Here is a 131,504-nt window from a genome sequence, read left to right as displayed (position 1 = left end):
GGAAGCAGCAGAGCATGATGGGACTGTACCAGGGCACTGGGGCCCATGGACATCGCTCTTATGGCGCTAATATCCCAGAGGCTTGTAGAGTATTTAAAGTCTCAATAGTGCTGCATTCGCCGATACCTCAAATCTCTACTTCCAGGGGGTAAAATGTCTAGCAAAGTCAAAATAGTACCTCGAGCCTGCTTTTAATGATCTCATAATGGGTCCGCCAGCAGGTGGCGCTGTCTCTTTCTTTACATCCCACATCATCAGGGCCCTGGGAACAGGCCGACGTTTCCTATACAGTTGACTGAATCCTAATGAAACAACAGAGTCTGTCAGAAGACAGATGTTCACTGCTTTGAAGAACACATGAGTGCCATCAACCAGAGAGAGAGGACAGTTTAGTAGGAAATTAAACGAAAGTGTCAGGGTACAGCGCTCCATCACAAGTCGCTCAAGCGTTCTGTAACAGGTACAGAGTCTCCGTTCACCCATTCATCTGCCCATTTATATAATTATGTCTTATTTGTTTCATGTAAAGCAGGTGGTGTCTCATCATTCCAGTTCTCTATGACATTTAGCATTTTGCACAGCATACAGGAAGTCAACTGTGTTTAGCACAGCATACAGGAAGTCAATCCTGTTTAGCGCAGAGTACAGTAAGTAAACACTGCATAACAAGCATACAGGAAGTCATCAGTGTTCAACATACGGTTCACACACTCAAAGAGCTCTATAGCTGGAATCGTTTATTGCTGTTTTTACATTTTTGTGCCAGTTACCTAATCAATATAGCAGCTGTGCATAAATATTCCTTTAGCTTGAATAGAGGCAGGACCGCCGGTGTGATACTTTTCAGCACTTGAGGCAGGACAGCCGGTGTGATATTTTTCAGCACTTGAGGCAGGACAGCCGGTGTGATATTTTTCAGCACTTGAGGCAGGACAGCCGGTGTGATATTTTTCAGCACTTGAGGCAGGACAGCCGGTGTGATATTTTTCAGCACTTGAGGCAGGACAGCCGGTGTGATATTTTTCAGCACTTGAGGCAGGACAGCCGGTGTGATATTTTTCAGCACTTGAGGCAGGACAGCCGGTGCGATATTTTTCAGCACTTGAGGCAGGACAGCCGGTGCGATATTTTTCAGCACTTAAGGCAGGACAGCCGGTGCGATATTTTTCAGCACTTGAGGCAGGACAGCCGGTGTGATATTTTTCAGCACTTGAGGCAGGACAGCCGGTGCGATATTTTTCAGCACTTAAGGCAGGACAGCCGGTGTGATATTTTTCAGCACTTGAGGCAGGACAGCCGGTGTGATATTTTTCAGCACTTGAGGCAGGACAGCCGGTGTGATATTTTTCAGCACTTGAGGCAGGACAGCCGGTGTGATATTTTTCAGCACTTGAGGCAGGACAGCCGGTGCGATATTTTTCAGCACTTGAAGCTTTGGCCATTTTCACCAGCTCTGCTGTTACATTTGCAAGATCATGTCACTTTCGCACAAATCACTTATATTCACAGTGGCCTTTCACAATAAAGCTCGTTTCCATCTGCTGGGGTAAAATACATGGACGTATTCTGTAGGGAAGTCCAGCTTGAAAGGAAAATGAGTTCTAACACACCTCACGTAATTTTAGATAAGAATGGCGGCTGAGACACTGCAGGGGAGGAGGGGGGGACGACCTGCCTGACAATCACCCAGCAGTCTTTGTGACACACGCTGCAGGCAGGGTGCACGCTGTAACCCTGTCTGAGTTGACTCCCCCCCAGAGAGCAAGCAAAGCAGGATGAGCTTCTGGGAAACCGCTGGGGCTCCCGAGCTTCAGGGGAATCAGATAATGCGTGAAATGATGGTGGGCAGTTCCCTGCCTGCCCACCCAGCTGACTGCACATCTGCCTGTGCTCTCCTCCTTCCTGCTGGAGCGCAACATCCCTCCATCCTGCTGATGGAAGCAGTTTCCTCACCTGCCTGCCCAGTCATCAGCATCCAATACTAAGATCCATTTTGGGTTCTATTTGAAAATCTGCAGGCGGGCCGTAACTCCACACTGGTACCAACCGCACAGGCAGGCCGTAACTCCACACTGGTACCAACCACACAGGCGGGCCGTAACTCCACACTGGTCCCCACAGTACAGGCAGGCCGTAACTCCACACTGGTCCCCACAGTACAGGCAGGCCGTAACTCCACACTGGTCCCCACAGCACAGGCGGGCCGTAACTCCACACTGGTACCAACCGCACAGGCAGGCCGTAACTCCACACTGGTACCAACCGCACAGGCGGGCCGTAACTCCACACTGGTCCCCACAGTACAGGCAGGCCGTAACTCCACACTGGTACCAACCGCACAGGCGGGCCGTAACTCCACACTGGTACCAACCGCACAGGCAGGCCGTAATTCCACACTGGTACCAACCGCACAGGCAGGCCGTAATTCCACACTGGTACCAACCGCACAGGCGGGCCGTAACCCCACACTGGTCCCCACAGCACAGGCAGGCCGTAACTCCACACTGGTACCAATCGCACAGGCGGGCCGTAACTCCACACTGGTACCAACCGCACAGGCGGGCTGTAACTCCACACTGGTACCAACCGCACAGGCGGGCCGTAACTCCACACTGGTCCCCACAGCACAGGCGGGCCGTAACTCCACACTGGTACCAACCGCACAGGCAGGCCGTAATTCCACACTGGTACCAACCGCACAGGCGGGCCGTAATTCCACACTGGTACCAACCGCACAGGCGGGCCATAACTCCACACTGGTCCCCACAGCACAGGCAGGCCGTAACTCCACACTGGTACCAACCGCACAGGCGGGCCGTAATTCCACACTGGTACCAACCGCACAGGCGGGCCGTAACTCCACACTGGTCCCCACAGCACAGGCAGGCCGTAACTCCACAATGGTACCAATCGCACAGGCGGGCCGTAACTCCACACTGGTACCAACCGCACAGGCGGGCCGTAACTCTACACTGGTCCCCACAGCACAGGCAGGCCGTAACTCCACACTGGTACCAATCGCACAGGCGGGCCGTAACTCCACACTGGTCCCCACAGCATAGGCGGGCCGTAACTCCACACTAGCCCCAACCGCACAGGCAGGCCATTACTCCACACTGGTCCCCATGGCACAGGCAGGCCGTAACTCCACACTGGTCCCTAAGGTGGAAGCAGGCCATAACTCTACACTCTACACCATGGCACAGGCATGCCAGAACAATGCAGTGGCCCCTACAGCAAAGGCAGACCATAATTTCACACTGATCTCCATGGCACAGGAAGGCCGCAACTCCTCAGTGGTCCTCATGGTGCAGGCAGGCCAGAACTCCACACTTGTCCCAATAGCTCAGGGTGGCTAGAACTCCACTCTGGTCCCTATGATGGAGGAAGGCTGTAACTCTGCACTGGTCCCCACAGCGCAGGTAGGTCATAATTCTGCACTCATCCCCACAGTGCAGGTAGGTCATAATTCTGCACTGGTCCCCACAGCGCAGGTAGGTCATAATTCCGCACTCATCCCCACAGTGCAGATAGGTCATAATTCTGCACAGGTCCCCACAGTGCAGATAGCCGTAACTCTGCACTGGTCCCCATTGCACAGTCAGGCCATAACTCACACTGGTCCCCACAGTGCAGATGGCCGTAACTCTGCACTGGTCCCCACGGCGCAGGCAGGCCTTAACTCCAATGCGGAGATACGGTGGTTGTGCTGAGTTGCTATGGGACGTTTGAATAAATATTTAAGTGTTATCAGTTTATCTTTCTCTTGAATCGTCTTCTTGCTACAAGTAACTGCTGTGATTCGCAGGAAAACAGGAGAATATTTCTACTTGCACCTGTGATTGCTGTGCTTGAGATCTAGAACTATCTGAACACAAGGAGATCACCGATGCTTAATTTCACTTAACATGTACAAAAAGGTCAACTTTTCATATAACTTAGTTGCTAAATACTTGACAGAATGAACACATCAATAAGTAATGAATCAAATTCTCTTCCAAATAATTATGTAAAAAAATATTTCTTATGCTTAATCAACAGAAATTGTTCTCATTTGTAATTAAGGTGTAATTAATTTGAACTGCTGACTATGGTAATAAAACTGATTGCAGCTTTATTCCTGGTCAGCAGGGTGGGTCCTACATGCACCATCATGCACGACAATGCAGAGCATCGCTGCCGTTCTCAGGCACTACAGGGAGATAATGGAGGGAAATGCTAAGATGCGCGGCAGTGTCTCTGGTTGGCTGCTGGTGCAGCCTTAGCGCTGCGTAGGGATTTAATGGCTCCGTCAGTGTTTTGGCAGAGTGGCTCATTAACGATCTCCCCCTTCATAAAAGATAACGATGCTCCGGGCTCTGACCCAGAGTCTCCCGCCTATTGACTGAGCATGTCGTTTGAGGCTCCCTTCATCGTCTCCTCTCCCCTTCCTGAGGGAGGTGTGCTGTGCCATCCAGCCGTCCAGGAAGCCCCTGAAGTCGTTATGCGGCCGCATGAATATACTGCCGTTTGTTTACCATAACGCGACCCCCCCCCCCCCCCCCCCCCCCGCCGGAGATTCACCGTCATTACGCTCTTTGACAGCATCTTCAGCTGTGTTCCCCTCAGTGATACTTTGTACTATCATTATTCTGTCATGTTCTTTTCCCCGTCGGCTTTTGCACGCCGCAAGCACTGCACATTTATACTGGCACATCAATCATGTTCTTCAGAAGTTACTGGAATTGGGGGGGGGGGGTCATTTATACTGCGCCAGCAAGCACCTCACAACGATAATGAACTGCACAACAGAGACAAACTGCTTCCCGAAGCCTTTATTAATCACTTTCCAGAAGCGCGCTCTGCGTTTTCGTATTGTGTGCCTGTGTGCCAACTGACTTTGAATGACTTTCCTGACGACTGCTTGGTTGGCAGAGTTACATCTTAGGAAAACCCCAATGTGTCAAAAACATGTGTGAGCAGCTCAGTCGAACCTCAGTTCCCTGCTTTCGCACAATCCCAAGCCCCCACGGGTGCTCCAGCTGGCTCAGAGAGACAGTACGACACTGGACGTGACCTCTGACCTCAGTGACTGCTTCATTTCAGGAAAAACAATCTATCATGAACAAAACTCTGGAGTTTTCTCAGCTTTTTTGTTATCATCTTGCAAAACAACACATTTCTGCTACAGAATGACCTAATGTAACTGCAAATGCTATTGAGAAACCAGTGTATCCAGTGTACAGTTAGACATCATTGCTAAGCCTATTGTAACTGATGACTGTAATGAAAAACAACCACTGTATCCAATGTGCTTTCAAATGTGAATGAATTAATATATTTACTTCTACTAGTTATACTTTTAATTTTACTCTGACATTTACAGAGATGTTTTATTGCCTTGACAGTATCTTTTTTATATCAGTTTAATATTAAATGATATGAATTACATTAATGTTACAGTGTAGCTTTGAATCTCCAACCTTGTAAATATAAATGTATTTCAATCTGCACTCCTATCATATCCTGTTATTATTTATAGTTAGTGCTACCTTTCTGATAGCGAGCATCCATTTCTGCACGAGGGTCCTGAATAAATAACGTGGGATTGAAGTGGTGATGTTTCCTTCCAGTGAGACCACTGCACTTGAAGTGTGTACGCAGGAGCACCCTTTGCTCCTTCACGCCTTTGGGAGCGTGTACGATGCAAGAGCGCTCTCTGCTCCCTCACGCCTTTGGGAGCGTGTGCGATGCAGGAGCGCCCTCTGCTCCCTCACGCCTTTGGGAGCACGTACGATGCAGGAGCGCCCTCTGCTCCCTCACGCCTTTGGGAGCGTGTACGATGCAGGAGCGTCCTCTGCTCCCTCACGCCTTTGGGAGTGTGTACGATGCAGGAGCACCCTCTGCTCCCTCACGCCTTTGGGAGCACGTACGATGCAGGAGCGCCCTCTGCTCCCTCACGCCTTTGGGAGCACGTACGATGCAGGAGCGCCCTCTGCTCCCTCACGCCTTTGGGAGTGTGTACACAGGAGCGCTCTCTGCTCCCTCACGCCTTTGGGAGCACGTACGATGCAGGAGCGCCCTCTGCTCCCTCACGCCTTTGGGAGTGTGTACACAGGAGCACCCTCTGCTCCCTCACGCCTTTGGGAGCACGTACGATGCAGGAGCGCCCTCTGCTCCCTCACGCCTTTGGGAGCACGTACGATGCAGGAGCGCCCTCTGCTCCCTCACGCCTTTGGGAGTGTGTACACAGGAGCGTCCTCTGCTCCCTCACAGCACTGAGAGTGAATGCCGAGGCTCCAGCACAAAGATAAATGTCATGATGGCATTGCCGTGATTTCAGAGGTCTGCTGAGATAATCCTGTAGACAGGGAGGTCCTGCTCCGTATGCCCATGGCTCCTCCCTCTTCAGTACCCAGGAAAACTGGGAGACTGTGGTCCTCCTCATCTATTTCTTATCAGAATCGTCTGCTTGTTCGACTGTGTGTTCTTCGGCGTTTCTGATAACCCCAGACCCTCGTCGGGAAGAGCTACACAGCTCCTCTGTGCCGCCGCAACGCTGTCACTGCAGCTACAGAGCCGGGATGAACAGCATGTCAGATTCGTAAACATGTCCGTAACGATGACCTGTAATCGACATGGAGTTGCATTACACCCCCGCCTGCTCCTCTCCTCCGCCCCATCCCCCGAGTCTTCCTGCAGGGGCGGCGCCTGTCTGCTGCCACTGACAGACCGGCCCCCGCCTGGGCTGTGCTCCGACTCGCTCTTTGTTCTCCTTTGTTTGTGGGATGCCGCAAGCCTGCTGTGCCCCTCAGAATCAGCATAGCTTGTTTATCTGAGCTTTAATCTTTATTTATAGGCGGGCATGAGTTGTTGTTTCATGTTTCCTGTAACCCCGGATTATACTATTTATTTATTTATGTTACACCTCGATGTTTATGTGTTACATCACACGGTACATGTTTAACACATTGCATTAAATCATATACAAAGATTCATTGTTATCACCAGCTACGTTCTTTGTCTTTGGGGTAATGCTCCTATATTTGATATTTATTCATTTCATCCTTAATTAATTTCACATTTGTGTATTGATAATGATGCAATCCAAATTGGTCAGTCATCCGCTGGATTTTATTTGAGTGTCACCTTATCATTTCGGACCAATAAACTGTGTTGAATGTAGAATAACTGACAGAACAGACAAACGCGTTTCTGGGCATCTCGGTGTTGTTAAAATGTAACCTGGTACTTTGCTGCCACCAAGTGGAGACAAATGAACTGCAATTTGAAACTATGAAAACTGAAACGAACCAGCCATCTACAGATCCATGCATCAATCCATCTTCCAACGAGCACCCCCAAGCCAAGGTGGGGGGGGGGGGGCGGGGTTCACAGGCAACACAAAGCACAAGACAAGCCTTCACCCTGACTAGGCATAAAGACATTTATATACAATTAAATGAAGCGTCCTTGGTGCCTGGGGCGTACTTACCATAAGACAGGGCAAGCAGTCTCCTGGAGCCCGAAATCCGGGGTCCCCAACGATATCATCTTTTAGATCAGTAGTTCCAGGGATAGCTGGAAAACAAGCAGGGCAGTGGGTCCGAGTTTGAGAACCACTAATTTAAATGATAGTAATATCTGCATGGTTTAGAATATTATTGATGTTCCATTGTTTATAATCTGCATTCATTTAACTTAGAGCCCTAGGAGGTATCGGTGCGTGGCGCCACTGGAAAAGCACAGTCAGTCAATGAAGCCCTTGCTATGTGAAATTCATTATCTATACCAGTGAAAGCAGAGCACCATTAATACAGCATGTGTTCGTCTGTCAGAGTTTGACACTTGGTTTTAAACACAACCTAGAGCACCACATTAACTACCAGTTAATGAATTGTATATTGTTGTCCATTGTGACGTATATTTGTGTCGTTCTGCTCTCCTTAGCAATGCCCATCATTTTAAACGTTCAATTGAGATATGATCAGTGCCGCATGAGTGCCGTGCATTAATCTTATTCTGAAACTTGAGTAAAACTAATGAACTGTATAATAGCGTCGGTTAAATCTGAAGCATCACCCTGGGCTTGTGGAAGCCGCTTCACGGAAGCCGCTGGAGTCACTCAAAAGACTCCTCCCATCGATCGGAAAAGGAAACCCACTGTGGCTCGGATAGAAAGTCCACATGGACGCAAATGCACCGGCAGCGGCTGCACACGAAGCGCTTCAGCAGCGCAAAAAGCGAGAGACTCCTGAGAACGCATTGCAGAAACGCGTCCGAGATGCGAAGGTTCGCGGCTCACATGGAGGTGATGGAGCAGGACCGAGTCCGATCGCTGTGTGACATTAACCGGGACCTCAGAGGCACTCGAAGGTTACTGAGCGAAATCAAAGCCATTAGCGGATACTGCCACGAAGCGTGCGCTAATTACCTCCTTCCAGGTACTGACTTTACTGCATTTCTTAATAACTCACGGCACACTTCATGCAATATTGTAAAACTTGATAGAAGCATTAATAATATGCCGGAGCTGGTAAGTAAGTTTGAGCGGCTGGTGCCGTTTAATGAACCTTGGCGTGAGTCTGGGGTTATGGATTCAGGACAAGCGTCGGACGGTGAGAAAGCTCATCTGCGCAAGGGGGACACGTCTGAAAAGACGAGGTACACCACATCAGTGCAAGGCTCCGAAATCACTTCACGATCAGAGATCTCTGCCAGGCAGCATTTTCCTGACCTTAGAAAATGCACTTTGCTAACCAAAGACGCATCCGGACACGGTTCTGGCAAAGGATTGCATCAGAAGGAGCTTTTACCCCATCGCTTTCCTTCATTACCTTTTCTTACTGAGACTGCTGAGTCAGGATTTACTGAAACGACCGGGGAAATGGGACCGGCTTCGGCTCTCGGAAGCGTGACGGGAGACCGAGATGAGTCCCAGCTCCACCATGCCGCGTTATCAGTTTTACCGGCGGTGCATCCCGGCAAAGCGGGAGCTGCCGGCGCCTTCAGGAGTCTGTCCGCTACAGGACATGCGGTGTGTGGGACCAGGGACAACGCCCCCCTCAAGACCGTAATGTCAAAGGTCACCGTTCAAAGGAGCCTCAAGCAGCTGGTTTTGGGGTATAATCAAACCAGTAGCAGGAGCCTCCAAAGGGACAAGCAGGAGGCGTTACGGGCCAGGGTCTCTGCGTTTGTCCAGGAGCTAAAATAAAAAAATCAGGATGCACAATTCTAACATCCGTATAAGAATCTGCATTGTCACTTCATGTAAAGCATTGACATGTCATTCTGCAGCACTTAAGCCAGCACGTGTGCAATATGCATAGACAGGGAGAATATGTATAGAGGCACGGGGACAGACTCAGAATACTACGGAATATAAGAAGTCTTTTTAAAGTGTTTGTGAAAAATGGCAACAGTGCAAACAGAATGGGATACAGCATTTATACTGACATATACGACAAGACGGACTTCCGCTTTAGCTCCGTTATGAAACAGCAATAACGTTTATTATAGGCAGTAAGAGAGGTTTATATGCGCTGCGGCTGCCCTGTAAAGCTCCCCGAGTTTGTTGCCGATATAAATAGTTTATAAAAAAAATGTGATTTTGCAAGCATAATCAAGTTAAACGCAAACGAGTCTATAAACTGCCAGGTTACTCAAACAACGGAAGGGATTATCCACACGTAATAAATAGGCCTATGTCTGATTCACATTTACATTTCTAACTGCGGCATAATCATTCTTGTAGTAAATCCCAGGCGACCGCCTGTCATTGAAGCCGCTCTCTCATTCGGGGACACCGTTCAGTCTCCGACCTTTTCCATCACTGCACTTTGTGCGCAGAAACCCGAAACCGTAAGAAAACTGCGGCATGAAACCCCATCCAGGCTGGCTGTGCTGCGGAGGAAATATAAAAATATGCCGCGGAAAGTTCATTTAGTTACAGTGGAGCCATACTCGTCGCTATGTATTGTCTTTATTCGTCTATATTTCTAAACTACTTCAACTATTTACAGCAATACGGAGTAGAACACCGCTCCATATTTTAGTGAATTATGAATGTGCATCATCTTTTTCTCTTTACAACATTTGTTTGAGAAAACACATTGGACAATACCACCAATTAAATTAAACAAAACAAATATTAAGCTCAAACCATAACCGAGTGGATAATGTAAACAGAGGCAGGCGGAGCTGTGCCTCGCTTCACGGGGCAGCCTGAGAACTGCATGGAGTCCTGTCCACCTTCCTAGCCATAGTCAGTCCCAGGTCTTTTTGGGGGGGGGGGCGGTTCTGCTGCTTCATGTGGCTCTGGGGGGGGGGGGGGGGGGGTGAATATGATGCAGCACGGACACTCAGGAGGCAAGGAGAGCCGAAATCGTTGTCACTCGTCCATGCTTTAGGAGGCGGGAAATGGAGCAATGAAGTGCAGTCATCTGAGGTCTAGGATGGACACCCCCCCCCCCCTGCCCCCCCAGCTCCAGAACATTCTTAAACCCTGATAGCTGATGTAATGTACTGCAACAGCCTATCCAGCCATAAACAGGACGTGGACTGGGGGTAAGTGGAGTAATGATCAGTCCTAGATGGACTGCAGGGGGCACGAACCAGCTATAAACAGAGCACGGACGGGGGGGAGGGGCCACGGACCAGGAGTATGGGGCCCTGACTGGGCGTAAATAGAGCATAGACTCGGAGTAAGCAGGGCAGGGACTGGGGATAAGCAGGGCAGAGGGGATGGGCGGCACCGAGAAGCTGTTCAGCATTTAGCGAGTCCCTCTCAGTCCAGGAAATAGATGGCAAATGTCCGACTGCTTCATGGTCAGGCCAGAAGAGGACATCCAAGCTTCACTCTGAAAACACTGAAGGTCAGAACTAGATTAGAAGGCCTGGGATTGTTACCAGACTATTCTGTATCACCCATCTCAGAACAGATTTGTGTTAAAGTACGCTGCATATTTCTTGTGTTTTTGTGACATTGCCTACATGCCCCGGATTGTGAATTTCTGAACCTGAACTGAGTTTGAAGAGCAAAGCTGTACTGCTCCAGCCCAGACGACCCGCTCCGGCTCGGCAGCCCCGGAATTTTCGGGTCTTAGAGCAGGACACCCCACCCACAGGAAAGCCTGGCGATTCGGCAGCGCGCACTCTAGGCACTTGGCATGAACTCTCTCTGCATTTCTCTTTTTTATCGTGATGTTTTACCGGCGCTCGTGTGACCTGCACACCTGAAGTGTGTCGTGCTGGGCTGCGCTGGCTCCTGTTTTGATGATGATATTCCCCAGGTCATTGTTTGTGTGACACTGGTGTCCCTGAGGCAGATGCCCTGGTGGAAACACCTCAGTCAGAGACGTCACCTTGCCAGCAAGGATGTGTAAACAGTCCTGGTTACAAGCAGCAAGACGGGGCCTTTCAGTCACTTTAAGCCGTAATATTTTAGACGACACTCTTGTCCAGAACCATCATGTGACACGACGCGCACAGGAGCCGCCGCCTTACCGACGCGCAAAAGGACCTTTACCGGCCACCGCAGGAGCCCCCATGCAAGAGGAAGATGGCGACGGCACCGAACAGGGTGGAGAATCTCTCTCTCCAAGAAACACTAGGAACCCAACTACCACTGAATAAGTGACCACTTCTTTAAGTATCCATGAACACTTCTCTAGTCGAGGTCAAGGTGACGCAGAGAACATTCCGGAAAGCATGCTGCGAAGGCAGGTGACTCTGCACTGACATCGCCCGGCACTCACACGTACACACGCACGCTCTCAGAGCTCAATAAACCCACGACACCACTAGGGAGGAACGATAACTTTTAATATACTCTGAAAATAAAAAAGGAAAGGAAACAAGAAGAAGTGAAAGATAAATATTGAGCCGTATGACAGACAGGGGAACCTGAAGGGCTATAATGCACTTCTACCTCAGAAGCTCCCTCACCACATTACACCGAGTCTCCCTGGGCCACCAGCACCGGGCAGGAATGACGAGCGAAGCAGGGAAGTAACAGGCGCTGTGATGTCACAATGAGCCGGAATTCGCAGGTAGGAAGCTGAAAGTGGGCCTCAGTCGTCGGAGAGTCACCCCGAAACCCCGCGGCTGGGCGTTTGCCGACAGACACCGTCCCGCTCGAGGCAGACAAAGCGCCGATTCCAAAAGGGGGAAACGCTGCTGCGCTTCCTGCAGGTGCCACTTAAATTCATTTAAGGAGTAAACGTCATGTTACTTATGCAGGTGGTTACAGTGGGACCGGTGCCGCGCCGTCACCCCCAGGCAGCTTCCCAGGTCCGCTTGGGGGCAGGGCTAGCTCGCGATCTCTGGGCGGAGCCCGACCCTCTGCAGAACATCCTCCGGCATACACAGGACGGGGTTCACGGCCCTGATCTGCTCGTCCCCCAGGAGGGACAGGCCGGCCACTCCAAAGAGGGTGTGGAACGGGTCCACCTGCAGCCCGACCAGAGAAGACAAATGACTGTTTTTACAGAAGACAGGCCAGATCCAGAAGCAAACGTCTGCAGCAGTGAAGCAGTGAAACCCTACAGTACCTCAATCAACAGCCAAACGGGAAGGTCTGCTAACTGGAAATGCTTTGCGCAGTTAAGGGGGACATTCCTCAGGGCTAAACACTGGGAGTCCATGCAACTCATCTGATACGACATGGCCGGATTCCCTCAGACCAGCACCAGCGCTCACCATGTCTCCGGGTCGATCTGCGAAGCCGCCTGTCTCTTCGTCCTGGCAGGCCAAGATGAAGGTGCGCAGCTTGCTTTTGTCTATCCAGTGGATCCTGCCAATGATTTTCAGGGAGGCCAACACCCACCAGGAGTAGCAAACATCAGGGAGCTGAGGGGTCAGGGGGAGGAGGGTCAGGAACACGAGCACATGAGAACTACAGCCACCATCAGGATGGGAGGTCAGCAGATGTCTGTGGGCAGATCCTGGAATCAGCGTCATTCAGGGATGTCACCTTGAGGATTACTGGCCTGCCTTGGGATTACTGAGTGTGCCATCCATACTCTGATCCTATGTACCTTCTCTGGACGTCCGTTAAGTCCTCCAGATGGAAGCTGACGCTCACACAGCCACCAGCCAAGCAGATCAGCATTTACTTGGTGCAGATTCCCAGTGATAGACAGGAATCCTGTGCAGCAGTAGATCTGAGGACAGAAACACAGAGTCGGGGGGGGCATGGGGATGGCACAGAAACGCAGGCTTTAAAACCTCAGGGTCACAGTGATGTCACAGTGATGTCACAGACAGTATGATCATGCAGGAGTAGCAGCTGATAAGAAGGTGGAGGTGAGGATACCTGACCAGCATGGGACTCAGACCCAGGTCTGCAGCCAAACCCCCCGTCGAAGTTCATACAGGACAGGACAAACTCGACCGCCTTGTCTACGTTGATCTCCTCCAGTTTACCCTGGAAAAATACAATCCTGCCATTTCAGCTGTTTATGGTCTGGCTGCACTCACTGACACGACAGAAAGGAAATTTAAATGCTGAAATGCCTCACCAGCAGAGCCAAGGTGGCCACTGCACAGAAGGAGAATCGTGTATCGATTTCACCTGCAAACACCACAAACACAGCATGTCTTTGAACGTGTGAAAACATGGCCTGTCTATCAGGGTAGCATGAAGCCTGCGGCACATTTTAACTGCGCTACCAGACCGAGGCTCACACACACAAGCAGGAAGACATAGGCCTGTGTGTCTCAGCACACATCCTGCACCAATCAGGAAGCAGGAAGACATAGGCCTGTGTGTCTCAGCACACATCCTGCACCAATCAGGAAGCGGGAAGCTCACCCCACTTATCTCCAGCGAAGGAACCATCATCTTGCTGCAGACTCTTCACGTACTCCACCAGCCGGCCGATGTCAAGTACGCCGACGCTGTCATACAGGGTCAGGATCTGGAAGGCAGCACAACACAGACCTTCAGAAGGTTCCAGCCTGAGAAGAACATGCTGTATGCAAGACAGAAGCTCTCATGGGAGCCGGCTGCACACCCTGATATGCGGGTTGGGAAATTTACGCCACGGAAGCAGGTGCCTCCTTCAGGAAATCTGCCAATTTGTTCAGATATTCAAATCTGTCCCTCGACACCAAATCCAGGCCTTGTTTTCAGTTCAGTTCTCCCAGGTAGTTAGTTTAATAATGACTGATTCTGATTGGGTGCAGAGGCTTCACACCCGGCTCACGGGTAAAGGAAGCCTGCCTGTGTAAGATCCGATGTCTGCAGACACAGCTGTGCAGGCCCAGGCCTCACCTGAACGGCGCTGAGCGTGTACAGTAGGTGTGGGTCGTGACCCAGGCTGGCGCTGATGCCCCCACACTCGTGCTGACAGGACCTGACGAACTCTATGATCTCGTCCTTGTTCATGCGCTGCAGCTGTCCCATCAGGTCCATGACGGTGAGTCCCCAGTAGATGCCGCTCATGCGAAGGTACTCGGAGAGCGCATATTCCTGGGGGCAGAGGGGGCTGCTGAAGGCACTGGAAAGAGCAACAGGACGCAAGCCACCGGGGACACACTTACATAGTCGTCCTTCTTAGAGCCATAAGCTGCAATGTAATCAGCATGTTTGTCCAGCAAGAGTGTCTTCAGTGCATCAGGCCTTAAGACAACATCCTTTACTGGGGTCCCCTGTAAAAAAACACTTCTGTATTAGAACTGGTTTAAGTGTAGCTCTGAGCCTATACTGTTCAAAACAAAGCTATTAAAACATGTTTTAAATCTGGTGAAAAAATCCATCCATCCATCTTCCAAACTGCATTATCCTTCTGTATCGTGGGGGGTCCGGAGCCTATCCCAGAAGCAAAGGGCACGAGGTGGGGAACAACCCAGGATGGGGGGCCAGCCCATTGCAGGGCACACTCACACACCATTCACTCACACATGCACACCTATGGGAAATTAGTAACTCCAATTAGCCTCAGCATGTTTTTGGACTGTGGGGGGAAACCGGAGTACCCGGAGGAAACCCCACGACGACATGGGGAGAACATGCAAACTCCACACACATGTAACCCAGGCGGAGACTCGAACCCTGGTTCCAAAGGTGTCAGGCAACAGTGCTAACCACTATGTTGCCCCCTGGTGAAAAAAAATCTTTTAGAAATTTAAGTGCTATGGAACAGACAACACAAAGTAACTCCAGAAGAGCATTCGCTTTAAGGATAATAATCATAACTAATAGCATGTTGTTCAGCAAATAGTGAAATAATTCATATGAATCACGATTTGAAACGGTTTGTGTAGCTGCCTAGCAGATTTTCATTTTTATGATCCTTTGCTGAAATGTATGAACGATGCTATTCAAAGCTCAGTCTAAAATATCAGAGTAAAACCAACAACGACACTAAGCAGATAAAAATATACATTAAAAGTTTGCAGAATAACCTAAATGTAAAACAGGAAAGTGACATGGGACTGACACGGAGCAAACGCTGAAGGTCCAGTCCATGCAGCGCATGGAGCACCCTGCCGTGGATAAGCCGTTATATTAAAGCACTACATGCGGGCGTCTTATAACTTTATAATTAAACAACCAAGGCACACTCCGGCGTAAAGGGGCTAAATGGCAGATTCCGGGTTTGAAACAGATGGTTATCTTTCTTTAAATTATTCCAGTCTTAACGTCCCGCTTCTTATGATGCTTCGCTAGCCTTCTCGGTTTTGCACCCAGATATGACAATTAATGCAGCAAATGAATAAACCAACGACTCTTAACAATGGGAAACGTTAACTAAAAACACTGAAAACCAAATATCTCCGATAAGACATACCATCTTCGGGTGCTGTCTCCGAACCGTCTGGAGTCGCAGCCACTGCGTCACTACTTCGTCATAATAAGACGACGTAATTCTGTCATGTGATATAGCAGTTGTCATGTGACAGTTATCGTAAACGTGTTCCGGTGAATGTATTGTAAAATGAATTATACCTGACATTCTTCTAGCTCGAGGTTCCGTTGGATCATCATTGTACGTATGCATGTCCAGCAACACGCAGTACATGTGTATTATCCTTTAATGTTAAAAAAATAAAAGATAAAAGCCCGAGCACTCCATGATGTAAGTTTAAATGCGCTACCATAAAATAACGTTTAACATTAATATTTTGCGGTATTATTTTTTTATTACAAGGGAGACGCAAATATCCATCTCATTCACGCTGCAAATCTTACAATTCATACCTCAGACCAGCTCCGAGCAAGTAACCTGAGAAGATGGAGGAAGTTCGTCTACATGAGACAACAATACCCACATTTCACATTACATAGTGATTATTATAAAAGCTGTACCAAATATGCATACTTTGGCAATCTTCCTAATTATTTTTTATAACACATGAGAGAAGCAGAGACAAAAGAAGGATCTGAGACTCTGCGTAACCAAGGCACTGGCTAGCATAAATCGGTGGTGCTGTAGATGCCTTTATAGGTGGACGGTTTGTGTCGACTTCAGTTCTTGTACTTTGCAAGATGTTCACGAGATATGATCAATCTCTGGATTTGGGCTGTGCCTTCATAAATCTGAAACGAAAGCCAACTTCAGTTACACCCTCCAAACAAGTTAGAGAATATGCTAAATTGTAAATGTTTAACTATACACTACATAGTTAACCAAGGAGACCTGGTAGATTTTTGCATCCCTCATCAGCTTCTCCACTGGATATTCACTGTTGAATCCATTTCCACCAAAGATCTGCACAGCATCGCTGGCCACCTGGTTGGCGATGTCCCCGGCAAAGGCTTTGGCAATAGAGGCGTAGAAGGTGTTTCTGCGGCCCTCGTCTACCTCCCATGCCGAGCGCTGGTAGGCCATGCGTGCAAGCTCCACCTTCATCGCCATCTCAGCCAGCAGGAACGCTATGGCCTGATGCTGGACGTGGAAGAGGACAGCGATGGGTAAGCAAAGCGGCTCATGGAGACAAAGATACAGAGGTTTGTGGGAAAGTCAAATTTCACATTTTCCCCAGAATTCTCTCCCCCTCCCCCACCTCTGCCAAAAACCGTCCAAAGGTCTTCCTTTCCATGGAGTATTTTGTCGCCTCGTCAAGCGCTCTTTGGGCCAAACCGGTAGCACCTGCAGCCACCTTAAAGACAGCAAGACAGTAAATCCGAGGTCAGGAAAGTCACTTTAAACAAGGCCACAGAATTTAGCAAAAATTGAAAGAACCAGAGACAATGAGGCTGAAATTCTTTTGTTGTGTGACCTACACTTCAAAAATCACTCAGAATAACAAACTATGAAAAAAAATATATAAAAAGTGACATAGGAATGATCTTCTCCCTGGCAAAAAGTGACATAGGTGATGTTCTCTCATAATTGTCAGAGTAAAGACACGACTTTAGCCAGCTGGCTGGAGTGAGATTTTCAATTTCAGACTAGTCTGCACATGCATTCACATGTATGCAACAGATATTACCTTGTAAATAGTTCTCATGGTTTGCAAACTACCCTAATGCTTTCGATGTAGCTAATTTTAGTTTTATAATGGAATAATATATTTGCCGCAAGATTTCTTGGGTGAGCATCAGTCTGAAAGCTTCAGAGTCACACCAGATGCGTGAGAATTGGCAACCCTGAAAACGTACGTTTTTCTCAACCGAGTTGATCCGTTTGTAGCATTTTATAAAATACTGCGTTTGACAACTTTCCAGCGTTGCGATTCCAGGACAGAGCAGTCACTATGACGGCGACATTACGGCTTTTTGGCTGAGGGTGTTAGATTCGCTGCTGTTATTAACACTAACGGCACATTAACGCAAACAAAAGGGCTTTGGAAAACGGGGGTTCTAGTGTTAACTGGGTAGTTGTACTCTTTAACCGCAGTGTGTTGCCCACCCTGACTGTCGTCTTATTCTCTTCCAGGTATTTAAAAAGCACAGGACTCACCGGCGGCCTAGTTTTGTCGAAGGCCCCCATGGCGATCTTAAAGCCGGCACCTTCACCAGCCAGAAGGTTTTCAGCCGGGACCCTCACATCCTCAAATGTGATGCCGCGTGTATCTGAGCATCTCTGGCCCATGTTCATCTCCTGAAAAATCACAGGCGAACATCAGCCTGCTTCCCCACAAGTCTCGCACGGAGGCGGCACGTGGTTTCAAAACCAGGGAAAGTATTAACCTTCTTGCCGAGCTGAACGCCAGGCGTGTCGGCGTCCACGATGAAGCCGGTGAAGGCCTTGCTGGCAGGACTTTTGGAATCGGCATCTGTCCGTGCCAAAACGAAATACCTGCATAAAGATTTACCAGAGAGAAAAAAAAATCTGAGTTAGCTTGTCATGCCCGGCTCGTACGATCCTCGTGTGCCACACCCCCCTGATTATCCTCGTGTGCTTCCCCGATCGTACCCAGCTGTGTCCGATTATTTTCATCCAGTCCTGTCTATTTCTGTCCGTCTTGCCTGAGTTCATTGTCTGTCATTGATGTTTGTCAGTGTGAGTACTAGTGTTCCATCCTGCCCCGTACTTTGCCTGCTTGCCTGTTCCTGCTCGCTCGCTCGCCTGCCTGTATGCTCACCCGATCACCCGGCGATCCTGACAGCTTACTGTTCTGACCAAACCACAGCAGGTATTAGTCTGAAGTTAGCTGATGGGAGAAGGGTCTGCCCCAGAACCACAGCGCTTCTGAAAAATGGTTTCTGCAATATGTTAAGCTGTATGAACAGGCGATTGACTGGATAAAAGCTGGAGAGCCGTCCAGCGGCACGATCTGACTGCAGGCCACTCCGCGTTATAAGCGGCTCCCTCATCTGGTCCGGGGGACGCTTACCAATTCGCCTTCCCTCCGTTGGTGATCCACATTTTCTGTCCGTTGATGATGTACTCATTTCCCTTCTTCTCTGCCCGAGTCTTAATTCCGGCCACGTCCGACCCAGCCCCTGGTTCAGTCACACAGTATGCCTGCCCCCAAATACTGTATGTCAGTTCCATCAGATCCAGTCACTGTCCATTCAGCACAACTGTTAGGCTGACTGGGCCCCTGGACAAGGCGATCAGCCAGCACAGCATGTCAGGTGGCTGCTCAGAGAGACCCCAGGGACCCCCAGCAAACCCAAAAGCTGGTCACTTACACACATCAGTGGCTCCTCAGTCATTCTTCCCAGGTATTTCTTCTTTTGCATGTCATTGCCTGCAATAACCACTGGCATTTGCTGCAAGTTAATAATATTACGAGACATTATTGATCCCCATTGGGAAATGCTCTTCTCGCCTACCCCATCTTGCTCTCCGTGACACAGACACACATGTAGGCGAGAGAAAGGTTGGCAGCGAAGGGCAGCCGCCCGCAGCGGCGCCCACAGAACTGGGGGTTAAGGGCCTCGCTCAAGGGCCCACAGATGTGACTATTCTGCTTACCCCGCTGAGCCACATGCTGTCCCCAGTTAAACCAGGGACTCAAATCAAACCTTCTCAAAAACACACTGGTCAAGCAGAACACATTTTTAAATTTTTTAGATGCTTAACATTGCGGGCTGGACATTTTCAAATATCTAGAAAGATCTAAGGAAGCCTCACCCCAAGGGAGTTGGCCTCAATAGCCGTCTGGATCCCCGTACAGCCATAGGCGAGCTCCTCTGTTATCAGACAGGAGTCAAAGACCCCGAGACCCATGCCGCCTGAAAGGAGGACAAGCTCCATTACGGGGGGACGGGCGACCGACTCGGAGTGCAGGTGGACGCTGTGCCCACGGAGCCAAGCGGAGATGACGTACCGCAGGAGTCAGGGATGTGGCAGTTCATCAGGCCGAGCTCCCACGCGCGCTTGATGAGTGGAAACGGGTACTAAGAGATAAGCATTTAAAATGATTACCATCGTCATTATATGGCGACTGTCCATCAGTACCTGACTGACACCATTTCTCCAGCCAGAAACGCACCTCTCCGCTCTTGTCATAACTCGAGGCGGCAGGGATGATCTCCTCCCTGGCAAACTTCTTCGCCAGCTCCTGAAACTCCTTCTGTTGATCGGTTAGTTCTGTGGGAGTGCCTACAGTTTAATATCTCTGCTCGGGAGATGGGTAAGGTCACTCTCTCGGGCAGAGGGGACTCACCAAAGCTGAAGCCTCCCTGGGCTGCCCTGGCAGAGCTGCTGGCCGGACTGGCCTTGGTGCCCTGGAACCGCAGGCCGGTTCGGACGCAAGACTGCAGCACCTAAATGCATGGGTGAGGGTTTAAATGCAACGATGCATGGAACCGGCCACATGCTGCCTACGTGCGTGCTGAGAGCTTGGCCGCGGTTTTGGCCAGCATGCGTGCGGTTATGCCCCCCATATCTATCAGTTGTCACACAAAATCTCAATCTAGCTTCACGCTTCTCAATCTACAGCTTCACGCGGGTGATCTGGGTTCGATTCAAATCCAGAATCAAAAGGGACACTAATGCAAAGCGACAACGTACTCAAAGAAGAGAAAGACAAACAGGTGTCATATAAAAGGTAGACAGCAGGAATATACCGGGCTGTACACAATAAAATGCGCATTTAAACCCGAGAAAGCCGTAATGTGCGGGGGGAAACACAAGATAAAGCGAAAGAAAAGCAACATTTTATTATGGTTGTTTTAAGTTACTGCGGGGTTTTACCCAACTATAGCTTACCTTGCGAAGCAACATTGTTATCGTCCCTTGGAAGCACCGACGGCTCACTGCGCAGCCCCACAGCCACCGTCCTGACCTTTGCCTTAGAGAGAAAAAAAGTGTCGATACAGCCAATCAGAGTCCGTCACTTCGCTGCGTCCGACCAATCAGCATTGCCCATTTTACCACATGACTTCTCCGTCAGCTGACCTTGACTTCTAACCTACTTTGTTATGTAACGCAATTTATAATTGTTATAGTTTACGTTTTATATTTTTTACTCATTTCGTGGACATCTAAACAAAAAATGTTTATCGAGAAATGGAATTGGCTTTAGAATCCATACAGCCAGAGGACGTAATGTATTTTAGATGTGATATATATTTAAATAAAACATGGGATGGTAGCAGTTTCTTCTCATACAAATCTTCATTAGTAACCTAAAGTGTCGAGGCAGGCAGGAATCATTAGGGGTTATCAACCTTTTTGGACGATGAACTCTCAAATTATTGGGGGTTTTCAACCTTTTTTTGGACAATGAATCCCCCGATGAAAATATAGGCTACCAGTTTTGGGACTCGCTATCACAAATGCATGATCAGATAATTAAGGACCTAGTGGACTTCCATGCTTCTTACTCAACTTTAGTTTTTTTCCCGTTGAGTTAAACGTATTATAACTAATTTCGACAATTAACGAAACGTCTTTTCGGTCCTCTAGTGGGACTCGGAGCCAAGGTTCAATGTTGTTGTCTAATTCCCTATTTTTAAATATATTTTCATGTGTTTCGCAGATGTGGAATTCACACACACACAAACACACAGAGAAAGAGAGAGGGAGAAAGAGAGAGAGAGTTCCCAGGTATCTGGTTGGCTTCACATTCCTCTGTTTACTGTACTGATGACATTTTCAGTTTGTGTAGCCATGGCAACACTGTATCATCCAGTCTGCTTACTGTAAGGGTGTCACGTAGCATTTCTGATGTGTAAATTCCCACGGACCGCCAGTTTTAGAAATTGATGCTGAGAAAATGACTGGTCCTTACCATTATTATACGAAAGTGTGTGTCTCCTGCAATGCCAGCACTCAGGGGTAAAGTTTGAGTTCTCTGGATTTGCAAGTAACTTTCTTCCCTGATGTCTATTACATTTTGATTTGCCAATTACATTTTATTGATGAAATCCAGTTACAGCTTTAATCCTTGTCTGCTGATTGCAAATATCTTTGATTTAAACTGCATGAAACATGCAAGCTTCATGTTATTGTGCTAATATTACTTGTATATCTTCTCATGAATGAATGCACTTTAAATGGCATCATCATAATTTTCAGGTAGTGTTTTTAAAGCACTGCTTCATTGGTATTCGGATATTATATAGAGTTTCTTACTCTATATAATGCTGAACACAGTGCTTCAGCAGAAATACAGAGCAGTAGAACCCAGAATCGGTGTCAGGCTTAGCCTGTATTGTGTGTGAGGCGCTGGTCTGGATAACGGGACTGCGATCTGTTTTTGCTCCTGGGACAGGAAGCATAATTTCATCTCTGAACTCACTGCACAGCATGTGACTGAACCCCCAGCAAACATCAGAAATCGCCAAAGTGGAAAAACCATCTTTCTGTGTCTAGGAATTTCTCAGAATCTTATCATGTCACTCCCTGTGCCTCTCCAAATGAAACGAAATCAGAAAATAATTTCGCCTACATTCATATAATCAGGAAATTCTGCTTCTTAAAGTATGTGTCTGCTGTATTATATCTACCGAAAACATGTTCAGTGTGAGAATTTAATACCCCGGAGAGTTAATTAAGTTTTCTTTTTCTTTAGTTAAGGCACCCACTTGCAGTATGTCGTTACGAACTCGCGATGGATGCATATGACGCATTCTAGGGGCTACGCATTAATAATCGACTATCATGTGGGAGTTAACTTTCTAGTTTTCAGAATTTATGCTGAATGTCAGAACTTTAATCACACATTTCCCAAAAGAAAGGCGTCGCAGTTTCTCTACCTTATTTCTAATCACCTGTCAAACTCAATATTCTTTGACATACTGAAATATGTATGTGTATTCTGTTTGAGATATATCTATGCTTTTTGCAATACCTTCGTAAGAAAAGCACCCAAGCTGCCAGCTGAAGATGCTCAGTATGTTGCCGTCCTCTACAGTAAAGAATACACCGCGAGTTTTCAGTTAATTTTGTCGCTGCACAAAATGACACATCACGACAATGTACTTTTAAAAGGGTAAAGAAGTGGATCTGCTCACAAAACGCTCTGTACTAACATTTCATTGTGTTTACCTCATGCCTTGGTACACAGCGTAATACAATTATCATATGTTTTATCATTTGTCTTGCTTGTTCTTCATGGTCCCAGGGAATAATGTAAAACGTGAACCTTAAAGGTATTCAATTAATAGCATAAGAAAAAATCAGAGCCTGGCTGTACTACGACCTAAAGCAGCCCATTCAACCAAGTCATAGGGCTGTTATTCTTTAGTAATAATAAACTGCACAACTATGAAGTGCCAGTTACTGTATTATCGCCCTTAACGGTACTTGACTTAAAAAAACGTGAAAATTTAGGTAGCAAAAAAAGAAAAAAAAGAAATGCATTTTATTCAATTCATTTTTACCACTAGAGGCCGCCATAATCGTGTATTAGAAAGAGATCGCGTTCCTCTGGGTAGTGTCGTCCCGTTTCGTGCCGGTTAATACCTTTACCGTTTACCGCAAACGACGAGTAAATCCAAAAACATTACAAAAACTCCCGTGCTGTAACACAAGTGATGGGTATAAAGTTACATTTTTTTTAAATGACATGACAAGTAAAAGGCTTTTGAAATGTTCAGCAAAAAAACGACCTGGGGTACTTAATCATCTTCAGCACTACACTGTCAGATAAAAGAGCACCAATTTGTATCTTGGCTTGTCACTGGGGCTGTACACTCAAGGGTCTGCCAGTTGTATTCTAGCTGAAGGTAATTGTACCTTTTACAATACAGAAATGGACTATGAGGGACATTCGTGTACCACTGAGAACACAGAAATGTTGTTTGTACCTTGGGGATATTCCTCAAAGTCTGTTTCTGTACCTTAAATTGGACTAAAAGGTTCATTTACCTACAGCTTGGGTACAATAGGCAGACCCTACACTGGGGTACAAATTGGACTTTTTTCTGACAGTGTGGATGCCCTGGAAACAGACTCCTGGTGTCTAAATCTACTCCATCTCTGTAGAATCTGCTGCCAGCCTGGGATCCCTATAGCAGCCCAAGAGTGGTGTGGTTTGAGGAACTAAGGCGAGGTGCAGAGTCCCTGACATCTGATGGTGGTCCGGATCCTTATAGCAGCCCAAGAGTGGTGAGGTTTGAGGAACTAAGGCGAGGTGCAGAGTCCCTGACCTCTGATGGTGGTCCGGATCCTTATAGCAGCCCAAGAGTGGTGAGGTTTGAGGAACTAAGGCGAGGTGCAGAGTCCCTGACCTCTGATGGTGGTCCGGATCCTTATAGCAGCCCAAGAGTGGTGAGGTTTGAGGAACTAAGGCGGGATACAGAGTCCCTGACCTCTGATGGTGGTCCGGATCCTTATAGCAGCCCAAGAGTGGTGAGGTTTGAGGAACTAAGGCGGGATACAGAGTCCCTGACCTCTGATGGTGGTCCGGATCCTTATAGCAGCCCAAGAGTGGTGAGGTTTGAGGAACTAAGGCGGGATACAGAGTCCCTGACCTCGGCGGCACTGTCTCCACCATGAGCACCATATCATAACCTGGCCCAAAAAAGCTTTGCTTTGGGTCACATGGGAACACATGGTTCCAATAATAGATAAGATACAAGAACTGGTAGAGATGTATAGAAGTTAATTGACTTTCACATAGACCAATCCCATCCCCTCCTTAAGACCCACAGCCTTACATGAATATAAGAGAGAAAATGAAAACGCTTTGATACCGAAGTGACACAAGTGACTAGTCCACACGTCACTGTAACCGTATAAAACAAAGCGTCACCCTCAGGAACAGAACTGATTACACTGAATATTTAGCAAGCGGATCACAATTTGCATGTGGAGCTGTCATGTTTAGGCCAACGGAATACAAAGATAATCGAAAAGGCTTTCAGCGTCACACAGTTTAGGTAATTCATCCACTAACCACAAATGTCCCTCCGTGTGAGTCCCATCTTCAGGGAGACCAGAGGTCAGAGTCAAGAAACGGAAGAACAGCTCAGGTTTTGCGTTACCAGTGATAACGATTCAAATATAACTTCAATTTACGCCTATGTTATATGAAGTGTGGTCAAGGAATTACAATACTACACACGTGTATTAAAAATGACTAAAACTTTTAAAATGACTATATAAATCATTAATTGATCAACGTAAATGTGGCGCGTATGCTATAAATGTGAATGGATGTGTCTCTGGATGCATCAGCAGGAAGAAAGATACCCAAAATGGGAAATGTGCGCGTCTCCTTTAAGGAGACTATTTTGATGCTGTTAGGGTATGAGCTCCCACACACCGCACTAAATGACGCTTGGCTCTGCTGTAAACAGCACTGACGTTACACTGCGTGGTTTAGACAGTTAAAAGAGAGAGGTCATTATAAAGAGAAGACTCTGCTCCCGCTTTTATCCTCACATGCCATCATAACAACGAAGGCGCATCACGGTCATTCTGTCCACGGTGCAATGGCACGGAAAACTGAAATCCCTTCCTCTTACTATGGTGAGTGTTTCCAGAGAGTGACAAAAGCCGCATTTTCTGTCAGATCTGAGAGAAGTACGCCTTCTCTATAACGCAGGCGTGCTGCCTCGACTGTAACGCAAACCCGTTTATTGTTGTGGTCAAACTCCGAAGGGTGTGGAGTAGCGCTGAAAATATTTGATCATTTCATGAAAATGTATTTTTAAAATCTCGATTTTATAAAACGGCAGTAGATCTCGGAGTATTTTTGTGTCTTTATGACTGTGTTACGTCCAGATATAGCAAATGTGTTTAACGTTAAAAGCGGCCAGTAAAGCTTTCTTTCAGCACCTGTGTGTAGTGTTTAGTGAAAGTGAAAATAATCATAAGCAAAGTATTTTCTGGCCTGAAATTATTGGATTGACATTGTTTTTTCCGCCGTTTTGGTCTTGGTACGTATTGTCCAAAGGCGAGTTTGCTTGCTCAGGAAATGCATGACCTCTGGCGTCCAGTCACATGTGTCTTGTTGTGCTGTGACCTGTGCGCCTCCTCTACATGCGCTGTCACCTGTGCGCCTCCTCTACGTGCGCTGTCACCTGTGCGCCTCCTCCACGTGCGCTGTCACCTGTGCGCCTCCTCCAGGTGTGCTGTCACCTGTGCGCCTCCTCCAGGTGTGCTGTCACCTGTACGCCTTCTCCACGTGCGCTGTCACCTGTGCGCCTCCTCCACGTGCGCTGTCACCTGTGCGCCTCCTCCAGGTGTGCTGTCACCTGTACGCCTTCTCCACGTGCGCTGTCACCTGTGTGCCTCCTCCAGGTGCGCTGTCACCTGTACGCCTTCTCCACGTGCGCTGTCACCTGTGTGCCTCCTCCAGGTGTGCTGTCACCTGTGCGCCTCCTCCACGTGCCCTGTCACCTGTGCGCCTTCTCCGCTTAGCGCCGGACCGCATGATCATTTGCCCGGCTCAGTTCGGATCCGTGCCCTGACGCTCAAACTTTAGTTTCTGAGAGTTTCGTTTGGCAGGTAACACAGGAGACACTGGGAGATCGCCTGCGAACAGAAGACAACTGTTCAACATGTGAATGATAAAATTGAAATTACAGTATACTTGGTGTACTGTAATGCGATATGCGTCGGAAATAGATTTTTTTGGTATCAGTCTCAAACAGCATGCCCTCCTAATTATGGAGGGACAAAAGGTATTTCTTCGGTACAAGCTGGTTTTGACAGCAGGGTAAAAATGAGCACATACTTTTTACCCGCTTCTTTCACATAACGGGGCAATTCCATCCATCCATCACCTTCCATCATTTATGATTTTATCTGGGTTACTTGGTTGTAACAGAGATGTCTAATTTTTTTATGTTCAATCAATGTCCTTTGTACTGGGAACCTGGCGTATAAAACACGTTATAATGAATACACATATATTATGCAAAGCGAAGTCTTCTCATGATGGCCATTAAAAAAAGCACTTAATCCCTAGCAATGGTTCGAATAAGGTATTGGGCCGTTTCCAATAAATATTAATTATGCATAGACGCGAATACCGAATTAATATAGTATTTATATGTATACGCCGATTAAGGCGGCGTTATTTCCATGACTGACTGAACAGCACTTGTAGAAAAAGTGCTGTCTCATGCTGTGGGTTTTCGATTGAAGGGACATTTAAGGGGTTTATCACTGTACGATTGTTTAATACGGCGCTACACAGTCGTTTTACAGGGCAGCTCTCTCAAGCCAGTGCTGCGTCTGACAGTGTGTGTAGAGGCATTTGAATTAATGCGTTTCTAGGTTAATCTCAAGACATTAATCCCAAGGAGCAGTACGGTCGGGGCCTGTGCGCTTACACTCAGAGGGGACCCGAACTGTCGCGGTGCCTCCGTCTGTCAGGGACAGAAGCGTCATGCCCTTACAGCGCCTCCGCCGCGACCGTTCACTCTCCGGCTGCGACCGGCGGAATGAATGGTGCTGTGACGGTAGGCCGGTGAGCGGTGTCATTTCCTCTGTGTGTCGTTCACACCACAACGCTGCAGTGTTACCGGTACCTGCAGAACACGCGATGAAAGGCTCACCTGGAGCGTGCCGCTGAGTTCCCCATTGTTACCTGTGATCTGAACGGTTTAACCGTGAAAACGTTGGTGAAATTTCAATGTGTTCAAGGATTCCATATGTACCTCTACGCTTACTTGTACTAACTATCCATCCATCCATTTTCCAAACCGCTTATCCTACTGGGTCACGGGGGGTCCGGAGCCTTTCCCGGAAGCTGTACTAACTACATTACATAATTATATAGTTATATAATTCTAAATCATCGTTGGATCTGCACCTTCGTGGTGTATTGGGGGGGGTCATGTTCCCACACACGCCCCGTCATGTTCAGTTTTCCGGAACATGCCGGACTGTCCGTCTGCTTCATGGAGCAGCAGAGATGCTAACAGTTTCAGTGCAAACTTCCCTATAGGGAAGACTGATGAAATTCCCACTAAATGAGGGCTGGGCACGGTGCCTCTGATGGACAAAGATTTCTGTTTAACCTGTCATTTGTGTTATTGATCCTTGGCTGTGTCTGCTTGGCTCTAGCGTGGCTCTATGCTCTCTGCTTCTCCATCCTGACAGCTCATTCTCTCTCTCTCTCTCTCTCTCTCTCTCTCCCCCCTCTCATTCTCTTTCTCTCCCTCTCATTCTCTCTCTCTCTTTTTCAATCCCTCTCCTTCTTGTTCTTTCTCTCTCTCTCTCTCTCTCTCTCTCTCTCCCTCTCATTCTCTCTCTCTCCCTTAATCTCCCTCTCTCCTCCTTCCTCATATGCTTGCAGAGCCCCCACAGCCCCCACACCTTATTTAGCTCCAATTTACAAAGTTGCTCAGTTACACAGGTGTCCGCAAACCCTGCCTTTAGCGCGGTTTACTACAGCGCTGACTGAGCCGCCACCCAGGCCAATGCTGCATGCCCGTTAGCCCGTTAGCCTGTTAGCGCCGTAGGAGGCCAGTCTAGCTGCAGCACCAAAGAAAACAGCTTCGCATCCTTGCTTTAAGCTCTGCAGCCATATTTAAGCTGTCAGTTCGTATATAGGCAGGAGTGGTTTAGCCGCCCCTAACTTTGCCTTCTCTGAACTGCATCTACCATCTCAGAGCCTGAGGACCCCCCTCCCCTCCCCACCCCCCACCTCACATTTAAACCCTGTGTCCAGAAGCTTGCTGAGTTCAGAAAGAATCTTCCAAGCAGCCCCCAAGGGGCTCAGTAAGAGCACCAAGAATGATGTGATGTTAAAGTATGTCATGGGTTCCTTAGCCCTCCTCAAGAGGAACCTCCCTTATCTTCTACCTCTTTGTTTCACTTTATGGTCTATAATAAAGCCAGATGGTGGAAATCTCAAAACTGTTAGAGTCGAGGGGGTGACTACTGCTGTTATATAAAGATGATCCATCACAGTTGGCCAGACAATCCTGTTTGGTTGGCGGTGTGCGTAAGGGAGCGTGTGTTTGTACGCTCGCTCTGTGACAGTCACACTTCCAGACTGTTACCGTCACACTCTCGCCATCCTAGGAGTAATGGCTGCCACACACAGGAAGTGGCTTTGCTCCACGTTTGGTCATTTCCTGTGTGTGACAGCCACACACAGGAAGTGGCTTTGCTCCACGTTTGGTCATTTCCTGTGTGTGACAGCCACACACAGGAAGTGGCTTTGCTCCACGTTTGGTCATTTCCTGTGTGTGACAGCCACACACAGGAGGTCATTTAGCCCCGGTTGAGATGGCGGAGGAATGAAGCTGATGCTGATTCCTTCTCCATCATGGTCCTCCCTTCATCTGGGTTGTTCATTCTTGAGCACGAGCAGCTGAAGCAGTTCTTCATGCTGGTCTCTCTTCCTTACGATCTCTAACTCGACTCACTTCATCTTCCACATGGAGCTGCAAGTCCAGGTTGCCTTTCGATGTGCAGGATGCCTGGCGGCTGCTGATGTTGCTGAGCAAGGAGGCCACTTTGCTGTGAATTTGGAAAAGGCTTTTCGGTTTCTGTTCGACGGACACGAGCTGAATTCTCTCGCAGCCTTTTGTTACTCAGCTTCAGCTGCTCCTGACCTTTATTTGTCCATTTTTGTCTAATAACTCCTTGAATATCTCTTAATAATGTATCAATGAATGCAAAAACATTTCATAAACATGATGTTGACACCTGACAGCAATATTCTGCAACATACAGATTGGGGGTTAGTTAGTAATAAGCATTTAGTGATGAAAAAACCATGAAATAACAGGAAAATACAAATGCCACTTATTACTATGGTAAAGTAGCATTAAAGCATTTAAATTGTATCAGCTGGCTAGGATCTCTTCACTCTAATTTAGGAAACGTAAAAGATGTCGAACTCTAGGTGTCCTCCAGGAAGAACGAAGCCTCGTCTTGCTGGGACCTGTGTGATGTTGACTTCGTGTAGCTGCTCTCCCGCTGGCAGATGTGTAGCCGCTAAGTACGGCAAACGCAGCATACTCGTGTGTGAACGATCGTCGGCAATCACCGTGATTCATGAACATTCAGTGCATCATCACCACGCAGTGCGTCGCACCACAGATGTGTGCTGAGAATTCATCTTCCTGTGTTTACATTCACTGGCAATAGCCAGATGTAACCCGGATGGCTGCTGCCTGAGATGTTAAAGAAGATGTTTGAAATGATGACTTTTGTAGCCGTGAGCTTTGAGGAGTATTTTGATGAACATGACAGAAGCGACACTCACCTTCATGAGTGTCTTTCAGCTTTTCTCCCTGCCGCCTTTCCTTGACTACTGTAGCAGCGCATTGATTAATAACATCAAAGGCTGTGACAGAGGGTATTAACCTATTTAAGTAAAACCTGCAGCAAAAATCTTTAATGTTTAAATATGACAAATTCAGGGACCTGCGTATTAAAGTTTCATTGCAGGCTTTGAATAATTTATGAATATTCTCGATACAAGCTTACTGAAGAATTTGCTCATGCTCAGTCTGGGGGACACTCAGCAATTCTGTCTGTTCCCTGTGTCTTACGGCCTCGGACTCTGAACTCACGACCAGGCACTTCCAAGTGCGAAGGTTTCGAGACTGATGTTTAGGATGGCAGAATTGCCACAGAAATGTTTATATGTCATAATAACGATAGAGAGGGTCCTCAGCCTGAGATGGGGCGATCGAAGGAACTGAGGTGAGACCCAGATGAACGCTGCCATTGAATCATTGAAGTTGTATGAGTTTACCTCACACAAACTTGAATTATCCGTTATTCTGTTTGTATACAGATTCTAATGTCATTTGTGCATGGAATTTACAGGTTATTGCTTCCAGCATTTTCCTGTCAGTGTGAAGCATGAATTTAGAGCCTTTCCTTGTCAGTTTGAAGGCCGTTTTCATTTGCATGTATAAGCAGTGTTTACACTAGACAGTACAGCCCAAACTGAGGACGGAAGCCACCCTCTTCTGCCAAGAAACAGGGCCAAATAATTTTTAGTGGTCCAAACTGAAATTCTCTGAACGACTGGCAACCACAATTCTGGCAGGGAGTCCTGCAGAAGCAGCCAGTAAATGAGGTTCAGCCCCAGTTTAGTCGCCAAACTCTTATCTCGCTTCAGACGCAGACAGACACTCGGGGCCTTGCCTGTCAGCGAGAGATTATCCCGCCTGTCCGATTCTCCCGGGCGGCTCCTCGTTATTCCAAGAGAAGGAGCACAGATTTGACTGGTGCCCAGTAAGGTGTCACACCCACGATGGATCAGCCACACAGCCAATCAGCTGATGTCATTGCAGAGTGCCCCCCGCTGTCCCATTTTTTATACTCTTTTGGGCTGACTCCATTTCTGGAGAGGATTTCCCAGGGACTCTGTATGTGTGTGTGTGTGTGTGTGTGTGTGTGTGTTGCTCTGACACGCCGTACTCGATGTGAAGGAGAGGATCTCCTTATGAATATGCATGATATCCCGTTTTAGAAGAGACCCCGCCTCTCTGGAGTCAGCATCACGCGGCGAGGGGAGCGCTGACTCACAGAGGCTGTTCTGGCTGCCAGGGCTGTGACGGAGCTGTGAGGGGAAGCCGCAGTGCTCTCCTCACCTCCTGTGTCAGGACACACACAAACGGCCCTGCTCGAAATGCACCATCACTGCCAGAACATCTGCCACATGAACCTTGGTAGCCTCATCCAGTGTTTCCTGTCTAAAGTCCAGCCTGAAGAGGTGACCGTTCAGTCAGGGTTCTGCTTTCCCCACAGTGCACTGGACCCATCAGCAGTACCGGGCCCGGTTTCTGGCCCAGTCTGCCCCCCCATATCCCAGAACCCAAATTCAAAGAGAATGAGCCAGTGCAAGAAGAGCTTTTATCGACCGTAAAGGAACAAACGCGTCACGACTGTGCAGTGACCGCGGTCAGTGGCATGCTGTGTGAAACCTAGACTCATACATCGCTCTCATATGTCACAATTAGCTGGATTAGTTCCGGAAGTTAAAGCAGAGCAGGAGGTGAGAAATCGATGGAAATAAACGAGCTGGCAGTGATGAGCATGAAGGCTGCAGCTTCTCGAGGGGACTTGCGGCGATGGGGCTGTGAGGCTGTGCTGGTGGCCACATTCGTTTTTGGGGGCGACCTCTTGCTGCCTCTTCACCTCACACACGCCCCCTGTGGAAACTCTGGGCTTAAGGGGAAAATTTGTGACTAAATGAATAATTGACATGAAAGTCTCATGTGGCTCTGTGTCCAGGTCCCTTTGGAGGAATGACAGTGACCAGGGACACTGACTGGGGACAGTGACCAGGGACACTGACTGGGGACAGTGACCAGGGACACTGACTGGGGACAGTGACCAGGGACACTGACTGGGGACAGTGACCGGGAAATGCTGATCTGGAATGCTGACCAAGGACACTGACTGGGGACATTGACCAGGGGTAATGACCAGGGACACTGACAGGGGGCACTGACCAGGGGCACTGACCAGGGGCACTGACCGGGGACATTGACCGAGGACACTGAACGGGGACACCGACTGGGGATAGTAACCGGGGATGCTGACCGGGGAAAGTGATCAGGGACACTGACCAGGGACACTGACTGCGGCACTGACCGGGGACACTGACTGGGGTTAGTGACCTGGGACACCTACTGGTGAGAGTAATCGGGGATGCTGACCAGGGACACTCACTGGGGACGAAGACTGGGGACGCTGACTGGGGACACTGTCCAGCATTGTGAAAGAAATTTGTATGCACGCCCCACCCACAAGGAATAACTGGAGGTGACACTCACCTGCCGGTGGTATGGCTCTGCTTTCATTTCCCATCCGCTTCGCACAGCGGTGCGGGGGCCTCAGATGGCAGTTTCGCCTCCTGGTGCGCGACAGTGCCCTTAATTGGCAGGAAAAGTGAATTATCGAGTGGAGAGCAAAGATTCACGCCCAGAAGAGTGGGCAGGAGAGCCACAGCTGAGCAAGGTGTCAGCCTGAGGGAGAAGGACTCCCATTAGGTTATATGTTTAGTCCCCATTTTGCATTGATAATTATGATGAAAATGACCTGAACCGGAACGACAGTTAAATCTGACCTTAACCAGTCACTTTGTTCATCAGTGATACCTTTTATTTTAACAGATACATTTGATAATCAGATTTTGTCTAAGTGGCCAGTTTCTGATTCTCAGTGTCCTCGTTTATTCGACTAAAATGAGGCACGCCACTGGACCGGACTCATGCCGAGCGCAGTGTCACTGCGCGTCTGGGTGTTCGGCCCTCTGATGCATCCTTACGCATCTTGCGGTCTGATGTGTATGTGGTGCCCCCCTGGCTGATGGCTTGGGGGGGGGGGGTGTGGTCCATTACCGGCTCCCCCGGAGGAGGTAACTGCTCATTAGGAGAGCTGAGAAAGTTCACATTGAAGAGGTGTTTCCGGAAGTGCCTCATGTTCCCCGTTTAGTCCGTCCTGACTCCCACACGAGGCAGGAGCCTCCAGGGGAGCTGGGCGCCTCCCTCACCCTGAGCGTCACACACTCCCACAGAGCACTAGGACGGGATCCAGGGCTATTAGAAGCCTGCATGTAGACTGGAGCACGATTTTAGCAGTGATGGTGAAAAACATGGCGGATGCGACGGATTGGGAGCAGGCAAGACGCAAGACAGACGGATGCATCCTGGCGCCGTTTGGCCGTGAAGGTCCTGCTTGCATTTTCACATACATTCCGCAGTGGTTCAGCAGGACGTTGGATAAAGCCTTCCTGAAAATGGGGAAAGCGGTCAAACTTTAGCAGAGAGTGGCACCATTTTGGTAAGATCTGACCCACTGATCAGAAGGACTCAAAAAGAGCGCAACCCCAGTGAGCGGCCTCTGGGGGCAGCGCAAGGGCTGTGAAGGCTGTAATAACCACTGAACCCACTGAGTAGATCTCCTCTCTCCTTTTCTCTCCACTGTAGATTAAATTTGTTCATGATGCCTCAGTGGGAGGTGCTGTTGCCTCACATCTCGAGGACGGGGGCTTTGAATCCCACCTCCGCTCAGCGTGTGGATCACATGCCCCCCCCCCTCCCCCCATAGTACAGGTTTCCTCCCACAGCAGAGTGTGTGTGTCCTGTGATTAACTGGCATGGGACCCACAGCAATGGGAGATGGATAGATAATAGTTTGGTAATATCAATAATTATTTATCATTTGTAAATGCTATGTTGCTTGCATGGACTTTTGAAGAGCTGGAAAATAGACGTTTCCCGCGGCCTCATGTCCTGAATCATCTTCTGACAAATTAATCGATGGGCAACGTAATGACATGTAAGGTTACTGTGACGGGCCACATTCCATGCTTTTTGTCCTGAAGGCTGTACATCATCCCTCCGGAGGAATTACATGGCAGATGTGTGAAAGGCAGTGTGGCCTCATTCTGAAGCAAGGCTGGGGACAGGGAGCAAGCTGGGGTCTCACAGACCCGGGGGTCTCCCAGCTGAATGTGCTGCCCAGTTCACTGCAGGCCTTCATCTATATTAAGAAACCAAGGAAACTGCAATTCGATTCTGCACAGTGGTTTAACAAAACAGGCTGTGTGTTAAATTGGTCCTTATTAAGGAACACCTAAGGTTAGCGCTGAATAAAGATCCACTCGTTCCTTGTTATCTCAGACAAAAACACCATCTGGAGGAAATATGAAGGCAGTTTACAGTAGGCAGCAACCTAAAGCATGCTGAGCATGTTCCTAATTCTCTTGCATTTCCTGAAATAGACCAGGGTTAGCTGTACTGCTCCCAGGATCCTTAGCCGATGTGTCAAATCCCACACTGTGTGGGCTGTAAATAACTATGAGGACTGCTGGTTCCTACACTCTGCAGCAGCCAAGAGAAACTCAGGAGGGACTTCAAGGGGAGATCTGGAGAAACCCAAGAGGAACAGCAGGAGGGAGAGCAGCAGGAACAGTGTGAGAACCCTAGGAGGAACAGCAGGAGAATCCCAAGAGGAATAGCAGGAGAATCCCAGGAGGAACAGCAGGAGGGAGAGCAGCAGGAACAGCAGGAGAACCCTAGGAGGAACAGCAGGAGGGAGAGCAGCAGGAACAGCAGGAGAACCCTAGGAGGAACAGCAGGAGAATCCCAGGAGGAACAGCAGGAGAATCCAGAAGGAACGGCAGAAGATTCCCAGAGGAAAAGTAGGAGGACCCTAGGAGGAACAGCAGGAGAATCCCAAGAGGAACAGCAGAAAAAACCAGGATGAACAACAGGAGAATCCCAGAGGAAAAGGAACAACAGGAGGTAGAGCAGGAGAATCTGGAGGAATGAGAAGAAATGCCAGCGAAATGGCAGCACCAGAACACATTCCTGTTTCACTTTAGCCGCCTCCCTGAAGCTCCTTGCACCTCCTTACGGGAGGTATCAGTGCATTTTTGACCTACAGCCAAAAGGAGACTCTTCACAGAGTAAAGCTGTACTTCGCCCATCAGTCGGAGCGGCTTCGGGTCTCCTCCTCTGCACAGGTATCGGCTTGTTTTAACAGGCCCAGTGTGTCCGTGAGGGTGTCAAACAGTCCATCTGCTCGTTTCACCCCCCAGGAACACATGCATCAATATATATGTAAAACGAGCCCCCGCCACTCCAGCCCTGCGCCCATTTCTTGTGGCCGCCCGCCTGGCCAGCCACTGCAGGAGATTGGATGCCTATAATAAAAATGCTGGATGGCTCATTATTCGTTGTGCTTTGACTATTAGGTTTGGTTTTCTGCACGTCCGAATCAGCCCACCTCCCCCCGCTGGGCGTTCTGAAGGTTGCCCCCCCCCTCAATAATAATAATAATGGCAGTCACTTCCTGTGCCGTCCATTCTGCTCCTTCATGGTTCTTCATTCACACCTGCCTCCCCTTCGTGTGTTAATGTTTTCACAGGAGGAGTTTACTGACAGCCCGTGTTTCGTCCCCCCCAGCACCCAAAAAGAATTTGTTTTGCCCTCAAGGTTGAGATGAGTCACCCCCCCCCCCCCCCCCCCAGCTTCCTTCATGAAATGGAGGATCAGCTGCTGTTGCTATGAAAAAGACCATGTGGCCGGAAGTGCGGAAGCGCGGCGTCTTTGCTACGCTTCTTACGTGTTACACGGGCCATCATTACATGCTAGCGGTGTCCTGAGAACACGGGGCGCGCGGTCACACCCATGGAGTGAAACTCTGCGCCAGTCAGAGATTCTCAGGAGCGTCAAATGGGAAAGTGAACAATATTAAATATGGAAGTGGGTCAGCTTTGTCTTGTCTGTTTTGAGGCATAGAGAAATAAACAGGGTGGCTTTTTCCTTCTTTATGAAAATTGCTATTGTTCCACTCTGGAAATTTCCGGAGTAACAGAAGTGAGGATTTCCGGGGGTTTCGGCTTGTACAGTCACCGCAGGGACGGCGGCACGCAGCTTGGAGGATGTCGGCAGCACCTCGCAGATGGGAAGCTCTCCACTCTGGAGGATTAGCGTGATTTTATTTGGGTGAGATGTAGATCCCCACAGCCTGGCTGCTGCTCATAGTCAGCATGCGCTGCAGCACACTACATTATGGCTGGCACCATAAAGCTCAGGCATGCGCCGCAGCAGGCTACATTCCTGCTGGCACTGCGAAGCTCAGGCATGCGCTGCAGCATGCTACATTCCTGCTGGCACCGTGAAACTCAGGCATGCGCCGCAGCATGCTACATTCCTGCTGGCACTGTGAAGCTCAGGCATGCACCGCAACACGCTACATTCCTGCTGGCACCGTGAAGCTCAGACATGCGGCGTAGCACGCTACATTCCTCACTGGCACCATGAAGCTCAGGCATGCGCCGCAGCACGCTACATTCCTGTTGGCACAGTGAAGCTCAGGCATGCGCCGCAGCACGCTACATTCCTGCTGGCACCGTGAAGCTCAGGCATGCGCCGCAGCACGCTACATTCCTGCTGGCACCGTGAAGCTCAGGCATGCACCGCAGCATGCTACATTCCTGCTGGCACCATGAAGCTCAGGCATGCGCCACTGCACGCTACTTTCCTGCTGGCACCGTGAAGCTCAGGTTATGATTAGCTAAGAACTGGATGGTTGGCAGGTCTCCCCAGGCAGGGCAGTATGTGCTGAGTGCCAGTGAATACACCAGAGCAGTAAAACCAGACAGCTGGAGTCCTCCCACCAACAGAGGTGGCTGGTGAGATCTGCAGCCCTCTCATGAGTCCATCTTCACACCCAGCACAGCTCTTAGCAGCTAAGGAGCACAGCGGTATCCAAGTGTAAGGTTCTGTCTGAAAGTGTCTGAAATTAAACCGCCATCTGGCCCTAAATTAGGCTTTGACTTCTTGCTGTTTTTAATGGTAATATTTAGAGCAAATGCGACGCCTTTCAGCCACGAGGGTGTCACAACTCCAGAAGAGGGCTCTGCTTTTGCTGCCTCCAAGTTCTGAGCGTCTTTGCTGCACAGGGTTTATGCCTGGGCTGTTTCTCTACACATGGGAAGACCGCTTCCTCTGGGTGTGATTCTTGACCTGTCAGGGACCTGACGGCTCTAAAGGTACAGCAGGGAACAGCAGGGCCTGCTTAAGCTGAAGCACTGATCCACGGCTGGGAACAGCTCTGCGATGAACCCGTCCCGCATGGCATTTCCTGCCTCGCTGTACAAACTGCTCAGCAAACAGCATGCCAGCTGGACGGAGCAGCTGGTGCTGTGCCAACAGGAAGTGGCTGGGAGCTGATCTCCACACTGGGCCAAGCCATCACAACAGTTTGGCTTCATATGTAAGGGCCTCATCCACCGGGGTGGCAATAGGACCCAGGGCTTCGAGTGTTCTGAGCCGCTTTAGCCTTTTGCTTCCATGGGAACCCAATATGGAGAGGGCACCAGAATGAGCACCAGGGTGGCATTGAAAATGGGCATGAAGAGGGCAGCATAATGGGTATCAGGGTGGCAATGAGAATGGGCATGAAGAGGGCAGCATAATGGGTATCAGGGTGGCAATGAGAATGGGCATGAAGAGGGCAGCATAATGGGTATCAGGGTGGCAATGAGAATGGGCATGAAGAGGGCAGCATAATGGGTATCAGGGTGGCAATGAGAATGGGCATGAAGAGGGCAGCAGAATGAGCCCATCTCGGCTGACGGTCGCCTCCTCCCAGGACGCCCATCTCGGGTGACGGTCGCCTCCTCCCAGGACGTCCATCTCGGATGAAGGTCGCCTCCTCCCAGGACGCCCATCTCGGCTGACGGTCGCCTCCTCCCAGGACGCCCATCTCGGGTGACGGTCGCCTCCTCCCAGGACGCCCATCTCGGGTGACGGTCGCCTCCTCCCAGGACGTCCATCTTGGATGAAGGTCGTCTCCTCCCAGGAAGCCCATCTCGGCTGACGGTCACCTCCTCACAGGACGCCCATCTCGGATGAAGGTCGTCTCCTCCCAGGAAGCCCATCTCGGGTGACGGTTGCCTCCTCCCAGGAAGCCCATCTCGGGTGACGGTTGCCTCCTCCCAGAATGTCCATCTTGGCTGACGGTCGCCTCCTCCCAGGACGTCCATCTTGGATGAAGGTCGTCTCCTCCCAGGAAGCCCATCTCGGGTGACGGTCGCCTCCTCCCAGAATGTCCATCTCGGATGAAGGTCGTCTCCTCCCAGGAAGCCCATCTCGGCTGACGGTTGCCTCCTCCCAAGACGCCCATCTCGGATGAAGGTCGCCTCCTCCCAGGACCCCCATCTCTGCTGACGGTCGTCTCCTCCCAAGATGCCCATCTCGGCTGACGGTCGCCTCCTCCCAGGACGCCCATCTCGGCTGACGGTCACCTCCTCCCAGGACGCCCATCTCGGCTGACGGTCACCTCCTCCCAGGAAGCCCATCTCGGATGAAGGTCGCCTCCTCCCAGGACGTCCATCTCGGATGAAGGTCGTCTCCTCCCAGGACGCCCATCTCGGCTGACGGTCGCCTCCTCCCAGGACGCCCATCTCGGGTGACTGTCGCCTCCTCCCAGGACGCCCTTCTCGGGTGACGGTCGCCTCCTCCCAGGACGCCCATCTCGGCTGACGGTTGCCTCCTCCCAAGACGCCCATCTCGGATGAAGGTCGTCTCCTCCCAGGAAGCCCATCTCGGATGAAGGTCGTCTCCTCCCAGGAAGCCCATCTTGGATGAAGGTCACCTCCTCCCAGGACCCCCATCTCTGCTGACGGTCGTCTCCTCCCAAGATGCCCATCTCGGCTGACGGTCGCCTCCTCCCAGGACGCCCATCTTGGGTGACGTTCGCCTCCTCCCAGGACGCCCATCTTGGGTGACGGTCGCCTCCTCCCAGGACGCCCATCTTGGATGAAGGTCGCCTCCTCCCAGTACCCCCATCTTGGGTGACGGTCGCCTCCTCCCAGGACGCCCATCTCGGCTGATGGTCTTCTCCTCCCTGGATAGCATCCTGAGGCTTTCATGCCAAAAAAATCGATGTGCTCTCAATGGGAATCGAGCCAGATGTAGCTGTGCATCCTCCCTGTTACATAATCATCTGCGGTGAGCCCAGGGTGTTAAATTCACATGGCAGCTTCTTCACACTGCTCCTGCACGGCGACAAACCACTGCACTGCCCTCAGCTTTCCCAGCCTCAGCTTCAGTCCTGCCTGACTGTCCAGAATTCGTCTGTCTGCTTCACAGAAAACTGTCCTATATCTTCACACACCACTATTAAAAGCTGCTAGACCTTCTTCTAGCTGTATGTTTCCTTTTCCCCTGTTAGTCTGTATTTCCTGAAGTCCACAGCAGACCTGCATTGTACCTTGTCTTTTCTAAAGGTGTACAGGAGACTGGAATGTCCTATTTAAATCAAATCCAGGGCGTTTAGCACTGTACCAGTGCCTTTCTTCCAGCAGAATCCCTTTGAATTTTACTTCACAGTATTGCTGCTTCAGCAAAAATTGCACAGAAATCTCTCAAATTGGTGCCGTCAGCAATTTTAAGGCTGTATTCACCAAATTCCAAAGCCTGACACATGGCGCCCTGTCAGAGCATTTCACGGAGCAAACTCTATTACACAGAGCTACTCTGACCAGCTATACTGGCTGCCCCAGGCACTGGGACATTTGGGCCGTCCGTAGGCATCGTTCAGGATGGGGAATGGGACACTTGAGCCTATCCTACAGCTTAGACCTTTTATCTGATTCCATGATTTTGTGGTATATATTCCAGCCCACTAGAAACTAAATGTATTCAGTACGTTGTTAAAAAGAGGTAGAGTGTCATGAATGTGACTTATTTAAGAGTTTGGTGAGCTGCTGCTGATTCAGACATAAAGCTTTATAGAGCTGATTGAAAATTCTGCCGCACGTGACTAGGTTTGTTTGCTGTCAAACAGAATGTGATAGTGCAGTGTTTCCGGGTAACTCAATCAGCTGCGCTGCTCTGAACAGGCACCCATATCGAGATCTCAGTGCAGGCGATGGATCCGCCGTCGGCAGTGAAGGGGCTGCCGAGGCCCAGTGTCTGCAGTGGTGTGGATGTGCCTTTCTTCTCATCCCAGTGATGTGGTCTCCAAACAGGCCCAAAGGCTGTTCTACGGCCAGCATAGGGATCCACATGGCCTCTTCGCTGAGACCCGGACCGTCTGCACCACGCACTAAGCTGACCTTCTGAGCAAGCGGTGGCTTTGAGCTCCACCTTTGTCCCATCCTTCCGGGGCCGTCGTCCGCACGGCCGTGCATCCTGGCAGTGCTCCCGCTTTCTCACCGACAGAGTTTCTCCCACTGCATTAGCATGCTGTACGGGCTCTGCAGCCAGGAAGTCACTCTGCATTTCGATTCGGGGACTCCATGCATGCAAAGTCTGTCTCAATCCTGGCTAATGAATTCAAAATGAAAACCAGCCAGTCCTCTTTATTTGTAAGCTGGAACACATTTGTGATGCTCCTGGCTGGTCAGCTCTGGCTACAGTGTGTCCTGAAATTTCGGGCCTGGATCTTTGATCCTGGGCTGAATTTTAATGGTTGGTTTTGGATTCAGATGGGGAACATCTCAAAACTGTAGGCTCACCTCTGTAAAGCGCTGAAATATCTGACATTGCTTCCCATCCAATTAATCATCATTTACTTCCTTCGGCACCTTTTAACAGAGACTAATAGGCAGACTTGATTTGATCGACCTTCCACAGGAAGTCTTCATTTGCTGCTTCCAGCCTCAAAGGACCTTGTTATTAATTGCTTATAAAATGCATTTTTGCAAAGCGATAAAAATAATGATTGGCGATGCCTCGGCTTTCCCCGAGCGGGACGTGTTACGGGTCGCCGCCCGGCCAGCTACTCATTTTCCCTCTTCAGATATTTTAATTGCATTCGTGGCACTTTCCCGTGTGCAGACTGGCAGGAGATAATGAACGTCTGTTTGTCTGTTTGAAGCCATTTGCTGGGGTCCTCCTTCCTGCTGGGGAGTGTGTTGGTGGCATTTTGGCTATGAATAGGATCCTGCACCTTCTTGGAGATATTGCAGGCTCATTAGAGGCAGCCAATGAGGGGTCTCTGGGTTTGGTCCTCCAGACTTGGGTCTCACGGGGGTGAGTCCGGAGTTTGGTCTGCATTAGAGAGGGGATTTGACAGCAAGAAAACTCACACGGTGGATCCCCCCAGCCATGAGCTCACATTGAGCTTTCCAAATAGAGCTAAGTGTCTGAGAAATTGGTTCACCTGTGTCTTCCAGAATTTTCTCCCTGAGCAGTTTTTTGCTTGTGTCATCAGCCCTGGAGTTTCTGGCACGAGGACGAGGCATCGTGCAGGCGGACAGGAAGGCGGACGACCCAGGGGCGACTCCAGGAACACAGCAGGGGTTTATTAACGGAGTAGAAAACACAAGGAAACACTACGGAACAAAACGGACCGTGAGGAGTCAAAACTAAAAAGTGATACAAAAGTAACTAACAGAACAAAATAATGTACAAACAGAAACACATGGAACAGGCAGGGAATCAAAACCAGCACAACCACATCAACAACAATGACTCCAACAGAAACAGAACAGGATCGGGAACTTAAATACAAAAGGTTAAGAAGAGTAATGCAGGACAGGTGAGAACATTTAACAAGGGCTGGTATAACAGGCAATAGGTGAAACATATAACACTAAAATCATGAAACTCAAACTAGGAAACAGAATCTAACACTAGGGGAATAACAGACAGGTAACACACAAGCATGGGCACAAAGCATGAAACCAAAACTTAATACAAATCACAAGACGCAGGAACTAGAAAAACTGATACAAATGAAACACTAGGGAACAAAAACTACAAAAATACAAAAACATCGGATGCGGGATTTGAACACACAACCGACAGGATTACAGACAACCACATACTCAGCTCATTCAGACTGACAACGGAGAGGACAGGATGGCCGAACGGGGGAGAAGACTTGAAAATACTGGGACAAACAGGTGCTGACAGCTTGTCATTCAGCAGCATGTCTCTAGGTCCACACAGTGGTGGCAGTGGATCACTAAGATGGGTGTATAATATCAATGTCATGGATTTATTATAAGGGCAGCAGCCATTGGCAGAGTTCTAGTAGATCACTTTGAAGGAGCCAGTAGATCACTATGAGGACAGTGATACTTCCATGCCCTGCAGGGATGATCCTAATCAGTGTCACATGCTAGGTTCAGCTGTTTCTGCCTCTCGTCTTCCTGCTTCTCCTGGTCTTCTGAGTTGTAGAAAGACCAGGTCTGATGTTTCTGAGTCACGACTGTCGTGGAATTGACACCGGCGAGGCCTTTGATTTAAGACTGGAGCGTTGAAGGAGAGAGTTGCACTTGACTCCTGAAGCCCCAACGCATGCAGCGGTTGCTGCAGCCTCCCAGATGTGAAGTTTGCTTCCTTCTACTGAGGAGATCAAATCCTGCTTCATGTCAGACATGCCACCCAGAGTGGAACCTGGTGGGGCCTGTAAGAGTGCCCCCTTTGGGATGCTTCTCACTTTCAGAGGAAAGTTAGTCAATATTGCAGTGATTTGCAGTGATGCATTTAGACATCAAACATTATTAAGGTCCCAGACCAACCCCATTTCCCGGTGAAGGTCATCGAGGGAGTCTAGCGCGCTAAACTACAGTGTTTAGCAAAGAGTTTTGCTAGCGCTGACACAGTGGCTGTGAAAGGGGAGACCTCAGTGGCAACCTAAGCACTGCAGGCTCCCACAGCAGGTTCTGTGTTGTAGCTGCAGCTTGTGCCATGGGGCCTCTCCTTCGGTCCAGGCACAGCAAACAAGATGGTCTTAACTAAACCTTCTGCAAAGCAGCATGCTTATGAGGTGGAGAGGCAGAATGGATAGTAAACTACAGAAATGCATGAAATAGCTGCACAAACAGCCATGCAGATGGGGCCTGTGGCCTCAGCGCCGAGGGCTTGGATCTGCTGCCGCTGCTGCTGCTGCTGGACACTGGGGGACTTCAGCTTGGATGCTCAGGTCTTGCACATCTCGGCTGTTCCAAAGAGTCGAAGGCACACGATTTTCTCACAGCTTCCCGGCAAATTTTGATGAACCCCTCTGGAGATAATAGGACCCAGGGAGAACCAGAAGGATTTGTTATTCTTCTGAAGAATAAAGCATAAAGAGAACATGATAGTGGCTGCAGTTTCAGATCCCACACAGCATGGTCAGATGCTTGATGTTAACATCTGACAGTGATCCCTGGTTGATATCTACAGAGGCCCCTGGAGCTTGCAAATCCGATGATGGTTTTCCAGGGGGGTGGGCAGGGAGCTCTGAGGAATGTGCTGAGTGCCCCCCCGCCCGCCGCCCCCTAGTGTTGTGCATGCAGACTTGGCCATGGTCACGCTGCAGATCTGTGACAACAAGCAGGAGCCTCATATCCAGCAGCCAACTGCAGCTTCACTCTAACCTACTTTCGGAGCACCGGAACATTCCGCGTGTTTAATACGGCCATCCCGAGGATTCCCATCTGTGTGGCTGTTCATCTTCCTGACCGCGTGCCACAGTCCGCTCGTATACCGCATACGGCATGGCACTGTACGCTGTGCAGCACTAATGTCTGGGTTCCAGAACCGGAACATGTTGCGAATATGTTGCAGAAAAGCAGTATAATTATTTCATTTAACCACAAAGCCTCATTGAACTGAGTATTAGGAGGACAATCTTTAAAGGTTTGTTTTCCAGCCTGTATTCACACCTGTAAGTGTTTCAGTAGCTGCTAAATATTGGGTTCTTGGACGAGACCGGGTCTGTAGATCTCTGCTGAGAACAATGCGATGGGCTTTCTGCCAAGGATATTTTCACCAGCAAGTGTTCAAACCTCACAGAATACCTACAGGCGGAGATGAAGTGTGAACAGGACAAGTGAGCCAGCTCTCCGTGACGCTCACACTGGGGGTGGAGCTTTTTAGAGTGTGACCCAAAGAGAGAACTGCAAGCTGATCTGGGTGATTGACTGTGATCTCAGTGCCCTTCTCATGCCAGCCACTACTTCTGTAGTAGCCCCAGGACATTGGTGGAGCCCTCAGGACATGGGTGGAGCCCATGACATGATTGGGCCCATCAGGACACAACAGATGCACTCCATCTCCGACACCCACATCACAGTGACCTCAATCAGCACGCTAAGCCAATCAAGCAAATATGTGCAAATTAAATTGGGATTAAGAGCAGAGCAGACTGCAGCCTGTTACTATGGAGCCATTATTCAGATTGGGGGGGGGATTAGCCCCAGGCTAAGCTTAAGACACTGTGTACAACAACAGGCACCTCAATCCCATCATCCGGAAAGAACGCTTCCAAACCAGCAGACTGTCACAGGCTTTGTGTGAGGCTCTGCATCTGCGGCACATTATGAGCTGCGTGTATGAGATGGGTCCATTCTGAAGTGTCGGCAAGAACAGACAGACCTTCCGCTCGCTGTCAGACACCTTCTCTGAAGCAAGTGATCTGACGTGCAAACAGGGGCGCTGACTGCGGCTTCCTTTAAGGAGCAGAACCGCAAATCGTACCGTTCGCCCGAGGTTTAAGCAGCAGCTCCGGGTGTTTTGGAGGGAGAAGCAGAGGAGTGTTGCAGTGTTGATTATTTTTTCCCTGCGCAAGACAAGAAGGTTCCTTTCTGAAGTGCAGGATCGGCGGTGATTAATGTAGCAGCAACCTTTTCATTGGTGAAAAAAAGGAATCGATAGATGGGGTGCTGGGCTGGCAGACTTAAGTGTGATACTCATTAAACTGACTCCATCCATATGGATTGTATGTGTTATGTAAAGTATGTGAATAAGAAATATGTTCCCATCAGACCCGTTTGTGTCTCTCACTAGTGAAGAAGGCTACAAGGGGAGGTGGACATGCTCTGTCAGGTCAAAATCTACAGGAAGAGGGAGGTGTGTTCTGTCAGGTCAGAATCTACAGGAAGAGGGAGCGTGTTCTGTCAGGTCAGAATCTACAGGAAGAGGGAGGTGTGTTCTGTCAGGTCAGAATCTACAGGAAGAGGGAGGTGTGTTCTGTCAGGTCAGAATCTACAGGAAGAGGGGGCGTGTTCTGTCAGGTCAGAATCTACAGGAAGAGGGGGCGTGTTCTGTCAGGTCAGAATCTATAGGTATGGGGGGGGTGTTCTGTCAGAGCAAAATCTACAGGAAGAGGGGGGGGCGTGTTCTGTCAGGTCAAAATCTACAGGAAGAGGGAGGTGTCTTCTGTCAGGTCAGAATCTACAGGAAGAGGGGGGGTGTTCTGTCAGGTCAGAATCTATAGGTATGGGGGGCGTGTTCTGTCAGGTCAGAATCTACATGAAGAGGGGGCGTGTTCTGTCTACATTATTTTGCTTCTTTTGCTCCCATTCTCACAGTGAGGATTTTCACTGAGCCCTATATAGCTTTTGCATGCTCTGGAACCTTAAATTTTCAGGAAGGTGCTGTTTTGAAAGGTGCTCCTGCCCTGATATAGAACTGAAGATACCATGTGGGTTCAGAACTCTATGAGATGAACCTTCCACAATGGGCACGTATCTGTTATTACAGTATGTGTGTATTTATGTGTGACAGCGTCAGTATGTCAATAAGATTGACTTTAAAATCCCGTACTGCATTCCACTGACCCACATGTGCTCTGCTGGCTTCATATCGATTGTGTCTGAAAGAACATTAGATTTGGGGCAGACGACATGCTGACCATCCATTACCTGACACTGTAGCTCTTCTGTACAATTTCTTTATTTGTTTTAAATCCAGGCAATAAATTGACTTCCAAGGGGTGCGTGTTAATGCCCGCAATAGATGCTGCAAGTCTTTACATGTCTTTCTGGCCTGGGATCTCAAATATTCCTCATCCAGACAGCAGTAAATTGGGAGAGATTAATGTATTACATGATTTATTGTAATCCTTTTACATGTTGTGTCCATATATTCATGTTCAGTTTGCCTCGTTGTCGATATGGCTGACGCTTTGAGCATTTCACTTTATGAATGAATGACTGGGTGTGTCACATCGCTCCACCACGCGCAGAGTCTGGCGAGCGGCTTGGAGCAGTGCATGTTATTTATTCATTCAGGAGGAGCAGGAGAGCCCAAAGTTGGTATGTTTACATTTGCAGATGGGGCCCCTTATAATATAAGAATCACAGAGGGGGGATAATGGAGAAAGAGCCAGATTGGCTCAGAGACAGGTCTGCTCCACCTTCAGTCACGGGGATGGATTCAGGTGGGAGGCCTTGGCTTAAGAGTCGGGTTCAATTTAGCGATTGTGGGCTTTGAACTCCCAGAGTGTGAGGACAGGAAGGCATGTGAGATAACTGGGGGGAGGGGTGTTACCTGTGATTTGGATCTTTTTTGAGCTATGAGCAGACGACACCTCAGTGATGTCTGCCTGAATCACACACAGGTGACAAAGCCTTTACTGTCTGTAGCAGAGGAGACAGGATGATGAAGATGTTTCCCGCTATTAATGTGTCTGCTGAAGGGTATATTAAAGGGTCCTCTGCAGCGCACATGCAGGGCATGCATTGATCTGAAAGAAAAACCTTGCAGATGTGGTCAGAAGGGTGCTTCAGGTCCAAGCTGCTTTCAGAGAACACTGGGGAATATCACTGCTGCTGTCCAGTGGGCTTCCAGAGACGGGGGGGGGGGGGGGGGGGGGGGTCACTCCAGTGGAGCAGCGTGTGGAGAGAGGGGGACACTTCTATCTCATGGTGTCAGATGACATTTGAGTCAATCAGCTGTGGTAAACGATGATAAGACAGGAGGGAGGACCTCTCGCATCCAGCAGGACGAAGCACAGAGCCATCGCTTTATTAATTCAGCTGCTTATTGTTTTGAGCACTACAGCTGAGACAAGCTCACAAAAGGGGGTTTATATCCAGAGATAATGGCTGTCCACAGGGAAATGAAAAAGCTTTATTAATGGGCAGGAATTTGTCAATACAAAATCTTGTCCTTCTGGTAAACAAGACTGTCAGTGGATTTTACAATTTGTGTCAGGCCAACGTGAAGGCTGCTGTGACTGGCTGACAGTGATGGGACATGGCAGGATGGGACGACAGTGTGACAGTGATAGGACATGGCAGGATGGGACAGCAGTGTGACAGTGATGGGACATGACAGAACAGGATGGGACAGTGAGTGACAGTGATGGGACATGGCAGAACGGGACACCAGTGTGACAGTGATGGGACATTGCAGGACAGGACGCCGGTGTGACAGTGATGGGACATGGCAGAAGAGTACACCAGTGTGACAGTGATAGAACATGGCAGAAAGGGACACCAGTGATAGGACATGGCAGAAGAGGATGCCAGTGTGACAGTGATGGGACATGGTAGAACAGAACGCCAGTGTGACAGTGATGGGACATGGTAGAACAGAACGCCAGTGTGACAGTGATAAGACTTGGTAGAACAGAACACCAGTGTGACAGTGATGGGACATGGCAGAAGAGTACATCAGTGTGACAGTGATAGAACATGGCAGAAAGGGACACCAGTGATGGGACATGGCAGGAGAGCATGCCAGTGTAACAGTGATGGGACATGGTAGAACAGAACACCAGTGTGACAGTGATGGGACATGGTAGAACAGAACGCCAGTGTGACAGTGATAAGACTTGGTAGAACAGAACACCAGTGTGACAGTGATGGGACATGGCAGAAGAGTACATCAGTGTGACAGTGATAGAACATGGCAGAAAGGGACACCAGTGATGGGACATGGCAGGAGAGCATGCCAGTGTAACAGTGATGGGACATGGCAGGAGAGCATGCCAGTGTGACAGTGATGGGACATGGCAGGAGAGCATGCCAGTGTGACAGTGATGGGACATGGTAGAACAGAACGCCAGTGTGCCAGTGATAGGACTTGGCAGGATGGGACACCAGTGTGACAGTGATGGGACATGACAGAACTGGGTGGGACAGTGAGTGACAGTGATGGGACATGGCAGGATGGGACACCAGTGTGACAGTGATAGGACTTGGTAGAACAGAACGCCAGTGTGACAGTGATGGGACATGGCAGGATGGGACAGTCAGTGACAGTGATGGGACATGGCAGGATGGGACACCAGTGTGACAGTGATAGGACTTGGTAGAACAGAACGCCAGTGTGACAGTGATAGGACTTGGCAGGATGGGATGCCCATGTGTCAGACAGTGTTCTTGGAGTGTGGGCCTCGTTTTCATCCCACTGTTTCTAACTTGTACAGTACAGAAGTGTTTTGCTCGATGTCCTGATCATTCCAGTATTTTCACCAGTTGTGCTGTCTAAACTAAAACTAGAGGGGGAAAAGGACTCTGTTCAGGGTGGAGTTTGAAAGTGATGGAAACACCCCAATATGTTAGAACTTCTAGTTAGAGAAGGGCTAATGAGAACCACCCCCACCCACAGTGGCCACCTGTCCTTCACACAGTCCTGTGCACACGCTCACCCTCTGCCAGCTTATTTCCATTCCCTGCAATCACTGATACCTTTACATCCTGGATGGAAGAGCAGATGGGTTTTAATTGACAGTGTCCTTAATTAAAACCACATGGCAGGAGATTGGATTCAATACACAGCTTAAATGAGAAACATACGTGAGAAAAAATTATGTACATTTGAGTGATTCTTTGTTTTCCCATGTTTAGAAGATGGTAAATTTCTCATGGGGTGTCAGTTTATGACAACACGTTTTATGTGCATCAAATATCTCAGATGTGTCAAGTCAAAGCTCTAGTCAGTTACAATGTGAATGGGAAATAATTAAACTCTTGATCTTTTATACCTGTGCATTTTAAATGCAAAGTATTTGAAATAATACTGTAGACGAGGCTGTCGACTAATGTTGATCATTCAGCTAGATGAGACTATCGGCTAATGCTGATCGCTAGGCTTGATGGGGCTATCGGCTAATGTCGATCGCTCGGCTAGATGGGGCTATCAGCTAATGCCGATCACTTGGCTAGATGGTGCTATCAGATAATGCCGATCGCTCGGCTAGAAGGGGCTATCAGCTAATGCCGATCGCTCGGCTAGAAGAGGCTATCAGCTAATGCCGATCGCTCGGCTAGAAGGGGCTATCAGCTAAGGCCGATCACTCGGCTAGAAGGGGCTATCAGCTAATGCCGATCGCTTGGCTAGAAGGGGCTATCAGCTAAGGCCGATCACTCGGCTAGAAGGGGCTATCAGCTAATGTCGATCATTCAGCTAGACGAGGCTATCGGCTAATGCTGATCGCTAGGCTTGATGGGGCTATCAGCTAATGCCGATCGCTCGGCTAGAAGGGGCTATCAACTAATGTTGATCATTCAGCTAGATGAGACTATCGGCTAATGCTGATCGCTAGGCTTGATGGGGCTATCGGCTAATGTCGATCGCTCGGCTAGATGGGGCTATCAGCTAATGCCGATCACTTGGCTAGATGGTGCTATCAGCTAATGCCGATCGCTCGGCTAGAAGAGGCTATCAGCTAATGGCGATCACTCGGCTAGAAGGGGCTATCAACTAATGCCGATCGCTCGGCTAGAAGGGGCTATCAGCTAATGCCGATCGCTCGGCTAGAAGAGGCTATCAGCTAATGGCGATCACTCGGCTAGAAGGGGCTATCAACTAATGCCGATCGCTCGGCTAGAAGGGGCTATCAGCTAATGCCGATCGCTCGGCTAGAAGAGGCTATCAGCTAATGCCGATCGCTTGGCTAGAAGGGGCTATCAGCTAAGGCCGATCGCTCGGCTAGAAGGGGCTATCAGCTAATGCCGATCGCTCGGCTAGAAGGGGCTATCAGCTAATGCCGATCGCTCGGCTAGAAGGGGCTATCAGCTAAGGCCGATCACTCGGCTAGAAGGGGCTATCAGCTAATGTCGATCATTCAGCTAGACGAGGCTATCGGCTAATGCTGATCGCTAGGCTTGATGGGGCTATCAGCTAATGCCGATCGCTCGGCTAGAAGGGGCTATCAACTAATGTTGATCATTCAGCTAGATGAGACTATCGGCTAATGCTGATCGCTCGGCTAGATGGGGCTATCAGCTAATGCCGATCACTTGGCTAGATGGTGCTATCAGATAATGCCGATCGCTCGGCTAGAAGGGGCTATCAGCTAATGCCGATCGCTCGGCTAGAAGAGGCTATCAGCTAATGCCGATCGCTCGGCTAGAAGGGGCTATCAGCTAAGGCCGATCACTCGGCTAGAAGGGGCTATCAGCTAATGCCGATCGCTTGGCTAGAAGGGGCTATCAGCTAAGGCCGATCACTCGGCTAGAAGGGGCTATCAGCTAATGTCGATCATTCAGCTAGACGAGGCTATCGGCTAATGCTGATCGCTAGGCTTGATGGGGCTATCAGCTAATGCCGATCGCTCGGCTAGAAGGGGCTATCAACTAATGTTGATCATTCAGCTAGATGAGACTATCGGCTAATGCTGATCGCTAGGCTTGATGGGGCTATCGGCTAATGTCGATCGCTCGGCTAGATGGGGCTATCAGCTAATGCCGATCACTTGGCTAGATGGTGCTATCAGCTAATGCCGATCGCTCGGCTAGAAGAGGCTATCAGCTAATGGCGATCACTCGGCTAGAAGGGGCTATCAACTAATGCCGATCGCTCGGCTAGAAGGGGCTATCAGCTAATGCCGATCGCTCGGCTAGAAGAGGCTATCAGCTAATGCCGATCGCTTGGCTAGAAGGGGCTATCAGCTAAGGCCGATCGCTCGGCTAGAAGGGGCTATCAGCTAATGCCGATCGCTCGGCTAGAAGGGGCTATCAGCTAATGCCGATCGCTCGGCTAGAAGGGGCTATCAGCTAAGGCCGATCACTCGGCTAGAAGGGGCTATCAGCTAATGTCGATCATTCAGCTAGACGAGGCTATCGGCTAATGCTGATCGCTAGGCTTGATGGGGCTATCAGCTAATGCCGATCGCTCGGCTAGAAGGGGCTATCAACTAATGTTGATCATTCAGCTAGATGAGACTATCGGCTAATGCTGATCGCTAGGCTTGATGGGGCTATCGGCTAATGTCGATCGCTCGGCTAGATGGGGCTATCAGCTAATGCCGATCACTTGGCTAGATGGTGCTATCAGCTAATGCCGATCATTCAGCTAGACGAGGCTACCAGCTAATGGTCTATAGTCAGTTCATCATTTTGTGGATTTTTAGGTAGGCAAGGCTACTAACCAATGCTAATGATCCAGCCAGACTAATACCAAACATCGCACCTCTCTCGCAAACTGACAGCAGCTCCTTGATATGCGCGAATAATGCGCAGTGTCCTGGAAATCTGTTGTTCCACTATTCAACAGCGGCAAAATTAGCCAGCAAGATATTTTATTGCAGCAACCCTCCCCACCCGTACAGCTAATTTTACCAGCGGTGTCTCATTTTTAATACCATCATACAGTCTAGTAATTATTCAGTGGTTTATGGTGTTTTCACAGTATTCTAAAAAGCAGCACTACTCCAGTATTTCCCAGTAATATTTGATGAGTGCGTCGGGGGGGATGGGGGTGGGGATAAGGGGGGGGGTTCCATTATCCACCTTCCGGGAATCAATTTGCCTAAGGTTGGATGTTTCAGGTAGGTAGTGCTAACAGCTAATGCTAATCATTTAAACAGATAAAGAAAGCCACTAATGCTAATCTTTCTTGGCAGGTGAGCCGCGGAAGTTTGACCCAACTTTCCGAGGGCCCGTCCACAACAGGTAGGTGCAGAGGGGATGTGCTTGGGGGAGAGGAGAGTCTGATTCCCAGCTCTCTGAGGCCTGATTTTTCTTCCATCTTTCCCTTAACTTTGTTCTTTCTCCATGTTACATCCACATATACTGTAAATATAAATCTGTCCTGTGTAAATGTAAATATTTTAAAATCCTGTCATTGTTACCATGTATTGTTCTGCCTTGTCATTGGTTTTATTTTTGCTCTGTGGTATCGAAAATCTTTTAAAACTTTCCAAAACAGTGATACAGAAAGCCTTGTTGTCACCCCTGTATTTTCTGGGAAAACAGGCTGCTGTTGACCTTTACATGTCAGGGATCCATTGACTCCATTAATCCTGCTCCTGTAAAAAATGACTGGCGTCCCTTTCGGTCTGTCACAGTCTTAGAGCTCCCAGGGAAGGCTATTCCTGAGACAGCAACATCGAAATATTCAGCCCTATTTAAATATCTTGCAGTCTTATGAACCTCTTATAATCAAGACGAAATCTTGAATATTGGGGTTTGTAAGAAAATAATTTTCCGCACACAGCACCTTGCTCACGGCCCCAGGAGAGAGTGTGTTGCTCCCCACGGCACCTTGCTCACGGCCCCAGTGCTGAAATCACTTCACCTCATAGGCAGACACCCCAATCTGCACACCCCGCACCCTTTAGTGGGTTGACACAAGGGCATCTCTGCTCTGGTCGTATGTTAAGACTATGACTCAGCTTGAAGAGTCAGTGCCTTATTGTCGGCCGTGTGCCATCATATGCAGGTCCTGCTTAGGACAGACTGTCCCCAATGTCACTGCCTGACGTATAACCCCAAACCCCAACCACTGACAGCCTCTTATCACAGATCTTAGCGCCGCCTGCAGGGCTCACGGGCTGTTAAACATGTGCTGCTTCGAAGCAGCGCCAATGGGAAAAACTGCTGCACTTCTCTGAAGGGGAATCAGATCTGATTTGATCACAGAATATAGAGCACAGATCTTCCAGCGCAGATCTTCACAGGGGTTTGAAGGCTTTGCCTAAGGCTGATACCTTCTTATTAAGCCTTTTATTCAGTGCAATTTACAGGTCCGTCACTGATCAGCATTGGAATGGATTGTGGGTCTGGTTTATCCCGGGCAGTTTGCATTCTCCCCTATCAGCTCCTCGTACTGTGTGCAGATTCAGGAACTAGGGTGGGTGTATTTTTGTGGTTCATCATGTTTATCACTGAAGGAGAACCCCCCCCTTCTAGATCCTTTCCTGTAGACAGTATGCCATAGCTACGCTTCGTCCTCCATCCAGTGATGAGCCAGCCTCTCATTCACATCAGTCTCTGAGCACGAACCCTAAGAACAGCCAGGAAGACATCGCCCCGCTGAGGACACTCTCAGGGCTACGGGGCTCACCCAAGTTGGGGAATCACACATGACATTTGCGTGACACCCGCATCATTGCTAATATTTGTTCCGAAGCTCAGAAATGGCAAATGTCATCAGCTGTGGCTGGTTAAAATGTTCGGCTGAACTTCCTCGAGGCTTTCAGGTCTACGGTCGTCATTGTCGGGATTGCGGTCGCATGGGCACTAACGCATTAGCATTAGCAAATGGAGCCGAGTTTGCCAGGCTGGCATGGTGCTTTCATCGCTTCCTTCATCCACGAATGCCTGAAGCATGTGCTGTGCCCTGCTTCTCGTGCACGGTGATTGGCGTCTGCCAGGGCTGAACTTGCTTACAAGATTTGGCACACAGGCCTTTGGTGCTGTTAGCATGGCACACGGCTGCTCTTTCCCACAGTACTCCACAAACTGATACTGTTTAAATGATGAACTGGGAGAATTGTGGCACGTGTTGTTAAACTGGTTGGTTCTTGCCAGAGGCATCTGAGATATGAGGCCCAGAGCCCCTCGATGATCTCCAACATTGTAGATACAGGATGAAAGAGAGAATGTAGGGACATTTCCATAAAACAGCTACGACACAGCTGAGGATGCCAGGTGTCCCACTGTATGAGAAGGAGAATGGGGAGCTACATGACAGGTGAGCGAGCTCGGGTGCGAGCCCCCAGGTGCTATCAAAACAAAGGCTGAAGCAGATTCACTGCAGGAGCCAATGAAAAGGCTTCTAAGCACTAAGGCTAGTTTAAGCTACTATGTCTTTGGTGCTTGTTAACAAGCACAAATATGAGGGGTTTCCCAAATGCAATTGATATATCGATGTTACAGAAGATGCTGTTGGTCCCTTAGTGCCTGAATGCATCTCACTGCAGCTAATGCCTAAGCAGGGTGGCCGACTTTGGTCGGCTGACTGGTGTGAGATTTTAAATGCAATACAAGTCTGCACACGCATTCACTGTCACAGTTTTATTACCTTATAAACAGTCTTTATGGTTTGCAGACGACCCCGATGCTTTTGATGTAGCTAATTTTAGGTTTATAATGGAACAATATAGAGATTTCTTGCATGAGCGTGAAAGTCAGAAAGCGTCTGAGCTGGCAGTCCTGCCATGGTATTAGCATTGTGAACCAACAGCATATGCCCCCAATGGCCTCCTGGTGAATAGAATTCACTGGTGGCTTCAAAGCTACACATCTACTCTTCCAGCTGACTACAGATCCCTGAGCAAAGTCACATCTGTGTGAACGCCTACCTGCTCAAACTGGCCAGATCCCGGGTGGCACGAGGTGGGCGACTAGCCACTCTGAGTTCGGCTTCGAAATGGTGCACTGGGGCTGGGAGCGCGCACTGGGGCTGGGAGGGCGCACTGGAGCTGGGAGGGTGCACTGGGGCTGGGAGGGCGCACTGGAGCTGGGAGGGTGCACTGGGGCTGGGAGGGCGCACTGGGGCTGGGAGGGCGCACTGGAGCTATGGCAGAGCACCGCTGTCAGGGAGATTCAGGGTCCCAGGCACATTCAAATTGGATGCATTCAACAAAATGTACTAGTTCTGGTAACTTTTTTGCATACCTTAGTAACCCGGCGTGACTCAATCCAGTGAGCTCCCCTTTTAATTGAGCACTTGAAAATCCCTGAAAGGCTTTTCATTTCTACTTACAAAGCAGAAACAGGGAAGTTGTTGTTTTATTGTAGAGCAGGACTGATCCCGCTGTGCCTCAGCTATGAGCGGCAGTCTTAGTGCTTCAGGGCCCCTTCCCAGCAGGGTCCTGTCTCACCCCCCCTGATTCCGGAACGATGCGCCTCTTATCCTCTCCGAGATCCTTACATATCTTGGAGGACACTTGCTGATGTGCAGCAGATGTGATGCAGAAGCTTCCCCAGCGCCTTCATGTAGTTCCAAAAATAACCCAAGGGGGGGTCTGCAGGTCCCCGGGGCGTTCACTTCTAATCCCACCCCCCCACACACAAGCAGCAAGATTTCCGAACTTCTCTGCAACGTCATGTTTGTCCACATCTCCTTCCCCCACTGCTCCTGGCACCTCTGAAGGTGTCTTCAGAATCACCAGGACTCCCGGCTCTGAACACAAGCTTTACATGCAACGTGTCAGAGGCTAAATATATTTTTGTAGAACGCCGTAGAGGTGCTTTGAGGACCTTGGCCGTCCGCCCGCCGGTGGGGTGACGCTTCCATGGAGGTACATACCAGAGAAAGGCCTGCCAGACCACCCGTCTCTCCAGGTTGTGTTGTAAACACCTCCTTCCTGCAGCTTCTCTTAATGAGATGAGAGGCTGTACATCAGCGCACAAGCAGGTGGCGCCGGCAGAGGGTCAGCGCTACCAATTCCATGCCAGCCAATCACCTCCTTTCTGTAGAGTCACATGGGCCTGTCCCACCCTGTCAGAAGCACTTGTCTCTCACATGGGGAGGCTCTGTGCCCTTTGGTGTCCATGCACACAGCGTACAGCCCATAATAACTCACTTCTTCTGCCCTGGTGCTGCCCCCGGCCATCAGCATCATACTTGACCCCCCCATAATAGACGTGCAGATCCAGAACGTATTCTCATTCATCCTAATGAGTCTGATTAGCAGAAACCGGACTTTAACTTCATATTCACCCTTTGTTTTCTTGTGAGTGCAGCGATGCCAGTGTTTTGCCATTGGCTGGTTATCGGCTGCCCTGCTGTGAGGAGGCCATACTCCAGATCGCTGCCCCCCCCCCCCCCCCCCCCCCGAATGATCTGTGCCAGGGACAGGGAAAACATGGCCGACCCCAGCTATGGAGTAATATCTCCATGTCTGACATGGACTGGAATGATTTACTCCCAGAGAAGCACCCCGCCCCCACCAAGTGTGAGACAGCAGGAGAGGGTATGAGGGAGTCATTGTCATCATCATCATCATCATCATCACTTTAAGGTTTGGATCCCTCTGGTAACTTTAATTCTGTTCTCTATGTTGTCATGAAAGACCATAAAATATTCTTAATACTGAATACTAAACACTGGACACAGGAATATAGTGATGAAATGTCTAAACGGCGGGTAGGTGCTGAGTTGTTTAATTAGGTTTGAAGGTGTGAAGCAAACCGCATCCTTTTTTGCATCCCCAAAGCATCCCGGAAGCTTCTGCAGCCCTCAGAGTGGCATGTAAAGTAACAGGCCTTTCCTTCCAATGAGAGGCTGTCCAGGTCTTCAGCGTGAAACTCTTTCAGTTCAGACCAACTCTGTGTGGTTTTTAAAAGCTGATGTCCTGCAATTGAGTGCAGCATGACCATATCTGTACACAGAATGGGGGGGGGGGGGGGTCAAGGGGGCTTTAGGGGTTTTTGTGTTGCAAACAGGGGCAGGAAAGTGTAAAAGTGCCCCCACACCATGGTCCTTTCTCTGGACACTGATAAGTAAGCAATGCTTCAAATCATAATTAAGAAACTATTTTTCACTCCATTTGCATGTTTTACTGTTCGTAGCAAATAAAAATATTAAAATGCGAATCATCTGGATAATTTATTCTGTAATATACATCTAGTTGTGATAAAACTCCTTCATAGTGGCTTGAGATGTGCGGCAGCTGCTCCTCTATGCACCTACCGATGCATCTGACTTGTGGCTCGCTGCTCCTTTCCGCTCCTTTCCGCTGAGTTCTTCTCTCTCTCCTTCCCCCGTTCCCTCCATGAGCCGAGGGGCAGCATCGTGCAGTAAAAGTTTTATCACGTACAGAGTGCACTGTTGCCCGTGGCGACCGCCTCACCCGTCACACTGGGGGCCACGGGCTGAAGTGTCACTCCGGAAGGACGACACGCTGCTCTTCTCCCGCGGGAGAATCTCCCCCAAAGCTACACATGCTTCTCCAGGCACACGGATGTTGGACTAAAGTCTCCAGCATCAAAGGAGAGAGTGTGTTGCTCCCCAGAGCCGAGAACAGGCGGCAGAGTTGAGCTTCACTTATGTAACACTCCTGCCTGCAGCTCCTTAAAAGATGCGGCGGGATAATTAGCTTCTTGTCTGGCCTTCATCACCCTTCTCAGGCAGACTTTGAGGGACCATCAAAGAGTCCCAGCAAAGATCCGTCAGCTTGTTACAGCGGTAGATCTGAGGTTTTCCCCCGGTAGAGTGAGCTTGAACTCATTAAGGCAGAGATTAGCAGATAGTCTGACCCTCACCTGGAGACCAGCTGTAAGGAGTAGCAGGGTGATTGGGCTCACTGCTGGTCACTGAGCTTTCCATCCGGCTCTGTACCTCCAATCACAGGAAAACGGGTCGGACTCGAGGTCACTATACCTGGCGGTGGGGGGTTCTACTCCGATGGCCTTTAACTGGACTCATTCGATCGGTGTTAGAAGTGAAAAACACTCTTGTTAATGCTTTTGAATAGGCTGTTTCACTGAACAATGAGAAGGTCATTATTTAAAAAACCCACCAACACAATATCCTTAAACACAAACCTCCATGGGCAGTTTTCCCTGAAGAGACCCCAGTAGGTGTTGTAGTTCAGGAGAGATGGAAGGTAAAACTGAAGACTGCTTTCGAGAAAAATACCCAAACCTGCTGAAATAACAGGCTGTTTGTGTGAATGTGTGTGTGGATCCTTAGGAACGGGGCTCGCGGTCGGAGGAGGTGCTGTCTGCTCCCTAGCCCTGCTCTCCTCTCTTCCCAGTGGCTCCTCTGTCACTCAGCTGTTCAGCTTGTGCCAGTAGGACGATGTGAGCATCGTCCAGCTGAGTTCTGGAGCCCCCCTGCCCCCTCCGCAGGTGCCCTGATCACTCCTCGCACCTCCCTTCCCATCGCCCGTGCCCTGATCGGCCACCAGTTGCATCCTCAGACATGTCTGTGCACAAGGGCCTCCTCACTGTCTCTGCTGCATTTTGCCATTTACGGACATGCTTCCCTTCTCCTGAGAACGCTGACGTGTCGTTTGTCATTCCTGCGAGGGAGCACGGCTGAGCAGCCCAGCTTTATTGCAGCTGCGCCTGAGACCCCGCAGCTGGGTGCTGGGCGCAGTGTTTAGCGTGGCCTCACCCCTCCCCCTCTGCCCCCGCAGGAGCTGCACCGACGTGCTATGCTGCGTGATTTTTGTCATCGTCATCCTGGGGTACATCGCTCTGGGGACCGTTGGTGAGTCCATGCTTAACCCTTTCTTTCATTACGCATGATTGTATCATACTGCACAGCATTCCAGACTGCTGACACAAGGGCACAGGGATGCAGTGCATGTTCATTTGTGTGTGTGTTTGTACGTGTTTGCACCTGTCCGTTTGCACCTGTCCATTTGCACCTGTCCATTTCCACCTGTCTGTTTGCACCTGTCCGTTTGCACCTGCCCGTTTGCACCTTTCCATTTGCACCTGTCCGTTTGCGCCTGTCTGTTTGCACCTGTCCATTTCCACCTGTCCGTTTGCACCTGTCCATTTGCACCTGTCTGTTTGCACCTGTCCATTTCCACCTGTCCGTTTGCACCTGTCCATTTGCACCTGTCTGTTTGCACCTGTCCATTTCCACCTGTCCATTTGCACCTGTCCGTTTGCACCTGTCTGTTTGCACCTGTCCATTTCCACCTGTCCGTTTGCACCTGTCCATTTGCACCTGTCTGTTTGCACCTGTCCATTTCCACCTGTCCATTTGCGTCTGTCCATTTGCACCTGTCTGTTTGCACCTGTTCATTTGCACCTGTCTGTTTGCACCTGTTCATTTCCACCTGCCCGTTTGCACCTGTCCATTTGCATCTGTCCATTTGCACCTGTCCATTTTTGCACATATCTGGGGTCCCATGCAGATGCGTGGTTTGAGTGGCAGTAAACACCCCTGCTGGCTGCAGGCTTTTAACAGACACTGGGGGCTTTTTTGCCCATTTATGAGAGTTATATCCCCTCGATGGAGATTCGTATTGCAGTGGCTGTCAGCCTGAGACGCGGCTCGCTGAGGACCAGCTGGCCTGGGCTGCTTTACAGGGCTGATTTGGCCTGCAGTTCTGCTCATGCCTGCCCAGCAAAGTGCCCACTGGGCTGTCAGCTGATGATGGAGATGGAAAGATGGGGGCATGGTGGGAGGGCCAGCCAGCCAGGGAAGCTGCGGGCTGTAGCAGCAGCTCTGACACGCCGCGACGGCCGCCGCCTTCTGGGGGCAGCACAGTGACTCATTATACCGCTTTCATATGAATATCTGGGACAGTTTCCGTTGTTTCTGACGCTCAGCACATAATCACAATGCAGAGAAATCTGATCAAACCGGTCGGGTTCGAAAGACGGATCCTTTGAATTGTTTCAGGCGTTGGATTCTGCCACAGAGCAATTTATTGTTTAAAATGAAGCTTCCGCGGGATGTTTGTGATTGAAATTAATGACTTTTATTTTATATATTATTACCAGCATGATTGCAATCTCTCATTATGGAACAAGAACAAAAGGGAAAATGATTTTGAAATTTCTTTCTTTCTGTAATTATTGTACTTTCATATATTTTGAAAGAGAGGGAGGAGAGATTTCTCTCCGGGAAGGTTGTGCTGCTTATGCAATTGCTGCAGACATGATAGCACACTTTAAAAAGAGACCTTCCCCTGTCCCCGAGCGCACGGCGTTATTACAGGCAGCGCTGCCTTTTCACACCCCCCACATCTCTCCTGGGAACTGGCACCTTTCAGAACACCGTCTAAATGGGCCACTTATTCTGGGTGCGTCTTTGTTTACACATTCCAAACAAAAAGCAGACTGCTGATTGGCTGAGTCAGGCTCAGCCAGAAATCTGTAGTGGAATTATGGGTAATAATTTAATTAAGCAGTTTAGACTGAATACAGACAGACAGGAAATGGAGAAAATAATAATAAAAATCAGTCATCATCATTAACATAAATTAGCACTTTGGCTAGTGTACCCATACAGAATTTATGACATTAGCAGAAAATGGGGCTAAACATTGAAGCTACAGTAAGTGGTTTCTGATACAGAACAGGGACATGGCAGGTACACGGGAGGGACAGGACAGGGACACTGGAGGGACAGGGCAGGGAACGGGAGGGACAGGGCAGGGAACGGGAGGGACAGGACAGGGACACTGGAGGGACAGGACAGGGAACGGGAGGGACAGGACAGGGACACTGGAGGGACAGGGCAGGTAACGGGAGGGACAGGGCAGGGAACGGGAGGGACAGGACAGGGACACTGGAGGGACAGGACAGGGAACGGGAGGGACAGGGCAGGGACACTGGAGGGACAGGACAGGGACACTGGAGGGACAGGGCAGGGAACGGGAGGGACAGGGCAGGGAACGGGAGGGACAGGACAGGGACACTGGAGGGACAGGGCAGGTAACGGGAGGGACAGGGCAGGGAACGGGAGGGACAGGACAGGGACACTGGAGGGACAGGGCAGGGATGCAGGAGGGACAGGGCAGGGACACTGGAGGGACAGGGCAGGGAACGGGAGGGACAGGGCAGGGACACTGGAGGGACAGGGCAGGGATGCAGGAGGGACAGGGCAGGGACACTGGAGGGACAGGGCAGGGAACGGGAGGGACAGGGCAGGGACACTGGAGGGACAGGACAGGGACACTGGAGGGACAGGGCAGGGACACTGGAGGGACATGACTACTTACAGACAGCAGCGAGCCCAAATGCACATCTCCCGAAGTGCTACAACCCATATGGCACAGGGAGAACACACAGACAGCACACAGAGGGGAAGGGGGTTTGCACCCCAACAGTGGTGTGAGGCATTGTGGCCATCGACTAAGGCACGGCACCACCCCCCGTACTTTAACAATATAACCTTTTTAGGAGTTTCTCTGGCCAGGTCTTCCCATTACTGGTCATAGTAACAGTCACCTCCATGCATTTTGATGAAGTGAGTGAAAACTCTGTATCCACTGACACTGCATGTCAGGTGCAAAGTGTCCCCACAAGCAGTATGTATTAGCGGCAGTAGTAAACTTCTGACGAAATTCAGTAGCAGTAAGGATGCAGTTTCGGACGCACCCTGTAAGACTGATAGCAAAAATGCTGAGTGCTAGTGGCAGACGGACTTTGGGGGGGGCCCTGCTGCCTTCCTGACAGGCTTTGCGTTGCCTTTTTTGAGAATTTGCCAGATAAAATTGCTTAAACCAAGGCCTCTGAACATCAGAAAACCGGAGGGCTGCCAGGAGAAGGGAGGGTGAGGCAGTGAGAGGTGAGGTTAGCTTCTGTGACCGAGCGTCTGAAAGCCCAGGAGGCAGAACACTTAACTCCCCTGAAGGGAACGCCCCCCAAGAGACTTCCCGAGAGAGAGGAGGGAGAGTTACACGGGAAACATGAACGCAAAGGGCACCCAGGTCATGAGTATCAGGTACCCAGGCAAAGTGCCCTGACAGCAGGTACCCAGGCAGAGCAATTTGATGGCAGGTACCCGGGCAGAGGGGTCTGACAGAAGGTACCCAGGCAGAGAGACCTGATGGCAGGTACCCAGGCAGAGGGGTCTGACAGAAGGTACCCGGGCAAAGAGACCTGATGGCAGGTACCCGGGCAGAGGGGTCTGACAGAAGGTACCCAGGCAGAGAGATCTGATGGCAGGTACCCGGGCAGAGGGGTCTGACAGACGGTACCCAGGCAGAGAGACCTGATGGCAGGTACCCGGGCAGTGGGGTCTGACAGAAGGTACCCAGGCAGAGAGATCTGATGGCAGGTACCCGGGCAGAGGGGTCTGACAGAAGGTACCCAGGCAGAGAGACCTGATGGCAGGTACCCGGGCAGAGGGGTCTGACAGACGGTACCCAGGCAGAGGGGTCTGACAGACGGTACCCAGGCAGAGAGATCTGATGACAGGTACCCAGGCAGTGGGGTCTGACAGCAGCAGGTACCTGGGCAGAGGGGTCTGACAAATGCAGGCACTGGGGCAGAGGGGTCTGACAACGGCAGGCTGACTCATTCTCTGGCTGTCATCATCCTTCTATTCTAATCTCTTCTTGCTGTCCCATCCTATGCGGTAAGAGGGGCTGGGTCACTCCATTACTTTAATTGGCGCCCGGTGATGTCATCTATTAAAGCCCCCGGCACCCTGGCGCTAGGCAAAACATCAGCTCATGGATGACATCATCCCCTAAACTGTGGGTACTGAGCGTCCTGTAGAGGGTGTCATCCTGTGCTGCCCCCGCTCTCATATCCGATGTGCGGCAGCTCCATGCTTCAGGATCTACTATTAGAAGTTCAGCCTTTCATGGGAACAGAGTCACCTCACAGCCCCACTGAAGCCACTTTTCGTCGGGAGGATTTGTAAGGAAAAATGACAGAGAGACATCTCAGTATAGCAGTCAGAAATGGCCTGATCTGCCTGCACACTCTTTTTACAGCATTTACAGGGACGCAGATTTCTGCCGCAAACCCGGCGCTTACTGGAAGCATTTTTAAAGATGGATTAATGAGGAACTTTAATTAGTGCAGCTGAATCCAGTTCATTTCAAGCTGCTTGTATTCCAGACCAGCTCTGGGGTTCCTTTAGAGCCCTGAGATATGAGTAACACATTCTCTAATGTACGGAAAGTGAACACGCCAACCAGATGGCCACACCTACAGTTTGGCCACACCCACCACAGTGTCACACCCATTGCATGGCTAACCCCACAGCATGGCCACACTCATAAGAGTTATACAACTTACGGAAAAATGGGCAGAAAGAAAAATGATTGGTTCAGAGAGATAACCAATCAGACTGTAGAGGAGGTAGGTCCAAGCAACTAGTGGAGGCAGGACCAACCAATCATATGTCTTGATGCTGAATGGCGCTCAGCCTGTTTGCAGTCAGCCCCCATTGCTAGGCAGGCTCGGGAGCTGTGGGTGAATAAGCATTGTTGATATGGTGCTGCCTGTCCATTCAACAGCCTGGATCCAGGCAGGACTGCCCACTTGACAGACTCCATAGCCCAGTGGACACTGCAAGAGGTCCTGTTCCATTTTTAGCGTTGATTTTTTAGTTTATGGAGAGTGATTGATTGTCTGACTGCTTTAATTTGGAATTATATTACTGAGGGCCTCCCCTTGTGTTCAGACAGAGAAATGCTCTGCTGTGCAGGGAGCAGTCTGCCCCTCAGCACTCGGCCTGGGGGCAGCTCATGAAGGGAACCTTTGTTCGGCTGAATTTGTTTCCAGTACTGCGAAATACTCCAGGCACACATGTGCGTGTCACTCTCTCTATGGAGTGGAAAGTCAAGGAAAGGCGGCGTGGTGGAGTATGAATGCTGGGGGGAGGCCACCCCATGCAGGAATGAATGGAGGGATGACAGAGGAATAGCAAGAGAGTGCAGAGGTCTGTCTGTGCTTCCTGCCGTCAGGCTCAGGTCTGTCTGTGCTTCCTGCCGTCAGGCTCAGGTCTGTCTGTGCTTCCTGCCGTCAGGCTCAGGTCTGTCTGTGCTTCCTGTCTTCAGGCTTAGGTCTGTCTGTGCTTCCTGCCGTCAGGCTTAGGTCTGTCTGTGCTTCCTGCCGTCAGGCTTAGGTTTGTCTGTGCTTCCTGCCGTCAGGCTTAGGTCTGTCTGTACTTCCTGTCTTCAGGCTTAGGTCTGTCTGTGCTTCCTGCCGTCAGGCTTAGGTTTGTCTGTACTTCCTGCCGTCAGGCTTAGGTCTGTCTGTGCTTCCTGTCTTCAGGCTTAGGTCTGTCTGTGCTTCCTGCCGTCAGGCTTAGGTCTGTCTGTACTTCCTGCTGTCAGGCTTAGGTCTGTCTGTGCTTCCTGCCGTCAGGCTTAGGTCTGTCTGTACTTCCTGCCGTCAGGCTTAGGTCTGTCTGTGCTTCCTGCCGTCAGGCTTAGATCTGTCTGTGCTTCCTGCCGTCAGGCTTAGGTTTGTCTGTACTTCCTGCCGTCAGGCTTAGGCCTGTCTGTGCTTCCTGCCGTCAGGCTTAGGCCTGTCTGTGCTTCCTGCCGTCAGGCTTAGGTCTGTCTGTGCTTCCTGCCGTCAGGCTTAGGCCTCTCTGTGCTTCCTGCCGTCAGGCTTAGGTCTGTCTGTGCTTCCTGCCGTCAGGCTTAGGCCTCTCTGTACTTCCTGCCGTCAGGCTTAGGTCTGTCTGTGCTTCCTGCCGTCAGGCTTAGGTCTGTCTGTGCTTCCTGCCGTCAGGCTTAGGTCTGTCTGTGCTTCCTGCCGTCAGGCTTAGGTCTGTCTATGCTTCCTGCCGTCAGGCTTAGGCCTCTCTGTACTTCCTGCCGTCAGGCTTAGGTCTGTCTGTGCTTCCTGCCGTCAGGCTTAGGTCTGTCTGTGCTTCCTGCCGTCAGGCTTAGGCCAACTGTATTTCTCTGTAATCTTTCTGCACAGCGTCTCTCCCCTAAATACTCCTGATTTCTTGAGTCAGCCTGTGAGCGGTAAGATACTCATAGTCTGGGGAACGTGAGGGTGGGATTTGACAGCTGAACCCCCCCCGCCCCATTCTGAATGTATCCCTGGTGGATGGAACTGACACTCTGCTGGTGCTGTGCTGGATCCAGGCCCGCCAGCCTCACGTCAGCCCAGATGGGAGCCCGTGTCACAGTCAGGCAGCATGCGTCTGTGAGCAAGGGTGATGTGATTCCTGCCCCCCTTCCCCCACAGGATCATCCGGGGGGGGGGGGGGGTGCCAGGCTTGAGAAGGCGCCTGTCATCCTGACCTTCGCTGCTACTGCTGTCCACAGCTCAGACTCAAGCTGCTGAAGCTCTTAAGTTTGTTTGGATGATGGTGTGGGATACGCAAAGGATACTGTATAGGGTCTACACAGACAGACAATCAGAAAGACACACAGATACACTCACAGATATACACACAAACACTCACAGACACACTCACAGATACACTCACAGATATACACACAGACACTCACAGACACACTCACAGATACACTCACAAATACACACACAGATACACTCAGACAATCATAAAGACACATTGATGCACATACAGATATACACACATACAATCATGAAAGGCACGCATATACAGACAGACACACACACACATAGACCCACACACACAAACAAATAGACAGACACACAGACACCCTCACTGATACTAACACATAGATACCCACAGATACACACATAGACATACACAGATATCAATGGCACTATAGGCTGAGATACAATCATTAAGTGTGCTTTGTTTCTTAATGGGACCCCCCCACCACGGCAGTATACATTGCTGGATCAATAAACTCACTGCTGAGTGGGAAATCTAATGAAGCTCTCTGCTTTCCCTGCCCCCCCCAAGCCTGGATCCATGGGGACCCGAGGAAGGTTGTGTTCCCCACAGACAGCTACGGCCAGTTCTGCGGACAAAAGGGCACCAGCAATGCGTGAGTATCCCTGCTGCTTCCACCACCACATCCCCCCCACAAGCCCCCCGGCCATCGCGCCAGGAGGGCTGCACGATCACAGAGTGCTCGGCCAGCTCTGCCTCGCGCTGCTGGCTTGAGCACGGCACCGGGAGCGTCCTCAGTGCCTGACAGCAAATGCCAGTCATTTCCCACAGCATCATCACCGTACTTCCAATACACTTCAACTGTGCCTCCGTATTCAAAGGGGTTTCCAGAAGAAGCTGGAACCTCTGCTTCTCCTTCACCTCCACATCGAGCTGGTGAGGATGGTGAGCTTAATGAGGGGGTGGCTGATTTAAGGTAATCGCTGGGGGCTTTGGGATGAGCGGCCATTTCAGAGGAGCTCTGCTGTCTACCTACAGATCTCACCAGAAGACTAACATAGTATCACCCAAAGAGTTGCTAAGCTTCAGCCAGAATTATGAAGCTTCCTCGGGACAAAGTGCTGTGCTTCACATCATCCTGCTCTTAGTTCTTCAGCTAAATCCAGCTTTTTAAAAATGGCGATCAGTGAATTCAGCCCATGCACAGGAAGTTGTAATCTTCATGTTAAAGTAGGAAATAAAACTAATGTTTAACTTTATGGGACAATGACATGTTCCAACTGTCAAGATGGATGCTCCTTCTTGAAAGAATGAAGATGTGCTGTGCAGGTTGAATTTAGAGCGGTCGTGTCGCTGCACACACACACACACACACACACATGCTTGTAATTATATCTTTGTGGGGACTCTCCATTCATTTCTATGGGGAAAACTCTAATCCCAACATAACAATCTTAACCCCTACCCAGCCCTAACCTTAACCTTAAGTAACCAGACATTTTCGTTTTTTTACTGCAGTCACAGATTTTTTTTGTTAGAAAATTGAATTTTCCTTTGTGGGGGGGCAAAAAATGGTCCCCACTACGTCAAAGTAACAGGTTTTAATCACATTGCCAGGACATTCAGTCCCCACAATGTAACATACATCTGACCCACATATACATTCACACAGACACACACACACACTATTCCCATTTAGGATAATTACTTTAAGAAGAATCCCATTGTAGAGATGGGTGCCTCATCCTCGTTTATTAATTGAACTTGTGTTGCTGTTCCCTTAAGCACAGAGACACCAGAACAGCTCGGCACTGATCCATTCCCTGAGCAGCTTCCACTACTTCATGCCCATGACCTACGAGTCTGGAGCAGCAGAAGCAGATCAGCGTCTGTAGGGTGTCCCATTCACGGGATTTATCATCAGTGCCAGGACAGGACCGCTGCCAATCAGGGAACGGGTGTGGGATGCTGCCCGCTGCTAGGCAACGGCACACGGGCCTGTCCCTGTGGCTGGTCCAGCGCGGCCCCACGCCCTGACACCATCACAGACACACACGTGTCCATGAAGCATGAGCCTCCGCCAGCCTGCAGTCGCTGTGCTGTTCGGCCTGTGACGATGGGGAACAGCTGCTCTGTCTTCTACGCTAATTGTGCTCTTGTTGCGAATTCCTGTTCTAATCCCAGCAAGAGCCCGATGCCTCATTAACACGTTTGTGAGCCGCCTTTGTAAACGGCGTTCCGTCTCCTGAGGGCGCTCCTTCAGCTTTCCAGAGCTGAGCCTCCATGTAAGAGTGCTAATTCCGATTCATATAGGAGCACGCTCCGTTTAATATTATGGGCTGTGTGGCTATGACTCAGCACCAGGGCCAAACTGTCCCCACCTGCGCCTGCACTCCCGTATTTACTATAGTAAAGATTGCTCTGTCTGAGTGGTGAATATTCTGCTTGGGAATGCAGTCCTGACTTCGGAATAATAGATCGGAGCCTGTCGGAGTCAGAATTGACGTTCAGCATCGGCATGCCAGTCAGACAGGCATGTGGACTCAGACACGTCGCGCTTTGGATGCGGCTGTCGGAATCAATGCAGCCAAAGGGCAGCGTCTGTCAGCTCGATAAGCTCCACACCCCCCCCCTCCATGGACTAAGCAGCCCAGCCGTACCAGGATCCTCTGGAGTAAAGTTCTGACCCGTGCTGCGACCCCCTTGGCCCAGTTCTGCTCATAGTTGTAAGTGCTGCAATCCTCTGACTGCAGAAATGGCAAGTCGGCTGCTTTATGTGAGCGTGGAAATGGCAATGCAGCCGGTTTTCTGTGAGTGCGGAAGCGGCAATGCGGCCGGTTTTCTGTGAGTGCGGAAGCGGCAATGCGGCCGGTTTTCTGTGAGTGCGGAAGCGGCAATGCGGCCGGTTTTCTGTGAGTGCGGAAGCGGCAATGCGGCCGGTTTTCTGTGAGTGCGGAAGCGGCAATGCGGCCGGTTTTCTGTGAGTGCGGAAGCGGCAATGCGGCCGGTTTTCTGTGAGTACGGAAGCGGCAATGCGGCCGGCTTTCTGTGAGTGCGGAAGCGGCAATGCGGCCAGTTTTCTGTGAGTGTGGAAATGCAGCCAGTTTTCTGTGAGTGCAGAAGCGGCAATGCAGCCGGCTTTCTGTGAGTGCAGAAATGCGGCCGGCTTTCTGTGAGTGCGGAAATGCGGCCGGCTTTCTGTGAGTGCGGAAATGCGGCCGACTTTCTGTGAGTGCGGAAATGGCTCTGTGTTCCCCCAGTAGCATCATAAATCTAATTCTAGAGAAGCAGGTTCTTTACGAGAAAAGGGGGCTCAGATGACAGCATCCTCATCTTCATGTTTCCTTCAATGAACAAAGTAGCTGAACAAGCAGCACACTGTGCAAACAATGCAAAGGTTGTAGGTTCAAACCTCATGGAGTGAACATAAATTGTAATCCTTCTCCCTAATGTAAGTTTCTTTGGCTAAAAGTAACAGATTGAATAAAATATATTGGCTGTTTTCTGCTCTTTACTGCCACCTATTGGTAAGACAGGATATAGCGAGTACTCACCTAAGTGTTGTATTACGCCAGTCGCTGCAGCCGACTGATTGCTTTTTCTCTGACTTACAGAAAGAAAGCCATACTGTTTTATTTCAACATCCTCAAATGCGCCAGTCCGGCTGTCCTGATGAACCTGCAGTGCCCAACGACTCAGGTGAGGCTGTCGCTGGATTGGCTGGTAAGGCCATGGGCTCCGTCCCACCTCACCATGTCCCCCATCTGCAGCTCTGCGTGCCCAGATGCCCAGACAGGTTTGCCACGTACTCGGAGATGCAGTACCACTACCGGTCTAACAGGAGCCTCTGGGAGTATTACAGACAGTTCTGCAAGCCTGGCTTTGACAACCCACACAAGGTACGATGTCCGCGCTGGGCGCTGGTCTCCTTCACCAAGTGCTGCTTCTCTACAGCCAATGCTGTGGCATGTGGATTAAGCCTGGTCTGTGCGACATTCCTATTCATTAAAGGATTCTGTCGTTTGCCAAAACAGCCCAGAAGCACTTCTCTCATCAAAGTGACGCTGCTTTCCTGCTATGCTCATTGCCACCTGATTCCCATTCAATGTGGTAAATATTAAATTGCAGCTGAAATTCTCCTGCCTACCCCCCGGGATAACCCCCCCCAGCTCACCCCCTCTGAAGATGCTGCCCTGGGAGGTTGTGTTGACCGGCTGTGGGTTTGAGAGCAGGCAGCCGCAGGCCTCAGCGATCCGACGTCTTGCTGTCCTGGCAGAGGCCTAGGGCCTTGTCGCACTGCAGCTGTTTACTGATGTCATTCTATCGCAACCAAATCCAAGAATTGCTGAAAATATTCCCAGACCAGGGGTGTGGGAGGTGACAGGGTGATGGGGGGGCAAGGGGTGGGGGGCGTGGGAGGTGACAGGGTGACAGGATGACTGGGGGATGGGGGGCGGGGGGCATGGCTGGTGCTGTCGTCAGCAGCGTCGGCGGAGGGCGGGCAGCTGACTCAGCAGAACGCAGTCTGGCGTGTGAGAACAGGAAACAGCAGCCAGAGAGGCCCCACCCCCGGCATGCCCCCAGGCTGCCCCCCCTCCAGCATGCCCCCAGGCATCATGTCTGCCTTGGGGTCCTGACTTCACTGAGGGGCCGCGTGGGTATGTTGGCCTTGACCCCATGCAGCAGAGACATGGCAGCAGGGCGGGGGGTGAGTTTGACAGGAGCGAGCCCTCAGCCCCCGCTCTGGGCTGACGTCCGGCTGGCTTTGCCATGACAGGTGGAGGCGAAGGTGCGGGGCGGCGTCTCTCTCTGAGACGGAGACTCCAGCTCTTGCCGGTTCGGCCGGCCTCTCTCTGAAGCCCGGTTCAGCCGCTGCCTTCTTCTATTTCAGGCAGTCGCTCAGGTCCTGAGAGACGAGGACTGTCCCTCCATGATAGTGCCAAGCCGGCCCTGTAAGTAAATGTTTGTGTGCGTGTGTGTGTGTGTGTGCGTGTGTGTGTGTGCGTGTGTGCGTGTGGATTCAGACACCAAATGGCCCCTACAATGTAATAGAAACTTGTTTTTTGGACATTGTGACCATTTTTCAGGTTCCCACAAAGGTCTGTGAATGTAATCAAAAATTCTTTGTTAGACTTTAAATGAAATCTGTTACGTTTGCTGTGGTGTCTTTAGCAGCGTAACGCTCGCTGTCCATGTGGGTGTGGGATGTGTGTGTTCGTCACCATGCATCTGTGTGGCACCTCACGCACACGGGCTGTGCCACCAGTGCCCGCTGTTGATCTCCCCCCGGTCTCCCCCCCCCTGTTTCCTGCCCCAGTCCTCCAACGCTGTTTCCCCGACTTCATCACCCGGAACGGCACACTCACCGTGGCCAACCGCACCTCCTTCAGGGATGTTCTGGGGAAGAAGAGGAACGTCACTGAGCTCAGGGACGCCGCCAAGTCAGTCTCTGCCCCCCTTGAGTCCGCCTGACCCCCATCCGCCATGCTCCACCCCCTGACTCCTACATCCCTTTGACCCCCTTTGATCCACCATACAAAGTCTGTTTCCCTGTTGCCCACAGTGGCATCACTGGCCTTCTGCATGCCAAGGAAGTCGGCATGAAGATCTTTGAGGACTTCGCCAACTCCTGGTACTGGATTGTGATGTAAGTGTCTGTGGGCACCTGCAGGGGAAAGCAGCCTTTTGACCCAAATGCTTGTATGTTGGGTTCGATATGGCAGAAGACATGGGCAGTGACATGAATGGAGGCCATCGAGCAGAGGGGGCCGCTCTCTCTGCCGTAAAGAAGCTGCCATTAACATCGCTTCACATGCAGACGTCAGAGCTGCCCCGAGCTCTCGCTGCCGCACACGTGTGTGTCCCTGGTTACTCGGCATTCTCACCGCGTGTGCGTCCGTATGTCTTCACAGCGGCTTGGTGCTGGCCATGCTGGTCAGCCTGACCTTCATCCTTCTCCTGAGGTTCACTGCTGGCTTCCTCTTCTGGTTCACCATCTTTGGGGTCATCGCTGTGGTGGGATATGGTCAGTGTGTGTGGGACCGTGAGCTTCATGCTGGTGGAGAGCCTGGGGTACAGCCTGCGTATCAGCCCGCGTCCTCCTGAATGCGTCTCCGTGTCTCTCACCCCACGCCTTTCCTGATCAGGTATCTGGCACTGTTACTGGGAGTTCATCACGCTGAGGGTGAAGCCGAACAGTGACGTCTCGGACATCGGCTTCCAGACCGAGCTGCATATCTACCTGCAGCTCAGCCAGACCTGGCTGCTCTTCAGTAAGTTCCTCTGTCTGTCACTGGACAGGATCCCCCCAACCTGACCTGTCAGCTCCTGGGCAGTGACCCTTAGTTATCAATTCAGAAAATCCCAAGAGAAAAACTCGGCATTTGATACAAGGGCTTTGCTTTGAGCCTTAAAATCGTGATCCTTACAGTGTGAGGCTGGAAGTGGGGATGCGCGTTCTTCCTTAGAGCACCGGCATGACTCACCGCTGCCACACACGCTCACATCTACATGCATTAGCATCCGTGTGCCGGCCAGCCGCTCGCATGACGCCCATGACAGGGTCACGGAGCGCATCACGGCGACGTCACGGCCTCTGCGTACGTAACGGCGAGCAAGGCACTGGCTGGCATGCGCATGTCGCCGTGACAGCGCCCCCGTCTGGCTGACACGCTCCTTTGCGCTTGCAGTGATCTCGCTGTCCGCCATCGAGGCCGTCATCATCCTGGTACTGGTGTTCCTGAGGAACAGGGTGCGAATCGCAATCGCACTGCTCAAGGAGGGCAGCAAGTAAGTGAGTGTGGCCCGCCGGTGCCCCCTAGAGGCGTCTCCTGGAGGTGTAGTGTGTTACTCTATGTTTACAGTGTCATTTCTGCTCAGACCTCTTTGTATAGTACATTTGGTTATTTTGCTGTAGTAATTCAGGCACTCTGCTCAAAGGCATTACAAACTCGAAACATTCCGATGAAATGTCATCACCCCCGACAAGCGCAGCACCGGCCAGTGTGTCTTGTGGGATGTCAGTGGTATCCCGGGACAACGGCTATGGCATGGTATGGCTGACTATGTGCCACTGTGTTCCTGCCCAGGGCCATCGGCTGCATCAAGTCTAGCATCTTCTACCCCGTAGTCACCTTCCTGCTCCTGGCCGTCTGCACCTCCTACTGGGCTGTGACAGCAGTGCATCCTCTCAGCCGCGCAGTGTGGAGCGCCGCCGTCTTTCATGGGCCGGGGGGGGGGGCGAAGGGGGCTCCGTCCTAACCCAGGGATTTCAGCTGTGCTGTGTTGAGTCACCAATGGTGACAGCTCATCGTTATTTTTACGGATGATCGTGTGAGGTGTCCGTGATCCATCCTGGCCAGTTTATGCACTGGTCTTTTGGGGTCCTAGCCAATTTGGCTTCAGGCATCTCTCTGGACAGCCGTATCCCCCAGCGGGAGCAGCCAGGCCATCTGTTCTGCTGGGCCTCAAGTACATTTAGTCGCAAATGATTAAGTGGCTGAAAAACTGTTTTGTGTGAGGCTGAGGAAAGTGTCTGGGCTGCCATAGTGAAAAAGGGAGAAAAAAAACTTAAATGTCAGTTATTACATAAAAGTGTGGAGGATTGTGGCAAGGTGGTTGTATTTACACAGGTTGGCCAGCAGATGGTGCAAAGCCCCTTCACTTTTATGAAACCGTCAGAAACAAACGCAGAACAATCGAACTGTGATGTCATGCTATTTTAAAAGGAGGGGCAGCTCACAGAGCAATGCAGCCCCAGGGTCCATGCGTGGCTGCTCACCTTTAGATGCTGCCTGTCGTGTTGTTATACTCACCTGCTCGGCTTCTCCGATCCCCTTTGACGTTCGCGCAGCAGGCGCAGTGCATCCTGCAGCTCAGCCTGCCCACAGGCTTCCTTAACTGGCTCCCATCTCAGCTTCTTAGCCTCCTCGGGAGATGCCATCTACAAAGTGATGCCCTCACAGCCCAACTGCATGTACGCCAACATGACCTGTAACCCCGAGGTGAGCCGCTCTTACTGTCTGTGTTCTGATTGGTCAAAGTTACCCGTGGAACGCTCTGTGGTCACGCTCACCCAAAATAAAAACACTGACAGACCTTTGAGAGTTTAGAAATGCCCGGAAGTATGGCATTACTTCAAAATGGCCTTTGTTTAGACTGAAAAGAATAAAAAGTTTAATTTAGAGTTTAATCATATCTTAGAGGTTACGTTACATAACATTAAATGTCTCTTTCCTTGGGTGTCTCGTTCAGACCTTCAACAAGACCAACGTGAGCAGGGTGTGTGCAGGCGCCCAGTGCACCTTCGCTTTCTACGGCGGCGAGGGCCTCTACCATCGCTACATCTTCGTGCTGCAGCTCTGCAATCTGCTCGTCTTCCTGTGGCTGATCAACTTCAGCATTGCACTGGGCCAGTGCACACTGGCCGGGGCCTTCGCCTCCTACTACTGGGCTCTGAAGAAGCCGACGGATATCCCCCCCTGTCCGCTGTTCACCGCGTTCAGCAGAGCTGTACGGTGAGCCGCGGTGCACTCTGCATTATCGCGATGCAGCTACGCTTCAGAGAAACACCTCGCTTCATTAACTGACATCTCACAGCCCCTCCATCCTGGAGCAGAGAGCCAGCAGAGCCTGGATTTCTTCTCTCCCTGCTGCCTGTGTACATGTGCTTTGTTTTAGATAGCTTTATGAGAAGGGAATCTTGCAGGTGCTCTGCTGCCCTCTGCTGTCGGTTTTGGGTGAGTGCAGAAGCACTCTCGCTGTCTTAAGCTCACAATTACTGTCCAGCCAGCTGGAAGGTTTGGTTGGCATCTCCTGAGTCCTAGAACCACTGTAACTGTTGTATGTTTGACCCACACAGGTACCACACGGGATCCCTGGCCTTCGGCTCCCTAATCCTCGCCGTGGTGCAGCTCATCCGAATCGTCCTCGAGTACCTGGACCACAACCTGAAAGGTGACCCGGTGTCTTTGCGATTCTGCCATCTGTGACATAAGAGGCACCAGCCTGCCAGGGGTCCCAGAGGCCCCGGCTGACCGCAGCAGGACACCAGCTCCTCACTCCCCCCCTGTGGTACCACTGACTGCTTTCCTCTCTGCAGGTGCTCAGAATATGTTCTCCCGCTTTCTGCTCCGCTGCCTCAAGTGCTGCTTCTGGTGCCTGGAGCGCGTCATCAAGTTCATGAACCGAAACGCCTACATCATGGTGAGCTGTGACTGCTGCCATCTGGTGGACAGAAGGTGCTATGGGGCTCTAAGAACCAAATCAGCACCATATCCAAAGGTTTTAAAGTCTCCTCGCTGGGACCATGTCTTGCAGATTGCTATATACGGGAAGAACTTCTGCACATCAGCCACAGAGGCCTTCTTCCTGCTGATGAGGAACGTGGTGAGGTAAGACCCTCCCAAGCCCAGGCCGTGTGAGGCACAGCGATCGCATGGAGCTCTCTCTCACTGGGCTGTGTGCCGTCGGCAGGGTGGCCGTGCTGGATAAGGTGACAGACTTCCTGCTCTTCCTGGGGAAGGTGCTCATCGCTGGCAGCGTGGGTGAGTGCCACTCAGCGGTGGTGCTTATCGGTACTCCCCCTGCTGGCCACGGTCATTCACTACATGAACAGAGCTTGATCTGAGCACTAAAAGCAGCGAAAGGGGTGGGGGGTTTGCACACACGTTCTAGCGCCTGCTGACTGCTGTGCGTCTTACCCCCCAGGCGTCCTGGCTTTCTTCTTCTTCACACACAAAATCCCCATCATCCAGGGGGAGGTGCCACCACTCAATTACTACTGGGTGCCACTGCTGGTAAGCAAACCAGGGCCGGGAGGGATTCTGGGAAAGCCAGCGGCTGTGGTGCGGCCCCCTTCCATAGGGGCAGAGCATCATGGCCGCCATGAGCTGGGTCTAACCGAGCGATGTGCGTTTTTGGCAGACTGTGATCCTGGGCTCGTACCTCATCGCTCACGGCTTCTTCAGCGTCTATGGCATGTGTGTGGACACACTCTTCCTCTGCTTCTGTAAGTCTGCTGCCCCTCCACACACCCCCACTTCACAGGCCCAGAGAACCACTAACTCCTTCTCCCCACCCAAGGTGAGGATCTGGAGAGGAACGACGGAACGCCCGCCAAGCCCTTCCTCATGTCCCCGAGCCTGCACAGGATTCTGGGAAAAAGCGAGCAGAGTCCTAAGGCGGCCCGGGGATGAGCACCCCCCAGCAGTGGGGACAGACTGCTCCCGGTAGCTTTGTCACCCTAGCATGCTTTAACAGGCCCTGGCTGGGCTCCCTGTGCTCTCCCAGGGGCCAGACATGCAGCGAGCAGGCGAGGTCCACCGAGCTCGCCGGCAGGAAGCAGAGTGCTCCTCTCACTCTTTACCGTCTAAGGAGCAGACCACTTGGCTTTCCTTCGACACCGCATCTCCTCCTGCTCACTGCTGCTTCCCCTCCCTATCAAACGGGTTGTCATTGGTGTGATGGACGGTCGGCGTCCGCCTGTCCCTTGGTGCCCGTCCTGCGGAGCCTGACACTATCGGGGCCAGTATGAGGCACGAAGCTCAGCCTGTTTGCGTCTGACTGCCAGCCCCAGCAAACATTTTTACTCTACAGGGCAGAAATGATGACTCATAGGTTTGAGGATGATCAGTTCAGACGTGACCGCGATGAACACCCCCCAGTGGTGACAGTGTGCAGTCACCAACCCATGTTTACCAGAATGCCATGTCTTCTGGCTGTCAGTATTGTTTTTTTTTAAGCATTTAATACAAGGGCTGATTACAGTAAAGTGCCCCCTCCCCCCTCAAACAGGGTTCCTCACAGACTGACACCAGCTCCACGCTTCTCTCCCCCGGCCAGTTGGTGTCACGAGCCACACGCCAAAACAAACCCGTCGGCCAACGAGGGCAGCATGTTACCCCCCCCCCCCACTGCACCCCGCTCAGCCACTGGCTTCCTACACCACCACTGCATAGCACTCCGGCCCCCAGGAGGACAGACACCTGGCCAGGAAACCTGCAGCTGTCGATGTGCCTAGTCCAGCAGACCGTGATGAACAACCTTTTAGAAGAGTTTAAGAGGATGCAAAAGCCATTCTTTGGATTTTTTTTTTTTTTTTTTTTTTTTTAAACAGGGCTGTAGTCAAGTGCTACCTTTTTTACAATTCTAATATACTTGTTTTTGTAATTTGGGGAGGGGTATTTAATGTCTTTGTAATGGAAGTTTTTGTAAACCAGTCAATGAAAACATTTTCTAAATAAAACTATGAAATTCAAGTCACAGCTTAACTGCTCATATCTGGTTTTTCCCTCCATGAGTGATACTGGGAGGGGTGAACTCGCCAAATTTGAGAACCCCCCCTCAGCATCATCTGAAACGTGGCCAGCAAGCACGAGCTGTAGTACCCTACACCTGCCTCCAGAGGGAGCCTTTGCATCTAGCAGTTGACATCTTGGGTCAGCAGTCACCCCCTGCTACATGTTCCGCCTGCGGGAGCCGATGGCCTGAGGGGGGCCCTTGGGACAGAATGGCAGAGTCCTCTGCAGCGCTGCAGGGACACTTGGAGGCACCGGAGGAAGTTGAGCAGAACAGCTATAGGGCCATGAGGCTCTGAACATGCAGGATCAAAATGCACGTCTGCGCCATTCTGAAGGGAAGCGCACAGCCATGCAATTCTACAACTTTCCTAATTGGAGAAAGGCGGCAAAATCCAGTAACTGCAACTACTATGGGTCTTGGGCAGCTTCACATTTAAATCATGATCTCCTCATCTTGGACATGCTGGGAACAGCAAATCCGCCCCCACGGGGCACTCAGCCTTGACAAACCAACCCCCCCCCATATTCAAAGCCAGAGAGACAAGACCAGGAGGTCCACTTCTGCAACCGTTTTATTTTAAAACAAAGTGCTGTGTCACATACACAAAATAAGTTAAATACCATGAATTTACTCACCAATAGATATTCAAAAAAAAAAAAAAAAATGGTTTTACAACAACCTCGTTTAACACTGAATTATTTTCCCTCCTGTGAGGGTGGGGGCACCTCCTTCTGCCCCTGGCCTCGGGTTTGAGTGGCAGGTCTCACTGTGCTGCAGACACAGTTGTGACCCGCGTGTGGAGCCCGGTCACAGATCCACACCCCGGGAAGCTCAGGCGTGACTGACAGGGAGCTGCGTCATGGAGTGAGACAGTAGGGGCTGGAATACCACTGCCGGAGAGTGAACTGTGGGGAGAGGCGAGGCACCCCAGGGAAGGGAAGCAGAGTGTGAGCCAGTGAGGGAGCCAGCAGCTGTGTGGTGCATGCATGCACACCCACACTCCGTTGTGGGGACTCCATTTCTATAGAAAAACCCTAATCCCAATGAGATCCCTAACCCAGCTCTAACCTCAAGGTTAGAATGACAATTTTGGTATTTTCACTTTGATTAGTCAGATTTCTATAAAACGGAAAAAAAAAATCATAAAAAAATTAAAAAAAAAGTTTAAAAATCACATTGTGGGAACCAGTTATTCCCACAACACAATATCTACACATAACCCTCCCACCCAAGGCCTTAAGATGTCCTCTGAACGCAAAGCACTCCGTGGCGTTCATAAAAACTAAACTTTACCAGGAGCCACCCAACTCTGGTACGGCACACAGGAAGTGGGGGCCTCTTACCATCCACATAGGAATGCAGCGCGGTGAGCATGGGCCCGTCCGCCGGCCCGAAGGTGGAGAAATGCAGCTCGTCCATCAGCGGCGGAGACAGGCGGGATGGCAGCGAGGACACTGGGGCAGCAGACGCGTGGCTGGGGCTGACGTGCTTCTTGTGACGAGCGCGGCAGTTCTGGAACCAAACCTGTGGGGGGGGGAGGAGGGGCATCCTGTGAGGCTGTCAGGAGAAAAAAAAAAAAAAAAACCCACAACCCTGAAAAATTGTTCCTGGCATGAGGACAATGTCTCCTTCCCCAATGGGGGATTCCAGTGTCCAAGCCACCCCAGGCACTGCAGGATGCAACCTTATCCTCAGTCCCTTAATCTTCATGCGAAGAACGTTAATGCAGGGAGACCCCTTCCCAGGTAAGGACGGGCCACGCAGACAGACGCACAAACAGCAGCGCCCCCCCATGACGACAGCACTCATCCCGGGTCCAGGCTGGGCCGACCTGAATGACACGCCGGCTCAGGCCCGTCCGCTCCGCCAGCTTCTGCAGCGTCTGGGCGTCGGGGTTGTTGTCCTGCGCAAACTGCGTCTGCATCACCTGGAAAGCAGCAGAGCAGCGCGGGTCACGGCAAAGAGCAGCAGCATTGATCAGGCTCTCGGCAGATGGCCACGCCCCCACACCTGCAGCTGGTCGGCGCTGAAGCTGGTGCGTGCTCGTTTAGCCGGCCTGGGCTGCTTCGCTTCCTGCTCTGACGGCACTGCACCATCTACATTTATACCACCTCCTGTAGAGGATGGGGAGGGGGGCCAGCGTGTCAAAGCCAGTCATCAGGACATATCCCTTCTCTGGGCAGCCATTAGCCATCAAGGCCGTTACATACCATGTGTAAAATGCAGTGTGGTGATGCGAGCCCCAGTTCAGACATTACTGGACGAGGCCAGATGGGCAGACGCTCTCCACAGCCTGTTCAGCGACTCACCGGTCTCCACGGCCCGCTTCAGATTGTCCAGCATGCAGTCGTAGTGCACACGGCACAGGACCCGCTCCTCCACCAGGGCAAACTCCTCCCCCGTGGAGAGCTGCCGCTTGCAGGAGAAGCAGGCGAAGCACGCCAGGTGGTAGACGTTGCCCTTGGCCCTGCGCACCCAGTCCGTGGAGTGGATGTTCCGGCCGCAGCGGGCACACCGCGTCCCGTATCTTCTGTAAAGAGATAAGGGCAGCGAGTCACACTGTTGGCAAGGGGGGAGGACTCCCAAAAAGCAGGTGGCAACGCAACTGGTTGGCAAGAGAGAGACCACACCCAAGACCCCACTCAGGATGGGGGGGGGCTTTCTAATAACTCTTTTGGTTTTGTACATGTGCCAAACATGCTGAAGGGGGAGCTGATTCAACGAGGAACAGGCAGAGATTAGTTTAACAGCTGCTGGTCTAGTGTGCAGGTCACAGCAGTTAAGGTAAGCAGGTGCCCCCCCACCACTGCTAATGCATGGTCTAATACTGGACTATCAAATATCTAAATTTGCACTGAAAAACGGCTCATGAAGTTTAGCACGTTAAAATCAGACAATATTTAAAAAACAAAAAAAAACACACGTGCCTAGGCATTTTCATTCACGGGAATTACCTGAAGTAGTCAAGTTTGCAAAACACCTCCTTCTCCTTAATGTAGCAGCTGGCGTGTCGCCCCAGAGAAATGCGACAGACGCTGCAAGAGAGGCATCTCACATGCCAGCACAAGTCGTTAACCTGAGCGGAAAAAAAAAATTAAAAAGCAAAAGCGTGTTGCAGCGACGGGAAGGTTGCGAAAACGCCTCCCAAACGCTTTCGGAAATTCCCAATGCAACCGACAGTGAAAAGCGCCGACAGGCAAAGCCGCATTCGCATTTCAGTACTTGATGGGAAATGAAAGAGGGCGAAAAGGTACCTTGAGCAGATACTTGTCGACAATGTCCAAGCCGCAGCTGGTGCAGACGGCTTTGGCGTGCAGGGCGGCCGCGGCCATGCTTCGCGGCGACGCGCACGGCGACAGGGAGGAGGACAGGGAGCAGGAGTCCTCTTCGAAAAGGTCCTCGGCCGTGCTCTGGGGAGCAGATGCGAGGCTCAGGTCAATCTGAATACCCGACATCAGCTGGGGGACACGAAACATGCGAAGCATTTGTGGAGGCCTGACGTGCAAACAGGACGCCGAGGTGAGAAACGTACCGGCCGCGTCCCAGCTAGGCAGCGGCGGCGCGTCAGATCGACTTTACCCGGCTATGGAATAAAAAGAAACTAAAGCAGTTCTACCTGTTCAGCATCTCCTCTGCTTCTCCTACATCTTCCAAAAGAGTCAGTCGCTGCCCCTTCGCAGTCTTCAGCCATAGCGGTAAACTGGGGGGGAGAGGAGCGTGAGAGCGCAGCGGAGCGGGAGTCGGCACCGGCACCGGCGGCGCTTTTTAACCTCCTGGCAGCCCATAAATATCCACTTACCTTTTCACCATGACAACCCCGGCGATGATTAAGATGTCATTTAGAAAGCCCCTGCTTACAAAAAAACACGCCGCTTAGCCCCACGTTATTATTGCCTAAGACCAAGATAAGTTCTCGGTACCTAGGACGTCTCAGACAAACGCTTTACTCGCCAAAATATCAATTTCTGCTGTCAATCAAAAGTTCCGGGTCTGGGAGAAACGAATCGATTCGTTTAATCACAGCAATTAAACGCGCTAGACGCAGACTGCATTTGAACAGGGGGGACGCGGAAGGTTAAGTGCCTTATTAAAGCGTTGGAGTGCTAATTAGGGGATTTAACAGGCCTGGTGCTCCTGCCCGGGAAGAGCGAGAGGCGGCAATATGAAAGCAGGAAAAAGGGGAAACGCACGTATACACACACACACACACATACACACACACATCACAGATGACTGATAATTTTGAAGTAAAGGGATTCATGCTTTGCAGAGTTACGTGCGCGTGAAGTGCGACCGTCCCGGCGAAGCGCTCAGCATGCAGACAACCCCTGAAAGTGTCATGCAATCCCCTGAGGAATAAGAAACTAAAAGCTCCATTTTATTTGGAATGGCAGTTCTGATTAGCGAGTGGCTAAGCTGGGACTCACACTGAATTTCGGCTTCATTTGCCCGAATGCAGCGCCAGTTCCCAGTAACGTCCATAGCGCGGACTGATGGCACTTACCGTGTCACTCGAAATTGACTTTAACCCATTTCCTTTATCCTTCCCTTTACTGCATACAAGTATCTGTTCGCCTTTCCAATACATGGTACTTATGGTCGATAGTAAGACATGGAAGAGACATGCCGGGACCTCTGAAGGAAGATGCCTGAAATCCTGAGCGAAGCCGTGAAGATCCACGTAGAAGATGCTCACTCCTTCAGTCCCATGACAGAGTTTGCCCCGATCCTATGATCTACCTCAAACTTTTGTTTTCCTGAGGGTGGACCTCGCCCTCCGCGCCTTTCCTGCGGCCCCCTTGGCCGCACCCCCTTGCCTGTCATACATGCCTTTCAGATGTGCCGGCTTGTTGCGTGAGGTACCTGCGAAAATGCCGCAGTAGTGCCCGGCCAGAGGGGCCGAGCTGGCCGGCCGCTGAAAAGGAAGCATTTCAAACTGGCCGCGAATCATCATCAGAAGAAAGTGAGGAGAGTTAAACATGTAGATGGATATAAAACAGGGCGTCGCACAGCCGCCGCTGATATTTAATTCTTCCCCATTAAGACTAACCTGCGGCATCTGGATTTGGGGCTGACAGCTCAGCCTTATTACCAACCAGCCGCATTTGCTTAGCGGTGCCTCGGCGCACTATTGGGAAGATTTGACTAGGAAATCCAATAAAGTATGAGATCGTCTTTGTCATATTAACAAACCGCAGCTTTACCGCTGAACTTCATTATAAGTTAGTGTGTTATGGCAGCGATTGAAAGCCTGGCGCTTTGACCCTAGTCGTCTTTTGGTCGTTTTTACAAAATGCATTTTCAATTCGTATAAATAAGGAAAACGGCATAGCATCGTGTAATTAAATGTCTGTTAATTTGTATTTGTATAATTTGTGCGTTATATACATATTTGTCTATATTATACATACTGTATTATATGTATATAGGCTACACAAATATCTTTACTTTTAAGTTGTGAACCATTTTAGTTCATTTTGATTTTAACGCGCGCTTTAAACTTTTAGATTTTAATTCAAAACGATGGATTGTATTTTTAAGTAAATTCTGAAATTTACTGTAAGTTTTATGAACTGTTTAAAATGTAATTGAAATGTTGAACATTTTTGCCAATAAAATCTGTTCTATGAAAATTGAACTGTAAGGCTGATCATTTCTTGTATAATATTGAAAGGAATATTTTGGATGATCGCTAAAGTTTTAGATCGTCTGAGAAATAAAACGGAGACAAATAAAAATGAAAAGCAGTAGTTGTCTGTGATTTTACTATGGCTAAAATATAGCGTAAAATAAATTAATATTAGGGCTTCGCGCGTGTTTTTGCATATATTAGATACTATGACATATTTGCAGTATTCTCTAATTTCTCTTAATTTCTCCAAGACACATAATAGCATAAAACGTGACATAAATTTACACCATTGTCTCTGTTACAAATGGAAACTATTGTTAACATAGGTATGCATATAATAATAATTATTATTATTATTTGTTGTTGTTTAAGCGCGTATAACCATATATAACCGATACTGTGGAAAATAAAAGTTTAAAAATAATGTAATTTTTTCCATTAACAAAATGACGGGTGACTGCTCACGCCACGTTGATTTCGGAAATATACTGGATGGACCGTTATTTAAAGCTGGCGTCGCGCGCCGGCTTCCTCGCTCGACTGCACGACCCTCGGCCGTCGTTTTCCGTCCCTCAGTTTTAACCCGCGCCCCATATTCACCAAAATTTGTTTGCAGAATGTACCATTAAAATAAAATGATTTTATTTTTCGCAACACCAGTATTACCTGAATAAAATGAATACATTGTTCAGTGTTTAGTGTATTTTTTTTACCTTTATCTTTCGTGTTTTATAGCCTATATTTATGAAAAGTCAGACGTTCACACGGTTTGTTAAAGATGGTGGCCATTATTCAGGAATATTGAATGACACTAATTTTAAGCTGGAATTGTAACTGATTCAAGTTCGATAACAAATGCAAATTGTAGGTATAATAATTGACACTTTAGGCCTACATGCCAGAAAATTTAAATGGCACTAAATCTCGTCTTCCGCAAATAGTGTTAAATTTAAAGCTAATAGCTGATTATCGTATGCCGGTCTAATTTTTTTAATTATCATGCCTTGGTTTTTATATAGTGAACGTACAGGATAATCGATTAATGCTGTAGTTTAAATCAACCACTTTTGGAACGTGTTGCTTAAATGAACACAATGTCATTGATTTACACGTTTCAGTAGTTACAGATTACCCTGCCAGTTTTTGGCACTTTTGAATCAACATTTGTGCGAAATTCCGTTAATGTCAAATACGGTTTATTTACAATGCAGTCAAAATACAGAGGAAATACGTGTATCCGACAGCCATCCAAGTCTCGGACATGCATTTGGTAGCTGCATTAAAAAGTTAAGCATTAAAAAGGCCCTAAATGCGGCTTGGGGACGGAGAAGCACGGAGGTCTGGAGCCGGATGGAGGTCTGGAGCAGCACGTAGGTTTTTCGCGTCAAACACTTCCAGCACTTGGCTCACGTTTCCGCCGTGTGGAGCTCCTTGACAGGCCGGCGGCAGAAGTACTCCCCAGACTCCTGCCTTTCGGCACATTTCCTTCGGTGGCACTGAAAGAAATAGTTCATTATGAAAATACCACTTATTAAAATATGAACATATATTTATCTTGATAAGAAAGGCTCTGATAGCTTATTATTCTTCAGCACTAGTATCAATCAGTGTTTTTTATCCCTACAACGCCTAACTAATTTCCCACGGCTTGTAGGACTATTTTGCACCTTAGTTAGATTATAGGGCTGCGCAGTCTTCCATGAATGATTTCAAGAGACGTTAATTATTTCCTTTTACATGCAGATACATCCAGTAGACTTTGTTACATCGCTCCAGAAGGTAGAGGAGACTTCAGCTTCGTGAGCCATACCAGCGCCGCTCACTCGGTCGGTCACCCCGTGCCCTGCTCACACAAACTTAGTGGCTGGGGACCCTGCCTGTGCTGCCCCCTACAGGTCGGATGCACTATAGTTGCAGTTCAATGAGCGGGATATATGCACAAGTTCACACGAATAGACTCTTTGTGAGTCGGCCAGGTGAATGGAAAATGCCAAGTTTCCTTACAAGATCACCGTACTTTTATGTATATTTGTGTGTCTTCTTGCAGATATTTGGGTTTAGAGCTCAATGAGATCATAGGGGCTTCTCTGGCACCCTGATGCGGCTGACCCAAGGGTCACTCTGAAGGTTCCTTGCCGGCGTTTATGCTCAGAGGCACCAGGCAACAGTTACTGAGTGTGTGTGTGTGTCTGAATCTGTGTGTGCATCTGGATCTGTTTGTGTGTGTGTGTGTGTGTGTGCCACCATTCATGTCTTTTCTTGTTTGGGGCTTATTTTTCTCAAGCTGATAAGATCAAATGAAAACTCTCCATGAAGTTTCTACACAGGAGAACATCTTTGGCCTCATAATGACACAGTGTGTGAACAGAGAACAAGAAGCTCCTCACAGCCCAGTGGGGTAGCAGAGCAGGAAGATCTTAACTGTAAATGACTGTGGTGGATGAGTGACGAGCGGCATCATGAATGCGGGGATGGGATCTGGATGTCGGAGGAGAAGATGCTGCGTTGGTCGTTAGAGGCCCCCTTATAAGCCTCCTTTTAAGTGCTGTTTCGCCTCCCCAGCCCCCTCCTTCCCCCAAAGGAGGCCATCCCTCTCCACACCACGCTGCTCCCCGATGTCTCCTCAGGGACGGCCGAGATGTTCATCTCTGAGGTGCCGTGGCGCAGTAGGAAGCGACATGCCGCCGTCTGCCGACCCCCGTATTTTGACTCAGCCTATTAATAGGCTTGTGATGGCAATATGCCCCCCCTCCTGAGGCGGAGTGGTGTGCTCCTGCCTTTACCCACGTACAGCCTATTTTAGGGAAAGCGTAAAAACAGAGGCGATGAGAGAACACAGAATGGGTGTAAACACAGCGGCGTAATTAAAGGGCCGGTGCTCGGTGTTTATGCAGCTGCTCAGCTGAGCACACCCTGCTGCATCACACCTTATCCGGATGTCACCCATGTCCGTCGCCACTTTCCTGTCAGAGGTCATACCGCTTAGACCCTTTTACCGTGTTTCACCACGGGATTCTCTTCAGGATCTTTCACCCAGTATTCTGTTTAATTAGTACAGTGATAGAAAAAGGCCCCAGCTTAAAGTACTATGGCCAAAGCAAGATGGGAGAGTGTGCAGTGAGAGGAGAAGGTGTGCAGTGAGATGGCTGGGTGTGCAGTGAAATAGGAGGATGTACAGTGAAGGGAAGGGCATGCAGTGAGGGTGGAGGGTGTGCAGTGAGATGCCTGGTTGTGCAGTGAAATAGGAAGGTGTACAGTGAAGGGAGGGGCATGCAGTGAGGGTGGAGGGTGTGCAGTGAAAAGGAGTGGTGCAGTGAGAGTGGGTGGGTGTGGCCTGCCACTGATTTTAATCTGAAAACTGAAGCCTCCTTCTCTTTAAGTAGATCTGCATATGACCGTCTGGACAGCCTGATAGCTATCCTTTGTCTAAAGGAAGATAATCAAAGTACACTGTCAAGCAAACAGGCGGTTCAGGTTTGTTTTAAAAGCTGGATGCCTTCAGAGCCGTAATTTCAGGCCAATGATGATTGCAAAACCCCAAAATGATGCTGCAATCTTGTACATCAGTATTGAACATTCTTGGGAATGCATTTCATTCTGAACAATGAAGAAAAGATGCAAGGAAACTCAAAGGAGTGGTGATGGGTAGGAGGGTTATGAGGTTTGGCCTGAACAGCTTTCTGACGTGTGCACTGAGATGGAGGTTTCTGAGAGGGGAGGAATATGGGCCAGTGAGAAGTCACTGAACTGGAGAGGATCAGATGAGAAGATCAGGCAGCTGCACTGAGACCAGAGAAGAAAGATCGGAACAAAAACATCCCCCATAGAACAACATTGATAAGTAACCAGTTTTGTGTTCAAAGAGTTTGCAAAGTGGATGTTACAGGGCTGTGGGTGGCATGATCCTTCAGCGCTGAGCAGGGGGCTTAGAGCATGTTCAGTACTCAAACCCGTAACCCGTATTCCCTGTTCTAGGAGAGTAGATAAGTCACTAGGCAATTGGCTTCACTTTCTGACATTTTATAAAAACCAGGTTGGCTTCTCAGATGGACTTTTAGTTAGGGGTCATGTCACAAAGTGACACTCATGGTAAAACCTCTGGTTGTTGTGTGGCAGTATTCCATGTCACTGTGGGAAACAGGGAGCCCATACCACCACCATACCCCCTCCCTGCCCCTCCATGCCCGCGGTGGCTGATGCAGCTTCGCGTGATCCGCCAGGCTGTTGGGCTCAGCCGGAAATGGGCTCGCTGACAGCTTCCCAAATGGCCTGGGATGGTGCCTCAATGCTCTCGGGAGGGAAGCAGGAAATGGAGACGATAACATTGGCCCAACCTGGAAGTGATACCCAAAACACACGTCAACACCCTGCGCCCGCGGAGAGCGAGCCCGAGACGGCGTTTCCTGCCGGCCCTCCGTGGCGGTGCGACATGCTGGCCCCTCTGCCTTTCCTGCGGCCTGAGGTGGACTAACTGCATGTCTGTCAGGCAGCATGGCGAACCCCCCAGGTGTGAGTGTGTAAAGTCGGAGCCGTCTCAGCAAGTGGGGATCAGGAGAGAGACAAATGTAATGTCCAGCACTGCGGCCCCCTGCTTGTTTATTTATCAGTGCTGTTCAGTGCTTTTGCATGTTTTGGAGCTGCAGCATGAATGAACAGGAAAGCCCCCCCCCTCCCCGGGCTGTGGAGGGTGAAAGCAGAGCCCCCCCGTGTGTGTGCTCTCCCAGGGGGACTTAATAGGTTTAGTCTGTGGGACTTCCTTCTTCAAGGACCTTCACGTGATCCCTCTTCACCTTGAGATATCCTGCTAATTCTGCCCAATGAGATGTGACAGGCGCCCTTGCTGTCACCCCCCCCCCCCCCCGCCTCGCTCCTCTCAGTCCTGGCAAACCTGCACGCGATGCCAACAGACAGGAAGGTATTGTCTAGACATGGCGCGCTGAGTCGGCGTTTCCCCTTAGGTCTCTGAGACTCGCAGGGCACGTCACACCTTCTCTCTTCTCCGATACTTGAGTCCATATGGGTTTGATCTTTTTCTACTGCAGGGAAGCTTCTAGTGGTGTTTTAGTTCAACCAGGGTCTGGTCCTTCAGTCCATCCAGGGCCTTCGATTGGACCAAGTAGGGAGCGTAGACTGAGGATGGCAGAAAGAAACAGAGAGGAGCTCATGGGCATTGAGCTATAAGTGTACATGTCAGGGGGAAACCCCAGCTGCGGCCCCCCCACATCTACGGAAGGCCGAGGTCCTGGACGCTCAGAGTGAAGTCCCTGAGAGCTTCCTTAGTGGACGACAGGTGTGTGCGCTAGCTGACGAAGCAGTGAGCTGCCCCCCCCTCCCCCGCCCCATGTCACGTGAGTGAAGGTGTTGGGCCTTTCAATCAGCTTCACTGAATTGGTCACACTTGGGACCTGCCCTCTGTGTAACTCCGCGTATGTAACTCCACGGCCATAGCTCCACGGGCGTAACTTCGCATGCGTAACTCCACGGGCGTAACTCCACGTGCGTAGCTCCGCTTGTGTAACTCCATGTGTGTAACTCCATGTCGTAACTCCATGTGCGTAGCTCCGCTTGCGTAACTCTGCGTGCATAGCTCAGAATGCGTAACTCCGCGTGCATAGCTCAGAATGCGTAACTCCGCGTGCATAGCTCAGAATGCGTAACTCCGCGTGCATAGCTCAGAATGCGTAACTCCGCGTGCATAGCTCAGAATGCGTAGCTCCGCGTGCATAGCTCAGAATGCGTAGCTCCGCGTGCATAGCTCAGAATGCGTAACTCCGCGTGAATAGCTCAGAATGCGTAGCTCCGCGTGCATAGCTCAGAATGCGTAACTCCGCGTGCATAGCTCAGAATGCGTAACTCCGCGTGAATAGCTCAGAATGCGTAGCTCCGCGTGCATAGCTCAGAATGCGTAGCTCCGCGTGCATAGCTCAGAATGCGTAGCTCCGCGTGCATAGCTCAGAATGCGTAGCTCCGCGTGCATAGCTCAGAATGCGTAACTCCACGTGAATAGCTCAGAATGCGTAGCTCCGCGTGCATAGCTCAGAATGCGTAACTCCGCGTGAATAGGTCCATGCTGGGCTGACATGGTTGTTATTCTGATAGACCTGCACTGTTTCCTCCTGGGGCCTCCGATTGAAAGGGGAAACTGTGTGTTACCCCTCCCTCATCTGGCAGTGATTTGTCCTCTCGCTCACGCCGACCCCCGGAAGGGAGCTCTGATGACGGGCAAGGCTCCTCTGCTCTTACGGGAGGGGGCTTTGGGCCCCTCTGGCCTCACAGAGTGGCCCTGCCATTTTGCCGCTCCCACTTTTCGGCTGGCAGTGAGGCCCTGGTACGATGAGCCATCATGCTGGTCCGGAGCGACGTGAGTATGAGCTCCTGTGCAGTGCAGGTCCTGCTCTCCTCCAGCTTCTCCTGAACACATCCTGAGCTTCCGAACCTCTTGGTTGCCCTAGTCAGAGTGCACAGGTAATGTCAGGGAATTAAAAGCTAACAGATGCCCCCCCTGCCCCCCCTCCCCCCCACATACCACCTCCCTGGGCAGCATCTCTGAGTCGATCCAGAGGCAGTTTCAGTGTCTGTCTGCTACCCTCTCATTTCATGTGGACGTCATCACCACAGACAATAAACTGCTATTAATTTCACAAATACAATTAATAATGTATCATTCATCCATCCATCCATCCTAAAGTCACACAGTAATCATGAATCCAAATACTGAAAATGGCCGATTTACATTTGATTAGATTATTGTTTGTTGTCTCGCAAAATAACCTGTAAGGTGCCCCCGCCCACCTCTCTGGGAGGCCTGTAAGTGTAGCTCCAATCAGTCATTACACCCATAGGGTGCAGATGGTGTAGTTCCAGTGCATTTCTACAACCCAAATGTGCTGTAGGTGCAGTTCCAGTGACTCACTACATCTTAATGGTGCTGTAGATGTAGTTTCAGTGAGCCAGTATGCCTCATGGGGCCATTAGGTGTAGTTCCAGTGTGTTACTACACCCAAAGGGTGCTGTAGGTGTAGTTCCAGTGTGGTACAGTGCAGGAAAAACAGCAGAAATCACTGTGTTCTGCTTCTGCCGTCGTGGGTTTAACAAAACAAATTGTATCCTTGTTGTATCAAAGGAAGGAGACTCTGCTTAACTTCACAGTCAGAGCGCCCCCCCCCCCCCCCCCATGTGATTCCCATCGCTCTCCTCCCCCTCCCCTCCACATCCAGTCTATTTAAAGGTGACAACAAGCTGCGAGTGAAAAGAGCACCTTGGGGGGGCAGGTGAGCATGAAACTGGCCGCTGACTGCAGGCTGCTGGAATATTCCGAAAATGATAACAGAGGCGAGGTGTGGGGCGGGTCAAGCCGGGACACCTGTCCCAGCTGTGAGGACAAGGGGCTCGATGACATCACGTCCTCAGTAAACAGGCCGCCCCTTGTGGACGGAGAGTACTGTGCGTTTTGTTCACTCACAAATGCAGCTCACAGGTGATGGCGACCAACCGCAACATTGCCCCAGGCACAAGACACAGCCGTGACTCCCAGCTAACCCCCCCTTGGCTGAGAGCCCACAGCCTTGCGGATGTAACCAGACCTGCTATGGCCAGTATTTACAAAGCAAATTACCAAAAACAGGCCCTGATCTCTAAATCTACAGAACAGCACTCGGATCCTGGGTCCCCAGCCGTTACTCCTGTCCTGGCCATGAGGGGGTGATAATAGCAGTTTCACCTGGACCCTGACAACACTCTTCACTGCAAAGGAAAAGGCGTAAAGATCATACACCTGGATCCTGACCTGGGCCTCTGCATCTCAGACACGTGTATCTCTGGAAACCTGCCTGAGCTGTAACCACTCCCCGACCTCCCCCAACCTGGGGGTGGGGGGTAAGTGCATTGAGGATCAGGCCCAGGTCCTTTGTACTCTGACGGCCCCATAACCCAGGCAGCACAGGGGTCTGTGAGGGTCAACACACCTGTCTACTCCAACCCCAGGATGAAAGCACATGTCCCTCAGGCAGCAGGACCATCCAACATCCTCAGCATCCTTCCTGCACTGGTCTGCGGCCCCAACCCCAACCCAGGCCCCGGCCCCGGGCACAGCTCCAGGCTTTGCAGTGCTTATTGTAGGGCTTCTAATTATTTCATTATGTTGCAGGAAATCCGGCCTGATCTTATATAAACAGCCTGGGGGGCGGGGGGCACACTCCCCATCAGCATCCGCGTGACATCTGACATCTGCCCGGGGCCCCCCACCCACAAGATCTGGCGTCTACACACCTCCATCTGACACACTGCGGCCCCCGTCTAAGATGCTGACCTCTGACCCTCTGTGGCGTGTGGGCCCGGGAAGCCCCCCCCCCTTTAAGGACATGTGAGGCAGATTGTGAGGTGGGGGGGAGGGAGCACACGTGTAAAGAAGCGAGATGTTTGTCTTGGCACCCCCCCGGCATAAATTATTGGGGATAAAATTCCTGCTGGGGTTTGCCGGGGGTGGGATGGAGCCGCGCACTGTGAACTGGCTGGCATGACACAGGACAGGAACCTTCTAGAGACCTCAGGACACAGACGCAAAAGCAAAAGCACAGCTAAGACTCACCGGGGACAAACGTGCAAAATCATACTAATTATTCATGCGTTAAAAATTTATTTCATAACTTTGTCTTTCATTTCTCAAAATATTTCTCTGCATCCAGACTGTTGAGCAGCTCCTTACATACAGTGTGCATTTGACAGCATCAAGCAAATAAAATTCATGTAGTTTTGCTTCACAAACTCTCTTGACTGGCAGAAATATTTACCTCACAATGAAAAAAGGGCCGTTTATCATGAGCCACTATCTGTCAAAATAGTTGCTGGGCTACTGGCAAGTCTAAGCCTGAGTGTGCGAGCAGAGGCGAAATGGTCCGTTTGCGTGTCGGGACGTCACAGCTCCTCCGCTGGGATTCATCGTATTCTCCAGCCTCTGTGAGTCACAAAATATAAACATGTTTTTTTTTCTTTTTTTTCCACATGGCAAGCAGTTCATACTCCAAAAGGCTGAAATGTTAACGCTTTCTGAGGTGAGTGATACCCGCAGATTAAAGGACTCCCAACTTGTTAAACGTGCTGCTGTTCGACAAACCCAATTCAATGGAAGATTTATGCTCTTTTGAAACCTGGTTACCAAGAAAAGTTTGTGTCAACAGAATGTGGGTTTATTTTAGTCGTTTAAGAATAATTGCTTTTCCAAAACCACAAATTACCTTTATGCAATTACAAGCCCTCAGGAAGCTTTAAATACATGTCAAAATATATCCCGTCCAAAATCAAGAATAAATCAATTTAAATGCAAGAATATGCACACATCACAGAGAACTTTCATGTTCTCCAGGACAGCATCTTACACACCACAGGACAACAATTTAAGCATTTCATGTGCTACAGGACAGCTTTTTTAAATGAAACTCATGGGCCTTGGGACAGCATTTTACACATCTAACATGTCCTGTGCTGTGCAAGCATTTTACACATCTCACGCGCCTTGGGACAGCATTTTACACATCTCACGCGCCTTGGGACAGCATTTTACACATCTCACACGCCTTGGGACAGTATTTTACACAACTCATGGGCCTTGGGACAGTATTTTACACATCTCACGGGCCTTGGGACAGCATTTTACACATCTCATGCACTCACACGCACATGTAGTGGGGCAAACAGATGGCCCTTATTTACAGTCCGGATGAAGATAACACTGAGGAACAGCAGAACAACACAGTGATGTCATGGATGTGGGCTTGGAGCTTGCAGTGCATTGTGCTTAGTTCATCCTGCAGATGAAAAATGCCCCCCAAGCACCTATCTCCATCCAAAGGCTCCCCACCATGTACAGTATCTCCCATCATGCCCCCTTTGGTCAGTAAACCAGTGCCGTTTGGTCTCCCACCACCAAAGGAAGCGTCACTCCAAAGATTCTCCTGTGTGACTCCCTGATGGTCCAATGGACAACAGACTCCATCTCCACCTCCAAGAAATGCCTGAAGATGCATCTCTTCGACCTTCCAGCCAAGTGGCCCCTCGTCCCCTGAAACTCTCCTCCACAAAACATTTGGAACATTGACTCTCCAGCTGCCTTTAAAACACACCTTTTCAAGCTGGCTAATTCTGTATAATATATTAATTAAATCTTGTATTGCCGCTAGTTTTATTGTAAATGTAATATTTCATTTTGAAAATGTATTTTATATTGTGACAGTTGAGCAATATGATTGTACAGTGTCCTTGTTATTATGATATAGTTCCACGATTTCCTCCCCATCCCGATGCCTCTGTTTGTCCCCTCAGCCTTGCCGCTGACGCCCTGCGGATTCCTCCATAGCACATGTGTTTCACATCTGCTGAATGTGAAATGTGTATGTTAATGAGAACCTGTGCTTGTCTCTAACGGGAAAAGGGGGACATGGAGTTTCAGTACAGCAGAATGATCCATCCCACTGCGAGAGCCAACTCATAACCTCTCGGTTCTGAGTTATTGTGGACGTCATTAATAAATAAACAGGCAGGCAGTGAATGGGGGGGGGGCACACAGGAGCAGGCAGTGAATGGGGGGGTACACTGGAGCAGGCAGTGAATGGGGGGCACACTGGAGCAGGCAGTGAATGGGGAGTATACTGGAGCAGGAAGTGAACGGGGGGGGGGGCACATAGGAGCAGGCAGTAAAGGGGGGTATACTGGAGCAGGCAGTGAATGGGGGGGCACACAGGAGCAGGCAGTGACTGGGGGGGCACACAGGAGCAGGCAGTGAATGGGGGTCATACTCCACTGGTCTGACAGGCCCCTGGCCACGCCCCCCACCCCCGGCATTCGTAGGAGGATTTAGGGCAGCATTCAGGCAGGAAGTCAGGCAGGATGTGGACCCAGAAGAGGATGTAAAGCGGGAAGCCAGCGGACGCACTGCAGCCCCAGGTCCGAGGCTGTGGCGCCATGACAGCTTGGGAGCGGCGAGGGACGGCCTGCTCCTCATTCTCATGGCCATTCTGCAAGCTGCCAGGAACACAGATGGTTCGGGAAGTTCCCGGTGCAGCTATCTAACACACATCAATGAGAGAGGCGCTGCTCAGGGGGGGGGCTCCTGCCCGGGCCTTTCAATGGGCCTCTTTCATTGGACCGGATTGTCTTTATTGTCCCCAAGGAGCGATTTGGTTTACAGGCAGCAGTCAAAACAACCAACACACATAAATAAAACAAACACATAAGTTCATACAGCATACAGTTGGTGGCATCATATTGAAAGGAGACAAACCTCCTTACGGAGGGGGGGCTGAGTGTGCAGCAGAATGGCCTTTGCCCTCACAGCGGCTCGAACTTGATAAACACCCTTAACACTTTTCTGTGGCCTGACACTCGCTGAGACGACACCCCCAGAAGGTCCACGAGCCTCACTGGAGATTACTCTTATTACTCTTTCACTACTTACTTCTTCTCACACTCTGAAGACAAACAAGTACAAACCCACCATCCTCTTTGCTCTGGCCCATTTCAGCTGAATTAAGGTGTTTTCTGAAGATTAGCTGTAATCTGGGGTCTGGCTCTGAGAGCTTCTGTAAATTGTGTCCCTGTGAAGGGCTGTGATTAAGACAGGAGGAGCATTTCAGCCCAAGTCCCATCAAACAAATAATGGCGGCCAATTGACAATCACTTGAGCTCCTCTCCTCTGCCAAAGCCAGGCCCTCGTGGTGATTAAGGAGGGCAAACTTGTGCCTGTCCCCAGCTTCAAATGACCTCCTAATAACTCCTTTCATTTAAAATGCTAATTCTGCAGCTGCAGGTCTGCAGGAGCCCAGGCCCAGCGAACCTGGGAATGTTTCTGAAAGAAGCCTCCACGGGCTGCAGCCGATCAGCGGACTGTAGCCCCCTGACAGTGTGTGGGATCAGTCACATCAGACCGGGCATCACAGTGGGGCAGCATGACGAAGTGCCCGCTTACAGACGGCGAGCAGACACGGGAGCGTCTCTCAGAGCGGGGCTGCGAGATTTCAGTCCCTGATTACTCAGCCGGTCCTTTAAAGTGAGCCAGTAAGCTTTGTTGAGGCCATTTGAGGGCCCAGAATAGCCCATCACTTAGCGGCTGTTATTAGCGCGTTTCCGACGGTTGCGTGCCTGCGAACGACGCTGAGCGGCCAGCGTGATACAGGATAGAGGTATGAAAACATTCCTCCAGTGCAGCTCTCTGCCCACAAAAAGAACGGAAGCATGCAAACATATCAGAAGGACGGCTGGTGGTTCTGATTTGCATGCGAAGAGTCTGGTGAATCACTAAAATATCCGAACTTCAAACGGGGGGGGCACCCCTTCGCTTTGTTGGGTATTTTGATTTATGACTTAAAAGCAAATCAAAGATATCCGTACAATATGATAAACAAATACGGCAGAGTATAAGCAGACTGCTTACGATTAAGATTAAGAGGCTCCGTGCAGGAAGCAGCCTTGATGTTTTTCCATGGAGATGGACGCTTTGCTTCCCACTAAAAAGCATTTAAAAGTGACGCAGATGCAGTCAGTTTATATGGCTGTAAAATGAGACCTATTAAGAATGACCATTTATTTCAACAATTTAAACGTGTGGCTCGATTATTACAATTTCATCATTTTGCGTCAAAATAGTTCATAAAAATAGCGTAACATAAAATATGGGCTGAAATGAACACCATTCACTTAATGCCTGGCCTCTCTCGTTTTCACACTGCTGCCGCTGAAATGCCGTACACTAGCAATTGTCATGAAACGGAGGTAATTGCTCCGTAATTGCGTACAGTGAGCAGTAAGACGCAGCTGTTCCAGAATATCATCGTCGCCGTTGAGATGTTATTGTGAAATGAATGGAGACACATTTGCCTGCTAGAAGGTTAGGAGTGTAGTGATGTCTGATTTGTGAACGAATCATGGTTTTAAACAAGTTCTCAGTGAATTGGTCCAACCGGTTTTCAAATCTAAAAGAGTCTTAACCTTTTGTAGATCCATGCGTTGTACAGGTACACGCCTTAGATTCTAAAAATCTAAAAATGTGACAAATTACCATATAAAAACACACTTTGTGAAATTCACTTGTATTTGCTTTTCGTAGCCTCTCTGTAACCATGTTGCCTTCGCGCCCCCCTGCACACCGTAATCCTTTCTGTTGTTCATGCGCAACCACACGGTGCCTCTCCACGTATCGGAATCCCTCGTGTTCGTACTGTTGTTCTTGCCCAAACACATGATGGCTGTGGCTCACTACTCCTGACTCCGGCAATCGACGCGTTAGCGAGTTTGGCACGTTTGGTTGAAGCAGTTCAGTCCGACCCCTTTTCTACTACACTGGTGCTGGTGCAAGTGCTTCGGATATGCTGATGTTGGGAACCATAAAAACTGCCCCAAATTTCTACCGACTTGGGTGCCCAGTGGGAGCTGGGTGACAACACTGCACCACGTCACAAACCATGCCTGAAACACGACAGAACATATCGATGCTGAAAGATCCTTCTTTTAGTCTCTGTAGTACCTTTTTCAGGTGTTTTTCACTCGTTGAGTATTTGCTGTGTCGGCCTGTCAAATCCAGCCAGTTTCAGTTCTTCCCTTATATCTTCATTCACCTTTTTCTTCAGATTTGCTCTAGGCCCTATTTAAAGTTGCCTCTGTTACTCTGCCCACTTTTAATGATGTTAAGGGTGCTTGGTTCCAGACCAGCAAAGTTTTGGTGCCAGTTCAGAGCACCATTTTCTTCCGTGGATAAACACGAAAATGGTTCTAACTTGGGAAATGGCACCGGAACGAGGTGTGACTGAATTTTGGCGAGTTCAAGCGGTTTCCAGGCAAATCTCGTGAGACGTAAAACTCACAGAGTGACCGGTTCTGATTGTGCCCAAAGTCTACTTGACAGTTAATTGGACAGGTAGTAATCCATATACATTCACAAAATTCGGAGATGAACAATATTTTAATAAAAAATAAGATTTTAATAAACATGCAGTTTCAATAAATTAATTGAACAAAGTTATGCAGCATGTAGCGCCCTCCCAACCTCTTTTAATCGAACTTTCGATTATTTTAAACGAACAGTTCGGTAGAATCGGTTCTATATATTGAGTATATATTGATATAAACTTCCTATCACTATAGTCAGGGGTGCTTTCCGCCCCGCCCCCCACACGCGCGCACACGCACACACGCGCACACGCATTTAGGCACAGAGAGTGGGCGCGCTTTCGGGGGCCTGTTCCGACACGCAGCCTTCCGCCTATCGTCTGCTCTCGGTCTGCCAGGGGAGATGGAACCCGGCAGTAGCGTGCCTTGATCGCCTTGATGCTTCGTTCCACCCAATGGAGACGAATGGCAGCTATCAAACGCGCATCTGAAAACATGGCACTTTGATGCAGCTGCGTGTAGCGGCGGACCGCGGAGGCGCTGCGTTCAGAAGCGCTGGCGCAGGTCTGCAGGCGGGCGGCATGAACGCGACCAGGCGGCACCCGCGGTCCGTCTGCGTACCGCAGGGTGACCAGACCAGGCTGCGGTCCTTAGCAAATGTTGGCTGTTTTAGGAAACGTGCATATATAGCTTACGGGAGAAAGTGAACAATGTTGTGAAACTTAAGATATTTTTTGTTTACTTTATTTTTTTTCTCAATGTATATCAGTATCTTTATGTACTGTTTTGCAATCATGTTTCAGTATTTAAGTCGTATCTCCAGCAGGATTAAATCAGAGATCATTAATATGATTGCCTCGCCTTTGCGTGTTGAATACATTACTTTTTCAGCATTTTTTCTTTTTCAATTTACGTCCGACTCGTTTTCACTGATTAGACCCAATGACTGCGCAGTAGGCTATGTGCGTTTCAGAATAAGTTTTAAAATTACGTATCTATTTCATGAATGAATAAATTACAAGATGCAAAGTAAAGACGTTTAAAAATATATGTTCATATAAAACACCCTCTGTCTGACCGCCTTTCCCCCACTATGCTAAATTGACAACACTGTTATTTAAATATTAGCTTGTCAATAATGAGTAAAATTACAATTGCAGTAAGTTTGCATTTGACAACTCGTGAATGCAGAATCAATACATGATTAAACATTTATTTCAAGATTAGGATTTTCTGGTTTTCAGTTCAAACAAATCAGTGCGTTCAAGTCTTAAGTTACAGTGAAAGATGAGTTTCATGGTGAAATTGTATTCATTTCTGGTAATATTCATTCTGCAAATGCGACTCTATCGACGGCATCCGAATAAGTTATTTTATCTAAGCATAACAATTCTATGCTGTGGAGAGGGATGGGAAAATAAATCCACTAATAAGGCCTACTAATCTAATCGCAGGTTATAACAATGGTACTGCAGGGACCGTATACAGCATCATAATTATTTGAGTAATTTTCTTTTCACACCAGCTACTGCGCCCTTCGCTGGTTTCTCGTGTTAAAACTGTCCTGCAAAGAGACGGCGGAGCGGGAAGGAGGAAAAGCCCGAAACGACGCTGGGCGACACGGTGGGATTCCGTATCGAAGCAGCCGACGGCAGGATGATAAATGATGAGGCGTCGGTCCCTACCAAGCTTTGCTAGAAAAACACTGAATAGCTAGGAGACATTACTTTGAAATGTTGTGTTTCGTTGTAAAAATATTTGGTGCTTTTGCGTTTCATGCTCCGATATGCACCCCGCTGTAACAGCTGCAGGCTTTTATGCTGAGGCCACGGCCGCCCAGCAAGCGCCCAGCGGGCGTCACGCACCCTGCGCCTCACAGCCTAACAGATACGCGATAGAACCGCAAGCGGCGGGTCAGCAATTTGCTTCAGCATTTTTATACAGAAAACCGACCAGAGCAGCACTGCTCACAGCATAGCATTTAAAACAGCATTTGACTAGAATATCCCTCCATTTTAATCGGCGTCATTTCTGTTATCATTGATTATGCAAAGTAAAAGCAGAATTTACTCCGTGCCCATTTTTTAACTAATCTAGCGCCAAATAGTCTAAATTTAATAGAGCGGCTATTATTACTCTTTAGGGTTGTAGTTTGCAAAAAAAAAAAAAAGTTAATATGCCTGTTTCACAGAGTAGGTCTTGCCAAATCTCAAAACGATAAATCACTTGATGTCACTTAACATGACTGTTTAAAAGCAAACAAAATGTCCCACAAGTATAAGGCAGGCTACTGTTCTTCGGAAAATCGCAACAAAATCAAGTATATTCGTGGCGATTTTAGCGATTTCGATTATAAAATCCGATAGCAATTTAAAAGAAAATGAACATGCCGAAAGGCATTTGTCGATCGGCGTGAAAGACGAAAGGTAAAAATATGTGGAACAATAACTGCAAGAAGAACAATGAACAAATTATGTGATTACAGTGCAGACCAGCTGTAAATTTATAAATCACATGAAATGTTGTCATTTTTGCCGTTGTCTATACAAAAATATATATTAAAAATTATATTTCATATTTTAAATATAACTTCTTATAATTAAACTTAATACTTCGCACATAAAAACTCCACAAAACATATTTGTCTTATTTGTGCACAATTTTGAATCACGATTTAAGGTACAATTAATAAAGTAAAAATGTTTTAAATAAAAAAAAGATTGTATGTAATTCATGCGTTAAATACAATATAACACAAATTATTAAGAAAAAAACCCATTACTTTAAGTCATGGCAATACGCCTCTACTCTGCATTCCTAAATGTACAGTTTGATTGTATACGTCTATGTAATCTACACACACAAAACAATCAATTTAAAATCGCGATTCGGGCACGCCGTTAAAGAATAGTGAATTTATACAATTGTTTTCCAAAATTATTTATTTTGAAGACTCTGTTTAATCAAAAGTTGCATATTAATTATGCTGCATTCCTGAGAGCTAACATAGCTTGTCCATCCGAGAGCCAGTCTGGGGCTTGAACGGTAACATGAGGAACAGGCGAGCTGCTGTCAGCGCCCGACCTGCCGATGTTCAGGCGACTCGGAAGACGCAGTCCGTCACTCTGGGATTATATGATATTCAGAGACACCTAATCCCCTTTATTATGATGGATCGTCAGTCAGAAATGGATTATCTGAGGGGAAAAACGAGACAGATAACGCACGCGTTTGTGGTTTCTGTTGTATATGAGCTCCTGTTGAATGATTCAAATGGATTTTCCTTCTGAAAACAAGCAGTAAAATAGGATGGTGTCACGCCAGTCCGACAGGGCGGCACTGCGCATTTATGCACTAGACATGAGCTGGACATCATGTTCATTATGGGGATTACGATTCCACTTTCTAAGAACCGACACTGTTCAGCAGGCCTACTGCAAAAGTCTGATTTACTGATTTAAAGGTCAGTAATAAGCAATGATATCATACATTATAGTGTATGGATTAGCTGGGCACATACATTCCTGAAATACAGTAGAGCAGCATGATCTGCCATTAGTAAGTATAACGTTTTCAATGCAGAACGGGGGCTGCAAAGTGAAAAACTAACTTCGCCGGTTCGTTACAGGTCCCAAATGAGCAGCGTGCGAACACCGTGAATGCGACCTTGCTATCGCCATGTTAGGGTAACAGATCAGCGTGGCCTGCGGTGAGAGATCCGAGTCCCCCCAGCTCTGCTTATTACGGCCCAGGATGTGTGCTGGTGACAGACGTGAGTGAATTTAAATTCACAAAACATGTTATTAAACAAGTTACTATAAGCACTGCGCACAGTGGTGTTAAACAATTTTCCCGGGGTGTTTGAGCCCATATGCGCATTCACCGTGTTTGCATGTCGAGTGGGCGCGCAGGAGGAAACTCCGCCCTCAAAAAGCGGTTTCAGCCTTTTTCACATGGAGCGGCTTTAAACGGAGCCTCGTGGATGTGTACGGGAGCGTGCGCCACATTACACCGTAGGTGAGACCCCCGCACGGGAGCGTGCGCTACGCTACACCGAAGGCGAGACCCGCACGGGAGCGTGCGCCACATTACATCGTAGGTGTGACCCCCGGCACGGGAGCGTGCGCCACATCACACCGTAGGTGTGACCCTTGCACAGGAGCGTGCGCCACATTACACCGTAGGCGATCACTCCTGCTTACCTTGTGTTAAAGCGCGTGACCCACTGTTTTGTCAACGGATACCAGGAAACCGCTTACGCAAAGTGCAGGCATAGAACATAGTAATGCTAATTAATTACAATTTAGACTCAAGCAACTGCGGGGGGTGCCTCCCCAAACTCCACCCATGCATCTCACCCATTTGTCTCGTGATTACAATTGTTTTTTTAACATTTAAATGTAACACCCCTATGAACGATAACATCTAGGTTTTTATCATTGTTAAACTATTTCCTTGTGCGGTATCCTCGTGTTTAGCAGTTGTTTTTCTCCTATACTTAATCACCGTACAAAGTCTGTTTAGAGTAATTTCGGGGGTTAGTTAAATTGCACGAGACGGTGTGTAAGTCGGTCTGTCTCTTAAACAGATCAATCTCAAGTAAAATTGCAGAAAAAAATGTAAAAGCCTTATAGCGAGCAGCTAAACGGACTGATCTGAAGATAGATTTCACGTGTGGCGGCACTAACAAGCCGTGAAGTTCAATAATCAAACTATAACCTACAACATTATATGGATCTTCAAACTGATCATTTTAAAGAATGCATCAATAACAGGCATTCCAATACAAACAGAGAAAAACTTTATGATTAAAACACATATTAGCACCAGCTTATTTATTAAGCAGACGGCTCGATCAGTAAATATGCCAATCATAGTTTCCTCCTCTACAGACCTTAGACACACACGCCCAGCTTGAGAGCGCCTCTGTTACTGAGCTGGGTGCTCCGTGTCTTCAGAGAGGCACGGAGTGAAACCGGCCGGGTCACGGGTGGTTTACGGAGCCCCCGATGGACGAGGATCTCTTGGGCATTTTTAATCCCCCCACTTCCAGTATAATTACTTCCTCACCGCAAAACAAAGGGGTGGGGGCCGGGGGTTCCTCACCGCCTGCAATTGAGAGCGGAGCGGGAAATTGCCGAGGATCATGTAACTTATAGCCAGCGGACGCGGACTGGTGAGCAGGGAGCATGCCACCTGCCAGGGCAGTGTGAGGGAAGGCGGAGCCCACTGGTGCCACACGGGGCGCTCAGGCCGCACCTCAGAGCCGCAGAGAGAGCACCAGGGGTGCGGAGCGCCCTGCAGAGGCAGCCAAATCAAACCCGAGAAGCTGACAAATTGCTTCCTATGTCGGCAGCTAAGCTGGATATTAATCACATTACTAAAATATTGCATCTCGGGTTTCGTTACTGCGTTTGCAGCTGAAAACAGATGATTAAGTTGGGAGTCATATCATCTGCAGATGGTGGATGAGGACCTTCCTCCTGTCAGGGGCGGCTCAGCCCTCAGTGCACAGTGCAGCCATGCATCTGCAGAGGTGAGCAGCCCGTCTTCTACCACATGTTTAACTGAAATACATGCATGGGACGCCGCTGATCAGCGTGCTGTGGATGCCGTAATGACCCAGCACCCCCAGACTCGCTTCCCTTCTCCTGGCTCCCGCTCAGATATCCTGGGATCCCAGGACGGCTGAGGCCTGTGGGGAGCTGGCAGCCTCACGCTGGGGTGCCGCTGAGAATCCCCCCATATGCTGGGGGGGGGGGGGGGGTGTAGGAGCATTGTCAGCCGCCTCACATCATTATTCCCCCCCCCACCTTGGAAGCACTCCCACTGACAGGCCACAGTACCTCCCCACCCCGACCTCCAATAATACAGGAATCTCACTGAACACACCAGCCCCCCCCCTCCCCAACAGAAACCAGTACCCCAGAAGCAGGTTCCACACCAGTTAATTTTCACGTGAGGATGGAGCCGGAGACGGACGGCTGATCTTCACCCTCTCGTCCCTCATCACTTCTCGTCTCTTACAGAGCGCAGTGCAGAGTGTAGTGCAGGGTGTAGCGCAGAGCGCAGTGCAGAGCGCAGTGCAGCGCGCACCCAGGCACACAGCGACAAAGCCACATGTACAGGGGAGGCACGCCATTGTCCCCAAGGCTTTATATTCCGCCCCCCACCCCCCACGGAGCGTACTCGCAGATCGCTGGCTGTACAGATAATCTGCACCTTGTCCTGGTACTGAGAAGGGTGCGGGAACAAGTGACGGCTGATTGGTTCATTGTCTGAGCTCCCTCCCCTTTGCAGTGCACACTGCAGCCATGTGCTTAACCTGAGACTCAACTGCTCCTTCTGGCCTGCATCACTGTATGCGTCATCATTAAGTTAGCCTGTATCTATCCATTTCATTACCACCATTACCCCCCCCCCCGATACCTCGATCCTTTCACACCCCCGGCTTTGTTTGCGTTTTTCCGAATCCTCCACTCACGTCTGCCAGCTCAATCAGAGACAGAAGACGACGTCCAAACCAAACAGCCTCGTCTCCATCCGCTGATCTGTGCTCCTCCTCCAAGCTGTAAACAATGTGATTAGAAGCCGCACTGGGGGGCGCTGATAGGGAACAAACCAATTAGGCAGCAGGAAGGGCTGCAAGGGCGGCATGCAAGACGGTTTGGTTGTTATTTAATATCTCTAGTCGTGAAAAAGTTCTCCGGCTGTCAGCGTGCAGGACTGTCAGGATTCTGCTAGGCGTTTATAACATAAGGCCTTTTGAAGACGACTCAAAATATTTTGCACAGCCCAGCAACCTTCGCGCTTTTCCGGATGGCTTCAGACATCACGGTTCGCTGTTGCCAATCACGCGTGATTGCTGTTTCAGCCTGCTTAGCATGCGAAGAACATTAGCAAATAACAGAAACAGTAACCGGCCCAGGAATGTGTCCCCGCCTGACTGCCAGTTTGTGGGGCCTTTCTGCACGGCCCCCGAAGACGCGCGTCACTGTATATCCAGGTGTGTGCTGGTCAGGTGCCCCAGGGGCTTATGGGATACAACAGGGAGATCAGCGCAAACATTTGCTACTCTGCCTCGTCGCTTATCACACTCTGATGTACTTTTATCTTTCCCTCCATGGGGGGGGGGAGCATGTAGCATGTAGCGTGTAGCGTGTAGCGTGTAGCGTGCCCCGCAGAGTTGCACTCGGCCTCGCTTTCCTCAGATCTCTGCCTCCCTCCCACCAGTTCCCTGATGTGGCCCTTAAGATATCCATCTCAGTTCAGCAAAACGGCAGAAATGCCGATTGAAAAAACATGGTGGCCAAGTCAAAACATGGTGCCTGGATGACAAACAACCAGCGACAGGCCCACGGAAGGAGGGGCCTCCCAAACGGCGAGATAAGGCCCAGCGTGCTCGGGATCAAGCCACAGCGCTTTCAGTTTCAGAGTGCTCGGTATAAGCCAATGAAAGTCAGTCTTATTCCACGTTTAGGTCAATCAGCCAATAAAGGTCAGCCTAATTACATGCTTATGCCAATCAGAATCAAGAACGAGACCTAAACCACACATAGCAAATACCGGAGTGTTAAAGTCATTAAAGTCAGATAAAGGCTGGGTCCTGCTGTTATACCTTGGAACAACGTCTCTCTATTTCATCACCTGTCCGTTCGCATAAATGCGGGAATTTTACAAACTGTGCTGTGAAACAAATGTGTGCGATTTACTACATGAACTCACCCCACACGCTTGTACTTCTTATTAAAGCAATTGCTGTATCAACCCCCCCCACACACACCACAGAAGAGAACATCTTGTAATCAATTAATATTCTGGCTCATTTTCTGTTGAGTTGTGATTCTAATCTCATAACTCCACAGAACCGTCATCGTGGCAGTCAGTAAATTATTTTCACGTGTCTAGAGTCATTCAGGATCAGAGTGAAGCTACACGCCACAGCAGAACAGCTGCTTGTCCATGAATCTTCCTGAGGGAGCCAGGAAATCAGGGCCAGGGAATGGGCTGAATGGAAAGGGATGTGCGGCCCCCCTCCCAGGAGCCGAGCCTCACCCGCCACCCAGCTATTCCCATAAAACAGCGGCATGAAAGAGGCCAAATGTGGGTGGCTTTCAGCAGCCACAGCTATTGGCTCTCTGATTGCACGTGCCACCAGTCACTGACAGCAGTGTGTTTCTCGGAAAGGAGGTGTGGATGCACAGGGAAGCTGTGTCAGCCATCATGGCCTCAGGCCAATTTAAGCGGCACAGATATCTGTCTCTGATGTCCAGCTGCTGTTCCCTAAGCACAGGCATCCAGGTAAAAAACATGCTATGCTGAGTGAGTCATGTGTGTCGATGCTGCAGTGCAGAAGCCCAAACCACATCTGCTTAGGGTGAAGCATGACGTCACCGTAACAGGAAGCATGACATCATTCCAGTTTAAGGAAGACCCACCCCGTCTGACTGTATCCCTGAGGTGCGAGCGCATCGCCGCTTTCAGACGAGCGACCTCGAATAGGACGGTCGTCTGCCAGGCCGCTGCGGGTCAGAGGGCACTGCCACAATTGACCGGGTTAATTTGCTAATCCCACCCAGCGGCACCCTTCCCCTCTCTGCTCATTGGCCGTATTAAAATGAGAGGTAATTGGCTAGTTTACAATTGACCTGGAGCATCAGTCATGACCTTTCCTGCTGCTTCTGGCAAATGGGGCCTCATGTGGGGGCCGCAGGGCTGCCGAGGAGGCCGCGTGTTTGCGGGGGGGGGGGGGGGGGGGGAGAGAGCAGAGCCCCTTCTTTCTCCTTACAAATCACTGCATTTAACATGATGATAAGAGGCCCTGTGATTACTGTGGAGCGGCTACATGTGCTGCCCTCCCCGTCAAATCAGCCACACGCTGAACAGGCGCCTTAATCAGAGCCATAATGGGCCACTCCACAATCACAGATGCCCAGCCCCCCCCACTCAACACTGATTGCAAGAGATGAACCACCTTCCAATGCCCCCCCTCCCAAAAAAAACTCCCACAGATTTCTAGACCCAGGCACCCCAGCCTCCGCTTTAATGCCAAATGATAATTTTGAAAGGAATTTATAATCACCCCTGTGTCTATTTAGAAGCTAATTGTTATTTTAAGACATTTATTATGGGTCCCTGTTGATTATAGTGTTTAATTAAGGTTCGGGACACATTCAGTCACCCTCCAAACCAGGACATTATTCATTTTGGACATGTGGTGAATAACAATGCATGTCTACACGGAGGCTGATGAGCTGCCATTAAAGAGCCATACAGGCACACAGAGAACACGCATACATACTGGAACACGAGCCACAGAACCCCCAGAAACACGCATACATACCGGAACACGAGCCACAGAACCCCCAGAAACACACATACATACCGGAACACGAGCCACAGAACCCCCAGAAACACGCATACATACCGGAACACGAGCCACAGAACCCCCAGAAACACGCATACATACCGGAACACGAGCCACAGAACCCCCAGAAACACGCATACATACCGGAACACGAGCCACAGAACCCCCAGAAACACGCATACATACCGGAACACGAGCCACAGAACCCCCAGAAACACGCATACATACCGGAACACGAGCCACAGAACCCCCAGAAACACGCATACATACCGGAACACGAGCCACAGAACCCCCAGAAACAGGCATACATACCGGAACACGAGCCACAGAACCCCCAGAAACAGGCATACATACCGGAACACGAGCCACAGAAACCCCAGAAACACGCATACATACCGGAACACGAGCCACAGAACCCCCAGAAACACGCATACATACCGGAACACGAGCCACAGAACCCCCAGAAACACGCATACATACCGGAACACGAGCCACAGAACCCCCAGAAACACGCATACATACCGGAACACGAGCCACAGAACCCCCAGAAACACGCATACATACCGGAACACGAGCCACAGAACCCCCAGAAACAGGCATACATACCGGAACACGAGCCACAGAACCCCCAGAAACACGCATACATACCGGAACATGAGCCACAGAACCCCCAGAAACACGCATACATACCGGAACACGAGCCACAGAACCCCCAGAAACACGCATACATACCGGAACACGAGCCACAGAACCCCCAGAAACAGGCATACATCCCAGAACACAGGCGGCAAAACCCTCAAAAACATGCATACTTCGCGGAGCACGGGCCACAGAACCCACAAAAACACACACAGAGAATATCATCGTCCCACCTTTTCCTCACCAGTGCGATTACCAGCATTGAGGCATGTCTGTTTCCTGTTTATTGCGGTGAGCGTCATCCATGGGCTAAGCATGAATATTCTCACTCATCAACTGTATTGTGTCCTGTCCAGCTGCGCATCAGCTGCCAGGATCACATTTTTAAACCCGTTGCATCACCCAAATATCCGACCATCTGCACATAACTTTTTTAGAGTGTGAAAAAACACACGTTGATTAGATGTTAGGCTATTCAGTCGTCCGATTAAACAACAAAAAACAAATAAAACACGCTGATGCCAATGTATCCCGGTGCATCACCTCCCAACAAGTTTGTCTTTTCACCTTGTCAATCGCAGACAAAGCAAGTCTGGCAGCATCTGCTCACCATTTAAATCCCAAGATAAGGGCATTTAAAACTGCCACTGTATTCATACAAGCCTAAGCATAGCCCACAAACAGCAGAGCACATTGACGACACACAGGAACACTGGACACAATCGCTACAGCATGCAAACATGGAAATACCTTTTAAATAATAACCCTTTACCTCTGCTTAAACACCTTCAGGAACCCTGCTGACCTCCACAGTACCTCATGGACCTCCTACAGCTAAATATCGAGAAGCCACATGGAGTAGTTTTGCACATTTGTTAAGTTTTATATGTTAGTGTAGCTCAGAGCCCAATGCGGCATCTGGGAATTAAACACCATGAGCTGAGGACAGACAGGAAGCAGAAAGATGCATCCTCTCCTATGGTGGCAGGGGCGACAGAAACCTTCATAGCGCAGCGAAAAGGAGGGGTATTGCTTCAGGGGACATTCACTTCACAAATTCACATGGTAGCACTCTCACAACCGCTTGATGCTTAGTTAGTGGAACACACAACTTAAAGAGCAATCAGGTGTTTCAAGCACTGAAAAACATTGCCAGTCATATGGACCAGCCTGCAGCCATCCGTCATTCAAAGGGCTGAGTGCTCCACCTGCTGGTCAGACCTTGTTTTGCACAATGCCTTCTAAATAAGGTTCTGGTTGGGGGGTCTCAGGCAAAGCAAAACCAGCCTTCGTCTGGATGCCCTACAAGAGGATACAGCCCATTAGCAGCTGTGTTTACTACCGTCCCGGACACCAAACAGCAGACCTTTGCCGCTGATGATGTTTATAGTGACAAATTCATGAGAAAATAATCCCAGAGGCAGAATATATGGTGATTAAATACTAATGGACCATCAACTGTGAAACTTTAATACAGCTTAAAACACATTCACATAAGCCTGCAGGCAGATTTTAATTAATACAAATGAGAAACACAGAGACTAATGAGGCAAGACCCCTAAATGAGCCGTGCTAACGGGCTCCACAGGAAAGGAAACCTGGAACCTGACGACGCACCCGCCCCAGCCTGAGCCACGCACCCGCCCCAGCCCGAGCCACGCACCCCTGCGAGACCCATGCCGCACTCGAGCGTAAACTGAAGCAGATTTACTGAAGCACAACAGCAAAGTGGAGGATGATTGGTGGAGACAGGCTGCCTTGGCTTTGCTTATGCCGTCAGCGCCCAATGCAGACAAACTGCAGGCCGTGATGAGCATCTGCTGTGCAGGAAGCCCCCCCACTCCCACTATGCCCTGTGTGTGTGTGTTTGTGTGTGGGGGGGGATTCTCAGACTGCATGTGACAAATCCTGGTTAAAAGTTACAGCAGCAGGTGGATGCCGCCTTCCAGAGCGCCGTCCTCCTCCGGTGACGCGTCGTCTTTGTCACTGTGACACGCGGCCTCTGGATCTTCAGCCTTTCTCCTTCTTCGCTTGTACACAGACTTTCCCGCCTCCGCATCTGTCACCTTCAGGCTGTGACGCTGCTCTGCACACATCGCTGACTGTAAGCAGTCGTAGAATCTGCAGGTGCAGAAGCCATTCTTGTGTGAATACGGAATCTGCCACCAGTCACAATTCGAGCGCCACACGGAGAGGGTTACCTTCTCATTCGTCGGAAGTTTTCCTCCATTTTCTGATTGGCTACTTCCACCAGAAAGCTGATGTAATCCACACTGACCAGCTGCTGTCCTTCATGCGTGAGAGGAACTTCCAGACAGTGAGTGCTCCTCACAGCCTAGAGAGAGAGATTTGCCAAAAAACATTGACGCCAGGCAAACACAACAGCGCTTCTCTGAAAAGGGACCGATATGGTAAAGAAATTTTGCATAAAATGCAAAAAATATCTACGCTGTGAATGAAATGCATCATCAGAAACAGGTTTTGGCTCAGACAACAGAAATAATTTGCCAGCTCTGTACCGTAATGATTTTACCCTTTTTGCCAACAGTCATCCCTGAGTTTCTGAAGCCAGAATTTACTGCCACAGAGTGCTGTAAAATAAAAGCAGAACACAAATCCTAAACATTATTGATACTACTATTGCGGTTTTGAAATATATACAAACTCTAATTTCAAAAGAAACAAATTTTGAGGACAGAGATTATAATAGGATTTGACATAATGTACATAGGTGCTTCTGAAACACAAACTGGTGTTTGTGTAATTAAAAGTACATTTGTATGTAGGGGTGTGTATCTACTAGCATCCCACCCAGGGTGTACAGCTGCTGCATGGGACAGGCCCCTCTCAACCCTGACCAGGATCAGCTCCCGGAAGACAGACCTGTGCCACAGATAGCTACTTTGCACGTTATGTTTCCTTACCAGGAGTTGCGCGTCCTCCAGCCTCCTGCACTGCACGTGCAGCACGAAGGGCTCGAACCGGAAGGCCGCGTCCCCGCGAGCCCTCTCCAGGCTCGCGACCTGCAGGAATGACAGCGCTGCATCACCAACTGCACGGCCGCAGTATGGCGACAGAGTAAAATACGGACTCTCACCACATCGTCGCTTTGGCACTTCTGGTGCGTCACGAAGAGCCAGTTGCAGTCTTTCTTCTGCACCTCCGAGCAGGCAGAAACCTTGGGGTGCAAAGACAAAATGATGCACGACAGACAGTACACTTTGGTATACCTATTTATTGTGTAACCTGTACAATCATTGGTTTTATTCTTTGATTATACTGCATCAATTTACAACCTTAACAGACAACGAAAACACATCCTAAGATGGTCATTATGAATGTCAACGGTAATGATCAGCCTGTGGCATTTCGAGTGGTCAAACCAAATAAAGCACTCAAAGTTTAATCATTAATAAAAAGTTGCTTAATTTTTCTGTCAAACATTTGCAAGATCAAATCGAATGCGGATGACCTGCAGTCATAGTTTCCTACAGCAGGTTAGTTAGGTCTGATTGTTTTTTTAAATGATTTTTCGAGATTTACCCAACAATAATTAAGTAATATTACTTGATTGCCTACAAAACTACCGGAAGCAGTACACTACTGTTTTGCTTGGTAAGCAGGATAGCGGTATATTATAAAAACGGCAAGTGAATAATCGGTCAAGTATAGTGTCACGGGCCTACCCCATCTATTAGTGTTATTCGTCCGGAACAGGAGCTTGTCGTGAAATAATTCTCAGAATCGTTAATAAACGCAACGACGTCCGAAATGTCTTCATCGACACTGCCCTTCTTGCTCAGGTCGATTTTAGACATACACTGTTTCTTCCATTGCAGGAAACTGTCGTCCATCGCAACGAATCAAATAAGCGCGTTATGTCTGCTATATCCAGTTTTGACACGCAGTATTCAGGGGGAAAGCGGGATATGATTTCCTTAGCGAAGGTAAACCTGGCGCTACATAATCCACACGTTTTGCTATAGAGATGAACTACATTACCCAAAAACCTGTTTCTACGGTGGCTCGAGCGATCCAAAAATGTTACTACAAAAGCAAAACAATTGCACTTCCTCTAGGCTTCGTACGTAAATGCTGTTGTAAACAACTTGTTTAAAGACTCGGTTGGTTGAAAGTGGAGATACTCTTTTGTGCATGTGTAAGTCCTTATCTAAGAAATCTCTAAACACCTACATAATATGTTTTGAACCACACGTACTTATTTTGTCTGCCATGTCTCGGCCGTGTTTGTTCCGCGACAGTACCAGGCGATGTATTCTGGTTGTCTTGTGACATAAACACAGTAATCGCCATCACAGCACACCAAATGCACATCTTAGCGTCGGTGTCGCTTCAAACTGCAGGTTTCGTAACGGGCTCGAAGTCCGAACTAATCAGGAGTCCTTGTCTTTTATCTGGATCAGTAAGATCTATCTGCGGTCTAGTGTAATTTAGTAACCGCAGAACAGCCTAAAAGTGCCGGATGCATGGCGACGAGGACAGGGAATATAAATCTGCCTGTGGTTTTGTGTCCCTGTGTTTTTGCAGAAAATGGCAGCATCGAAGGTGATGAAAGCTATCAGGGTGTCCGAATTTGGAAGTCCGTCGGTGTTAAAGTTGCATTCAGGCATCCCTATACCAAATCCAGGTCCCAAACAGGTAAAATACCCCAGGATTCCCTTAGTACGCATAAAATGGATTTACTGGAGCAGATATGTAAATGTGCCATATACTTCCAGGCATTTGACAAACATGCAGAAATATCAGTATATAAGGGTCTCTGTGCAGACATTGTCACCCAGTTAACCTGCAGGGGAAGTGGGCGGGTCGGACAGAATCTGGCGGAGATTGAAGCCTGAGCAGGGCAGCAGGGTGTAACACAGAGGATCACAGACATCTGCAGCGTGTGTGTGACCATGAACATACCTGCTCTCATCAGGTGTTAATCAAAGTCCATGCATGTGGAGTGAATCCAGTGGACACTTACATCCGCTCTGGAACTTACGCCCGGAAGCCAAGCCTACCCTACACCCCAGGAACGGACGCGGCTGGGGTAGTGGTGGGAATTGGAGACGGCATCAGCTCTCTCAAGGTTGACTGTTCCGTCCCTTCCTCTCCTTATCCAACTCATCAGTGGATGCTTACATGGATGACATTATCTTTAGGAGGAATGTTTAAAGTCCAACATACTGTCTTCTAAGATGTCGTGTTTTTCCGAGTGTCTTTGCTTTGCTGTTAGACAGGGGACAGGGTCTTCACCACAGCCACTGACACGGGGGCTTATGCTGAGTACGCCGTGGCCCCGGAGGATTCCACATACCGACTCCCCGACTCCTTAGACTATGTCCAGGGAGCTGCCATTGGGATCCCCTATTTTACAGCGTACCGGGCTCTGTTCCATAAGTAAGGCCTGTCTTTTCTTCCCGGGGTTTGTGGTTCGCAGCAGAGCCTGGCACAGAGTGTGCTGTTACAGGCTCACAAGGTTACTAAGTGGCCTACAGCAGTCAGATGGAAAAATAGTAAACAGACATGATTAAACACGAGTAAAATACCTGAATTTATACAGTGAGCAGCTTAGATAATAGAGTCCCATTGGTTGAACACTGGTCTCCATGTGGAGGAAGTCGATAAGACAAACACAAAGCCCCCCCCCCCCTTCTCATTTGTACATCCTAGGGCTAGCGCCAAGCCGGGGGAGACGGTCCTTGTGCACGGTGCCAGCGGGGGGGTAAGGGCCGCTAATGGCAGGAGGCGCAGCTCACGCTCCCCTCTGGGCTGGACGTCTTCTGAGCATGATGCTCCATCAGGTGGGAGTCGCCAGCTGTCAGCTGGCCAGAGCTTTGGGCATGAAGGTTCTGGGTACAGCAGGGACTCCAGAAGGACTGGCTCTGGTCCTGGAGGCCGGAGCTCACCAGGCGTTTAACCACAGGGAGCAAAACTATATTGGCAAAATTAAGGTGGGTCGTAGGCCTGACTACTGTCGAAGCTTTATCTCCGAAACCCTCCCAAGGCCTGTTACCAAACGTCATGTGGCCGCCTATTGACATCAGGATTGACGTGCGCTGTGTCACTGTCGAGTGTCTCAGGAGGCTGCCAGTGACCATGGGGTGGATGTGGTGGTGGAGATGCTGTCCAACGTGAACCTCAGCAATGACCTTCAGATACTGGCGCGTGGTGGCCGGGTGGCGGTGGGTATTTAAGGCTCTAGGCTGGATCGTCGCCACAGAAATGTCAGCACCCATTAACGTTGGCTCATTTCAGATTGTGGGCTGCCGGGGATCCATTGAAATCAACCCTCGAGACACCATGATGAGAGAATCCAGCATCATCGGAGTATCCCTGTTCAGCACAAGCAGCGTAAGGCGTCCCGACAAGGGCCACCGTGTCACAGCTGTGTGTAACTGATGTGTGACGTCCCTGTGACTTTCCGGAGCAGGCTGAGAAGGCTGAGGCTGCCGCCGCCCTCTTCGCTGGAATGGAAGCTGGTTGGCTGAAGCCCATCGTTGGCGACCAGTACAACTTAGACAAGGTCACTCAAGCTCACGAGGACATCATCAGCAGCCCTGGAGCCAGAGGGAAGGTGGTTATGATCATGTGAAACGAGGGGATGGCTTACCCTCTAGAAACATCTATTTACATGCCTTAGAAACGGATCTCTGCTTCTCACAGCACAGTTTGTGGCTGGAGGACAGCAATGTTGGGGAGGTACCTTCAACATCCATATTGATGCATGTGAAAAAACTGTAGTCGAGATATTGTGGTCATGAAACACAATGTACCATATTAAACAGTAGTTATATAATATTTACTAATAAAATCTGGCTTTAAACTGAAATTTAAATGGTGCAAGTACCTCCATCTGTGTGACTTAGTTAGTATTTAATTGCTCGGGCATCTACGTCTATGATCGAATCTGTATGTCAAAAACGCTGATGTAACCACTATGAATAAAGACGTTACACGACAAATGACCCCTTTTGTGGTATTTAAATGCGGATTCACGTGAGTCATACAGAGACATAAGAGCCCTGTAATGGTGGGGACGGTACTCAGCATCGTCACGTGGCTGCGCCTAACAACGGCGCCTGGCAACGCAGGGAAGCGCTGGGTGCGGGAGCGCAGAGTGTGAGCGCGCAGAGCCGTGACGCCGCGGACCGCAGCGGTACCTGGCCGGGAAGCGCTCTCGTCATGAGCCACCCAAATGGCGGGTAGGTCGCTGTCATCTTCCGCATACCCATCTCCGGGTCAGTACCCGGCGTGTCCTAATCGCATGTTACCGCTCCGGTTTGGAACTGAATTAATTATTCAGCCGATCGCACATGCCGTACGTTATCTGAAACTGCTAAAATGAAAGTGTCAGGGATTGTTACAGATAACAATGAAATTAATATGGGAGAAAAGATGTTTTGTTTTTTGAAACTAACGAAGTGACTATGTTTAAATCAGCGCTGTTATACATCTGTGATATAACCGCAGTTTCTAACAGCAATCTATTGACGCTTTATAAGATAATCGTATTAGTAATTTCGTGCTATGCGGCGTTAAAAAACAACAAAAAACTGTTTATTATTTGAATCACAATACCAGCAAAAAATTGCCACTTTTATGTTTTTGAGGTTTGAGCTTTGCTGTTTAATAAGCGATCAGACTCATGGAGTGACACCTTGAGAGTTGAGAGATAAAGCTGTTAGTTTGCCGGAGACAGGAGTTACTGCAGGCATTGTTATGGTTGCTGGGTAACATGAGTGTAATCATAAAGGCAGGGACCCGTCCCGCAATGAAAAAGCTCTGAGAGAGACCCCGCAAGACCCGACCCCCGCAGGCTCTTTGCCAGTCAGCGTCACGGTTTTACCGCCTAAGGCGTTATTGTAGGACGCTCATGCCGTTCAGGCGGCGTCCGTTATTTTTTTCTGTATTAATTTCTACTTAATGATACATCGTGTTAAACGATCGGTTTTGCATGCAGGGAGGATGCGGTTGCGTTTGAGTTACAGAAGAGCCTTGTTAGGAAGCTCGTCTGAGTAACCAGATGCTGGCTATTGTTCAGATCAGCACTGTAACCAAACTGAGTGGGGGGGGGGGGGGAGGGATCTACCCAGATCTCCTCTAACGGGCCGGCTCCCTCAGGGCCTGTCTCCCCTGGTTCCTCTCCCTTTTGGGTCCCCATCTCCCCCCTGAGTGCCCCCTCTGGCCTCTCTTCCAGCTTCTTGCCGGCCTACAACAGCCTGACTGACAAACACCTGGCCGGCTACTTCAACAACACCAGGATCCGGCGGCACCTGCTCAGAGTGGGGCTGGTATGTGCCGCAGGCTCCATTGGGGGGGCGTGTGTTTGCTGTAGTATCTCAGAGACGCCCCGCCAAGGCAAGAAAGGCTGGGGCCTCGAGTCCTGCACAGAGTCAGTCATTAAGCCGCCTTTCTAACTTAAGTGTTATTTTACAAAAGCTGCCATAGAACATGAATAATACAGCTGTGATGGTGCTGAGTTTGGGGGGGGTATTCTTGCCTGTGATTGGCTGTTTTTTGGGGCATCCACTTGCACTTGGCGGTGGCTATAGATCACCAGGAGTGGGAGCATCGTCCCCGACAAGGAGTACAAGCAGAAGCTGATGCGGAAAGAGCACCAGAGGCACATGCGGGAATGCCTGGCCCACGCCATCTTCCACAAGGTGCTGGACATTGAGGTTTGGCCTACACCCCCACAGCCGCCTCCTCTTCCACACTGCTGACAGCGTGTACGGAGGTAAACACAAAGCCATGTCTTCCTTCAGCGACACCACCAGACTCGAATCAAGAGAAGACTGGAGGATTTCGCCCAGAGGGAACGTGTCAACAAAATCAAGGTGAGTCTCAAACTGGGTCTTTAATGTTGTGTCCGACAAGCCGCTGTGTGATGCGGGTGGTTACTTAAAGCACCTACTCTGTGGGGTCCCCCAGCGATGGGCCACTGCCGGCACAAGTACAACTCTCTCTGTCCTGTGCCTAAGAAATGAGACCAGTTCTGGTGTAACGGAAGTTCAGGCGGACTTGCCCCACATACCGCCTCTCTCTCCGTGCCTGGAAGGTGGAGCGTTCCAGGCGGTATGAGGAGGAGAGTATTACTGTACTGTCACCCAAGCCACCATCCGACCCCAGGAACGGCTACGCTCCACATTCTGGGCCAGAGATGGAGCCATCAGAGTCCTCCGAGTCCGTGAGTCGCCCCAAACCCGGCAGGCGCCGTTTATCAGATGTGTGTGTCTGTGACTGTAGCCGGTGCTCTAGGTCTCCACAGATCCATCCATCTAGTGCTCCTGCATTCACCAGGCTACGCAAATGGCCCACCCACTCTCAGCAGGCCTTCTTAGCAACCATAAGCATCTGTCTGCCATGGCCAGTGTGAAGCCCTCAGAGTGTGGGTCTGTGTCTTTTGTTTGCGTGTGGGATATATCTATACTCCATTGTGGGGACCAAATGTCCCCACATTGTAATGAAAACCTGTTATTTTGATGCTGTGTCAGTCCCTACAAGAGGAAAACTCAATTTTACAAAAATCTGTGACTGCAAACAAAAAACTAAAATTGTGAAAAGTCTTGTATTTTGTTTGGTTACTTAGGGTTAAGGTTAGGGCTGGGTGGGGGTTAAGTGTGTGGCGAATAGAAGGTCCCCATTTAGTTGAGCTGTCCTCCTGCATGTATCCTTCAGTTTGGCTCCTCAAGGCCGAATACGGCGCCGGGGAAGATGCAGCGGCCTGTCCGCCTGCAGCCCATCAGCAACGGCACCAGCGCCCCCACCCGCCGGCCATCCCGCTCCATCCGCCGCTCACACGCAGCTGTAGAGGACACAGAGCAGCTTGCCTGCTGCACGGTGAGACCATCCATCTTCTTAAGAGTGAATGATACATCTCACGGTGAGATCAGCTTGACAGCCGTTGTCGGAGCTGCAGAAGGACAGCAGGACCCCTGAGGGGTGCCCCCCCCCCCCCAGTAGCACATGTAGAGGGCTGCCTCTCTTTCACTCTCTGCTTCTAGCTGGACCGTGACATGCTGAGGCGTGCGGCCGTGGGCAGGTTTTCCAGCGGAATATCGCCATACCGCCTGCCAGTCATCAATAACTTCATCACCCCGGTGCCCCCCCCTCCCCCACCCAAGGGGACAGGAAGGAGTATTAAAGGGACTCCCAGCGGGACAGTGAGGGGCCGGAAACTGCGACCTACCACAGCACCCAGCGTTCCCATGGTAACTAAGGCAAGGCACTGCATATCTCTGTAATACTTCAAAGAAAATGTATCATTATTAATCCATCCATCCATCCATCCATCCATCCATCCATCCATCCATTAATCTTCTAACCATTTATCCTGGTCAAGGTTACAGGGACTTTTGATCATGCTAAAGTTCATGATGGAGATCTTTATTTGCTTCCAGGAGTCGAGATTTCAAAAGACCTCCACGCACAGTAATGTCTCTGTCACCATGGTGTACTTTGGAAAGTCGGTGCACCTCTCCCATGATGACGTGGAGCTGAGGGATGAGGTGAAGGTCTTCCAGCAGCACTGTGGTGGGGAGAACATCTGTGTGTACAGAGGGAAGCTGATGGAAGGAGGTCAGCCATCTCCCCGTCTCAAAGATCTTCTTCCTTTACGGCACCTAATCTCCTAACCCAGCTAGTTCAGCTCAGTGTTTCGGTGAAACGCAAGCGAGGCTACAGAGCATAGCAGCTGTCTTTCGCTGATTGTCCTGATGCACCGATTTGTACTTTCTGGGACGTGTGATCCCATCCAGCTGGATGCGTCCCTAGATAATGGCTTCTTCTTCCCGCCAGAGTGCTTCCGGTTTGTCTCAAGGCGCCACTGCGGCTTCCCCTTCAGTCTCACCTTCTTCCTCAACGGCATGCAGGTGGAGCGGCTGAGCTCCTGCTGCGAGTTCAGGCACCGGGGAGGATCCCGGCTGGGGGGCAAGCACGGCCATTTTGGCTTCACCGGTGTGGCGGGGGCCTCTCCCTGCTACAGGTAAGCGGCTGCTCAGGATCCAGTGCTCTAGGCTCTGATCAAGGCTGCGGAGGCTGGATACCGCGGGGGGAGGTCCAGCAGTATCCTGTCCTGTTGGGTTCTTGCTGCCTGAGTGGTTTTCTTTAGACCCGGAGTTCAGTGTTAGTACCTTACTAATAGAAACCCTCAGTGTTAGTACCTTGCTGATAGAAAACCTCAGTGTTAGTACCTTGCTGATAGAAACCCTCAGTGTTAGTACCTTGCTGATAGAAACCCTCAGTGTTAGTACCTTGCAGATAGAAAGCCTCAGTGTTAGTACCTTACTGATAGAAACCCTCAGTGTTAGTACCTTGCAGATAGAAACCCTCAGTGTTAGTACCTTGCAGATAGAAAGCCTCAGTGTTAGTACCTTGCTGATAGAAACCCTCAGTGTTAGTACCTTACTGATAGAAACCCTCAGTGTTAGTACCTTGCAGATAGAAACCCTCCTCAGATCTCTGGCTGAGACTCTGCTCTGCACCTCCAGCATCATCTTTTTCCTGCATTATACATTCAGGTGTATCATCGCTATGGGTTTGGACAAAAAGCCCACCCCACCCCCAAAGAGAACCAAGGGGGATTCCGAGACTGACGGGTTCATGGCTGCTTCCTCAGAGATGGTCCGAGACGAAGACGAGTTTCGGTCGAGTCGAAGTTGTGAGTGTGAGAACATCCCCGCAAACAGAGAGCAGAGAGATGACCAGTCAAAGAGCACATGGGGCGGAGTCCAAAACGGTAACGTCCTGATGGGGCTCTGTGCACCGCTGTGCCCCTCGCACCTGCATCTTTCTAAGGAGCGTCTCCCCTTTCATGTTACAAAGATTACGAGGAGGACTTTGAAGGCGAGGACGAGAAGGCAGAGGAGGGCGAGCCAAGATCTGATCACCACAGCGACGGAGAGGAGGGGTGTCCGGAGAGCCCAGGTGCTGGAAACAGCGCGTACACTGACAGCGAGGCTGAGGAAGACCACCCCAGTGAGTCCCCCGTTACGCTGGGCAGGTTACCTGGAGGGAGGTGAAAACTCCACGGTTATATTAGAACCATGCATTCAGGAGGTTGGTCAGTTAGAGGGTAACACTCAATGAACGCTAAACCCAAAACAATGTGTCACAGAAGTGCGGTGAATAGTAATTACTGCAAAACGATAATAAACCAGCGCATGGACCATGAGGGTCGTATAATGACAAGACTGAGTCTCCTCCACTTTCCATCCCACTCTTTCATGTGTTTCTCTCAGGAGAGAAGCGATCACTCTCACGGTCTTCCAGGAGTGCCACCTTCTCCTCCAGAGCCAGTAAGGATGACTCTGGGAGTGACACGGAGGAGGTGAAGGAGTCCATAGATGAAGCAAGAGTCAGTCTGGCCTCTTGTGCTGTTTCGAAAGCAGAACTGCAAGAAGAAGATGGAAGTCTGGATTTGGAGGAGCATGTCAGGGTGAATGGTGGTGGAGCAGCCTCTCTGCCAGGGGATGAGACCCATCACCCATCTGTAGGGGAATCCATGGACAGCAGGTCTACTGGTGATGCTGAAAACATGACTGAAATACAAACTGTGACCACAGCAGCTGAGGCAGAGACCACTGATTGGGAGTGCTGTCAGGATGCTATGGAGAGGGATGGACTGGAGGACCCCCCAACCGGCTCGCACACAGTCACGGAGGGAGCCGCTCCTGATGAGGAGGAGGTGCAGCAGGTGGAGCTCGAGAGGGGTGAGTAACCCTGTCTGCCGGCCTGTCTGTCTCTGCACAGGAAGCTGCAGTGGACCCTCAAGCATGCACTCTCCTCTTCCTCTGAAAGGCTCACTGGAAACTTCCTGTTGTGTTGTTTGGTTCAGCTTTTGATTTTACAAAGACAACCTACTAGACCTTATAAAGCCTGGAGGACACAGCCACTCCACTGCGGCTCAGCCTGCTTCTCCTTAAAGCAGCAAGACAGAGGCCTGTAGAAGCTTCCCAGCAGGCCAGCGGCCTCAGAGCAGCTGATCAGATCAGCGTGGCGTCACGTCTGACTAGAGCTAAGCCGTTACGTGTCTGGCTGCCCGGCAGAAGCACGGTTGAGTCGCCCTGGTCTGCCGTGGATCCTGTGCATGTTCACTTCACGCCTGATGGACGTCATGTTCACTTCATATGTTCTCATTTCTCTTTTGGTATGTAACTCTTTCCAAATGCTCAGTGAGCCGCATGTCTCCTCCACCTCTTCAAACACACAAACAGACACCCGACACCTCCTCCCCGTGTGGACGGGGGCACCGCGCCCTGCATGCTAGCTGTTGTGCTCTGTCTGCGTGAGTCTGTTTCTGTGCCACGATGTGGGGAACATTTAACACTTTAAGAATGATATACTGTATCTGTGGAATTTATTGTCCGTTCTTTTCATTTTTGATAAAGCAGTTTGCTGGACATCATAAACAGCTGTATTGTTGCAATGTGGGCAAGGATAGAAACGTTTGTTGTAGAAAAATCCATTTGTGTTATTGAATATAGTATGAATATCCATGTATGTGAATTCTTTTGTTTTAGAAACTGCTTACCATAGTGCAGACTGTTATGTTTCTGTGACCATATTCTGAATAATGTATTTACATATTAGGGTCTGTCATGCATTCAGTGATGTCATCACTCAGGCTCTTTAGGCCCCTAGGCGCGGAGTGAGAGGCTAGCCCATTGGCTGCTCTGTTCAGTGATGTCATCACTCAGGCTGTTTAGGCCCCCAGGCGCGGAGTGAGAGGCTAGCCCATTGGCTGCTCTGTTCAGTGATGTCATCACTCAGGCTGTTTAGGCCCCCAGGCGCGGAGTGAGAGGCTAGCCCATTGGCTGCTCTGTTCAGTGATGTCATCACTCAGGCTGTTTATGGTGCGTTCGTTTTTCTCTCGGAACTCGGAGTTGAGTGACATCATGTCACTAGCTATTCTTACAGTTTCATTGTATCAATCTGTTTTTATTTCAATGTATTTTACCACTTTAAAATAAATGTTTTATTTTGACAAATTTTCCCACCTTTCTTGATTTGATTGATTTGATCTGGATGGAACTGGATTCATATTCATGCTTAAATGAAACCATTTCTCTGTCGTCATGACATTTTCCAAAGCTGATATTGATTACCTGAGCAGAGCTAACGCTAACCCTAACCCTAACCCTAACGTGCCGTACGCGTCTGTGCTCTCTAACCCAATGTCTGCTGTCTGACCCAAGCCAAGTCTGTGCAGGAGAAGCTAGCTGAGGCCATAATGAAGGAAGCTCACTGTAGCTCGGAACCGGAGCTCAGTGACACCAGCACTGACGAGGAGGAGGAATCCTCCTCGGTACCGCGCAGAACCCCGGATCAGAACCTCATGGGTATTAGCTTGGCTTTTCATGGAGACAGACCTTCAACGCGAAACATTTCCATGCTTATTTGTTTTCTGAAAAATCCTTCATGATACGATCTGTGTCTCATCTGTACAGTCTACGATAATCACTGATTATACCTGAATGAGATCAGTATGGTAAACAAATATAAGTGAAATTTATATCATTTCTGAATTGTCTTACTGATTTAGTCTCAGATGTAATTTGTGCATCTTCCCTGCAAGCAGCTCTGCTCAGATCAGCTAGCATTTCTGATATTTCTACCTTCTTAATTGTCTACTCACCTTCCTCTTATGTGTTCCAGACACAGAGCTCTCTGCTGCCCTCTCTCTGCCATGGACGCTCTGTACAAAGGCACCAAAAGATCAGGAGGCGTCAGCAGAGAGCCCTGAGGCTGCAGCACCTCCTACAGAGCAAGCTGGATGTGAGGCACCAGTAAAGCAGGATACAGATGGCAACCGAACAGGCTCTCATTCAGATCCGGAAGATGGAGATGGCCTGGAGCCTCTCCAGGAAGCTGAGGACCCCCTTCCTGATGCTGAGGTGGGAGGCGAGGGTCCAGATGAGACTAAAAAAAAGATGGAGACATTGGACAGTGAGACTGCGGAATGGGAGCAGAACGAAACCCAGGAGATGCCTGGAGAGGCCCAGAGTCCACATTTGGAGTCTAAAGTCCTGGCAGTAGCTGAAGAGGAATCATGTGAGAGAGAATGTGATGCTGAAGATGACAAGTCTGTAGGTGATCAGGTTGAGAATGAAGCAGAAGAGCTTATAGAGACAGATGAAAAGAAACACGGTATTATCACAGAGGAGTGTAATGCGTCTGACAGAGGAGGAGAACCAGAGGACAAAGCTGAAGATGATGGGCCAACAGAACGGGACGAAGGCCAGGTCACATTAGCAGAAGGGGAGATCGCGGCTGAGAGCAGTGTGGTCAGCAGAGAGAGCTGCGGAGGAGAGGAGGCGACGACAACACAGGAGCAGGCAACTGTGGAGGTTAGGGAAGACGGACAAACTGAAACCACAGAACAGGACATCACTGAGACTGCGGAGGGGGGGGGTGAGGAAGACAAGGGCACAGCAGAGAAACCCAGGACAATGGAGGCGGGGAATGAACACGATGACCAAGAAGATGGTAACATCATGAAAGGAGAGGCAGATGAAGCAAAGTGTGGGGCAGCAGAGACAGAAATAGTGAAAGATGAAGAGACAAATGATGAATTAAGAGGCAATATGGAAATAGAGGAAGGTGGGAGTGAAGTAATTGGTGCAGATAATGAAGAGGAGATTATGGAGGAAGTCAGTAGTAATGGCACACAGGAGGTCCAGCCAAGCACCACATCTAACACTGACGTGGTGGAAGCAACCAATGAGGAGAATGGAGAAGCAGAGGATGAACGTGTACTCAAAGGAGCAGGACTTGATGGTGCAGAGGGAGATTCCGAGCTCAGGACGGAGGATACTGAAGAATGTAACAGAGAAACAAAGCTGGACAGTGAAGGTAGAGGAGACACGGAAGCAGAGGGACAGGTAGATCAGAACCCAAGTGAGCAAGATGAGAACAAAGAATCAAACTCAACAGAAGAGGAGGATGTCAAGAAACCAGAGGATTTGGAAAATAGCAATGATGCAGACCGTGAGATTGCGGAAGAGAAGAGCAATGTTCAAGGAGAACAACTTGAGGGTGATCATGGAGAAGTGCTGCTTGAGGCAGACCATGCGACAGATAGTGGAGGTGATACCAGAGATGATGAAGAGGTTATTGAGTCTGGAGTAGAATGTGAGAGTGCAGAACAGGTCAGACCTGAAATGGAGAAGGAGGTAAGCAGTAGGAAGACTGAAGGAACAAAGTCTCCAACAGAAGAAAGTCTGAATGATGCAGAAGAACCAGAGCAAGCAGAAGCAGCTGAGCTGGACGTCAAACAGGCCACCCAAGATGACAGTGACCAACCAGAAGAGGAAAGGGACACTGACCCTGATAAAATGGCAGACTTAGATATGGATCCAAAGCCTGCTGACATTGCGAGGGCAGAACATGAGGTCAGTATGGCAGAGGGTATGGTTGATGAAATAAAAGGGCACGAACTAGCCATGTCAGAAGGTCTGGCTACCACAACGAAGACAATGGAGTTTCATGGCCAGCAGGCTGACGAAGCTGTGGACCTCACAGCTGAAGACATGATTACAAAAGAGTGGAAAGACACTGACTCTTCAGAGGAAGAAAAAGGTGACCAGATGGGTGAAACCATGAATAACTACCATGCTACACAATCTCAAGCTGATGACCAACTTGTGACTTTTCAGAACAAGAGGTCACAACCAATGATAGGACCTGATGAGGAGGAGATCAGCACAGCAGCTAGTGGTGATGGCAGAAACTTAGACACCAGGGGGAGAGATAGCGAGACAGAGCCTGGGCAGAGTGAGATCACGGTCGACACAGATCTGCCTTCACCTGAGGAAAGTGTAGCTCAGCTTGAGTCCAAAGATGAGGAATCAGGAGAACATAGAGCCAGTCAAGGGACTTCAGATGTAGAGGCAGATGTAGGGTCAGGCCCAGAATCAGAGGCTAGGAGCTCACACACAGTGAGCTCTTCCCCAACCTCCGCCCATGGAGGTTACCGGCCGATGGTTGCTAGGGGCGGATGGAATGCTCAGCCATTCCCATTGAATGTACAGCAGGCGAAGGGCCAGCTTAAGTACATACAGGCAATACCAGTAAAAGCGAGTAGTCCCAACGCAGCACCAAGCGGGGAACCGCAGCATACTGGTGCTGAGGTATTTACCGGTTTCCCACCACGCAGATCATAATGGATTCCTTAGTCTGACTAAATCACTACAATGATGACTGGTGATGCTCAAGAGAATGTTATGCTTGTATTTTTTTTCTTTACAGGATTATTGATTCGTGACTTCAAGGAGAAGGACCCTCATTTTTCAACATGAAGTCTCATGAAGTTGCTCATAGGAGAAAATAAATACTGCAGCATTTCCTTCTTCACTGTGAAGTTCTTCGCTCATGTAGCATCAGACGCAATGTTAGCGTTAGCTTGAAAAACCACCACCGCATCTACCACCTGCTCAAAGCAACGCTGAAATTGTGTCCCCGGGCCCTGTTGCGGGTTTGCCGGCGTGATGGAAGGAGATGTACCAAGCTTTCGTCCCCTCTTACTCTGTGGCTTTCACACAGGTTCTGTGAGCGTGCTGCTGAAAGGGCCGGTCACTGTTTCCCAGAAACGGACACCCTGCTGGTGGCCTGCCTCACCAGGCAGGAATAATTAATGGCCTGTCAGCCCCTGCGCTCAGGACATCACACAGTAACGGGGCAGCTGTTAGGACTGCCCCCCCAGGCCCACAGGAAGTGACGTCATGCAGCCTGCTGCCACTTAGCTGCTCAGCTAATTAGATTTTTGCTGTGATCACAGAAAGTGTGAAGCACTTGCATTAGGAAATAAGCGACATTGCCTAACGGGATTAGAGGTAAATAATGAACAGGCTCCTGCCTTCTGTGTGATTTGTTTGTGCTGCTAATGAAGGAGGGATATCAGAGTGGAGATATATTTATTTTTATGTCTTAATTGCCCTGGTGGCTAAATATTAGCTTTTACTTCTATCAGAACACCGTGTTCTCTGTCCTTAGCCAAAATATTGCTGACTATGATGCAGGTGAAACCACATGTTTGTTTAGATGATTTGATTAATGAAAGTGTGGCAGTGTGCTGTGGCAGTTTGGCGTCTACTCTCAGCGCTTTGCTGCCTTTCTTTGCTGAGAATGGAAGTCCACCACTGGCCAGAATTCCTAGGAAGTTTCTAGAAGGCCTTTGCTTTAGGTTGGAAGTACATTGTTTTCTTCAACTTTTTGCTGTAACTGTTTTTTTTTTGTCGTCAAATAAAAATCAACAATCCAAACCGTTTGTTCTGTGTTGTCTAACAAGACAGTTCACTACTGCACAAAAGACGGCTTTTTAAGACAAAATAATAAAATAATAAAATGTGGCTTTATTTCCTCTTCTAACACATTATTACTTTAAACATGTTGATTAGATAAATGGTGCAAAGAATGAGAACAGCGGGGTACAGTGGTAAGGTAAAGTACACCTGGGCCATCTTCATGTAACACACACGGAGAAAGTGGGGAATACCTTTACGCTACAGTGACATCATCATACGCTACAGTGACATCATCGTACGCTACAGTGACATCATCATGGACAATCTGTGGTGGATTACATGCAGAAAATGCTTATAAACAGCAGACACGTCACTCTGTATCATGAAGCCTTGATCACGGTCAGTGTCTGGGCTGATTCCTAGCGTTCCCAGGGACAGGCAGCCGGTCAGTTACTGTCCTCGTAGCTGCCACCACTGCTGCAGGAGCGGAATCGCATGGTGCTCATGGGATCTGAAACATAGCCTTGTGGGGGAGATTTGACACGTCAGTGGCATGTTGCATGTGCCTCATTCACCCCCTCTTTTTCAAAGGAATCTTCCAGAAGAGATAACCCACCATTCCTGTCGATTGGTGGGTATTGCAGGTTCCTCCGCAGTTCATCCAAAGACAGGCCTTGGGAAGAGCGACGTTCCGTGCTGGAACACAGACACGTGGTGTTTGGGCCAGAACCAGCCCTCCACAAACACCCCTCTGCATAGCCCATCCCACCCTCCTGCTGTGACCCTTCATCTCCTGTTTAATAGATCTCAGTGAAGACAATGTGTCCGCCAGACAGATACAGTGAAGCTGCAGCCATGTCTCTGTATCTATGGTCTCAGGTGACATCCTGGGAATTGAGCATGCCCAGTTCTGCAGTAACCCTACCCACTGAGCCGATGCACCAGACCCTCATCTTTCATGTTTACTCTGGATTTAGGACAGCAGGAACCTGGAGCCTGAGAGAGGCAGAGGACAGAGAGCCTGTGGGCACAGAGGCAGAGGACAGAGAGACCAAAGGCAGAGAGGCTGAGGGCGGAGAGGCTGAGGGCAGAGAGGCGGAGGGCAGAGGGCAGAGAGGCGGAGAGGCGGAGAGGCCGAGAAGAGGCCTCACCATCCCCTGAGGTGACCAGCTGGGGAAAGAAGCTGTCAGTGGGGTAAGTGTTGTGTCGTGTCCTCAGCTTTGCTGCCTCAGCTGAGCTGCTGTTCCTCTGTCAGCAGGATGAATTAAAATCATTAGTGTGTCAGCAGAGACACTGTTAGGTGTTAAGCTGCGTGCCTAGTGCTCACCTTAACTGTCACCTGCCTACCTGTGCCCCTCACGAACGTGGCCGTAAGCAGACGCAGCACATAAACAGAGTATCAGCAGGGGTAACAGCATGCATGATTTATCACATTCGCTCTCTGGTGTTAGCCCGTCTCCTAGCAACACCAGTACAGCTCTGGGAACAGAGCCAGACCTGCGTCCCTGGGACATGCCCCTTAGCACAGGGGACAGAGCGCATGGCGGCTCCATCTGAACATGTCCGGGCTTGATGCTCCTGCCCTCCCCTCCCCTCCCCTGCAGCGGCTTTCCAGCTGGACTGACCTGGGTGGCTGCTTGTTAAAACAGTAACTATGTGATACGGTTCTGCATGTTTCGTGGGCACATGTCTGCTGTATCCACGCACATTCCTACACATCACTGACTTCATCACTCAAAAGCAGGCCTGTGGTGAGGGATGGTGTGGGATGTGTGATGGTGTGTGATGGTGTGTGATGGTGTGTGATGGTGTGAGGCGGCAGACAGAGCACCCACCTCTGGGACCAGACTGCGTAGGCGCGGGCATTGAGGGCGTACTCGAGCTCGAAGCGTGAGCGCAGAGCTGCCACGTGGCTGCGGCCAGGCCCACCCCGCGCCACCAGGCAGTCCGACGAGGCGGATGGGGACAGCGACCCGCTACTGTTACTGGAGGCTGGAGACATCAACTGCGGGGGGGGGTTTGTGGGGTGAGTGTGCGGCCTCACACGGGACGTCTGCAAGCCGCGGGACACGGGACGTCTGTGCAGTTGACCTACCTCCACGTTGCACAGACATTCCTCGAGTTTGGCGACCACCTCAGAGAACTCGGGCCTCTCCTGTAAGAGACACCATCTAAACATTTTTAGCTCAGGCGAAGTTTAATGCTTTTAGCACTTTGTTGATATAAACATAGATTTGGGGCAATAGCAACAAATTTCATAAATCAAGGAAAAATATAAGTTTTAGCATACGTCCATTCAACCGCTTATCCTGAACGGGATCGCCTACACTGGGAGCACAGGGCAGGGGTCACCATGGATGGGATGCCGGTCCATCATATGGCACAGGGCAGGGGACACCCTGGACCCTAGGGCACCCGGGGGGCAAAGCCCCTTTGATAACCGTGAAAACAGACTCTCCGTTTCAGCCACACACGTAGAGCTGCAGAGGCCGAGAGTGGCGATGCGTTTGACGCCAACAGGAAAGGGGGACAGAGCGCATCCCCTGATATGGAGGAGCAGCTGCAAAGCCAGGCAGCCATCTCTGTGACACACCATGAAAGGTGAGCCTCCTCCCACCCCCTCCCACCCTCCGCATGGACAACAAACACACTTTACCGCAATATACACTCATCAGAGAGCATGTCCATTAAAAAGACACTCAATGTAACAGTGGACGATAGCTATAGCTACCCTGTTACAACAGTGTAGTGATATACATGTTTCCGTCGACTTAGGTCCATAGTGAATAATGCAGTGAGGGAGAGACGCCTGAAAGTGGACGTAGCAGGACGATATTGGTGCATCGCTTGGTGTAACAACTGCAGGAGATTGGGCAGCACTGCTGGCTGCATAGTGACCCACTGTTCATATGTAACCTGTAATACAGGACACCTACATTAATGTATGTGTGACCCACTGTCCATATCTAACCTGTAATACAGGACGCCTACAGTAATGTATGTGTGACCCACTGTCTATATCTAACCTGTAATACAGGACACCTACAGTAATGTGTGTGTGACCCACTGTCCATATCTAACCTGTAATACAGGACGCCTACAGTAATGTATGTGTGACCCACTGTCTATATCTAACCTGTAATACAGGACACCTACAGTAATGTATGTGTGACCCACTGTCCATATCTAACCTGTAATACAGGACGCCTACAGTAATGTATGTGTGACCCACTGTCCATATCTAACCTGTAATACAGGACACCTACAGTAATGTATGTGTGACCCACTGTCCATATCTAACCTGTAATACAGGACACCTACAGTAATGTATGTGTGACCCACTGTCTATATCTAACCTGTAATACAGGACACCTACAGTAATGTGTGTGTGACCCACTGTCCATATCTAACCTGTAATACAGGACGCCTACAGTAATGTATGTGTGACCCACTGTCCATATCTAACCTGTAATACAGGACACCTACAGTAATGTATGTGTGACCCACTGTCCATATCTAACCTGTAATACAGGACACCTACAGTAATGTATGTGTGGGCAACTGTCCATATCTAACCTGTAATACAGGACACCTACAGTAATGTATGTGTGACCCACTGTCCATATCTAACCTGTAATACAGGACACCTACAGTAATGTATGTGTGACCCACTGTCCATATCTAACCTGTAATACAGGACACCTACAGTAATGTATATGTGACCCACTGCTACAATAAGCAGATGTGATAAAGATACAGTATCACTGGCCCACAATCCAAGCCTTCTTCCTTCTTTCTCTGTATCCATGAGGTATTCTCACCGTCCTGCTGATATCTACAGCCTACATGAAGTTCTGCACCTCATGTCCAGCCCAGTCATGCAGTATGTGCTCACTGGACATCACCATCTGCAATAAGCTCTCCAGGATCATAGGTGGGTGACCTCCGTCTAAAACATCATCCTCACTGGAATGTCTTCACATTTCAGTGCTCATAAACCTCCCCTTCCTCGTTTGGTTTATAGTGGTTCCTGAGACCACAAAGGCTTTGATGCTCACAGATGGACTGATAACCTTGGTGGACAACAGCTCCTTGTCTGATCTATCCAACATGACTTTGCTGGGACTGAGTAATAACGCCATCCTGGGGATTATGGAGAATGCCTTCCAGGACCTGAAGCACCTCAGAATCCTGCTGTTAGACCACAACCATATCACGAGCGTCTCCATCCCGGATTCAACCTTCATCCAGCTGCAGAGTCTTGAGATGCTACAGCTGGGAAACAATGCCCTCAAGGGTATCAATGGCAGCTGGTTCCAAGGGATGAGGAACCTCCTGACCTTGCAGCTCGAAGGGAACCTCATCACCAAGCTACCTGCTGGCATTTTCAAATCCGCCAGCCTGGACAAACTGGAGAGTCTGGACCTCTCTGATAACCTGATCGACTTTCTAGCCAAGGGCAGCTTCCTTGGCCTTCCTCAGCTGCGCAGACTGGACCTGTCCAGGAACAGGCTGCGCAGCGCCCCGGACGCCTTCTCCTACCTGACCTGGCTGTCTGCACTGAACCTGGACTACAACCAGTGGAACTGCACGTGCGAGCTGCAGGAGCTGGCCTCCTTCCTCAGCAGCTACATGCAGGCCCCAGACAAGGTGCTCTACAATGGACGCAAGCTGGTCTGCGTGAGCTCGGCCAACCCTGCTGTGCAAACCGTGCTGCAGCTCACAGAAGCCAACTGCGTGCCACCCAATGAGAACATCACCGTGTTGGTGAAGGCCGGGGGGGGTGTCGGCCTCGAGCGCTACGCTAGGGACATCTCGCTGGCAGCCTGCCTCTTCTTCGCTGGTAAGCTACTGCCGGGCCTCCCTGAGAGCGCCGATGAACGATCTGCCGTACAGAGGTCTCTGCTGGTCTGGGGGACCAGGATGTTTATTCTACCAGAGTGGCAACATTTTTTGAATGTTTTCCAGTGACCCTTATGAGACATTTATTTGTTCTCGACACTATATGTGTACGGAAGAAAATGAAGTAGATATAATGAGCTAACAAGGAGGAATGGACAGTAAGGCGTAGCGTAGAGCTAAAGGACAGTCTGAGGGGATTTTAGCTATGTGACGACCCTGCTGGGTTACAGGTGGCGTGGGGCTGACCGTCGCCGCTCTTTACATCATCTACTGCAAAATGGAGAAGAGGAGCCTGAAGTCTTGGAGAGAGAGGAGCCTTATTGCACTGGAGGCAGGTGGCACAGGCGCCATCGCGCAGGGCCAGGGATCGCCGCAATGCCGATTCACCGAGGACAGTAACGTACAGATCCTCACCATCACTCACCCCGGGCAGGATGCCAAAGCGGCATTCCCCCAGCGGGAGCGGCAGCTAGCCTTCGAACCCGCAGCCAGAGAGAGGGCTCTGCCACACACAGAGCACTGCTCTCCGTGTTACCGCTGCAGCCCGCCAGCCACCATGCTGAGAGAGCACGTCTGGGCTGATGCCGGCGGAAACTTCAGTCCGACCCTGGCATCAGAGGCTGGGCTGAAGCCAAACAGAGGTACAGTACTAAAGGTCTGGGCTGAAGCCAAACAGAGGTACAGTACTGAAGGTCTGGGCTGAAGCCAAACAGAGGTACAGTACTGAAGGTCTGGGCTGAAGCCAAATCGAGGTACAGTACTGAAGGTCTGGGAAGGCGCTCGATCAATAGAGGGAGCTGCTTTCTCCTCGTGGTTAAAATGACACTGTAATCAGTGTAGAAAATTATAAATAACCAGTCATTTATTCCACCAAGTCAGTTTAAGCATTTAACAAAACAAAAAACACAGTGAGAAAGAGGGATGAAATGTGAATCATAGTTATACTGTGTTTCTCATGCTTAAAACCTGTGTTATGTTACAGACTACCGAGTTCAAAACCACTATGAGAGATCAAAAATTGAGCACCATGTCTTAAACAACCAGGAACGTTTCATGTACCAGCGCCAAAATGCAGGATTGTCTGAGGAGAAGGACTTTGTTGGCCATCTGTCCACGTACCACTGGGACAAACCAACGCAGAACTCCAAGAGGGCAGCCGGCGGCAGCTACAGAGACCCCGAGGACAACAGCTTCAGATCCAAAGTCCAGAGCATTCAGATTCCACCAGAGTGCCTGGCAGTGAGCTGCGTGCAGCGTCAGAAAGCATATGAGTACCAACTCTTAGGAAACCAGAGCGGGAGTAGGAGAGAGGAGAGTGCAGCCCACACGCACCTTACAGAGATACCATCAAGCATGGTGACCACACTCTACAGAGAGAGCAAGCTCAGGAGCATGAACAGTCATGTAGACGCTCCAGGTCCAAAACAGCAGCAGAGGAGAACCGGTCTGCATTTACAGCCACAGAGAAACGTCACCTTTAACTTGACAGACCCAGACATATGTGTTCTGACACTCCCAAAGAAGAAGAAACCACAGGACAAGCCAGAGAGTCAAGGGCCAGTTGTGTGGCCCCCTAACAACAAGACCCCGAAAGATGAGAGATGGGTGATTCAGGACTGGACAAACAAACAGGACCTGAATCACAGCTTGTTGAAAGTAAAGCTCAACTTGAACCCACTTAAGAAAAGTCGAGTCCATCCAATTCATAAAAAGGAACTTCAAACTGGACAGAAGGCCATTGGGAGAACTGAGAGACTCAAAAAGACCAGAAATATCAAAAAAGAGGCTGATTCATGCCCAGAGACAAGAGAACCAGGACCTTCGGCGAAAGTGCGGAAAGATAACAAGAATAAACCAGCAACGAGACAAGCAGCTAACGTCAAGGTACCTGGCCAAGCTCATCACCCTAGAAACAGGCCTGTACTTAAAGGGAACTCAACCAGACTCAAGGATGGTTTGGAGAAAACCCATGGTGGTGCTCCAGAGCCCTCTATGAGATTAGGTGTTGATATTCAGAAAAGTGAATCAGAAGTGACACGCACACTAAACAACAAACACGGACAGGAAGCTTCATCAGTAAGGAATACAGTTGGATGTCAGACAGAAGGAGAAGAAGATGCAGCCAGGGTCTCCTCTGCACAATCCAAGAAAAGAGAGATGTCAGAAGATGCTGTACAAGAAGTGTCAGCTAGTGAGACTCACCTTGCAGCACCACTGGGGCTGGGAGAAACACCCAATGGCCAACGTGAAACTCCTACTGAATTTGTAAAAGGACCATGTGAAGGCGAAGGAGAATTGGAGCGATTTCTGAGTTCTGAGGATCTTACCCATAGACATTCATCTGGCCCACACACGCTTCCCGAAAACCCGTGTCAAAGCTATTCCAACATGAGCTCAACAGATAGAGCCGATGACCAAAAGAAGGAGGACATGGGTGAAGACCCTGACTTGGGTCTACCGCAGGAAGAACCGCAGGAAGAACACATCGACACCTCAGCCAACCAGGAGGCAGCAGAACGCACAGACATGAGAGCGCTTGGAGCCACAGGAGTCTCTGATGAAAACAGAGACAGCATTGTAATGGACGGCACTCAGACCAGCAGCTCGCTCGAGCCTGAGTCCATGGAGCCTGCTGCTCTCAGCCCAGCAGAGAGTGCAAGAGCAGTGCCCCTGGAGACTGAGGGTACAGATGCTGTATCTGACTCG

The 131,504-nt window shown here is 49.8% G+C and overlaps 9 protein-coding genes and 3 long non-coding RNA genes across 24 annotated transcripts in view; 6 read left to right on the top strand and 6 right to left on the bottom strand.

Annotated features, from left to right (window-relative positions):
• Positions 1-11,781: 11,781 nt before the first annotated feature.
• Positions 11,782-16,072, bottom strand: rabggtb (Rab geranylgeranyltransferase subunit beta). Of its 2 annotated transcripts, XM_048989330.1 has the most exons (10): positions 15,932-16,072; positions 15,774-15,852; positions 14,524-14,631; positions 14,255-14,452; positions 13,793-13,898; positions 13,500-13,552; positions 13,295-13,405; positions 13,017-13,142; positions 12,679-12,828; positions 11,782-12,429 (listed from the first exon to the last, which is right to left on the bottom strand). In XM_048989330.1, exons 2-10 carry the CDS (start codon positions 15,774-15,776, stop codon positions 12,289-12,291), a joined length of 996 nt encoding a protein of 331 aa, XP_048845287.1. In that variant the 5' UTR covers positions 15,777-15,852; positions 15,932-16,072; the 3' UTR covers positions 11,782-12,288. The 2 variants fall into 2 exon arrangements, with proteins under 2 accessions (XP_048845287.1, XP_048845286.1); XM_048989329.1 differs by having other exon boundaries at positions 15,774-16,004.
• A 33-nt stretch (positions 16,073-16,105) lies between these two features.
• On the bottom strand, positions 16,106-20,746 carry acadm (acyl-CoA dehydrogenase medium chain). Its single transcript, XM_048989328.1, has 12 exons — positions 20,592-20,746; positions 20,047-20,146; positions 19,873-19,970; positions 19,708-19,777; positions 19,512-19,612; positions 19,067-19,147; positions 18,766-18,896; positions 18,119-18,227; positions 17,889-18,029; positions 16,990-17,085; positions 16,623-16,871; positions 16,106-16,522 (listed from the first exon to the last, which is right to left on the bottom strand). Exons 1-12 carry the CDS (start codon positions 20,604-20,606, stop codon positions 16,451-16,453), a joined length of 1,263 nt encoding a protein of 420 aa, XP_048845285.1. The 5' UTR covers positions 20,607-20,746; the 3' UTR covers positions 16,106-16,450.
• A 4,331-nt stretch (positions 20,747-25,077) lies between these two features.
• On the top strand, positions 25,078-76,703 carry slc44a5a (solute carrier family 44 member 5a). Its single transcript, XM_048989707.1, has 22 exons — positions 25,078-25,301; positions 51,792-51,840; positions 58,260-58,333; positions 65,405-65,489; positions 68,449-68,533; positions 68,605-68,733; positions 69,726-69,786; positions 70,152-70,275; positions 70,398-70,481; positions 70,747-70,859; positions 70,981-71,106; positions 71,524-71,623; positions 71,923-72,015; positions 72,750-72,837; positions 73,088-73,350; positions 73,695-73,789; positions 73,935-74,038; positions 74,153-74,226; positions 74,309-74,379; positions 74,543-74,631; positions 74,759-74,843; positions 74,918-76,703. The coding sequence occupies exons 1-22, from the start codon at positions 25,265-25,267 to the stop codon at positions 75,028-75,030; spliced, it is 2,142 nt and encodes a 713-aa protein (XP_048845664.1). The 5' UTR covers positions 25,078-25,264; the 3' UTR covers positions 75,031-76,703.
• On the top strand, positions 64,239-64,769 carry LOC125716893 (uncharacterized). Its single transcript, XR_007384428.1, has 3 exons — positions 64,239-64,321; positions 64,353-64,414; positions 64,446-64,769. It is a non-coding gene; the product is annotated as an uncharacterized LOC125716893 (long non-coding RNA).
• Positions 76,689-81,202, bottom strand: lhx8a (LIM homeobox 8a). Of its 5 annotated transcripts, none has more exons than XM_048989709.1 (9): positions 80,640-81,202; positions 79,752-79,835; positions 79,390-79,593; positions 79,090-79,211; positions 78,445-78,662; positions 78,146-78,249; positions 77,967-78,062; positions 77,479-77,659; positions 76,689-77,040 (listed from the first exon to the last, which is right to left on the bottom strand). In XM_048989709.1, exons 1-9 carry the CDS (start codon positions 80,721-80,723, stop codon positions 76,967-76,969), a joined length of 1,167 nt encoding a protein of 388 aa, XP_048845666.1. In that variant the 5' UTR covers positions 80,724-81,202; the 3' UTR covers positions 76,689-76,966. The 5 variants fall into 5 exon arrangements, with proteins under 5 accessions (XP_048845666.1, XP_048845665.1, XP_048845668.1 ...); XM_048989708.1 differs by having other exon boundaries at positions 78,445-78,665; positions 80,640-81,199; XM_048989711.1 differs by having other exon boundaries at positions 78,445-78,665; positions 79,935-81,198.
• Positions 81,203-82,946: 1,744 nt separating this feature from the next.
• On the bottom strand, positions 82,947-83,602 carry LOC125716423 (uncharacterized). The gene is made up of 2 exons (XR_007384330.1): positions 83,435-83,602; positions 82,947-83,263 (listed from the first exon to the last, which is right to left on the bottom strand). It is a non-coding gene; the product is annotated as an uncharacterized LOC125716423 (long non-coding RNA).
• Positions 83,603-100,794: 17,192 nt separating this feature from the next.
• LOC125716422 (uncharacterized) lies at positions 100,795-106,494 on the top strand. Its single transcript, XR_007384329.1, has 3 exons — positions 100,795-100,818; positions 101,104-101,178; positions 106,441-106,494. It is a non-coding gene; the product is annotated as an uncharacterized LOC125716422 (long non-coding RNA).
• Positions 106,495-107,097: 603 nt separating this feature from the next.
• Positions 107,098-109,502, bottom strand: tyw3 (tRNA-yW synthesizing protein 3 homolog (S. cerevisiae)). The gene is made up of 6 exons (XM_048988699.1): positions 109,335-109,502; positions 108,746-108,826; positions 108,573-108,671; positions 108,168-108,239; positions 107,850-107,983; positions 107,098-107,769 (listed from the first exon to the last, which is right to left on the bottom strand). Exons 1-6 carry the CDS (start codon positions 109,500-109,502, stop codon positions 107,568-107,570), a joined length of 756 nt encoding a protein of 251 aa, XP_048844656.1. The 3' UTR covers positions 107,098-107,567.
• On the top strand, positions 109,074-112,619 carry cryz (crystallin, zeta (quinone reductase)). 4 transcript variants are annotated; one of them, XM_048988695.1, is made up of 10 exons: positions 109,093-109,145; positions 109,488-109,595; positions 110,197-110,307; positions 110,588-110,740; positions 110,888-111,051; positions 111,325-111,376; positions 111,456-111,605; positions 111,735-111,836; positions 111,910-112,005; positions 112,085-112,619. In XM_048988695.1, exons 1-10 carry the CDS (start codon positions 109,110-109,112, stop codon positions 112,244-112,246), a joined length of 1,134 nt encoding a protein of 377 aa, XP_048844652.1. In that variant the 5' UTR covers positions 109,093-109,109; the 3' UTR covers positions 112,247-112,619. The 4 variants fall into 4 exon arrangements, with proteins under 4 accessions (XP_048844653.1, XP_048844652.1, XP_048844655.1 ...); XM_048988696.1 differs by lacking the exon at positions 109,488-109,595 and having other exon boundaries at positions 109,074-109,145; XM_048988698.1 differs by lacking the exon at positions 109,488-109,595 and having other exon boundaries at positions 109,126-109,263.
• Positions 112,620-112,725: 106 nt separating this feature from the next.
• Positions 112,726-123,852, top strand: erich3 (glutamate-rich 3). Its single transcript, XM_048990084.1, has 14 exons — positions 112,726-112,856; positions 113,852-113,945; positions 114,207-114,332; positions 114,420-114,491; positions 114,713-114,841; positions 115,333-115,494; positions 115,659-115,865; positions 116,055-116,232; positions 116,452-116,638; positions 117,174-117,391; positions 117,478-117,630; positions 117,894-118,364; positions 119,823-119,993; positions 120,310-123,852. The coding sequence occupies exons 1-14, from the start codon at positions 112,837-112,839 to the stop codon at positions 122,814-122,816; spliced, it is 4,695 nt and encodes a 1,564-aa protein (XP_048846041.1). The 5' UTR covers positions 112,726-112,836; the 3' UTR covers positions 122,817-123,852.
• Positions 123,853-123,984: 132 nt separating this feature from the next.
• The window catches only part of tnni3k (TNNI3 interacting kinase), a 17,931-nt gene continuing 10,411 nt past the window's right edge, over positions 123,985-131,504 (bottom strand). For all 5 annotated transcript variants that reach the window (XM_048988681.1, XM_048988682.1, XM_048988680.1 and 2 more), the window contains 4 exons: positions 125,992-126,051; positions 125,732-125,901; positions 124,513-124,592; positions 123,985-124,419 (listed from right to left, as the gene is read on the bottom strand). In XM_048988681.1, coding sequence (XP_048844638.1) covers positions 124,343-124,419; positions 124,513-124,592; positions 125,732-125,901; positions 125,992-126,051 — 387 coding nt within the window. In that variant the 3' untranslated portion in view covers positions 123,985-124,342. The remainder of the gene's footprint in view (positions 124,420-124,512; positions 124,593-125,731; positions 125,902-125,991; positions 126,052-131,504) is intronic.
• The window catches only part of lrrc53 (leucine rich repeat containing 53), a 6,797-nt gene continuing 296 nt past the window's right edge, over positions 125,004-131,504 (top strand). Inside the window, exons 1-6 of the mRNA XM_048988679.1 lie at positions 125,004-125,090; positions 126,363-126,497; positions 127,708-127,830; positions 127,921-128,739; positions 129,029-129,439; positions 129,781-131,504. The exon at positions 129,781-131,504 is cut by the window's right edge and continues 296 nt beyond it. Of these exons, the coding sequence (XP_048844636.1) occupies positions 126,491-126,497; positions 127,708-127,830; positions 127,921-128,739; positions 129,029-129,439; positions 129,781-131,504 (3,084 nt within the window). The 5' untranslated portion in view covers positions 125,004-125,090; positions 126,363-126,490. The remainder of the gene's footprint in view (positions 125,091-126,362; positions 126,498-127,707; positions 127,831-127,920; positions 128,740-129,028; positions 129,440-129,780) is intronic.

The sequence above is a fragment of the Brienomyrus brachyistius genome, chromosome 21, assembly GCF_023856365.1.
Source record: "Brienomyrus brachyistius isolate T26 chromosome 21, BBRACH_0.4, whole genome shotgun sequence".
NCBI classification, from domain to species: Eukaryota; Metazoa; Chordata; class Actinopteri; order Osteoglossiformes; family Mormyridae; genus Brienomyrus; species Brienomyrus brachyistius.
This window is presented reverse-complemented; position numbering and strand designations above follow the sequence as displayed.

Bases quoted from the DNA above. Each gene is read 5' to 3' on its own strand.
- slc44a5a (XM_048989707.1), top strand. From the start codon at position 25,265: ATGGCACGGAAAACTGAAATCCCTTCCTCTTACTATG. The intron at 72,016-72,749 runs GCATCCTCTCAG...CTCCCATCTCAG, and splicing joins TACTGGGCTGTGACAGCAGT to CTTCTTAGCCTCCTCGGGAG. The intron at 74,844-74,917 runs GTAAGTCTGCTG...TCCCCACCCAAG, and splicing joins CACACTCTTCCTCTGCTTCT to GTGAGGATCTGGAGAGGAAC.
- erich3 (XM_048990084.1), top strand. From the start codon at position 112,837: ATGAGCCACCCAAATGGCGG. The intron at 114,333-114,419 runs GTTTGGCCTACA...GTCTTCCTTCAG, and splicing joins ACAAGGTGCTGGACATTGAG to CGACACCACCAGACTCGAAT. The intron at 119,994-120,309 runs GTATTAGCTTGG...TATGTGTTCCAG, and splicing joins CCCGGATCAGAACCTCATGG to ACACAGAGCTCTCTGCTGCC.
- cryz (XM_048988695.1), top strand. From the start codon at position 109,110: ATGCGGATGACCTGCAGTCATAGTTTCCTACAGCAG. The intron at 109,146-109,487 runs GTTAGTTAGGTC...CTTCCATTGCAG, and splicing joins GTCATAGTTTCCTACAGCAG to GAAACTGTCGTCCATCGCAA. The intron at 111,052-111,324 runs GTAAGGCCTGTC...TGTACATCCTAG, and splicing joins TACCGGGCTCTGTTCCATAA to GGCTAGCGCCAAGCCGGGGG.
- lhx8a (XM_048989708.1), bottom strand. From the start codon at position 80,723: ATGTATTGGAAAGGCGAACAGATACTTGTATGCAGTAAAGGGAAGGAT. The intron at 79,212-79,389 runs GTACCTTTTCGC...TTTTCCGCTCAG, and splicing joins TCGACAAGTATCTGCTCAAG to GTTAACGACTTGTGCTGGCA. The intron at 78,250-78,444 runs GTGAGTCGCTGA...CATCCTCTACAG, and splicing joins GAAGCGGGCCGTGGAGACCG to GAGGTGGTATAAATGTAGAT.
- tyw3 (XM_048988699.1), bottom strand. From the start codon at position 109,502: ATGGACGACAGTTTCCTGCAATGGAAGAAACAGTGTATGTCTAAAATC. The intron at 108,672-108,745 runs GTGAGAGTCCGT...TCATTCCTGCAG, and splicing joins AGTGCCAAAGCGACGATGTG to GTCGCGAGCCTGGAGAGGGC. The intron at 107,770-107,849 runs GTAACCCTCTCC...CTGCACCTGCAG, and splicing joins AACTTCCGACGAATGAGAAG to ATTCTACGACTGCTTACAGT.
- acadm (XM_048989328.1), bottom strand. The intron at 19,778-19,872 runs GTGCGTTTCTGG...CTTATCTCTTAG, and splicing joins GTTATGACAAGAGCGGAGAG to TACCCGTTTCCACTCATCAA. The intron at 19,148-19,511 runs GTGAGGCTTCCT...ATTAACTTGCAG, and splicing joins TTGAGGCCAACTCCCTTGGG to CAAATGCCAGTGGTTATTGC.
- rabggtb (XM_048989329.1), bottom strand. From the start codon at position 16,004: ATGTACTGCGTGTTGCTGGACATGCATACGTACAATGATGATCCAACG. The intron at 12,829-13,016 runs GTACATAGGATC...CTGACCCCTCAG, and splicing joins TTAACGGACGTCCAGAGAAG to CTCCCTGATGTTTGCTACTC. The intron at 12,430-12,678 runs GTGAGCGCTGGT...GTCGGGCTGCAG, and splicing joins CAGATCGACCCGGAGACATG to GTGGACCCGTTCCACACCCT.